The 114,870-nt window shown below is 41.5% G+C and overlaps 8 protein-coding genes and 1 long non-coding RNA gene across 21 annotated transcripts; 4 read left to right on the top strand and 5 right to left on the bottom strand.

The window, feature by feature from the left end:
• Nucleotides 1-6,790: 6,790 nt before the first annotated feature.
• On the bottom strand, nucleotides 6,791-12,394 carry LOC105038291 (ubiquitin-conjugating enzyme E2 variant 1D). Its single transcript, XM_010914052.3, has 4 exons — nucleotides 12,172-12,394; nucleotides 9,631-9,770; nucleotides 8,569-8,694; nucleotides 6,791-7,134 (listed from the first exon to the last, which is right to left on the bottom strand). Exons 1-4 carry the CDS (start codon nucleotides 12,203-12,205, stop codon nucleotides 6,994-6,996), a joined length of 441 nt encoding a protein of 146 aa, XP_010912354.1. The 5' UTR covers nucleotides 12,206-12,394; the 3' UTR covers nucleotides 6,791-6,993.
• A 170-nt stretch (nucleotides 12,395-12,564) lies between these two features.
• LOC105038290 (uncharacterized) lies at nucleotides 12,565-20,669 on the top strand. 7 transcript variants are annotated; one of them, XM_010914048.4, is made up of 4 exons: nucleotides 12,565-12,722; nucleotides 12,862-12,964; nucleotides 16,700-18,858; nucleotides 19,971-20,669. In XM_010914048.4, exon 3 carries the CDS (start codon nucleotides 16,700-16,702, stop codon nucleotides 18,740-18,742), a length of 2,043 nt encoding a protein of 680 aa, XP_010912350.1. In that variant the 5' UTR covers nucleotides 12,565-12,722; nucleotides 12,862-12,964; the 3' UTR covers nucleotides 18,743-18,858; nucleotides 19,971-20,669. The 7 variants fall into 7 exon arrangements, with proteins under 7 accessions (XP_010912350.1, XP_010912347.1, XP_010912351.1 ...); XM_010914045.4 differs by having other exon boundaries at nucleotides 16,694-18,858; XM_010914049.4 differs by having other exon boundaries at nucleotides 12,575-12,730.
• A 10,821-nt stretch (nucleotides 20,670-31,490) lies between these two features.
• On the bottom strand, nucleotides 31,491-38,788 carry LOC105038287 (uncharacterized). Of its 2 annotated transcripts, XM_073258461.1 has the most exons (4): nucleotides 38,462-38,788; nucleotides 38,162-38,348; nucleotides 37,535-37,717; nucleotides 31,491-31,943 (listed from the first exon to the last, which is right to left on the bottom strand). In XM_073258461.1, the coding sequence occupies exons 3-4, from the start codon at nucleotides 37,694-37,696 to the stop codon at nucleotides 31,776-31,778; spliced, it is 330 nt and encodes a 109-aa protein (XP_073114562.1). In that variant the 5' UTR covers nucleotides 37,697-37,717; nucleotides 38,162-38,348; nucleotides 38,462-38,788; the 3' UTR covers nucleotides 31,491-31,775. The 2 variants fall into 2 exon arrangements, with proteins under 2 accessions (XP_073114562.1, XP_073114559.1); XM_073258458.1 differs by lacking the exon at nucleotides 38,162-38,348 and having other exon boundaries at nucleotides 38,462-38,782.
• Nucleotides 38,789-41,336: 2,548 nt separating this feature from the next.
• Nucleotides 41,337-46,784, top strand: LOC105038286 (uncharacterized). Of its 4 annotated transcripts, none has more exons than XM_010914041.4 (10): nucleotides 41,337-41,351; nucleotides 41,447-41,590; nucleotides 41,695-41,797; nucleotides 41,893-41,997; nucleotides 42,608-42,693; nucleotides 43,491-43,732; nucleotides 44,549-44,738; nucleotides 45,230-45,413; nucleotides 45,938-46,270; nucleotides 46,387-46,784. In XM_010914041.4, the coding sequence occupies exons 2-9, from the start codon at nucleotides 41,538-41,540 to the stop codon at nucleotides 46,241-46,243; spliced, it is 1,269 nt and encodes a 422-aa protein (XP_010912343.1). In that variant the 5' UTR covers nucleotides 41,337-41,351; nucleotides 41,447-41,537; the 3' UTR covers nucleotides 46,244-46,270; nucleotides 46,387-46,784. The 4 variants fall into 4 exon arrangements, with proteins under 4 accessions (XP_010912343.1, XP_010912342.1, XP_029118371.1 ...); XM_010914040.4 differs by having other exon boundaries at nucleotides 46,376-46,784; XM_029262538.2 differs by having other exon boundaries at nucleotides 46,365-46,784.
• Nucleotides 46,785-48,102: 1,318 nt separating this feature from the next.
• On the bottom strand, nucleotides 48,103-49,119 carry LOC105038285 (photosystem I subunit O). The gene is made up of 4 exons (XM_010914039.3): nucleotides 48,904-49,119; nucleotides 48,753-48,825; nucleotides 48,462-48,641; nucleotides 48,103-48,342 (listed from the first exon to the last, which is right to left on the bottom strand). The coding sequence occupies exons 1-4, from the start codon at nucleotides 48,995-48,997 to the stop codon at nucleotides 48,252-48,254; spliced, it is 438 nt and encodes a 145-aa protein (XP_010912341.1). The 5' UTR covers nucleotides 48,998-49,119; the 3' UTR covers nucleotides 48,103-48,251.
• Nucleotides 49,120-49,849: 730 nt separating this feature from the next.
• On the bottom strand, nucleotides 49,850-58,554 carry LOC105038284 (uncharacterized). Of its 3 annotated transcripts, none has more exons than XM_073258439.1 (18): nucleotides 58,415-58,554; nucleotides 56,797-57,144; nucleotides 55,660-56,700; nucleotides 54,271-54,431; nucleotides 54,093-54,192; nucleotides 53,930-53,990; nucleotides 53,780-53,827; nucleotides 52,366-52,437; nucleotides 52,149-52,217; nucleotides 51,809-51,880; nucleotides 51,513-51,584; nucleotides 51,357-51,428; nucleotides 51,148-51,219; nucleotides 50,962-51,033; nucleotides 50,807-50,878; nucleotides 50,595-50,666; nucleotides 50,387-50,506; nucleotides 49,850-50,306 (listed from the first exon to the last, which is right to left on the bottom strand). In XM_073258439.1, exons 2-18 carry the CDS (start codon nucleotides 57,012-57,014, stop codon nucleotides 50,205-50,207), a joined length of 2,496 nt encoding a protein of 831 aa, XP_073114540.1. In that variant the 5' UTR covers nucleotides 57,015-57,144; nucleotides 58,415-58,554; the 3' UTR covers nucleotides 49,850-50,204. The 3 variants fall into 3 exon arrangements, with proteins under 3 accessions (XP_073114540.1, XP_010912339.1, XP_029118369.1); XM_010914037.4 differs by having other exon boundaries at nucleotides 58,177-58,510; XM_029262536.2 differs by lacking the exon at nucleotides 53,780-53,827 and having other exon boundaries at nucleotides 58,177-58,510.
• Nucleotides 58,555-80,015: 21,461 nt separating this feature from the next.
• LOC105038282 (B3 domain-containing protein Os11g0156000) lies at nucleotides 80,016-81,471 on the top strand. The gene is made up of 3 exons (XM_073250820.1): nucleotides 80,016-80,718; nucleotides 80,809-80,980; nucleotides 81,076-81,471. The coding sequence occupies exons 1-2, from the start codon at nucleotides 80,127-80,129 to the stop codon at nucleotides 80,967-80,969; spliced, it is 753 nt and encodes a 250-aa protein (XP_073106921.1). The 5' UTR covers nucleotides 80,016-80,126; the 3' UTR covers nucleotides 80,970-80,980; nucleotides 81,076-81,471.
• An 880-nt stretch (nucleotides 81,472-82,351) lies between these two features.
• On the bottom strand, nucleotides 82,352-100,184 carry LOC105038281 (pentatricopeptide repeat-containing protein At5g04780, mitochondrial). The gene is made up of 4 exons (XR_012141650.1): nucleotides 86,484-100,184; nucleotides 84,514-86,407; nucleotides 83,840-84,042; nucleotides 82,352-83,044 (listed from the first exon to the last, which is right to left on the bottom strand). It is a non-coding gene; the product is annotated as a pentatricopeptide repeat-containing protein At5g04780, mitochondrial (long non-coding RNA).
• On the top strand, nucleotides 97,479-112,426 carry LOC140856455 (uncharacterized). The gene is made up of 4 exons (XM_073253763.1): nucleotides 97,479-98,469; nucleotides 98,563-100,198; nucleotides 111,300-111,432; nucleotides 112,214-112,426. Exons 1-4 carry the CDS (start codon nucleotides 97,479-97,481, stop codon nucleotides 112,424-112,426), a joined length of 2,973 nt encoding a protein of 990 aa, XP_073109864.1.
• Nucleotides 112,427-114,870: the final 2,444 nt, after the last annotated feature.

The following is a 114,870-nucleotide window of genomic DNA, read 5'->3' as shown; positions in this document are numbered from 1 at the left end:
TCTTCTTTCTTCTGATCTCTTCTTCAGAATGTTGCTTCATGGTCAGCTTATGGGTCATGAGGGATCTAAGTAGCTCCTCCAAAGGTAGAGTGTTTAAGTCTTTGGCTTCTTCAATCGCAGTGACCTTTGTCTTTCAAGATCTTGGTAGAGACCTAAGCACTTTTCTCACAAAATCACTGTTAGAATAACACTTATCAAGACTTTTTAGACTGTTTATGATGTCAGTGAAATGAGTAAATATTTATATTATAGACTCTTCAGGTTTCATTTTAAATAATTCATAGTTGTATACAGGCATATTAATTTTAGACTCTTTTACTTGATTTGTGTCTTCATGTATAACTTCTAACTTATCTCAAATTTTTTTAGCTGAATTATAAGTAGAAATATAGTTGAATTCATTTGCATCTAAGGTATAATATAAGACATTCATGATTTTAGCATTGAGCTGAGCCATTTTTTTGTCAAATTCATCCCATTCACCTTCCGACTTAGAGAGAGACACACTATCAATCAATTTAATGGGTGTGTGGGGTCCATTTACTATAATACTCCACATATCATAGTCAAGTACTTGGATAAAAATTTACATCCGAGTTTTTCAATAGGTGTAGTTGGATCCATTAAAAAGTAGAGGTCGGTTTGTAGATTATCCCTCAACTAGAGATGTGCTAAATTGGACTATCATAGATCTTTGGCTCTTAATGGTTAAATCAAGCAAGAACTAGAGCACCGAGCTCTGATACCACTTGTTGCCCAAATATGGAGTCCAAGAGGAGGATGAATTAGATCTTTTTAAAATTTTATGCTTAGTGTACTCAGGTAATATACTATACTTGTTAAGTGGAGTGAATTGATTAGCTAAGAAAATGAAATCAACCACAAATGACAAGTAAGCAAGTATAAAGCACAATAAATGAATAAAGAGATGCAAGCATAAAAAACACAAGAGATTTATAGTGGTTCGGTATCAACCTTGTACCTACATCCATTCTCCAAGTTCCTACTTGGGAATTCAATCCACTAAAAGAATTATAAGATACAAAACATCGGATAACACTGACCCTTGCTATCTAAGCAAGAACACTTATTTCTCGGGTACAAACCAACCTCCACACACTTCGATTTTAGGTTCGGATCAACCTATCTGAGTTTTGAAATCTCTCCAAAAAAATCTAAAATACAATAGTAAGTGAATAGTATACAAAAATTTTAGCACAACAACCCCTTAAATAAGCACAATAAATGCAATAAAAATATAATACTTAAAGAGAAGAAGCTTTTGCTGAACACTCTCAAATGATTGGCATACTTGAATGCAGCTGGAGAGTGGTTGGTGAGCTGATTAATTGCTTCTTTCCTCTCTTTTTAAGAATTTCTATCACTTTCACGAATGTGAGCTTGAATGCATAAATCTTGATTGATTTTCTACCTCTATAGAGCATTTATAGCCTCCATTTGGACTTAAGAGTGTCTTGGTGTCGGTTAAGAGCCGTTGGAGAGTGTTTAATGCACATTAAATGTACCAAAAATAGACTGAAAACTAGTCGTTACGAGGTTCACCCAGAATGGGATATCCCATGGGTCGTCCCACTACGACTGGAAAGTCCCATGGGTCACCTTATTTGGCCAGTCTGAAAAACAGACTCTCTGTTTTGGTCTCAAGGTCTTAGGGATCGTCCCATGAGTTATCCCACTACGTGCCACAAGTCAAAAACAGAGCGTGCCGGCTATCCAATGGAAGGGGATGACCTAGTTGGGTCACCTCATTTTGTTTCAATCTGATTTTTCATACATTCAAGATCCGAAACTTATCAGAACACTGCCAAATACTCTTAAATGAATTTAAATCAATTTGACACTTTCAAAAGGCTTCAAAAAAGGCTTCAACTTGCAGAAACATCACTTTGGCACACTTGATGGAGCTTTTCAAACTCAATATTTGGACTATCTGAAACATCACTAAAATATTCTCTAAGGACAAGAAACTCATTAGTAGTCCCCTCAAATAGTTTGTGATCATCAAAATCAATTCTTGGAGCAACAGATTGGTTCTCGAATCTCTCCAGGATGAAGGAAAGCCCCAGAAGGACAGAGAAGAAATGAAAAAAATTGATTCTTCCACCCATGAAAAGATGATGGAAGATCGAAAATAAAAGATAAACTCTTCCTTGAGTTAAAGAACCACCAACTCTTTGTTTTAGGGTGGGGATGAAGGACGAAGAAGGCACGAAAAAGCGAAAGCCAAGGGTTGGTCAGGATCAGACGACACAACAAAGCAAAACTAATGATTAACCGAATAGAATTCGGAGTCGATTGAGCAAGATTGAGACAATAATAGTCAAGGAGATTCTGGACAAACTTCGAAATTAGGTAGCGAAGACTAGCTCGAAGGTCCTCTACATAAAATGCTACCTAACCCAGAGGAAGAGAACTTATCCAACTATCCGGATCAGGTAAAAAGAGTTGAAATTGCTTCGGGATATGATATTGTTTCTAGAGTCAATCAATATTGGATCCGGATAATGAGGAAACTTCCATCTCCATACCTGAAAGAGAATCGTCAACCGATCTTTTGATCGACTATCTCAGGGAGTTTCGTCTATTCTAACCTTCCTCTTATCTTTTGTACTCCTATTTGCCATTAAAAATGGTAGAGAGAAACCTAGAAGAAGAAGGAAAGAGGAAGGATGATGTGAAGATCGTGGAAAAACAAAGAGGAGGACTTCAAGAATCCTGAAGCTCTCAGCACCCAAGACAGAACCCTCTGTTGCAGGAGAAGTTGACAAATGCAGAAATAGAAAATCCAAATGAAAGCGACGTTATATATATAAAACCTATCAACGGTCAAGATGAAATTATTCAAATCAAGACTGCTCTAGATTCCAACATGTGGCTACATTAGAACCAATCATCGATCGGACAGTTCGACACACCTACCACCTAATCATGCCACCTCACTTCTATCCGCTTATATGGCTCAGCACCAATGACATTTGGACACATGGTCAAAATCGACTAGTTAAAATCAAATCGATCAGATTCTCCGAGCGTCAAACTATCTTCTCGAATCGACATCCCAATGATGATCTCACAGTTATCGAAACAATAAAACGATTAGAGACTCTTCATTTTTTGAAGAAATTATTAATGTCTGCAGTTGAATCGGGGCTCGAGATAGTATGTGACAACTTCCTTCATCCAATCTGTTAGACCATGTGCCAATCCATATGTCAGGCCATCTTGGACTTGGGAGTGGGGGGCAACTGTTGGGATAATTCAGTTGACTCTCCCGATTCACAGTTGGCCAATCAAATATCTATCGATTATGGACGACAAACCATCAAAACTATATCACAGAATAAATTTCGCTTCAATTATGACATCATCCGATTTTTAATCAGCCTGATTGGCACAGACCACCGACTATCAGTCGGTAGGCTGACCAACAGTCGGCTATTCTCAATCTTTTTGGCAAACATTTCAACTATAACGACTTAATCGACTTCAAGCTAATGACCATCGACATATCAGAGTTATCGACTGATAGTCATTCGGACTTCTACAATTACCGACATACAATCAACACATTCGGACTGCCGACATAGAGTCGATATACCAGAAATCGCCAGCACAAAAAGTATATAATGATCGCAACATAATCAGTGATGGGTATAACCGTTCATCTAATGATCACGTAGCATCGAAATAAGCAGGATCCATGTGTCAAACCATTACAAACGATTACCAACAACTCATCTATAAAAGGAAGTAAATAAACAGCATTGGGTAAGATACTTCTGGACTGATACTCTGCCTTTCTAAAAATTTTATTTGCTTTTATCACTCTCCACTGACTTAGACATCGGAGGATCTCTGCCGGACATAATTTTTATTAGTACGGACTTCTTTTGCAAGTGTTCTTCTATAGCAACGGGCGCAATGGGGGATTAGCCACAACAATTGTCATCGTTAAATTGTTAGTAATGTTGATTATTGTATTTAGTATATATATGTGATGTTACAGTAAAATTACTAAAAATCTTGATTCACATATTTGATATGATAATCAGATTATCGATAATATGAAATCAAATATTCAAAATATCCCTAATAATTTTGTCCTGGTGCTCTTCTTTTTCTCTGGTAAAAATAACTGAAGTAATGTGAATATGGTGGTGGTGCGGAGAAGTAACAGACTGAGAGATGTGAAGAACCACGGGCACTGGGGGGATAGGGGTGGGCGCATGTGGAGTCATAAAAGTGGTGGAGATAGATGTGGAGGAGCTACAAGAGGGGGAGAAGGACGGAGAAGCCACGAGCAGGCAAAAGGAGATGGAGCCGTGGGTCAAGGTCGCACACCAAGGGAGGTGAGGGAGAAGGGAAGAGTTGGGCAATAAATTTTATATGATTTTTTTTGAGAAAATTTTATCCAAAATTTTTATTACAATATTATTAATGAAGTGATAATTTGAATAGTCAATCCTCCCAAAATAATTCAAATTATCTTTCATAAGATAATTATTAAAATAATTTAAATTATTATTTAAAAAATATACTAAGTACAGTAATTCAAACTATCATATTAAGTTGTCAAGCTACCGACTGCAACCTTATTTCTAGAAGGCATGAAAGTTTCACGTTTTTAATTGAGGGGAACTGAATCCAGAATCCTTCTTATCAATATGAAAATCTTTACCAACCGAGCACCCCGAAAAGCTAACTTGCAATGCAAAATGCGCGCGCTGGACGCAAGAGCTCGTTATTTCGCTGATATTTGGCAGCAGTTGACCAGAAAAGATGTGAGATGCGACAAGCTGGGCTTTCAGGTCTAGCACGGAATTTGTTTGTGGCATTTACACCGACAAGCGTAGCATAGCTGTGCGGCAATGATCAATTTGAAAAACGTGTGAATAATCCCCGAGGCTGGACCATGATCAGCAGGTTGACTGAAAGGGCTCTGATTTTATTGCCCCACTTAGAATGCGTTTGGTTATGCTTTTTGTTTTATAATTTTTAATTTTTAAAAATATTTTTTATTTTTTTAAATTTTTATTATTAAATAAAAATAAAAAAATAAAAAATATATTTGATAATTATGTTGCTATAAAGTAAAAAATAATATTTAGGAACGATAAGTAAAAAACTCAACGAAGGAGAAGAGTTCAAGAAGAGAAAGAGGAGGTGGGAAGGTAAAGAGCTCGACGAGAGAAAAAGATTCGGACTCTTTACTTTTTAGTTTGGCATTTTAGACGTGCGAAAATAAAAAAAATAAAAAAATAAATTTTAAAAAATAAAAAAATTTTATTTTGCATATAATTTGATTTTTTTGTTTTTTTTTTTTTACTTTTCATGTTGTTACCGAATATTACTTTTTAATTTTTATTTTTTAAAAATTAAAAAATAAAAAAAAAATTTAATAATTAATCAAACACATCTTTAATTAATTAACATCCCATTCCGGTCCAGCATTATGCAGAAGAAACCTGATTCAAATTTACCTGGGCGTCCGCCAATTATCAGATGGATTGGTCCATCCAACCATCAAAAACTTTATATTTACGTCTACTTCATATCCATTTCGGACCGAATAGATAGAATAAATCGGATCAAATCAGATCAGATAAAAAATTTACTATATAAATATTTTAAAATAATTATATTTTTTTTAAAAAAATTGATTTAAATTATATCGAATCAAATTCGAAGCAGGGCTTATCATTTCTGATCTAAATTCACTTCCAATATTTTATTGAGAACTTAGACTTATTTTGGAATTTAAATAGGATGGATAAAGCTTGCCCTATACGGATTGGGTTAGACATGCAGTGGCCCAGCTACAATAACCATCCTTGAGAAAGAGAGAAAGGAAAGATGTTGGAACCTTTACAAAGAAACCCACCAGCCATCAGCCGGGCCTCCGTTCAGGTTGTGACTGCACCTTCCTCTCCATGGCCGAAATGCTCTCCACTTCCCCACTCTTCCAGGACTCATGAAAATGCTCCCCATCTAGCGTTTTATAACTATGCGTTATGATTTGAGGAGCTGAATTCGGAACACTGATATATGATCTGTTACGGAATACCAACAGTAGAATTTTTATTTCCTTTCGGCTTATTTCCTAAAGCAATATACCGCAATCCACCCGTGAGGTCAAAACCCCGGACAAGTTCCGGCAAGCCCGTCGAAGCTCGACACAAAAAGCCTCTGGGCAGCTGGCTCAGAAAGAGACCGGTCGGCCGAGACGGGGGATGCTGAAGCTTGGCATGGAGGACAAACCAGCTAGAAATTTAGTTAACCTATCTGCATGCATCTTGGCACGTATAGACCAAGCTGATCATAGATCTTCCATCTAGCTCTACAGACACAACTAGCAATCCAACTCGTAACATCGCTGATATCAGAAATGTAAACTGATCTTCTCATGGCTCCATTTTGGGCACCAAGTCCATCCAAGCAATTTGGTGGGTACGGCTGAACTCAATATGAAACTGTGGAACCGCTTGATCACCCTGCAGAACCTCACTGCACCAAACCTGATTACAGAAATTGGTGCGATGGTACCGGTTATGCAACCGGGTCCAATGTTTGTTCTGGACCTTCTCGAAAAGATTCTCATCCGAGTTGACATTGGCTAACCTCCATCAGACATTGTGTTGATGAAACTTTCAAGAGGCAACATTAAAAGACATGAATTTTGGCTGTGCAGGAACATCCCCAAATTGACAAGGTCTCTTTTTTCCAGCAGTAACTGGCTCAACTGAAACCAAGATCAGGACATAAAGACACATTCTGGAAAGCTTATGCATATATTAGTCATAAATATGATCATGTTTTTCACCCACATGAGCATAAGCGATCCTATTTAAAACATCCTGACTGCAATGCAGTTAAACATAAAATGAAAATGGTGCAACCTGAATACAGGGATCCACACGAGGCAGTCCTTGGGTCCTTGACATTTGTAGGACAAGCAATGATTATACTAATCCACTAGAAGAAGGTACCTTCAGGGGGCTGAACAAGCTTCCGGTTGTGCGGTGCTGCCATCTCCTTCTTCAACTGTACCAATATGTCTTCCATGGTGTACTCTCTCTGCCAATTTGCCAGAATGCCAAACTTCTTTGGTTCAACCTGAACAAAATCACAAAAAAGATCATTTGGGAATCCAACTGTTGGTGCAGAACAATAGACAATAACTATTTCCAACCACCAGTGTATCTAGCCCTGCAGAAAATCGACCTGGCCCATGCGGCTCCGCCCGAATTTTGTCATGCTCAAGCCAACGTTGGCCTGAGCTTATATTTCTCAGGCCCGACAGAAGCATTCATAATGTACATTTATATAAAGTTATATACAATAATATATTTTATAAATTTGAAATAAAAACAATGCATATAAGGATGGGAAAGTCCCAGGTTAGTCTGGTTAGGCTCGGGCCCTACTATTCGCTATCAGGCCGGGCTCAGGCTCTGAAATCTAGGCCTGAGATCAGCCCAGGCCATTTGGGCCGGGATATTTTACCTAGATATTAGACCCCACTGAACTTGAGCCTGGCCTGATTCATGCTCAAGTCTGAGTATACCCATCAAAACCTGCCCCCAATCAAAATCCTACCTGATTTATTAACATACATCCCCCAACAAGGGGTTGTAGCATATGTCCTGTCATCTTCCTGCTGCATTGTATCAAAACAATAGCACATGCATCTAATAATACTACGAGTTTCAGATCTTATTATTAGAAACTATAAAGGAGACTCAGATTAATTGGTTTTTGTGGTGCTTTGTGCCATGGCTGCTCAGTACCTAAAGAAGCAGGTATCAGCAAATATATAACTTTCTCAAAACAACAGAAACTTTGATCATCGTTCAAAAGAAAACGAAATTCACGCCTATCAGCCAAAGTCTTTAGTAAGTGTTCCTTCTTCATTAGATTATACTGCATTAAAATGTTATTCATGTTACAGCAGGTGGTTATTTAATCAAGCTTGGAATGAATCAATGGTTTAGCAAGTCTTTTAACAGTAAGGTGAGATTAATTATGGCACTAGCTAACCAAGATAACACACTGCATTCTGGTTCCAGCTTACCAAGCTGGTGGAGTCTCTTGGGGTTGTCACACAGATCTGGGTTTGAATCATACCTCAACCAGGATTTGGGGGTTCTGGAAGTTTTAGAAGAAAGCTACCCTTGTTATGTAGCCCACTATCTATAGACACATTCTATCCACCAAAAGAAAAAGGAAAAGAAATTTTTTTCTATAATTGCTTTTGCCATGCTAATTATCTTTCTAATTCTGCAAACTAAATCATCATTATATTTTCATTTAGTAATTATATAATATTTTCAAGGGAGATGAAGGCTATCTCTTCTAATAAAGCACACCTCAATGCCTTTTTTCGGAGAAAAAGATCTTGCCGCAATGCCATCAATATCATGCAAGATAGCACTGCTTTACACAACAAAGCCTTATGATTGCAAAGCTATGGGTCATATAATTTGTAAGCATCATTGTGACGGCAGATTTTTGAAATCAGATTAGCTACAGAAAAGGAGAGATTATTACCACTCCAGTTTCATGGTTAACGCATGTCATATTGATCCGTGAGTGGAAGCGGACAATTGGAGGTTTCTCAGGGTAATCTTTATCACAGAAGAGCTTCAACTGATAAATACGACCTTCATGTACTGACTGCAAAAGAAATGCAATAAAGAGGAGAATAATAAAACTGGTAACTTGGAGGAGCATTTTGCTGAATAGATTATTCTCAAAGCTCAACTAGCAGATCCTGGTTCAACTCATTGAGTCAGACTGCTTACTGACTTGTGCCTCAGCAAATAATCATTGGACTTGTATAACTCTAAAGTAAACAACATAATGCAGGTGTAAATTGTCTTGCAGGGGCGGCATTTGTGAATGCATCTATAAATCATGATGGGTTCTGAGGAAACTAACAACACTTTGTACAGACTTTCACAAATCAGATTGGCAAATCACAAGTAGCTACCTCAAAATCCTTTACTGTATTTCTTTACAGATGAACACTTAGAACAGTCATCATGCGGAAACTAGAAACAAGTAAGTGCATTTATATTGTATACACAAGACACTTCAACAGATAAATATTACAGTTCCTACTTTGCAGTTGTACATCATAAACAACAGAAACAACCAGAAGACATGCATATATAAATAGATATGATGACTGAGAAAAAGGAAAACATGAGCTCCAAGTGCTTAGAAAGTTAGCTAGATAAGCATTTATTCACTCAAAGCAGATTCCGATATGTATAAATTTGTGCTGTTTCCTTAGTAGACTGATGGTATGGATCACCATGTACAGCTTCTATTTTATTCCATTACACACCACACATAGCAACCAATCAACCAAAAATGCATCAAAGTGATAATCAGAAATGCCGGCAACTTGATAATCTCTGGCGAAAGAAGATAAATAACACTACTGGATGAATATTTTTTTTTTCATTCTTTTAATAAAATGCACCCAATAAAATCTAGTCTGATATCTCCAATGACTATATGGAATGAGCTGGGCCATAAGCATAGAAATGCCGATCTGAGTCATTCTTAAACGATATGCCAGTAGTCTAAGAAACAGGGACATACATTATGTGGACCAATTATGGTACCCGTCCAAGAACGCATGTAAATGTCATCTCCATCATCCATCCCATAGCTAACTGTGCCATCTCCAATGCCCTTCTCTCCACGTTCAAGTTCCTCTAGCAGTCTAAAGTTCCGAGGTACTGTGCAGCAAGATAATGGTAGAGAAATTTATCACTTTCTTAGAATATGTGAAAAGAAAAGGTACATTTAAATAGTACCACCTAGAAATATTGAAATAACCATCTACGGATAGCACTATTACAAGTCTACTAGAAAAGCCAAGATTACCATAACTAATTACTCGATCTTAAACATTCTTAGTTTGGCTACCAAATAAATAGAAAATCAAAACCTTCTACAAAAGAAATTGCCAACCACTCCCTTTAAACCTTCACAATTAATCTGTCTAACATACTGGCACTTGCCAGTTGTATTAGACATAAAACAATTGAAGTTTCATGAGAAAATCAACTACAATTTGTCAAAGTGGTTCCATTCCTGTACAAGACTGCATAAACCATAGTCAAGAAGTTTCATCATGTAAGGGTTACCCTTTAAATCTTCATAATCATCTGCCTATCATATTGCCACTTGCCAGTTGTATCAGACATAAAACAATTGAAATTTCATAAATAAATCCATAAGAGCTTATCAAAGTGGATAAATTTCTGTACGGGACAGCATAAACCATAACCAAGAAGTCTCGTCATGTAGGGGGTGGTTTTGTGAATCTTCAAATTGACATGTCTCTTCGACATTTTCTACACTGCTTCAGCCAAATTCATGGCTTCCATCCACTGTCCCCCCATTTGCCACTTGCCCACAGCAATGGAAGTTTATGGACCTGCCTTCTATCTTCTCCTTCCATCCCCAGCCTTTGACAACAGCCTTGTCCTTTGAGTGCTGACCCTCTATGTGCTGATGATAACCCTCACTCGCCTCCTTCTGTCAGGCATCAACCACAGTTTCTACTAGCTGCTATCTGTAGCATCGTCTCTCCTCCTCCTTTTGCCAACCTTTGACTAAAACTTCTGTCCTCCGGCCACTCTCCATCCATGTCAGTAGCCATGTGCATCCTACAGTAATGGCATCCACCAGCCTCAATTAGATGGCCTTTAAACAAGGCCTCCACTGGGGATGCTGCTCATAGTCTTTCCTTTTCTCCCTTATATGCTGTTGCTTCATTTTGACAATGGAGGTGAGTTTGAGAACTTGCCCATCTGATTTCTCCCCGACTAATTTCACAACCCCCAACCGGCCGGGACGGATGAAGAGGGCACTCTTTTCTTTCAGAAAAGAAAGTTATATGCGGACCAAGCACCAGGACAGATAATATTATAATATTTTTTTCCTTGTAGCAACTCATTACATATACAGTTATCTAATCTTAAACTATAGCTACAATTTTCTGACCATCTAAACAAACCCTTAGACTGATACAAAGCAAAGAGAGTTTAAAAAGCTCAATTAAGCATTGAGTATGAAATGAGGAAGGACATACAGGAAACAAAATATGTAAAGGGCAATGGCACAGGAAGTTAAAGTGTGAATTCAACTTCTAAACATGATCTACTGCAAGTCTAAAAAGCTTTTCGGACATGAGGAAAATATTTGGGAACCACCAACCACAAGAAATGATTAGAGAAAAGATTAGACAAGAGCAAGAGCTTCGGAAAGGACCAAGCTAAGGCTCTGATGTCCCCTTTTCAACTGTTTCTTCAATGCACATAATGTATCCATGCTATTTTGCTGACTGTGTCCAACGTCAGTATAAATACATTTGAAAATACCAAAAGTTGGCTATTGTAACCTCATAATTATTAAATCAAAATAAATAGTATAAACACCACCTGAATGTATGATCAAGTTTCCATCAGGAGCCCCCTAAAGTTTTCATGGAAAAGCAACCAATCCACTAGTGCACAATGAAAATTCATCAAAAATTATCATTAATGTGCTGCAAGATATAAAAATTCACGTATAATAGAAGAAACTAGAATTCAAACAGAAATATTTGCAATAACAACCCTCTACGCCAATCAGGCAAGGGCGCAAAACATCAAAATCATAGGAAGCACAAGTCCCCTAGGTGAATCTATATCTACATTTGCACGAGTCCAATAACCCATCCAGCCAACAAAAAACAAAACGTTCATCTCAGATTACAAGATGTCAGCCGAGATAATGATATGCTCACATGACACATAGAACCTATCAGCTCTTCGCAAATAATTCAATAGTTTTAAAATTCAAAGCTAGATACAATAAGAAACAAAAATTCCAAGCTTAATACCGCAGAAACTACAGATTCCGCGCCAAAAATTAGAGATTGAAAAACAAAAAAAAGGAGATTTAAATACCCGAAATTAGGATCGAAAACCATCAAGAAATCGAAAACACATCGAACTTACCATTAACCTAAGACAGGCCATAGATGAATTTCTTATATAATTTCCAAGACAAAAAACCAACATCGGAGAAATAATCCGCAAGCCGATCCCTAAAGAAAATAAAATCCAATCCAGGTTTCAAAAATCATACCCACAACGCTTGATCCTCCTGATCCGATCGTCATCGCTGAGGAAGATTTCGGTTCACGAACGCCGAGATCGAGAAGAAATCGAAGAGATCGAGATCAGAGAGAGAGAGAGAGAGAGAGACGATAATGGGAGAAAAATAAAAAGGGGAACCAAAAGCCGAATTAGGGATGGCGGGGCCTAAAGGCTTGGAAGGAATAAAGGGCGATGGTGGGAGCTCTAGGGTTGGAAGGAACGAATGGGCGGAAATTTGGTGAGATTCCTATACACATACATTCAGTGTGTTGTCCTAGCACTTACTTTCTTGCTCAGACCTTCGGATCCAACGGCCACGATCAGCCAATCCACTCTGATGCACATGTATACAAAAAAATGTAGTGTATAAAAATCACACTTCCGCATCAACATGGCCAATAAAATTTTCTACTCTCCCGTGATGGCGATGCCGTCCAAGCGCCGAGAGAGATCTTCGAGTGCCATAGGATGGCGTCGCGATGAATCCATCTGAGGTCTAGGGCTTTGGAAGGGTTTTCTTATCATCGTTCGTCCTTCCAGGTTTTGCAGTTACTGTTATCTCTTCTCCCTCTCTTCCGCTTGTTTCTTGGCTTTCTTTTTTATTGTTTTAGGTTAGATTAGGGCATTTTTGGGTTGGTTGAGAGAGAATTGGCTTTGATTCCGTCGAGTTCTATTTCAGTGGATGAGAAGTGTTGGGGAGATCGCGGGAAGTGAAGGAAGGGACATTGAAGGGTTTTGGTGGAGGTTGACGTCTTCCAAGCAGCGAACAAGAGTAGTTCCTGGTGAGCTTCTAACGGATTCCTTCTTTTTCTTGCTTCAGGTGCTCTTTTTAGTACTTTTTTGGTGGATAAATGTTGATGCTGATAGAAGAAGAAGAAGCAAGCTTTGAGTAGGTTTTTCGCTTGCTGGGCTCTTGTTGATTTGGTTTTGGTACTATAGCAGATCGGCTGTCTCAATTTTTTCCACTGTTGCCTGAAGTCCGAGAAGTAGAAAGTAATGCATGTTAGGGTTTTTAGTAACATGAGAAGCATTCTTGGTACATTCAACTGTTTGCCCTCCTTTTTTTAATTTTTTTTTTAAGATTCAGTCTTCTTATCCTTATTTGTGATCAACTTGATTGAATGCTGATATTGGAAATTATATAAACAGAAAATGTGATTGACATTATATATTTCCAGTGCTATTGGAGAACACTTGAGCCCGTATTGAATTTTTCCCTCATCACCATAGAAATTTCATTCTGATACTATATTGGGCTGTATATGTGCACCTATGCTAGAGAATATAAATTGCAGCAGAAATTGGTCGACATCTATGTTAGTTAGAGTTTAAAAGGGGATGCAATTATATAAGGATTTTTTTTTCGAAAAAAAAAAGTCCATCATTTATCCTAAAATATGAGTATCAGTTATTACATTTTGTTTTATTTCTATGTCAATGATAATTGAATAGAGATGGAATTGTTGTTCCGGATCTCCTATTAGTGATTATTTAGCTTCTATAGCTAGATATTTCAAGGTGTAAGATCTAGTGCTTTGCATTTCTGTTTTTGGTATAAGATATTGGAACATCAATATATCTGCTAAGTTTATGCATGAAAATTGTGCTTCATAAATTTAAAATTTTTATTTTGCTTTGGAGTTTGTTTATGTATTAGAAGAAAAATTTTCTGTCAGTGTTTGCCTGTAGCATAACACATGGTGGATCCAAGTAGTGCAAGATTGTATATAGTTTCCAAGGGGTTGGTTATAACATAAAGCTGAGCACAGAGAAGATTAAGTAAGAATGCCAAATTTGGGTGAAAATGTTGGTGAATTGATGTTAGGTGGGCTGCATAAGAAATATACCAATCTAAATGTTGCATTTGAACAAGAAGAAATTAAATCTTTTTAAGCTGAACCATATAGGTGAGTTAAACAAAAGCACAGGTTAGATTGTGCTTCTTCAAGCATGGAGGGAACTTGATTTGTTAAATTGTGGTTTCTATACATATAAAAGTCAAATGGATTAGCATCCATTAAGCTTATAGGCTAGTATTGCATATAACCACGGGTCACTGGCACTCTAATGTAGTGACATGTGTGTGCCGTCGCTTGGATATACATGTTCAGTGATTCTGGTTGGAATTAATTTGTTCTAATGAAGTGTTAGTTCATGTGGTGGATAGCAGGTGATGATGTGCTATTTGAAGATCATATTGAATTCAAAGAAACAAGTTGTTTCATTTGGAGGTAACATTTATTAGGCCAATCAGTGATCGTGTCAAGAGTAATGTGGTGGTAATGCATGTCGTAGACAATAAATAAGCTAGCTTATTTGGATAAAATAGTTTAGAATTTATGGTAAATGAACCTTGCAAGTTAAAAAAAAATTGGGGAAGACATACGCTGTGTTTGGTATTACTTTCACTTTTCTTTTTAAAAGAAAATAGAAATAGGAATTCTGTTTCTATTTTTTCAGATTTCTGAAAATAGAAATCATGTTTGGTATCATTAATTTTTTTTAACCATTTGCCAAGCTAGCTGGAGGCCCTGGAGGATGAGTGGTGGGAGATGACGTGGGTACGATGGAGGAGGCTAAGGAAGAGGGCTATGATGGTGTCAGTGACCTTGACATGGTCAATGTTGATGTGGATGAGGTGGAGGCCAAGGTCAGCAGGGAGGGCGGAGTTGACAACTCGATCACTGGAGTCAAGGTAGAGGATGAGCTGCCAGGAGCAAAGGTCGTGCTGGGCAATGCTAGGGTGGAAGGCGAGGGAGTGAAGTAGGATGGTGGCAGTGGACTCAATCTGGCCATCGGCTAGGTGGGAGAGGTCGATGTGCTCAACGGCGGTGATGCCAATGAGGCCCTGTTTTAGGCTGCTCATCATGGGGGGCGGTTGGGTAGAGGGGATGAGAGAAGGGTGAAAACCCACTTTTAAAAAAAGTGGAAGTGGCAATTTGTCACTTTGTCACTTCCACTTTTTTCTAGTAATAAAAGTTGTTTTAAAAAATAGAAACAGAGTAATCAAACATGTTTTCTACATTGGATTCCATTTGAAAAAAAAGGAAAAAAAAAAACAAACAGGGCTATAGTTATACTCGCTTTTAAATTTTAAGTGGTTAAGAGTTTGAAATTAAACTTGTGTGATAGCTTAATAGGCAGTCATAGGGAGGCTGAGTATGAAGTACCAATATGATATGCAATACCAACTCATGTTTCTGCAGGGATTACATATCTATATATATCCCTCTACTTGGTAACTGTCTGCTAAGAATCCTGTTTTTGAAGATTGATGCTTTCATAAATTGTTCTTTTAGTAATATTGTGATTTTGTTAGTTTATATGTTGTTTAATTTGGGATCACAATTGAACAATTCATGCTTTGAAGAAGCCAAATATTCATATTCTTTGCTTTAAAGGGCAATACAGCATGCCACCTTTATATCACGAGCCAAAGATAAAATAGGAATGGACTAATAAAGAACCTGTTTGTGAATGAAGTGTTGGCTGTCAAAGAACTTGTGATGTTAAGAATAAACTCCTATGCAGTTACATGAAGACTCAAATGCACAGTGATGTGTAGAAATGGGTAATTTGAAAGGAAGCACATGATTGCAAATTTCCGTGTTAAGCCTGGTCTCTTAAGGGCCAGATAAGATCTCGTACTATAAAGAATATTCAGGTAGAAGCAGGGATGGGAGACTCAATATGAACAAATGATAACATCAGTACATGAAGTGGTATTTACACTGCAAATTGCTTGATGTGATTGTATGTTATGAGCATAGTGCTTCCATGCCAGATAATTGAAAGAGCAGCTTATGGAAGCTGTGGCTCCTTAGAGCCACATTCATGCATCATAAACTATGGGTAGATATATCCTATCAGTTTGTTGTTGTACACAATTTACTTGCACGTACTGCACATTTAACTTTTACTACTAGCAGTGGAACATAGAGATGGGCCTTGGTAAGGTTGCTCCTTTGTGACATGGGCATCACGGAAATAGTGTCTCTGCACGTGAAGATAAGTCTGCATACATCTGATCCTCTTTAAACCCTATTAGTAGCAGGAGCTTTGTGCATCAAGACACCCTTTCTTTATTAGCATTATAGAATACAACATTCTAGTTTTCATTATTTTGTCTTCTTGAATGAATATAAAACTGCACATTTGACTGAAAACTAAAAGTAAATTGGATGGTAAGGCTTCTGGTGTAGTTACGGCGGATATACAGATCGTCACATTTCTCACTCAAATCAAGTAGATCGAGTAGGTTGAAATAATGACAGCTCTGTTATTATGTGGTCACAAGTAGATCAAGTAGGTCGAATAATGACAGCTCTATTATTATGTAGCAGTACCATCTTGTTTGAGTCCTCTGCTATCAAGGAACACTTTGCAGTTCAGAATATCTATCAAAGAAATGAATTTATACCCCCTTCCTTTCCCTGTTAATTATTGAATCTGCATAACACTTGTCTATTATTTTGGGTACATATATTAAATGTGACTTTCTCTTTAACTAGTTACAGATGTCTTTGTATGTGGGTCATCTCTCCCCTCATGTTCGACGAGAAGAACTTGAACAGGTTTTTCGGAGGTTTGGACGGTGTAGTGTACAACTGAAAGATGGATATGGATTTGCAGTCTATGAAGTTACTGCAAATGCAGAGAGAGCTCTGCGGGCATTGCGAGGCAAGAAAATTTGTGGGGAGCAGATATCTCTTAACTGGTCTAACAAACAGCCTAGGCCTCTTCAAAGACCTGTAAGGAGCACCAGATTTTATGAACCCCATCGTGGAAGGAACTTCACGGAAGGCAATGGTAGAGGTGGGATCGTGGGCTCTCAAGACCGGAGGGATTTTTCTACTGGTGCAGCTCATGTCACAATGTATAATCATGGAGGGCATCAGTTGGATAATGCACCCAATAAAGAGGTTGGTCATATGCATGAGGATATTAATGATTTCAGAGGAGATAAAGGTGTAAATTTGAAGGAGAGAGTAATGGATGAAGGTACTACAAATGATCTCAATCCCATTGAGAATGATCGATGGGGTGAATCTGGCAATGATACATTGACTGGTAATGGAATCGAGAATGGTGATGAGTTTGACCGCTATGAACCTTACCACGGTTATAATAGAAGCAATGAGAATGAAAACAATCAGATGGTTAGCTCTTATGGCTCTCCAAACCGAGGAAGTTCTCAGGAAAAAAGGCAAAGAGAGCGCTCTGTTGATGATGATTCTGAGAGGAACCTTGATAAATCAAAACCCCAGTTGACCTGTTATAACTGTGGACTAGTTGGTCACATAATGCGTAACTGCCCACAAGGGGATGCTCGGCGAGAGAAGTTTGGCAAGTTTAACCACAGGAGAGATGAAATAAATTTCCGATATAAAGGAGAGAGAAGGCCAAAGCAGTTCAGACCCAGTTCATGGGGAAGGCCAGATGCTAGTAGAGATCCTTTGATATCGAGGCACCATATGCAGGTAAGAAAGGAACCTCATTCTGTAAAAGCTAGAAGAGTGTCCAGGACAAGTGAGACTTCTCCAGAAATTCGGGAAAAACAATGTTCCAAGCTCAGAGGTGATTCTCGGGAAAAGAAAAGAAGCAAGCTGGAACATGAAGCCCCAAGAAAAGCTGTAAGAAGCAGAAGAAGACGAAGGAGATATCATACATCATCACTTTCTTCCGATTCTTCTACACCTAGCTCACAATCACATTCACATTCTGCAAGATCAATATCGAATTCTGGCTCTCGTTCAAGCTCAAGGACTGCATCTTCTCGGTCTCGATCAGCATCTTCTGGTTCAAGGTCTGCTTCTTTGTCATCCTATTCTAAATCTGCTAGATCAAGGTCAAGGTCAAGTTTCCCTAGATCACTATCTTTATCTGTCTCATTGGAACGGAAGACTACTCCTTCCCCGAAGAACAAGCAACTGGATGTTTGCATGAATACCTCTCCAAAGGGCAATGTGGAGGCTGTGACGAGCCCTGAGTCCAAGCATTTGGAGAATGCCAAACCAAAAATTACATGCTCAGCAGTGGATGATGAAAATGCAGTAACTCCATTTAAGGTGGGTAGTAAAACTAATGGGGAACATATTGGATATGATGGTGATGATGTGCGGTATACTACATTTCGTGTCGATTGTAGTGAAAGCAATACATGCGCAGATCTGCATAAAGATACTGTTCTTACTTGTGACAATCACGGACAGAACAATGACATGCAGGAAGCTCCGTCAGCAAAGCTGAATAGGCATATTGCCTCTAAATCCAAGACAAGCAAGTCTACCAGAATAACAACACAGGAAATGTTCTTGGTCCTGCAACACTATGGACTGGTAGCACCAGAAGAGGGTCTTGCAGATATATCTGTGGAGGAATACTTTGGTGCTGCTTGCTTGTGGCCATGGGAAATGATCTACTACCGGCGATTGAAAAAGGGTCCCATTTCTACTGAGAACTATGCGAGGCGACTTGAGCAAAACAAGGAATTTGGCATTGTGGATAAGTACATTAGAAGCAGTAGTGGCTGGGGAGAATGTAGTCAGGATGATACATGACAAAATGCTCCGATGCTGTCTTTATTTTTGAGATGCACATTGATTTGCATTTTTGATGGTGGAAATCGTTTTGTGCTAATTTGCTTCTGGAATTTGCTGTGTTCTCCCATGATCAGGTAAAATGAATCAGAATGCTTTATTTTGATACTTATAATTTAAGAAATTTCATGTAACACTTAAGAATATTTGTTAAAACCATACGTTGTGGAGATGATCATAATTACCATTCTTAGAAACTTCTTACAGGTTGGGAACTCTCTCTTTTGGAAAATTAATATTCTGTTATAATATTGTGTAATCTTTGGCTGTGGTAGGTTCTTGAGCATCATCCTGTGATTCAGTATCTGTGTTTCTTGCTTATGGATTCTACTTTCTGTGCTGAAAGGACCTAGCCTGCAGTGCCATCTTTGTTTTCTTTGCTTTTATCTTCAATGAGCCCACCATCCTCTTATGGTTGAAGTAAAAAGTGTGCTTAGATAGGTGACACACGTTGGTCATGTGAAGTAGATACCTTACGGTGCCTAAATCTGTCTGATTGCTTATTTCAAATTATTAAGTTGACAACAGTGTTCAAAGGAATTGATTTTGGAAAAGGCGTCAAATCAACATTAGAGATCCTCGAATGACGGAACTCAAAAGTCTCACGTGTGACATATGGGAAAACAAAATTTTGGGGGTTATGCTGGTAATTGGTTTTTCTTGTATGGTGTTCAGGGTGTGTGAAAACTCTCTAAGGCACATGTTTTGCAAAAACAATGGATATTTACTTTACACTACTTATTCTTTTTCTTGTTCTACCAGGTTGCTCTGTTACCATGTGCTGATGGTTTTACGATCTGTGATTTTGTTATCATCTTGCATTCAGAAGTTGGAGTCTATCATTACATAACGATCAAATTAATGTAAATACTGTTGAATGGTTCAGAAACTTCTCATATTTGTTTTACACATGGTTATGAAGGATAATATGTAACATTTTAGTGCTCATGTAAATATCAGAATTGCTTGGAACTCCGTTTTTCAGTGCATCGGATATCTGCCACTTAAGCATGGACGCCATTTTTTTATTAAAAAACTTGTGCCTTGTTATGAACTAGTGCTTTTAATGAAGACAGATCGTGCTATTGTTAAACTCTTAAATTTAATAGAATTTGTTATACCCTGCTGGGTTTCATTCATGACTTGACTCCTATTCATATGCTCTCAGTTTACCTTTATGTGTGTGCAGGTTTAGACTACAAACTATTGAAACTGCAATGAGAATCGGATTATGAATGAGCTCGCATTGGACAAGATTCAGCCTCCTGCTGCTGTATCACACTCATTCCCGAGTGTGATTGATGGGGCAGCAGACTTATCCAATTCCATTATAATAGCAATGGGTTGTGATCCAAACCATTTTATCTCACGTGCCTGTGTTGTTTGTCATTATCCATATATTCCCATGCAAAGTGTGCAAAACAATCGGAGCAGGCCACCATACTGATTGTTCAGCTACCACGATTGAAATGAACCAGATGATGTATCTACCACATTGGGCCCTCAGAATTATGTAGTAAATCAGCTGTTTTTTTTTTTTTTTCCTTCTTTTTCTTTTTTTTTTTTTTTCCTCTGATGCAATGTCAGGAATTTATCGCAGTGATTAAAAGTGTTTACAAGACGAGGATTATTAGACGTACATGGGTGTTGGAGTTTCATGTGATTGCTGTCGGAACCGTGTAACAAAAGTAAGAGAGTGGGGTCAGGAGCTTTGAAAATTTTTGCTCCTCTTCACTTAAGCAGCTTATATACGCTTATGCTACCGAGCAGAGGATGTTGAAGCTTCCTCTGTATGCAGACCGTCCAGCTGTTTGGTAAAGCCAAATGTTTGTTGTAAAACTTTGCTCGCCTACGTGGCCTCGAATCTAAACACCCAGTTGTTTCTCTCTTTCCGTGTGCTCCAAGGAAATGTTAGGACGAGGCGGTCGCATGCTCTCGTCTGTTTCCTTTCTCCAATCGATCCCCTCCATTCTATCCAGATATCTTATACTGAGGTCGGTGAAAATTGGATGGATGGTATCCTGTTTAGCTTATCCCATATGAAGCAGGAGTAGGGACACCTTATCCCATACAGCTTTGTCTGCCTGTCGGCCCTGTGCATCAATTCATGCTGGTATTAGATGCAAACTCGAGCTCATTATGCGGTGCAACAATATTAGATGAAATGAATGTTCCAGCTTAGCCGTCTGGGAGAATTTATAGGAGGTGGTTGGTGCTTCATTTGTCTCTCCTCTTGTTTGGTGACAAGGGGGGCTTTCAGAATCTACATCACTTACACAATTCGCATGCATCAATCTTTGTCGCTTGATAAGCTAATTTTCTATCTTTTTATATTGCAATATATCAATCCGTTGGTGTGGGGAAAACGTTGGTGTTTGTACGTTCTGGTGAATATCTATCCAAGCAGAGGGATTGCCCTTCTTATTTTCTTCTTGTTAGATGTTTGCATGGGCATGACTCCACCAACTCAGGTGTTGAAGCATCCAATAGCAGCACAAGGAGTAATACCATCCGACATCTCTAATCGAGAATAATGAATCCAAGGGACACGAAAACCTTAACCTAGAAATGGATCACGTACCCAACTTTCAGGTTTGCTGTCCTTTCCCCCTCTTCTCTTTTTAGTAAGAAAGGCCCACATCTTCAAATTTGCACAAGGAGAAGCGCAGAGGGGTGAAGCAAAAAGAAATGGATGCATTGATTTGATGCCCAAATGAAGAGGCAACTGTGATGAGGCTGGCATTTAGTGGTGCCATGGCGGTGCGTTGGATGTATTGGAGAGGGGAGTAAAGGGGTGACGAGGATGAGAGGGAGGTGAGAGAGTAGAAATAAATTGGTATTTATCACCTGACGTAATCCCACAATTATTATCAACCGTCTCGCTTACTCTGCATTAAATGGATTTTTATGGTATTTCAAGCCAAACTCGTCTTCCATCTCAATGACTCTTAACCACCCATACCCATCCCTCCTAAGCTCCCCTACTTTGGTATCTTCAAGTCCAAATAAATACATGGAACGACTCTTTACAAATTGACGAAAATGCCCTTCACCGTAATTGAAGATTCTTTGCCCCCTAAGATTCGCGGGTTTGCCTGGTGGCGTTTCATCCTCAAAATAGCATTATTTATTGTGAAGCGACTAATACTATGGATTAGGTGGTCGCTCTTGTGAAGGGATTTTGTAGATGGATATGATGGTCATTCCAGTGCCGTTATGTATCATCTTTTTTTTCTAATTCTGTATTTATATTAAACTACTATGAGTTCTCCAGCTTATCAAAAAAAAAAAAAAAAAATCCATTCCTCTACTGCTAGACGTTTCTATATCTATTCCAAGTATCAATATGAATGAATAAAAGAGCTAATTTCAAGTGTATAACGCATCAACCGATTCGAGAAAATATTAGACAGGAAGAACTAAGTATCCGTTAATGATTCTAGAATTAACTCGAGCTCCTCATGATTGGCCCGTTTTACATTGTCTTCAGCAAAAGAGGAGCGCGAAAAACAGAGTAGGAAACTATGTTAAAAAAACTAGACCAGTAGAAGCAAAGCAGACATTAGAGCGATATACGAAACTAGCCAGACTAAGAAGCAAAAGAAGTAGGAAAGAAAACCTATGATTTAGAGAGAGAGGATATGCTAATAGTAATAGCAACTGTCTTTAGGTCTTTCTGATCTTCTTGCTAATATTGTTGTTGCCGCCGTCGGTGGTGGTGGTGGTGGCGGCGCGGAGGAAGTCGAGGAGGACGGCATTCTTGCACTTGGGGCATTTGGGGTCCTCCTGGGAGAGCATGACGTACATGAGGCAGCGGGTGCAGCCTGCGAGCACCATGGTCGTCGCCTCTGGGCTGTTGGAGCCCGACGACACGCACGAGCTTGGTGGAGACAACGACGCCAAGGACTCCTCCTCCTCTGCTCCCAACCTTCTCGAAGTCGTCCGCAGGGACAAGTTCAGCTTCAGCTCCAGCTTCGGGCTCTTGCCATTGTTGCGTCTCATTGCTGCCCTCCTGCACAAGATCTTTCCTGTCTCAATACCAAAACAATAGAAATCAGTATAGCCAAGGCCATCTAGCACCATTGGATTACTATCAGTTAGAATTAATAGTTGCTACGAGAGGGAGAGGGAGAGGGAGGAAGAAACTAGAGGTCAAGGCACCTCCAACTCAGTGGCTGTGGCCAAGAGAAGAACGTCCACCACTGCAACGATGCTGTTGGTTTGGTTGTGGGGAGCCTCCAATGCCATTATATAGGAGGATTGAAAGAAGTGGTCAATGGTTTTCTTTATTACAAGCAGAACAGATAATTTAATTCTTCTCTCTCTCTCTCTCTCTCTCTCTCTCTCTCTGACACGCCATTCTGTTTTGTTTTTGTTATTCTTCTCTTGTTTTTCTTAGTTGGTATCCAGGAGGAGGGAAGGGAGAGGATGGTGGAATTGAATAGAATTGAAGGATTGTGTGGAAGAGGAGTACAATATTGAGGCCTGGAAATGAATTAATGGTGGAAAAAAAACCGAGGGGGTTTGCCGTGTAGGTGTGGGGGAGAGGGAGAGGATTGAGAAGAAAAAAAAAAAATGCAGTAAATATTGCGACTACAGAGAGCAACACAGCTTCATTTATTGCAAGTTTAGTCGGTGAATAAGCAAAGATTTCTGCAAGCATGCATACAAAAAAATATTTTATATATATATATATATAACAATATGCACAAGTATAAAAAAATATATATATTTTTTAAACACAGTTGGAGGTTTAATTGCCTATTTAATTCCGAACAGATACATGAGGATTTTCTAAATCGTTGCAATGAATACAAGCGGCATTGGAGGAATTTGAGAAAATTAGCTGGATTATCACGAAAATTTGGAGGAATAACGCACACGCAGTGCATTAATGTGAGTGAGATGTTTTACTAAACGAGTTGGTTCTGTAAATAAATAAAAACAATGAAAGAAACAGAGTTAGACCCGAATCTTGGTCGTTAACTTGTTGTAATTTTTGAATTATGATCTAAATGATGCTGACCATTGTGTTATTTTTACGAAAATCTTATGTCTATATTTTTGCATTGCATTAAATGGCCAGCAAATTCCGTTTCTTTCATGCTATAAAAGATAATTTCCACTGTAATGAGAAAACGATTAGTTGGATTACTGGTATTAGTCATTTTCTCTTTATATGAGTGTCTTTTTATAGTTGATCATTTCAAAGCTTTTCAATAATTTCTAATTCAACGTCCTGCAATGTGATTTATTGTTGCAATGGCTCCAAGGCATCGAAGCTAACAAAGTAAATGGAATTGAATGTATCACCAGTTATCTTAATGAATGGGTCTTAAATATTTATATACAACTTTAAGCAAATGGGTCTTTATTTCCAATTTAACGAAAGATACCAGACGTGTAGCTTTATAACTCATTTGTTTTCCATATTGACCGATATGGTGACACATTATTATTAACATCATTATGATGCATTCGAAGGCTATTCAGTCAAAAGGCTGGCCTTGTTACTTAGTATTTGCATTTATCTGGCATTAACCCAAGTCACATATTCCGAGAAAGATTTTCTGAACATCGAGTGTTTCCTCAGCTGAGTATTTTAAGTTTTTTTTTTTTTTTCCTCTCTCTCTCTCTCTCTCTCTTTCTTGAAGCATGTTTTTAAGTTTAAGTTTTTAACTTCCATTCTAGAGAAATATTTTCTTTTCCAGTAATTATCAACTCTCATCCAAGCTCTTTTCCCTTATTTGAGGGACAAAAATTCCTTTCAACCTGATTCTGTCTTGCTTTTCCAATATGTTTACCCATTTACACTTGCATAACAAGTAGAGAATAATTGGCAAACTCTATTCATAGAAGACTAATGCCATTGTGGATGTAAGGGTATCACAATCGATTTAAAAACAAATTCTATTTGTTTACAAAAATGTAGAGACATTAATGCCCTCGTTGATGTCTAGCTGCTGCAATAATGGTTGGCAACTCAATCTGGAGTCAATGTTTGCCAGCTTGAGACTTGGATGATTTCTTTCGTTCGAATTTTCCCATCATCCATCACGATTCCATTTATAACATTTGCTGCAAAGGATAAAAGCAGCATCATGGATTGCACTATGTTTACATCTATTTATGACTCTTGGCTGTCATTACTCAAGCACTACTGCACTAGGTAAGCTAATGAAGGATATTGTTAAGTAATAATGGAATTATTTGTATATAGTTGAATTAGTTGGTATTGGTGCCAAGGCCATGTGCACACTTTTGATATCTTGGCAAGTCCATGGAAGGATCTGAGGAGTTTAATTGGAGGGAAGGAAGGATATAAATGTCTTCGAGGCATTTGTTATAGGAGACTATAAATGCCCTATGAATCATGAACTTTGAAAAGATATATTTATATGAGCATTCATGCAATTGGAGGCGCCCAGCTTTTGGTGAGGAAAGTTTGGTTCATGGCTCCCAAGAGACGAGCCTTTGTTTGTTTGGCTTGTCCCTTGGCCTGACTGATGAGGAACTTTTCTTTTAGCAATTTGGACAAAACCAAATCTTAGGATTGATCCACCTTTGGTAGCTAGAGTCAACTTTATAAGCACACCCATCAGTCGATGCCTTTTAGGCCAAAATCCACTTGAAAAGATGTGATAGTTGACTTGTTTAAATGCTTCCTTAAGTGCATCATAAATTGGTATGAATCAAGTAGACATGCAATAGTGATTTCTATGTCAATTTGTGTATTGTTTAGCCATATGATTTCAATTTTAGTTCATATGTAACAACCCACACGAGTATGCATTTAGTCTCACACTCAATATTTATTGGAGAGATTTTAGATATTTATATAAGACTAAGAAATTCAAATAACATCTCTCAGTGAATCTTCATGGGTGAGATTCTGAGTTGTTACATCATGAAACATAATCTACCCTTATTTGCCCAAAAAGTTTGTAAACATAAATGAAAATCCAAACACCAAAACCATGTACTTCATTTGCATCACAAAATATGCTCATGGTGTCAACAAAATTTACAAGAATTGCCTCATCGGAATTTGAGCACAAAATATCCATTTTTGGAGGTAGGTGCCAAACCAGCTTCTATGGCGGCATCGGCAAAGAAAAATAGTGCCTTGCTTGCTATAATAAGGAAAAAAAATTAAAGATTTGTGGGCAGCTCACAATCCACCCAAAACTACAAGGTGTATAGATTTGAGGTAAAGAGGATTTGAAAAGAGGTATAAATGTGAAACAGAGCAAGGTTAAAGTTAAGTCAGTCTTGCACCCTCTCTTTTTTGGAGGAAAATAGTATATAATTTTCACACTTCAAGTCTACTTGGAAAAAGGTATTTTCTCACTTAAAAGTCATGTGCGAGAACTTTAGGTCAAAAGGTTGACAAAAAGCTAGCTACCAAGGCAATGGGAAAGGAGTAATTATTGGGTAGACTTAGCCTATCATAAATGTTGTAAGACAAAGCCAATGAAAAAAAAAAATGCTATAGCACTATTTTGAACTAGTTAAGCAAGTGTATTAAGATGGCTGTGGTTGCTGTGGACTAAATCTATCCAATAATTCCTCATAGGATGGATGGACTCTCCCTCATTTACATAATGTATTAATGAACAATTTTGATTAGCTAGGGATACCATCAATACGTCTTTCTTGCAAGGCACAACTCTATGAAGAGACCTAGTAAGAAACCACACACAAACTCCTTTAAATCATGCTTAGTACTCGGCTACATGTTTGTATTTGTGCGAGCAACTGTTGCCATTGGCTGGAGAGGATAAAAGACATGGTTTAAATGTGCTAACATTCATATGGTCTTAATTGGTTGGATATAAGAACAAAAAATCCAGTGCAAAATAAGATTTCTCAAAGTACATTTACCAGATCAAGCGGTGAAAGGGAATTAACCGTCGAGACCGGTCCTTAAAGATGGCCGGCCACATGCATGCATGGGTTAGGTCAGGTCAGGACTGGAAACCACCAAACTCAGCTAGATCTTGCCTAGGTCTAGACTATGGACCATGGTCCCTAATTCTGACCCATATTCTCATCGTACTAGATATTTAGGGACAAAACGAAACGGTTAAGCCTTGACTCACCACCTAGGAATTTATGTTGGTCGAGTTAATGGACCCATGTGGGTCAAACCCCAGTGCGAGTTAAAATCCATCCCTCTCACTAAATTGTCACCTTATTGGTGATTAGTGAGAAATAAAAGACTCCCTCTTAGGATTTCATGAAATAGAACCCAGACCGGACCATGTTGGTCAAAAAGATCCAGGCTTAGCCTCTTAGTCACAATGACCGGCGAGATCGGAAAGGAAACTCAAGTCAAGTTCACCAAGTGATGGATCGAATCTAGTTGATTAATTTGATTAGACTCGAACCCAAAGGTAACCTGGCCTTTCGGGTCTAGAAAACCAGCAAACCACATTGACACTGAAATGAGCCAACAAAATCTAATTAAAATAGTTCAGGTTTTCCGTCTTATTATCTCAACCCCAAATCGACCTAAAATGAGAGCCAACCTAAACCCACCAAGTGATGGGTTGAATCTAGGTGTTACGGATCCGATCCAATTTGGGTCAAGCTGCAGCCCAGGGAGGTCATGGTGTGCTGCAGGGCATTGATGCCACAGCCAAGCTTCCATGGGCATACGTCATAAGAAATGAACGCCCATTAAAGAACATTGAAGGCCTTCTTTCATTTCAACCTCTACGGAGGAGAAGTTTATGTGCTCGGGCGCCCCTCTCTCTACTTTTATGATCAGCATCACATCAGTAAATCTTGCCCCAGTTTCCCATGAGTTCTATCAATGCGCATTGATTCCCAAAGTAGCAAGATAACCATTTGTAGACCATAAAGTTCCTTTGACTAACATCATAAGGCTATCAATTTCAAAGACTATGGTCACATCACGGTTACAAGCGTGCATAACATTCATCCAGTGGAATTTCCTGTTCAAGTGTATCCATATCAAACAGTTTGTTGTGCAAGTCCTCATGGAAGTCTATTTTGAGGAATTCCCTCATCCATCGGAACGTTCATCTTCAGACCTAATTGCTTGACCTTTTTATGTCTGGAACTTCCAATCCCTTGGTTGCGATGTACACGCTACCCTGCCAATATGACAGGCTACCTGAAGTCACCATTGCTCTCCGGATTAGGAAAACCTGTGACGGGCTTTCAAGGCCGGATAAATGTTGCTGAAGGCCTTTCTTTGACCACAAAAAAGTTTTGGAAGGCCCGTCAGTCACTTAAATCGGGTTGTCATTTCATTTATATAGAGAAGCACATTAAGACATTAGTCCAGAGCAAGATCTGCACATGTTGTTCAAAAAATGAAAAATAAAAAAAAAAAAAAAAATTTACAAAAATCCCATTGAGATTTATGTCTATACATAAACATAATTAAGCTAAAACCTTAGCAAAACCTTTTATCTAATACGAAATGAACCATTGAAATTACCTTTGGAAGAAGAGGAGGATGCACGCATTTATCATTTATGTCACTTGAGTTTATTTTGATCATTTCTCAGATTACTTTTTTTCTGACATGCTATTTTGAGTCCTATTTAAAATTGCGTTCCATTAAGTGGCAGATTAGAGTATTGGATTAAAAATAAACCTCTCCTTGAGAGGATAAGCATTAATTTTCCAAACTATTTGGTGTGAGAATAATTTACCTGTAATCTTAGGAAGATTTTTATAATTTATTGTTAAATAAAAAACAAAAATTCATTCTTGCACCGAATAGAGAGAAAGAGCGAAATCTTTGATCCATCAAGAGATGAAGTAATTTCTTGGCTTGTTCATTGTCTGTGGGAGCTAAAATAGTCTGTGAGCGCTTGACAGAACATAGTGAGAAGAAAGAGGGCAGCAACCATCACACAGCAGCAGATGCTAACGTGTCATGGTTGGAATTGGAATAAATACATTAGTTGGCATCACGGGAGGAGCAAGGACAGCCATCCTGGCCGGTCAACAGAGGATTGGACCAATGACTCATGCATGCACACCCATTGCCATGGGTTCTTTTAACAGCGACATGAAAGTAGCACCCAATCAACCTCTTGTGCAAGAGTTTAACGATCTTAGATAGGCCAGGCAACGAGAGGAACTAAACGTTCAAGGAAATGTTAGGAATCCTGTGTATAGCAACATGCAGGATAAGGGAGATTCATAGCATCGACAGAATGTAAATTAGGGTCCACTATGTCTTCAGAAATTGTTTTAGATTGTCTATGATTGAGCAACAATTAAGCAAGGCGAACATGAAACAGATCGGTTTGTTACACAAAAGTTGCTACGTGTCCACAAGTTCCAAAATCAGAGGCAGACGACCGCAAGATCCGCGCGCTCAATGATGCAGAAACATTCTATGGGCTGATTTCCATGCTGTAGGGCTATCGTCAGCTAGGATTTGGAGGCCCGATCTCAATAGAAGTCCAATATTTCGAGTCCTATTGATGTTTAACCAATTAGTCACATCACACAGCACTTTGTGATACAGATCCGTAAATAGCAACCAGAGCCCAAAAGGCCGAAACCTTTCTGATTGGTTAGACATGGTTTAGATATTAATTTTTTGAGATCTCGATGGTACCCAACATCGGTTGGTTGCCATTTTTATTTCAAGGATAATTACTTACCAATTACTTGTAAAAGAAGTCCAAAAGAGTCTATAAAAGGCTTAGTTTGGGGCCGGATGAAAACAGTTAAAGTGTATTGTTTTGAAAGAACGAAAGGCTTTGGCCAAGTTCGGCCCTTCTGTCTCCCACACTCCCTCTCTCAATTCCTTCTGTCATCGTTGATTTCAAGTATTCCTTGTTTTGCTCTTCGGAACCACACTTTACTCTTGTTTTCTACATAAATACAAATCCATCATCAGAAATTTTTTTATGGAACTAGTATAAGCCACAGCCAACGGACAAGTTTCCTTTAAAAGCTTGCCCTTCAGACCTAAAATCTCACCTAAAAATCTTAAACAGAAGATTTCTGGCCTTCTTTAATCAAATAATCGCAAAAAAAATAGTTTTTGCGCTGATTTCTTTATCAGGCCAGCAAAGTGATTACTTGATTCACAACCTAGTTTTTCCAAGCCCTTCATGCCTACCTACACAAAAGCAGGCCCCTGTGACCTATCCACCATGTGCAAACACGTCTAGAAGAGGGATCATAGGAAGATGCACTAAATTGAATAAAGTCCGATGCCAGAAACTCAGCCTCCTAGACATGAGCTAATGCCTTCCATTGTACAAGAACTTCTAATATCAAAATCTCTAATCTTCATGTCAAAATGTCAAACTTTCTATAAGAAAACATGTTATATGTGAAGAAACAGTCAAACTCTCTCTATAGTAGCAGGTAAAGACAGAGAACGTTCCCTGTGAGGTGAAGTAGAACATCTGGCAGGTTCAAGATGATTTAAACAAGTTGACCAGTACACAACTGGATATGTCAGATAATAGCATCATATTTTCAGTGCTTAACAAGACTGACAACTTGTGGTAGCAATTATTCGCAAAGAATCATTTTATACAATCTAAAGAAACTTAAAATAGTCAAGTTTCTATTAGTAAGAAAATTCTCTTCCAACACAATGTAAAATCATGGAACATTTTTCATGCTAGAACTGCCATGAAAAATGGAACATAGTGTACAAGGTTAACATACATGTAAGATTAATAAGACTGAGAATCCCTAGTAATGACTGTGAACAAGGAATCATTTCATAAGCATCTAAAATAACTAAGCTGATACATTGAGAAGTAAAACAGACCATCTTCCAACAGAATGCAAAACCATTAAACATTTTTCATGCCAGAATTGTCACGGAAATGGATGTCAAGGGTAAAAGGTTTTTTTTTTGTACTAAAGAGTCATTACATTAAATGCAACCATTCATGTCACCAAGGGAAAAAAAAAAAAACAGGTCTTCTTTTTCCAAATTTATGTGATTGGCATTGTATTTAAAAAAAAAAGCAGGTGAATTATCCTTGTCTGAGATACACATCTAGCATGACCAAGTTAATTGCTCCACAACAAAATTTCAAGTTCTAAAAGTCAGCAGTAAAACATAATATATGATTATCACACATAGCACGTGCAAGCATGCAATCATTTTCAAACATCCTAACCAGAAAAACAACATTCCTCAGAAGTGTATAGTATAACCAACTATAGGATTTGAAAAGTATATATATATATATATATATATATATATATATATATATATATATTTGAAAAGACAAGTCCTGGGATAGAAAAGAGGACCAAATAAAATATGATGCAACAGCAGCAATACTAGCACAAGACAACAATGCTACTATGGGGGGAAAAATATAAGCACAGATAAATGAATAGTGAATGTCTGGAAGGATATTCGAAGGACATGCATGAAGCAATATTATACACAATCATACCTAGGCAGAAACTGAGGCGCCATTGATGTTGATATAGCTATCTGAACTTCAGATTTTTGCTGTTGATATGAATTATAACAGCCCACATGTTTTTCTCATTGCCGTTGTTACCATCACTGCCATAGAGTACAACAGTAATTGCTAACATCGCTATCACTGTTGCTGCCATCATTATTGTTGCTCAATATATCAAACTAATAGATGATAAATCAGTTCGATAAATGGCACAAAGTGCTGCTAGGGAAACCAAAGACTGGGTGAGGAATTAAAGGTCTGGTATCTAGAGATAATAATGTCAACTGAGAAAATCAATTTTAGAATAACCGAGCATACTGATACAAGGCAATCATTTTAACAGATCTACAAACATGCTGCACAGAGTTACACAGCTCCGCAACCAGCTTCAGTCTTGTTGTGACAAAGGCATCACTTCTTTATTGAACAGGCAAGGATCCAGGTATTGTGCTGTTTTAAATCTGCCTGAACTGTTTCACTACTGAAATAACAGTACATCTGATAAAGATACATCCATGACAGCCAGGTAATTTCAATTAGTTCCAGGCTTCTCAATCTTCCACAATTTGCTGCCTCTCAATCTCATTAACATTTGCTGCCAAAGAATTTCCAGTGCCATTTACTGTATTATTACTGCCGCGGCATTGCAGCAGCAGTTGCTGAAGGCTCTGAACAAGCTCATTCAGCCTCTGAATATTCTTTTCTTGTGAGAGGATTATCTGCAGCAATAGGCGAGATATCCATTGTTTACACAATGTTGGAAATGGTAGTATTAAGAAGAATCTCATGTAAAACTTCAGTATTTATGCATCCATGCACTCATGTAATCATATAGGTGGAAAAAATGTACATGCATACCACTCTACATGATACTTGTTCTTCACCACACTAAGGTAACAGGTAGAATTCACGTGAGAGCCAGTAAGTGGCATGCTACATATGTGTATTTCTAGTATTTAGGCAAAACCTCATACCATGTTGTGCGAGAGACAACATATCCTCCAGTTGCCAACATAGTACGATGGAATTTAGGGGTGACAAACTAGCAATGGATCAAGATGTGTCAAATCAATCTTCAACAACTAAAAGTTTAAAACAAAAGCAGGCCTACACCAAACCTGACACAACCCAATCAGCTAGTAGGTCAGAAATGTCTCATAAACAGTAACTAGCAAGTTAACTTCACGATTTGTAGACAACCATTTTGGCTGGATGAGACGAGAAAATGGATGAGGAGGAAACCTAGTAGGGCAGCATGAAGGTGATAGGCTGCAAGCCTCCAGCAGCTAGGTAGCAGGCTGCAGGGGTGTAGGGAAGTGTGGTGTCGAAGGTGAGGGACATGAAAAAAAATGCAAAGAGACAAGGATAATTGAAAAGTAGAGAAGGAAAGGGATTATGAGAACTGGAGGAGGGAAATTGTCAAATAAGTCCAGACAGACGTAAAGGCCTAAGGGTGAGGTGGCGGTTGAAAAAACAGATTGATTTGGTTTGGGTTGACAAGTCAGTTCTAAAACAAAAAATGTTAGTGATAATAGGTTGTCTAGGTTATATCACCCCTCGCCTAAACCTGACCAATATTGCTTGACAAAGCCAAAACTAGCTTGGGTCCATATTTAATTTAAGTGTAGGCCACCCTAGTTCAAGTTTTACCAACAGAGCCCAAACTCAATTCAGCTTAGCTCAGGCTTGGAGGATTCAATAGAAAGAAAAGGTAAAAGTCACCACAACAATTACCTTGGAGCAAAGCTGATGTATGGTAAAGCTCTAAGGCAAGATCTATGACATGAAGGCCAAGCTGCAGGGACTAGAAGCATAAGCTGCGCTATCAATGTGAGATCAAAATGGTTAGAAACACCATAGCAGTGGGGAGAAAGGTGAAAAAGCAGTGAGGAAGAGACAGGCAAGCTAAGAAGAGGTAATCTAGGTAAAGAATACATATGTAAAATGTATATATACACATAGAAATACATATTTATATGTATATACATACACACACACACATGTATAAATATGTGTGTGTGCACGCGCATAATATATATCACAGTACATACAAAATGTTATTTTTCATTATATAATTATAATTGATAATGAGGTATTGATGAAGCCAAGGGAACCATGACCATCTTAAATCAAGTCTGGGCTCAAAAAGATGTGCTTGACTAAGATGGAAAACTGAACTTGCTAAGCCTTAGCTTGACTTGAAGAGTGTCAAGCCAACCTAAGCATCCTGCAAGTGCCAAATGTATTTACCATATCAGATCACAGCATACGAAATAAGCATCAAGCTGTAATACAAATAATATGGATTGTCTGTCATATAATCAACCAAATCATTGGAGCGCATTCAAATATTATTTTCTCCTTTCCTTAACCTCACTAGACTCTTAAAACTTAGGTCTTTCTTGTTGTTTATTTATTCTGATGTAATGCTAACCCATGCTAGTTTATTTATTAGATTGCTTTAATGTTAAATGCAATGTATATCCAAGACCAAATTGTCAAAAATCAGCAAGCATTTCTGTGAAAACATAGAACACAAGATTTATTGAAATAGGACAAGAATAATGGTTAAATATATAGAACATATATACTTCTTAACAGGAAGCAAAAAAAAATGCAGTTGGATTTGAAAAAAAGAAGAAGAAAAAAAAAACCTAGTCCATGTTAGTAAACAGTAAGCCAATTCTGTAGCTTTTGGTATATTGCATCTTCATGTGGCATCAAGTACTGAGCTTTAGCAAAGGAACCAATAATGTGCTAGCCCACAGGTTATAGGCTGGATACATGGTACTTCAATTGTGAAGTTATAAACCATTAAACACATCTTGGTCTAGCCCTATTAATTTCCTTTTGAAAGTCAGATTCATTTACCAACAACAATTCCAATTTAAGGTACAAATGTGCAGCCAGAATATCCTCAAATTGATGTTGGTGAGGAATGACCATTTTCTACAGCAACAAGCTCAGTAAGTTGTATAATATATCAAAAGAAAAAAGGTGCTTCGTGCCTCCAAAATAATCAAATAATAGGATGTCAAGAAAGCTCAATATCCTCAATATGCATATGACTTTAAAAAGTATGTTAAACCAACAGAAACTCATCATCTTCAAAACCATGATTGTCTCTGTGCAACCATAAAGCTAAAGAGTCACTGCTTTTATTCTGTCAAGCTAGATACTCACAAGCTAACCGGTCAAGATAGATAAATATTCCAAACAAACTAGTTCTCCTGATTCAATAGAAAATCACTATTTTATTCGTGGACTTATGCATCCCATCTACAATATCTACTGTTTAACAATAAATGATATAATCCACAACCACAAGCTTAGTTCAAATATCACAGATCACTAATTTCATTTTTTATAATGATGAGTAAAAAAAAAAATTCATAACTAAGTTCCAATATGTGTTCACCAGATATATTGTCCTAGAAAATACAAGATAATAATGCAGCAATATTTTTATGTTCAGTAGATTTAAAAAAAAAAAAAAAGAAACCATTACTGCGTATTATATTTCAGTTACATAATGACGTGAGAACTGATTCCAGAACAATTTTTTTCAACAAGGTTATCTGCCATTTCTTTGGCAATTTTCTTAGAACTGTACACCAGATTCTGTTTTGCTATTTGCTTTCCTCCTAACAGATCTTAAAGTATTACATCAAATGCAGATTAATGATGGAAATATCAGCAATATTATTTGTCCACCAACATCATTGATGAATGCACAATAAAAATGCACAATTTGCATTTGATAAGCCCTAGCGACAAAAAAAGAGATCCAATCAATTGGCATGGATGAGTCCCCCCCCCCCTCTCTCTCTCTCTCTCACGTTCAAGGCAAGTTCTTCATATGCAAGATGAAGTAGCAATGGAGGGAGAAGGTGATTCCAAAATAAATCTTTTCAACAAGGATAATGTACCATTTCTTGGCAGTTTTCTAGGCTGCAGATTCAGTTGTTCTGCATTTTCCAACTAGCAGATCTTCAAGTATCACATAAAGGCAGATTAATGATGGATATGTTAAGAATATAGCTATTTGCCTCCCAACATAATTGACCAGTAGCATGCACATATAAATGTGCACATCTTTTATTTGGTAAATCCTGGCTAAAAAAAAAAAATGCAAGCAAGCTACTTGTACAGATGTGTTTTCCCTCCTTTTTTTTGTTTTTTATTCCCTTCTAATAATGTGAATTCTTCATATGCTGTATCAAGCAGCAACAAAGCATTTAATTCTTTACCATTCTTTCACATTGGAATTTTAGTTTACTAGCACCTATTTATATGGGAGTATTTTGCATGTGCAAGAGCAAAAACAACACATATCAAGAAGGTAGGCTCAGATTTTCAATACACATTTTCACATCTGTCTACTCAAACATTTTTTTGAGAGGATAAAAAAGCAGCACATGTGAGAAGAATAACACAGCTAAAATTCGACCTGATTCTTGTCCATCGAAAACACATGAAGAGATATCCATGTCAGAAACTACTTTGTTTATGATGATCTACGATGCTCAAAATGCCTAAAAGCTAAAATGCAAGCATTCTAAAATTTTCTTACATAACTATCAAGTGGATGCAAAAATTTAAGGTGATGGTAGCAGATGGGAAATAGGGACTCAACATCTATGTGATGACTCCCTTGACTGACAGGTGAGTCGAAGGAGGTACCACAACACAAACCTTTGCATCCATGATTCCACCCTACATACAGGTGGGAAATGATTTCATCCCTCCATACCATACCATACCATACCAAGCAAGTTATCTAATAGACCACCAGCCATGCTTTTAATTATTGACAAATGCAGGGCATTGTCAAATGGTAAAACAACAACAAGAAGACCACATACATTGTTTTTCCTTAGAAGCTGTATGCAGACAAACATTTGCCTCATTGTTCCTTGCAAATGCCACTCTGAAGTTATAAGAATGAATGATGGAACAGAGATTAAAAAAGAAGGAACGACTGAAAGAAAGGTAATAATATCAGATACCAATTTGGTTTATGCCCAAGAAGGTGAACAACTGAGGCTATCTTCTTACTTGAAAATTTTATAGAAAGAGATGAACAACAAAGAAGGAGTTTACAAATCGCTTTCATCAACTTGAAGGAAGCTTATAATAGTTTAATAAGAAAATTTATTTGATGGGCTTATATATTGAAATTTGAAGAAATGCACCTTATGTGGTTATAACCTATAAGTATTAGGAATAGTAGTAGCATTGTAATTCGTAAACCTTTTCCAATCACCACATGTTTACACCGAGAATCAGCATTGAACCCATTTTATTATACACAAATCATAAATAAACTTACTGTTAACATTCAGAAGAACATATCATAGCATATGCCAGTCTCGATTGATGAGAAGAGGACAAGATTACATGCTGAATTGATTTTGTACAGGAAGGCTCTGAAGCATAAGGTCTTTTTAGAAAAAATCAACAAAGTAGGACAAGGTATATAAAATGAAGTGTCAGCAAAAATACAAATAAATATAAGGTCTCTACCAAGATCGGACAACAGATACCAAAGAGTGATTGGTTTCTTTAGCTAGAATCTATTGTATAAAAGAACACAGAGATAGAGTTGCACACATATAACAAAATTAGAACTACATGGATGAAGTGGAGATGCACTTCTATGGTGTTTTTGACCAAAATATGCCTTGCTGGTCTTTTTTTTTTAAAAAAAAAAAAAGAAGAAGAAAAGTTCTCTTAAATGCCAGTTAGGCATGTGAAATTTTGCATTGCTCAAAATATTAGGAAATGAAGAGGACTAAAAAACAAGTTTAGTCTGACAAAAATGATTGACTTCAAGTGGATGTGGGGTAAAACTAGGAAGAAAAGAGTGAAGAAGGAGTATTTTTAGGAGCTTTAGACGTTGCACCAATTAATAATAGAGTGATGGAGAATTGACTGAGCTGGTAGAGGCTTCTACAGTGAAGATCTGAGAATGCTTTGGTACAGACGTACTCAATTTGACGTCAAAAGTTTTAGGACCAGGGAAAGACATAAGGTAACAAAAATCTAAGTTCTGAGAAAGGATTAATAGAATTTTGAATTTTTTTTAAAAAAGAAAAAGATATGGACTTCAATAGGAACCTCGGCCAAATTGGGATTATTTAAGCTGAGCCACATAGTTTGGTTGAGGCTTGACAACTATGGTTATGGTCTATCCAAAGTTTATGTAGCTTACTCAAATATACAAAAAATTGATTTTATTTTTGATTTTGATGGTTCAAAATATAGAGGCTAACCCTGCCTAGGGATAGGTGATGAAATGAAGACTTACTTTTTCTTTGACAATTTCTTCTCTGCTTGATATATGTTGCTGCTTCTGAGAAATACTTCGACTTGCTTCTATTTCATTCGCAAGTTGTGCTTTCCATTCAAATTGTGACGTGATTATAAGTATCACCAGCAGAAAAACGAGTACCACAGGTCTTGACATCATTCTAAACAATTATGAAAAAACCTGCCAACAAAGAAACCATTAGCATAAAGACTACAACTAACAAAGAAATCGCTAAACTACATAGCAAAGAAGAGAAAAAAACAGCCCAATTATGTTTTTCCAACAACTTGGCATTTAATTCTTGAAAACATCAAAGAAAAGATTATAATTTTAATTCAGTTACAAAGCGCGGATGGTTTGAGCTAGTAAAAACCTAAAACATGGATCAACTTTTCCAACAGTCACTAGCCAACCTATCGACTACCTAATTTGAGTCTCGGAATCTTGATCAGATGCCTGAGGCTGAAAACCCTAATCAGAAAACAGATTGAATTTACCAAGCTTCCATCAGTAACCATGCTCCAATAGATTCACTGATGTCCTTGCACACAAGAAGGCAAACCTTGTTTATTTTTTGAACCAGAAAACCGAATCCTAGAAATCACAACAGGTACAGTTGACTACCTGTCTACATGAAAAATTTGCCCCAAATTGGCACCCAACCCACAATACCCTACATTTCCGGGCTACATCGTGTCCCAAGCAGCAAGGAATCCTGCCAATGAAAGCAGCGAAACCGGTAATCCTTTCCACCCTAGTTCTTCTTTGCCTTGATCAACTAAAACAAACCCCGGGAGAACTTCAAAAAACCCTACAAATTCCAAGAAGAAGGGGAATCGAGAAATCTGACGGTTGAATTACAAGGAACGAGCAAACACAAAAGATCGCAGAGAAAAGGATCAAAATTTAGGGCGAAAAACTCACCAGACATTCCGTCGGAAGGCCAGATTTCTCTTCCTCGATCGAGAACTAGGGTTTGGGCGGGAGGAGAGAGAGAGGAGGATAACGATTTGGATTTGGACTGATGGACGAACTCGATGCGACTCTACGGGATGTCGGTCTGAAAGATGAGAGAGTGCGCTCGGTTTTGGTTTCCCCGAATAGAGACCGGACGGGGGCTCTTCTTACGGCAGTACGAAAAGTGCAGGACGGCCGTTGGTTTGAGATCGTGTGGCTTCCAGTACCCACACCGATGGCCCCTCGAGTTAAAAAGCAAGCAAGCAAGCGATGCCGGTGATCCTCTTGATCTGTTTGTTTTTGGCAGGTCTACTAGTTGTGCAGTCCAGATTATTTATTGCTTCCCATCTACTCCCATTTAGACAACAGCTTTTTTCGGTAAGAAAGCGGAAGCGGAAGCTTCGTTAAGCAAGCAAATAATAACGACGCGGTTGGTTCGTGACAGAACTTTTCTATCTCAAAATATTATTTTTAAAAAATTTATTTTTTAAAATATTATATTATAGAAATAATTTTGATATATTTTGATTGATCATAAAAAATTAATTTATTAAATCAAATATCTATTTTTTAAAAAAATTTATATAAAATATTTTTTATATTTTTTATGGATATAAGATCATACATTTTTTATTCCTAAATTTTACAAAAATATTAATATAATATTAATATTAATATTAATATAATCTAATATCTAATATATATATATATTATAAAGTAGAAATTAAGAAAAAATTTCTTAGCATTTGAGATTATTCATGTAAGCAATTTTTTCTATGCCATGTATCCTTTTACTTAACAATCTTTCAAGCATTAAATTCAAATCTTGAATTAATAAAAAATTATATTATATCTTATTTATATAAATTAAATTATGTTATTAGTGTATGGTATTATTGTATTCTTATAATTAAAATTTATTTATATAAATAATTGAGAATATAAAATGATACTAAAAATTTGAATAAATATTATTTTATTATTTATATATAATTTTTTTCAATATGATCAGACCTAGAACCCATGCGCAATGCATGAGCTCAAAACTAGTTTTAATATAATATAATATAATTTTAGATTATAACTATTGTGTTAAGGCTCCGAAGTGAGCTGATGTGATGATGGAGGCATGTTTGACGGGATATCGAGAAATCGTAGGAAACTTGCAAAAAAAAGTCTACTCACATCACATCAGAGGAGGCGTGCTTCAGTAAGGAACGCTCCAATGCTCAGTCAGTCAGAGCTTTGAGTACAATAAAAGAAAAAGTGCTAGCTTAGAGAGGTGTTCTGTCTGCAGTATCAACATACTTTTTGAGAGTCCATTTATTACCTTTATATAATAAAGTATTGGAGTTTGTTATGCCTGAATCTATAGGTAGCTATGTTAGGAAGTCTACCCACTAAGTAGGTTGTTAGTCATGGGTATCTGTTGTGTGACGTGGTCACGTTCTGAAAGTTCGTTAAGTGATTCTAATTAATTGCCCATGTGATTCAACTGGTTAGTGAATTAAAGTCGACATGCGGTCGAGGTGGTGTCGGATCTACTTCGAGGCTGAACATGGGAACTTGTCCCTTGTAGACGTTATGATCCCGACCCAAAGGTCAGTGCGATTCCAATCCGAAGGTTAGAAAGAATTTGTATCAGTGCCGGTTGTAAAACTTCATTTTCATCATTGGTGATATATCGATCCAAAAGTCGGCGGGATTCGAACTTGAGGTCGGGCAAAAATCAATGTGGTCGTTTCATCCATGCGCTCCACGGCATATCTGATGGTGCTTATCGTCAGGATTTCCATCAATGCTTTTGTCCGTTCGAGATTTTCAAAGATGAATCTCGAAGACATTGACTGAGATGTCATAATCCCATAATAATAATAAATTATTATATTAATATATTAATAATATTAAGATTTTAATATAATATTTATTAATATAAATATTAATATAATATTATATTTATATTTATATAATATAAAAGAATAATATTAAAAGGATGTTTTCGGAAAAAAAAATTCTTGTATTAAGAATAATATCAAATTCTTATCCCATGGAAATTTCAAAACCCATCTCTATAATAGATTTTTCTTTTCCATGAAATATGAATTTTTTTTTTCAAATCTATCTCTTTTGAAAACTCCAATCAAATAATTTTTTTTTTTTTTTACTCTCTAGGAGTTATACTCTCATCTCTCTAATTCCCACGAACTAAATGAGTCCCAGCTATTATCTACCATTTAGATAATATTTGATCGTAACGTATGCCCCGTAATTAGGTTCGGATAATTCTCGTACTAATAAAAATTTTATTAAGATATGAATTCTTTCTGATCTCATATGAAATTTCTTTCCAATCTTATTAAATTAAATTAAAAATCGTTACCTATCTCAAATTGGAGAGTTGGAATCAAACTTGCCCAATTAACCTAACCGGCTCATCCATCTCGATGAATCTAAATAAATCTTTTTCCAGTGATGAACCTTTTTGCACCACGGCAATTCCATATGTAACTAATGTATTGCACTAATTTATCAGCTTGCATCAATCTTCTCTAGCCAACTAATAAAATTATTTTATCAAATGATGGCATCAGCTATGTAGCATTATTCCAAAAATACCGCACAAACTTTTCAGCTAATTGATGCATTATTTACTAGTATAGTGGTGTACATACAAGAAGCATGAAGCAGAAGCATAAAAGAGCTACACATAAAGCCCGTTGCTTTGCATGAGTTGTTTTTTTTTTTTTTTCCTTAAATGTCCATGCCTTTTGCAACATCCTCACCAACTTCCTCATCACTCAACTCCATTGAGCTTTAATTTCAAGCAGCATCGTAATCCGGCAAAGTGTGTCAGGAGGTTCGAATGCTTTCACCATTGATCCCACTTGGAGCTAATTACACCAACCTCATCATGGACAAGTAAATTTTTGACACGTGTACTACCTGTTGCAGACTGGCGTAACTGCTACCTCCTCAATCTTCACCGGGAAGGGTGGCATCTTCTGGATCCAACCAGAGACGGCCGACACCGAGGATCGCTAACATGGGCAACGCTCAGTCACCGTCCGCCGACCCGCGCTTCGTCACCGCGAGCCGGTACGGTTCTCCTCCCTCCCTCTCTCTCTTCCCTTCCTATTCCGTCCATCTATTATTCTTCGTTCTTCGATCGTCCTTTCATCTACTTGGGGAAAAAATTTTAGGGCTTTTACGAATCAGGAGCTGGAGGATCTTAGATCCCTCTTCGTGTCCCTGGCCGCCCAATCCCAGAGCCACGGCAAGTTCGTCAGCCCATCCGTCTTCCAGGTACTTCCTCTCTTCGACTCTCCCATCTCCCTTCTCGCGTCCCATCGAGAAAACCCTAATATTTCTTTGATTGATTCCAATATTATCGATGGCAGGCGTATTTTGGGATTGATGGGATGCTGGGCGATAGGATGTTTGATTTAGTTACTCAGAATCGTAACGATGGCATGCTCACTTTTGAGGATCTCGTAATCTCCAAAGTAATCTCCTTTTTCTCATTTATTTTTTCTTGCTGCTGTTGTAGATTGAACTGGACTTGCACCAGACATCTTTTCGCAATCACAAACAGAATATAACTTTCAGGGCAAATTCTTGTTTATTTTTTCATATTTTGTTGGTCAGCAGAATGATTATTCGTCTTCTCATTGGTTTGAATTCCGGGAAACCAATTGCGAGGCTAGCTATATCTGACAAGCCCTATCCTGCTTATGTCATTGCCACTCTGAAGCTGTTTTTATACAATCTGACTTATTGGACTCTTTTGCAGCGCATTATTTCTTATTTTGAAATGAATTATGACTCAACATTATATTATTCACTTATTAATGTGTTTTTCCTTTGGGCAACTATCTTGACACAAAGATTGGGACTTCATGCATTGCTTTTAAGAAGTGCTTACTGTGATCAAAAGTTGAACCAGTTTGATAGTTTGGGCTCATCTCATGGCTTGTTGTTACGAGACCACCATCTGCACTGTTGGCAGTCCACATATGAAACTTTTTTCATCTGTAACCACGGAAACTGTCCCACTTACTATGTCTGCATAATTATTTACCTGTCTCTTGGCTATTATCCATCTCCTTATGTCAGGGAACATATGAGAAAGGAACTCGAGATGAAATTGAGGAATTTATACGTGACCTGTGTGATGTTGCAGGGGATGGTGTCTTGGGAAGGTATCATTCTAAGACCGAATTGACATGTATTCTCAATTCTTTACTTTTAATAACTGCCCATGGATCATCTGTAATACATACCAAGCTTGTTGTTTCATACTTTGATATAATGTTAATTTCATCCCAAAATGGTTTATGTTGGCTTTTTCTTTATTTTACATGTACAGTGTGAACTCATGGATCTAGTTCTTGTAAACTGTTGTAAACCTAGCAGCATGACAATTGATTTGGGTAGTTGGTAATTATGATATTAGCAATTGCTGTGTATCTGAACTTTAAAAGTTTTCCATCTTCCGACTCAAGATGAACTCAATTGTTTCTATGTTAGTCCCTAACTTCTCTCCATTCATAATGATGATGAAGGTCACTTGTGAAGTACCTTCAGCTTCATACCATCTACATGGTATTTCTTTCATGTTTCATGCATGTTTTATCAGTGGTTGAGGATGTCCTGTCTGTAGAGTGTCAACTCTTTAATAGTTTATTGGAGAAGTGTCTAGAAAAAAAAAAAAACTTTTCAAATGCCTTCAGTTAAGCTTTAGTGGAGTCACTGGACCGACATGCTGGTATACCATTAGCACATTGCATATTATGCTTATCTATATAAAAAATGCTTATTTTATAAGGGCACAAGCTTGTGGTCATGGCTCTTTGTATTCTCATAACATGATCATATTTTATAGTTTAGGTCTTATATCGTTGCTCTATAGTTGGAAGTTATTGATCGCATTATTATTACTTTTTTCCCTGCTGTTGTATCAAATATTGTGATATGATATGATACCATCACTTCTTAGGTCTGATTTGGAAGCTGTTTTGAAGTCCATACATAAAGCTATATTTTCTCCAAAAATTGATGAAAATGGCTTGAACTCCCATGAAAATGTTTTGGAAGTATTTCTCAATGCATCAACATATTCAAAGAAAGGTGAAGGAACAGCAGAGAACGGTATGTCTTCAGCAGATTTTAGAAATTGGTGTAGCCTTCTGCCATCTGTGAGGAAGTTTCTTGGGAGTTTGCTGATGCCACCTGATTCAGGTTCAGTCCTTTCATTGTATTTCTTTTTTTCCTAGTTTGCTACATGTGGCGTATCTTGAAGACTTCATGTGATGTCTTTTCAGTTCTTCTGGTTATATGTTAATTGGTGTTCAGCCTAATGGATTTTGGCCTGCTGACTTATAATCTCTGAATTTGCCAGGATTAGCCAATTTGTTACAGTGATTCTGGTTGTGACTTCATCATGCTAATGTATCTTTATGTCTTCATTGAAACTGTATATGATTATGCAAATTATCAGAGGCAACATCAATAGGACATAGAAGTCTTATTCCTCATTATTGTAAGATGTGACAGTATATGTATTACATATTATATTATTTTATATATAAATATATTATATTAAAGAAAGTTTTCCTGTAAATGTAATATAGCAGCAGGATTCTTGAAGTGAACTTTCCATGTGAAGGATAGAGTCTGATAAGACCTACACATGCATGTGATATTTGAAGAAATCAATTAAATAAATTTACCTCTCTAACCAAACTGGTTGATGGATTTATATTGTGTTTCCTGTCATCTGTTGGTGAATGGATCTGTTAGCTTGAAACTATGTTGATAAGTGTTTCCCTAGAGAGAGAGAAAGAGAGGCCATTACCCAGTTATGGTAGCGGCTATCTGGGATCCTAGGAGGGGCAAATTAGAGATAGTCATAATCTTTGGCTTTTATTTTTTTTTTTGGGTACATTGTTTGCCCTACGACTCGAACCTGTGCTATCGTACTTGTCAGCCCAAGCTTTTACCATTGCACCAAGCAGTGACCCCTTCCTTTATTCATCTATATCCATTGTTTTACAGGCAGACCAGGTTTTCAAGTTCCACATCTACAACATCCAGAAAATTTAACGTCCGATTTGCTAATATTAAGGAAAGAATATGCTTGGCACATTGGAGGAGCCCTTTCTCAACATGAGGTGGAGGAATGGAAGCTTTTGTACCACAGTTCAATTAATGGCCTAAGCTTCAACACATTCTTGGGAAATATATCGTGAGTATGCTTTTGTTTTGCAAGTTTGTTATCTGTTTCTGATTGAATCTTGAAATACAAAAAGATTACTCCAAACACAATGTGGTATATGTGAAAAGAATTACAGAGTGTCACATTATTTGCAATACTCACATGCTGGAAATGATCATTTGCATTAGAAGTTAGTACTTACAAACCTCACCCAAGGAAAAGGTAGGTTTTCCATGTTTTCATGGCAGATGATGACAATACGTAAGTTGATGATTTCTTGCATAATTAAAACGTTTTGCTCCGTTTTGGAGAGAGTATCAATTTTGTAGACCAGATAATTCTTTACTGTTGTCTGAATAGAGTTTAAATCCGTATGATTTTGTTTTCTAGGTTTCTTGTGAGCAATGCTCGAAGTTCTATGTTCCAATCAGCTTTACAAAAAAGGGGAAAAAAAGAAAAAGGAAAAAAATAGAAGTATCATGATTTCATTATTGCTGATTCAGCTTTCTGTACATTTGCAGGAATGGAGATGGACCAACTGTGTTGATCATCAGAGATGCTGAAGGTTTTGTATATGGAGGATATGCCTCCCACCCATGGGATAGGCGAAGCGATTTTTATGGTGATATGAAATCGTTCCTCTTCCAGCTATATCCTCAAGCATCCATTTTCCGCCCTACAGGAGCAAACAATAATTTGCAATGGGTGAGATTTTATGAAAACTTACTACGAAACTTGATCTGTTCTTCCATCTGAGTTTGAATAATTTGTCATTCTTTTCCCTACTAATAGCTCTACCATTATTTTTATGTTATTGTCGGGATTTTTCTCCTTGTATTTACAGAACTAGTTGGTTCTTTGCAACTTTCCCATTTTTTCTATTTGTTCATGCTTGTTTGCTAATGAAACCTGGATGGTCCATCACTGATTCTCTTCGATTTGCTCATATACCTATACCAGTCGGGTGCATATCAAAGTGTTACCAAGAAATTGCTTTATTTCAGAGCTTGTCAAAGCTTACATGCACAGGTGCCCGCCCCTTGTGCAAAAGAAATAACTTGCCAATCATGAGACAACATGTGTTTTCTTTCCCACTGGCTTTGAATTTAGGATCTTGTATCAGTATGCTCATCTTTGTAAAAAGTTGCTATATTTGAGATAATATAAATTGCCTTCCGCCAAAGACAGAATAGAAACCAACCCTGACAACTGATACCTTATTGTGGTAGTGTGCTGTGAATTTCAGTTCGGAGAGCATCCCCAATGGCATTGGCTTTGGTGGGCGGGCAAATCACTTTGGTCTCTTTCTGTCTGCAAGCTTTGATCAAGGGCACACATTCTCCTGCACGACTTTCAACAGCCCCTGCCTCTCTAAGACAAACAGAATACGACCAGAAGTAATTGAATGCTGGGGAGTCCTATTGAAGGGAGTTCAAAATGAAAGGCCGGATCTTGTTAAAGGTACAGTTCTTGAGAGATTTAAGGAGGACCGGAACATGCTTAAGATGGTAGGCCTTGCTAGTTCCAGCGACTGAATATGCCAAGGGGGCATCTTATAAAGGGTAATGATTCTGAAAATGGCAACGTATTGACAAAAGCATATTTTATGATATTATTTGTGTCCTTTGTCTATCATATGGACGATGTATCCGACAGGTTTAATTCAGGTTCATTACAGATGGTCGATGGGGCTCATAGATGCTACATCAGCCGCTTCAGGTTTGAAGCAGAGGTTAGGGCAATACGAGGTGGAAAAGGTGGCGATGAGCTATTTGATCCTGGAGGCTTTATGATTTATGTTAGAGACCAGAGAGGAGGTGTACATTGATAATTTCTATAATGACTTGTTATCATGTAAGTTAGGAGATTATGACAGCTCGACAGGATACGGGAAGTTTATTGGTCTATGCTGTAGCGGAAGGCTTTCTTGTTTCTTGTGTACATGTTAGTCTACTTGTCTGGTTGTATTGCTGATGTCTCCATCTTGGGTGGTGGATGTGATCAGTCAAATGTTCCATGGAAAATTGCTTGTAAGACATAATTGAAGTAGTGATTTTGAGTTCCTTTATCATATTATGACTATTTGTTCTTTTTTTTTTATTGTAGGGAAAGAAAATCTTGAGCTCATTGTATGTATAAAAAGCATAATCTTATCACATTTAAATTTACTTTATGTTATCAGATGCCGTAGCATTGGCTTGGGGGCATTTGGTTGTAGGAAAATGGTCAAAATTAATAAGCGATCATTTTTGGTCGGAAGGTAGCTTTTTGAAAAATAATTTTTAATGGAAGTGGAATTTTGTAGTTTGATTTGTCTTTCAAGTGAATGCTGAAATTTTTAGTTATGAGACTTAGAGTGCAAGCTTGCAAAAGGGAAAGTAGTGTTCAATATGTGCATTTAATATTTAAACAAAATAATATTATTTTGTACTGGATTTTCCAACTTATAGGGCAAAACTAAAATGAATTCGAAGCCTATTGAAGACTGATTTTACATATAAAGAATTATTCTTTGTTTAAATTTTTGACTCTTTCTCCCCCTCTCATAAAATGTTTAAGGGGAGCAAAGTCAATTTGGCAAAATAGAGGGCGAGTGTACATAAAGGTTAATTTTATGTGCCTGGAGAACAATGAAGATTGCATAAAGATGGAAAGATTCCCCTCTCTTTAAATACCAAATTGTATTCCAACAAAACTTCTCGACCTTGACTGCAAAAGCAATGGTTGATGATAAGGAATCCAAGAACGTATCCCCTCGAACATCTACCCACTATATCAAGCTCAACACTAAAAATTCTTGGATAGTTTCTCTCTCTCAAAGAAGCAAGCTCAACATTGAGATGAGCATTAGTATTGTTTGTTCATGGCTAGTGATGGTTGTCCATATGTTGGCCTAAGATTACCAAAAGGAAGTAACAGTCACTGTTTACCAAGTCCTGCCTTTAACTGTATAACTTTTTGGAACAAAAGAAATGGCCACTATAATAGATGTTAGTAGTTGATGATTGCAGCAAAATAGCAGTGCTGTGAAATAAGTTCACAGCCCACATATCAAAATATTTTTTGGATTAACACATACATCAATATGTATTAATATATTGATGTATGTCAGCAGTGCTATGCCATGATTCTGATAATCATGGCATGGCTGGTGGACGGTCATGGCCAGGTATGTACTAACAGATATATTGATCTCCTGTCTTCACAATTCTAATGAAGATTAAATTAGAATACGAAGAGATAGCATTTTCCTTATTTTACACCAGATTAAATAACAAGTGGAATTGCTTTGAGGAAGCAAGGGTCATTCTTTAAATCGGAATCTATTATTAGAGACTTGTATTTTGTTATGGAATGCAATTATGTAAAGATTAAATTTGTGGGACTTGAACAGTTGCAATCTAATAAGTTATCGCAGTTTCTGAGCCAAATAATTTAAAGACCAACATTGCACTGTGATACATAAAACGCAGATCAGAGAACATGACAAGCCGTGATATACACAATAGTACACAGAGCCTGAGTAGCCGTGGGTCGAGTCTTCTAGAAGTATTCCTCGGACCTTCCCTTGAAACCAATCTGGCCGAAAGTGAGGCAAAGGAACAGCCCCACGTGCCATAAGACCATCCACAACCTACAAAGTCACCAAATTGCTATGAGAGAGGGAAAATGTTGAATGGTTTTAGCAGCAAAGGAAGTTAGTCTTGTCCCTAGGAGTATCACTAGCCATGATAAAAAGGATCCAGTTCAGACCAGAACTGAGATGTGAGGGCTGGACCAGTGGGCCAGTGAGCGAGCTCGGCGCCGATGCTCTGGAAGAAGAGCCCTGTCAAGCTGTTGCCGTTGATCACCGGAACACTCGACGGTGCAAGCCACCCAATCAACCCAAATCCAATCACATTGAGATCGGTGCGAAGCCAATCCCTCTCAAAGCTTTGTCACAGTGATGCAAAGTCTCAGTGTCACAAACATGCCTGCTGTCTAGCCATATATATTAAAAAAGAAATAAAAAGGATAAGCAGGATAGAGAAAGATCTCTCTCACCAGGTGAACCTTCCACCCGAAGCCAACTTCAGATTGAGAGGGCTTCTTGAGGCCACCTGAGGCCTTGTGAATCCTAGGGATATGCAAAGTTATCCAGTTAGAGACTGAAGAGAAACACCCTGTAACCATTGCTACCTTCTGTGTGCGTTACCGGAAGTGAGAGTAGGCTTTGAAGAACGGCGGACGAGAGGGAGAGGAGATGCCAGGCCTGCTGCAACACTGGAGGTAGTTGCCATGGTTGCCATTTGCCTGCCTTGGGGGTCACTGAGAGGCAGCTCCAATTATTTTTAGAGGTGTAGGATTTTTGGGTTTTGAGGTGAGGATGAGAGGAGTACTTAAAAAGATTTGATGTTTTTGTGATTGTGTATCGCCCTCCGTGGATGCCATGGATTCAGTGCCGGAGACATGAGCTAATGAGACCATGCCATCTGGATAGATGTGGATAAGATATCGTTTATCTTTCTCTTTCGTTTTAGCCTGGTTTGAAACTCCTGTTGGTCAGGACCGTCCGTCGCATGGTTCCGAGTCATATTCCGACCGTTATAATGGTGATGACCATCATTATTTATCTCAAAAATATTATAATTTTTTAATATTAAAATAATCACTGAAATAATAGATGTTATTATGGTGTTATGATAAAAATAACATTGTTATCCTTTTCTTTATTTTTTTTATTAGATAAATTTGGTCAGGGCCGTTCCTTGCATGGCTCCAAGTGTTAAACAACACCTTATTCCATTTGGATGCTCCACACTAGAACCGTTATCGGCCGTTGTAATGGTGATGGCCATCATTAGAAATATTATTATAGTTCAAAAGCGTAAGTAAAAATATTGATTGTTATTTATGTTATAACAGTCCATTATAATAAAGCATAATGAAAAATAAGAGCTATAACATTTTTTATGTTATTTATCTCGATAACATCATAGAGGGTGGTCAAAATCCCTACTATCATTACCGTGATTATAATGGTCATTATACAGTTATAAAGCTGGCTTAGATTTGATAGGTTCAGTGAATGAATTTGGTGGGTACACAAACAGAACTAGCAAATGGCATACAGTACAACAGATGAAGGTGGAAATTAGATATAAACCAACAGAGGCTGAAAAAAGATGACCAAGCTTTGACTTATGCAATATCTAATGTAACCTACCGCAACAAGTCATATTCCACTGACAGACCAAATTTCAGAAGTACAAAACTGATGCATAAATCTCCAGTATATTTGATTTTTTAGCTTCTCAGTCAGGCCAAATTGGCCTGCATTACCTCTGCAGTAACATATACTAATTGAAGAAAGGATACTGTATGATAGCAATCAGTTCAAAATTCACCTGATAAACTGCAGACTATATTCAGTTGGAGATATACAAGATATATTCTACAGAAGTTGAGCAACTTCAGAATTTGGTGAATTGCCAAACACTGTCGATAACACTACAATTATCCATGATGATGAAGCACCACGTGGCCAGGGTTATTAAGGTTGAGGGAACTGATGCCGTGAGGTCCTTCAGGATTCACTGCACCAATTGGAATCATTCCCTACAAAAGAAGCATGATACTAAACATATAAATACAGTTCAAAACATAACAGGGAATTTTACTTGCCAATTAATCTGAACCTGGCCTAACTGGTGAAGTCCTAGCGCAGATGTTCCATCCTGCCCTTGCAGATAGCAGCTACTGCCAGTAATGTCACTATAATGTGGAAATAGTCTTGGTTGTGCAACCATCAAAGCCTCCTGCAAGACCAATCCAATCCTAATTTCTCTTGTTGTTGCAGAACATGGGTATTGACCATACAATTTCTCCAAGTTCTTGGAAAGATACCTGACTTAAACTCTGTAGTTGATGGTCAGTTACAAAAGCAGGACTTTGAAGCATAGCATTGCCACAGGATTCCTGCAAAATTGTCTCAATGGATATTAGCAATAACAATGTCATCATGTACCCGCAAAATAGGATGGTTCTCAGAACCATATACCATACATCAAGCTTAAAGCAACAAAAATAATTGCAACATGTTTTACAATCTAGATTACTTGATTCAAATGGTGAATTTGATGGCCACTAATGACTACAGGAGATTGCTGCAAACAGTGCAAGTTGGATGCCTACAATCAAATAGCATAAGTTAATAATACTGTAATAAAACATAGATTGTCAAATTGACAAGTTGATGTCACCAATGTCATACTTGACCCAAAATATGAAGTTGATGGGCAGCCATAGTAACTGGAGACTGATGCATAAAAGTCATGTTCAGTCCCTACAAATGTTCATACATGTTAACATAAAAACTTACGACCAAAAAGAACTCCATAGATATGTTAAGTAAACATTGTAGAGTTTATGCAGGATCTGAATGTCCTCGAAATAACACCTGGCCTAAACAGTGAAGTTGGCAGCCAGCCATAGCAATGGGAGACTGCAGGATAGCACTTCTATCACAGATCTGTGAATTTTATACCATGAGAAATTGTAATCACTCAACAATGTAATGAAAGCAGTCTATAACAAATAGGAAATCATAGAACAACAAATTCTTAGAAGGACAAAGCACAACATTGCAGAAGGTCAATGACCCCATACTTGACTCAAATGGCAAATTTGATGGCCATCAATAGCAATAGGAGCTTGTTGCACAGCAGACATGTTGGGGCCCTGCAAGATGGGCTTCATATAATAATATTGATGTTATAACAAAAAGCTTAATATGTTGACACAGTACCGTTGCAAATCTCATACCAGTGCCAAGAAATGAAGTTGATCGGAAGCCATAACAGCCGGAGTTTGTTGCATGGCAGCCACATTGGATGCCTGTAAGAATTTGTTTTCCACAAAGAGAGAGAGAGAGAGAGAGAGAGAGAGAGAGAGAGAGAGAATCCATTAGAAACTACCAAAAACATAAAATAACAACTTCATGAATGTATAGTCCAACTCCAACAAGAACAGCATCCTTCAAGACTAACAGATCATAATTCTACTCCATAAACATGACTCATCATATTGCTTCTGCAAGGTCAAAGTTTCTCAGATCTCACCTGGCCTAAACAGTTATGTTGATGGCTAGGCATTATCATCGGTGACTGCATTGTGGCACTCACATTGGAACCCTGCAAATTTGTTTGATCAAAGCTGACAGTAATCAAACAGTCTTAAGCCATATTAAATCACAAGCATATCAAAAATTAAATGGTAATAGAATGATAAGAATGCCCAGGTACTCCAGAAGACAGTGTAGAGTTCAGCAAGCTAGCTTACATGAACTCAAAGGATCCAATGCCCTTGATAACATCAAGAAAAGTTTCCTCATAGATCTAAAATCTAGGTCTGGATGTTAAAGGACAAATATATTGCCTACACAACATTAATTGTCAATACCTGACTTAAATAGCAAAGTTGATTGGTAGCTACAACTGGTGAGAGTTGGGTATAAGCCACATTGGATCCCTGCAAATTTTATACTATAGGTAAATACAAACAGCATAACAAAAACAAGTCAATATATCCGTTGCAATCATAAAGTTTCTAGAAAGAGCGGTCCATAAAATTGTTGTGAGTGAACATAAAAGCTAATTCATGTACCCTAAAATGATACCGGGCTTAAGAAGTGAAGGTGATGGCTGGCCATTGCAATAGGAGGTTGTAGCCCAGCACTTGCATTGGAGCTCTGCAAAATTATTTTATCAAAACTAACATTAAAACATAAGATGCATCTGTAGGAAAGCAGAAAGTTGATCACAAATAAATGGTAAAGAGCAATAGAAAAGTTGATAAGAACAGAATAGACTTGCAAATAATTCTATGCAACAATCCAAGACCTCATACAAAAAGGCTAGCCAAAATATTATTTAGGTTTCTTAGCCCTCCATATATACCCAAGATCTAACCAATGCATAAGCAAGGGACCAAATACACGCAGACATGTATCCTTACACACCCCCCTAGTTTAAGCCCTAGCATTTTTGCCAAGCTAAAGAGCTGTATCCAATCATAAATACCACAAAAGGCCTATTGTCAGCCCTATATGAGACCAAGCTGCAGTGTCAAGTCCACAGTGGCTATGAATGAGATTTGCTCTAATAACATTTATAATAGCCTAGGACCACACCCAAAAAGACTAGCCAAAGGTCTTATTTAGATTCCTTGGCCAAATATATGTATTCAAGATTTACCCTAAGGTCCCTAACAAGTGTAAGACTAAACATACGCCTATACGAATCCTTACGCAGAGAGAAAGGGCTACACGTATGGGTGGCCAATATAGCCCACCTTATGTGCATTCGTGTGCAGTAATTAGCCTAAATGCCCACAAACTCCACCATCAGCCCATAATCAGCTCCAAAATGGCCAACGTTATAGTGTTCCTTAGTTCACACAAGCCATGAATCAGATCTGCTTTGATACCAATTGTAACAACTTAAGATCTCACTCAAAAAGACTAACTGAAAGGCATTATTTAGATTCCTTGACCCTATATAAATACCCAAAGTATCCGCAGTATACAACCAATATGGAACTAAACACACACTCGCATAGGTCCTCGCCCACCCCGCCCATTTAAGCTCTAAAGTCCTTGGCAGGATAAGAATCTAAATCCAATCACAAGCACCACAATTAGCTAGTGGTCATCCACCAAAAGGACCCATGTTATAGTGCCACCTAGTCCACATGGCCCAAGGCTTAAACAGGGAAAGTATGTGAGAGCTAGTACTAGCATGTGTTTAGTCCCATGTCGATCGTGCATTAGAAAAATTTTGGGTACTTATACAGGCTAAAGAATCTAAATAATATCTTTCAGCTAGCTTTTTCAGACAAAGCCCTAGACCATTACATTCTACAAGATAGATGATTCATATGGTAATTTTGATGGTCGTCAATAAAATTGGAAATTAATACAATAAGCATGAATGGAGCACAATAAAGTGGATGTTCACAAACTACTGCCAACAAACAATACAAATAGCTTGAAGAAATAGCAATGCAATATTGCAAACTTCATACTTCATTACCAGATTGCAACACTGAAGTTGATGGGCGGTCATAACAGGTGCAGATTGCTGCATATTTACATTAGATGCATAAAACATAACAATTAAATGCAACTAAAATACAACAAGAAAGCTTTCTGAATGGCAGAGAAACATTTCAGGCTTAGTTACCTGACTCATAAAATGAAAGTCACCACTATTCATTGCATAAAGATAACTCATACTCCTGCCACTGCCCAAAAAAAAAAAAGGTAGCATGGATTAATAACTAAAAATTCTTCCAGGTAACAGCTTTTGACGCATTAGTCTTCCTATTTGATTTACTTTTATTTACCTGATCAAGTTTCTATGATAACCACCTATAGCATCAGTTTGTTGCACACAACTCTTAAGTTTATTACTCGTGCTTGAAACCGAAGCCTGTGCACTTTGTCCTGTCCCCATATATGACCAAAAAGGTTACTTAGAACTGGAATTTCTTGTTTGACTTCCTGCAAATACTACACTCTTACCCTCTGTGCACTTCATTTGCCCTTTTCCAGTAGGTGTTTTGCTTGAGCTTAATTTTTTGCCAGACTTGGCACTCTTCTTCTGCTTAGTTTGCTTATTCACAAGCTTCATGCTACAATCTCGTTCTTTTTGCTTCACAATGGGCGCATCGTGCAAAGGTGTCCTAATATGATCCAAAGTCACAAATAAATTCATTACATATCAACATGCTATTGGGATGAGGATTTGTGGAATTTTCATAGATATGACTGAACAGGAAAATCAGTTTTAAAAGGAATAGAAGGAAAAGGAGTGCTCTTACATTGTCATGTTTCCCCCTCACAGAGTAAAACAGATTTTTAATCTAGAAATTGACTAAGAGCATGCCCTTAATGCATCAATGCAAATTTAAATTCCTAACAGAGTGCTTCTTACATAATTTCCTGGATAATGATATTCAAAATAAAAGGGAACAAATTTATAGATTTAGCCTAGGAACACCAACAACCCTCAATTGTTAGTAGATTCTTTCTTTGGTAAAATGATAAAGGGAATAAAAATAAAGGGGGCAAGAAGAGAATAAAAAAGGAGATATATGAGAAGGAATAAGACGAAGAAGAAAAGAAGAATCCTTCTGGAAAAGATGATTAACACAAAAGAAAAAAAAGTAATTATAACATGATAAGCCTTCTTCAAGAGAGAGAACTAAGAGGATTAACTTATTGTATCTCTTGGCCATCAAATATAATGGAGGCTTCACTTTCAAAATCTATATATATTGAAATTGCATGAACTAAAATCAGACTACATCAATCTAAGGAGACTTTTTAAAATCCAAATAGAAGCGAGAGCAACAAAAATGGTATAAAGTTATACAAATCCTATACTTAAGCTACCATAAGTATTCTTAATGACTTCCATGAGCATGCATTTCTTAAATTAGCCTTTTTTCCCTTTCAAGGGTGTTAGTTTACCATGTGCACGCAACTGAACAGAAGGTCTCAATTATCTGCAATAATTTCATGTGACTGGTTCCTCCACTCCCTGCCATCATTGGCAAATTGTATCATTGAGACCTGTTTCCTTCCTATATCTGATAATGACCTGGTTCCCTAACACATCCTGCACCGCTTCACATGAATCACACATGAAATATTCAGCATTGAAACATATAATTTAAGACATGAGCATGTTCCAACAATTATGACACTAAGCATGCTGGTGTTTGACCTTGTCCATGCAGACTCCTATAAAAAGTTGAGCACTCACTACTTGTTCACAGACATTGGACATGCAAATGACATAAATGGCAAATTAAAATACAAGTTGTATTCAGGATACTAAAAAAAAAAATAATAGGAAACAAGTAATGACAGTTACTATCTACTAAATTTTGTTACCATGCCACTTACAATGGAAAGGGATTTGTTAAATTGCTAATGCTCAGCGTGCTTCTATGTTCATCAGTTTCAGCAATCTCTTTCAGACTATGACATAATTTTCTCTTCCTTGTGCTGGACCCACCAACAGATTTTCCAGAATCTGTTGCTGCAGAACTGTTATGACCAGTAGATTGCTTATCAGAGCCTAATACGCTTACTTTCTTTCTCTTCTTTGATGATTTTTCACCAAGTTTCTCTGAAGGGGTGGTTGGACTTTCCTTACTGTGGACACTCAGTAAGGGTTGGCGCATACTAATTCTGGAAATCTCATCCATAACATGTAACAATTTCCTCCTTTTCCTTTTAGTGCCTCTGGCTTTTTCTGAATCTGTTGCAACAAAGCAGTTTTTAGTAGCAGTAAGCATGTCTAACCCAGATACGCTCGCTTTCCTCTTCTTCTTTGACAAGATACTACCCTTCGTCTCCACAGAACTTACTAGATTATCACTGCTTCTGCCTTTTTTGGTTTGGTGCTTACTACTTTTTGGAGTCTCCTTCAAATTACACAAGGCTTTCCTACTTTTCTTGAACTTATTAAGAATTTTTCTCCCACTAGTATCTTCTCTGTTTGATCCTGATATACTTACTTTGCTTTTCTTCTTGGATAGAATCATGCGAGTTTTGTCCATAGGTGTTGCCATTCTTTTCTTGGTAAGATCCTTAGCTACTTCAATTTTTCCAGAACTGGTGATTTCTGATGCAGAAACAGATTTCGAATTCAGATAAATGCTTTCTTGCTTGTTCTTATATAGCTCCCCCTCAGCTACTGAATCTTTCATAACATTTCCTGATTTCTTATCTGTCGACCTGCATCTTGGTTTTCTAGCAAGTGGCTCTTTCACAGGGCTTGTCGGCATTCCCCCTTTCAGGTTCCGGTGAGAACAGAAATGGCATTTGTAAATAATGTTGTTCTGGGTGGAAATGTACAATCTTTTGCGGGGCCTTGCTTTGATCTCATTCTTGTCAATTCGAATGGTGCAGTTATAACCAGGCTGTAGAATGGTTTCACATCTGCACACAAATTTTGAGAATGAAACATAGATATTGAAAATTAACCAAAAACCTATTGTTTAGCATGTCAAAGGCAACTAGTAAAAGAAATCTCACCTTTCACAAGGAAAAGGAAATGGATCTACAGGAGCTCCAGCAGCCTCTGCATGAGCAGCCAAGAGGTGGCCAAAGAAAGCACTTAGAGGAGGAACTGAAGCTTCCATACCAGCCCATGTTGCCATTTTTTGCAGATGCTTTAACCTCAAGACAGATCTAGCATTAACAAATTTTTTACGAGCGCTTTTTTCTTGAATTGTGGCAACTTGATGTCCCATGATAGATATTAATGCACCCCTCAGTCCTTGTTCCTTTGCAATCTATAAATTGTCAAACCTCATCAACTCATCTTGGATCTTTGAAATTCCAAATACATCACATGTCATAGTAGGCAACAGATATAATTACCTGTTAAGAATCAAATTTCCATTCTGAATTCATGTGGCAGAGGGAAAATGGTGTTCATAATCAATGAAAGAACAACATTAGAATGCAATTGGAACACTTAAAAGCTGCAATTTGACAATAATAATAGGTACTCAATCAGCTCGCAGAAAGATTGTTTGGCATATTGAAAGCAATCCAGAGAAAAATCTTTGTTTTTGGAAGCGGGTCCAGTACAGGTACAGGGAAGCGGGTACCCTAAAAAATTTAGTAAAACACACTTACGAAGCAGGTATGGCGATGAGTTTCTAAGGAGATTTGGAAGGGGGTGTGCTGCCCTAAACAGAATACTACTGCAATTAAGAGAAAAACTAAATATTTAAGAATATCAATCGACCCAAACAAGTTGCAAGCTTTCAATATGCATTACCATTACTGAACCATAAAAATTTCAATTCAAGAAAGATTTACACAGGGGAACCATTGACACTAGCTAGCAAATGCAGGAATTTCTGATAATAAGTCCATCATAAAAGAACATATCCAAGTTAGTCTGGTGTGTGTATATATATATATATATAAAGATCGGTCATAACATAACGAAAGAAACCCAAGGAACCAAATGGTACTGATGCAAAAAAGAAACCGCTTTTATGGTTTAGTTTCATTTTCATATTAGATAAATTTAATGGAAGATACATTTGTAATAGATAAAGATGCGAAAGTGTTTCAAAACCAAAGACTGGAAAATTTTCTTATGTCCAAAAAGAATCCACCCCAATACCAACTATTAACAATCTTATTTTTCGTCATAATCTCAGTGATCTCATCGAACCAGCACAAGTTCCAATTCAAGCAAAATTTCAACAGGGACACGAACTAAGCAGATCCAACATTATCTAATCACATTGCTAGTTTGGCGCACACGCATCGAGCAAGAGAGAGAGTCACAGAGAGATACAGAGACCAAATAACCAAATAATCCATTATGCCTGTGGAAATAGTTCTAGGAAAGAAAGGCTTGAAAACCCAAGCGACATAAATACATCTTCTTACAGCTAAAAAGAATTGGATCCACGAACGCCTATCAAGCATCGCCAATTCTAATTGCCATCACGAGCTCGGTGATTCCATCGAAACCCCGGCAGGATAACGGAAAGGTTTTTAGACAGACAGCACCACTTCATCCGATTCAAGACGGGGTTCCACAAACAGATACTGAATTCCAGAATCGAGGATCCAGTAGATCAAAGAAAAAACTTTGAGAAGCCAGAAGAAAAGGAGAGTAGATTACCCCTTCATCTCTACGGTAATGGCGCCTTGGAGATCGAAATCGAATCGCTCGCGTTAAAAACCCGTATTTTTGTTCCCCAGTTTTTTCTTCTATTGGGCTTTTCCTGTCTCCCACTCGCCTTTTCTAGGGCTCGCCAATGCTTTAGTCGTTGGGTTGGGTTGGGCCAGCCCGATAAGATGACCCAAGGTCTGACCCAAACGTTTCGCTTGCAATTTAAGCCCATTGTAGTTTCTTTAAACTTTACGTGTCTGGGATTCAACTGAAGTCATTTGCTGTCAACTCTAATCAAATTTTATTTTCCTCTATTGTGTTTAATTTGTACGTTTAGATTGGACCTAAAACTAACGTGAGTGGAGATTTTGGCTCTAGTGGGGATCAAATCAGGTCAGTTATTGGTTGATTGGATTCTGTCTTGTCCACTTGCACCCTTTCATATCTATCTGCCAGTCAAGCTCTTCCAAAGGGGTAGACATATAAATATATGGTGCATTGTATCTAGAATATACTCAACGCTCACACCTATTGCAATAGAGAAGTGATGTAAAGTGTTGATGGCTCATTGCTTGAGTGGTTGGATGTGGACTCTTAAAGAAAACGGCATAATGCTGGATGCAATAACCCACAGCACAAGAAAAAACTTACCTTTTCATTCTCTTTTTGACTTTAGCCAGTGGGGATCCATGGAGGTTCTCAAGGGTCAAAAAATCACAACTAGACTCATCAACACCTCCAGCCAGGTTACATGATTGAAGGAGAGTGGCAGTATTAAGCAAGGGCATCAAGCTAACATGTCAACATAGAAAGAGAGATCGAATTATGCAATCGATGTGTAGGGCGGTATTAAGCAGTCTTTGTTTGGAAGGACAAACTTGATGAACTAATATCTTATCATGGGTCTGCTATGTAACTCTAATTTTCACTAAACGATTATATGATATGGATGTAGATGAATGAGAATCCCTCTTGATGTGCTAGTTGGACCTCGACATATCAACTAATAAAGTTTTATCTTATTAAAAGTCGACCATGTCAAACCTCTCCAGTGATGATGACATGGTTACCATTTTTCATAGATATCGTGGTAAAATCATGTACCATCATCAACATTGCGAATAGATGGTAGCATTTTGTTAGACCCCGTTTGATGAAATGAATGATAAACATGTTGACAAGGTACTCGCCACCTAACAAGGGATTATATGATTTTCCAAATGAGTGTTTGATTATGCTTCGAATAATAAGCACGAAGAACATGTTTAATATTTATTTTGTATTTATGAAGCTTATCCGCCGTCTGATCCGATATTTTCTCTTTGGATTATAACTGAGTGCTCACCGATAGGATAGTTTGAGAGACTAAAAAAAGATTCTAGGAACCATGGCGAAGCCATCTATGATATCAGTTTTCATCCGATCTTCAGATTGAACCAATCTTGAGGTTGGGACCCATCCGATGATAAAAAATGGTGCTCAACAGACCACGCAGGTGCTGGTATGCTCTAGGCAGAGCCTCAATCCCCCCCACCTCCATCCCTGGGTCATCAACCTATTTGGCTATATGCATAATACTTGGAATCTCTCAAAAACTTGTAGAATGTGGGCATGATCTGTTACTGCCACCCATGATTAATAAATCTGATCCGCAGGTAAGACTCGCTACTGATATCTACGACTAACAATCTTGATCTTTAGATTAGTGGGCGAACCTCTCATCTTAATCGCTTGTCAAATCGTGGCCTAGCAATCTAAGGGTCTGGGAGTTGAATAAACTATTAGATTCTGGCGTGACAACTTATTGTGCCGCCTCCATATAAGAAAGGATAACAATGGAACCCTCGGATAAGTCTATCTTAGAAGGCGCTTATGTGCCCTTATTCTTCCACTCTTTTTTTTTAACTGTTCTTAGACTGTGGCTGACTTAAGCATCGAAAAATTCTCTATCGAAAAAATTCTAATGAGTATGAATTTTTCCTACCGATCCTCCTTCAGCATTTCGATCTTCAAACGATACTCGATCTCAATCATATTTATTTTGGATCAGAGCCTTGCAGTAATACTTTCGATCAGAGCCAAATCTCCGCTACAGCTCGTTAGAATGGATTGACTACTTACACGCAATGCATGTTGCCCATGTTCCAACCAGTTCCACGAGTCCGAAGTATGTAGCTTTTCTAAGTGGGGCACCAAGAAGGGGAAGGTCTAGATGGGCTGGCCTTGGCTCCGTCAGGCGGGATCCCTTCCCAAGGACAAGTTGTAGGGACCAGGACCGAAGCATGCGTCCTGACAATACTCCTTCACCATCATCCGTGACATAATACTGTGGCCATTGGGCAGGGAGGTCAGGCTTGTCACCTGAGACCAACTGTTTCACAGTCTGGTTAGGTCCCACGATCCCTGAAGGATTCCAGTCCAATTCATGGGCAGCTCCTCAATGGCATTGTGACAACCAACAAATGCCTGGTTGTTACCCTGAGACATCCAGTACCACAATTTATGTGAAATGAATATTTTTTTAAATAATGAGCAAATCTCCCCTCCATAACTTGAGTCTTGCCAAGTCTAAAAAATAGCAGCTATCCTTGGTATAGCAGCAGCTAAGTAGCGTCCCTAATTAACAAATTGGACCTCAATCTAACATGACTTTGTGCAATAATTGGTACCAAAAACTTGATCCACATATTAATGAACAAATTCAAGATGCTATATTTTTTATATTGCATACTTAATTGGGTTCAAGTTTCGAACCATTCCATGATCATGGCGATAGAATTCCATTGAATTTCAATTGAATTATCAGACTATGATGAGGCCATTACTCAACCTTGGACTCGAAGGTAGAAGTTAGAGATGCATGCATACAAATACACATGTACAATATGCTATGACCTACACACTGCATGAACAGAATCTAAGTTTGGGTGCGCATGCATGTAGTTTTAGCATGAGATTAGTGGTGTAGCACGTTGATAGAGAGAGTGCATCATCGGTGAGCTTTTCATTAGCTCAAGAGGAAGAGATAGAAAAAAAAAGGAAAGAGGGGAGAATGAATGGCTGGATGGACTTTCTATTAAAAGAAAAAAAAAAAAAGGTCGGGGGGGGGGGGGGGGCCGGGGGGCTGGGGGGACCCACCAAAAGAGAGGGCCAATGCCTCACCATTCCCATCCAATCAGGCGTCCAGATCTCCTAAAGAACTGTACCTCCCATGCCCAAAAATGAAGTCTCCCTCAGTGGCCAGAGGAAAGAGTGGGGCCGACTGTTCCTACCCTACATTCACATAACTAGCTGATCCAGAGGTGGGTCCCAGCAATCTACTGGACGATCGAATCGACACGTGGAGATCCGTACGAAATTCATCCACCCCAGCCGTAGATTTGGTGGGCCCCTTTGGGGAAGTGAGGAGCACGCTTCCCTCCCCAGATGGGGCGCAGACGTGGGCTCTACGGTCTGCACGTCTACTCCCTTCTCTCTGATTATTTATTTGTTTTCCGGTTACTTATAATAGTAATAGTAGGGTATTCTAATAACGACTATTACATTTACAAATTACAATACGGTGGATGTTAATTTCTGTTATCTATTTGGACATTACAGCTTATTGTTACTTACTCTTGCCGGTCAATATTCGTATCCATCGGTGATTAAAAATCCTATACTCATATTGCCTCCTATCCATCATGGATCGGATCAGATAAAGATATGGATTGGATTGATCGGATAAATAAGAAAGATCAGGCTAGATCATATCGAATGATGCAATGATTCATTATATAAATATTATAAAATAATTATAATTTTGAAAAGATGATTTAGATTAAGATTGTATCAGAGGAGTTCAAGATAATATAACACCATTATTAGTATTCAATCCAAATTTATTTCGAATATTTTTGTTAGAATCCATATCTATTCAGGGTTTTATAAAATTCATCATATTCAGGTTGGATCGAGATAGGTATCTAATAGATTGACTAAAATTAACATCTCTATTAATAATTTTTTTAAAAAAAATAATTATCTTATTAGGTATAACATCAACATTTGCTATAGGTGAAGTGCCGGCTAACTTGTTCGTAAAATCTTTGTTTATAATTCTCTCTATCAAAATAGAAAAATAATAAATTTTACTATTAGATGTGTTAATAAAAGGCATCGGGAAATTCAGATAAAATAACACTGTTATTACTCATAGCCATTATTAATATATTATTATTTTTTAAAACAATTGCATGTATATGTATTTGTTCATATATAACTACTATTTTTCCATCTATGATGTTAAAAATGGTTGTTATTTAAAACCATTCATCAGAAATGTGTAAAAGTTTAGGTGTATTGAAAAAAGTATGAAAATTGGTGCATGGATCAGTTTTAATTACCCTGTAAAAGATTACATGCTTTTGTCAAGCGAAACATAGATGATATAAATTATCTTAACATCAAGATTTATTGACTATTTATGTTTTAGTGCGTTTCTTTGTTCGAATAAACAGTAGAATCAGAAAATTGATTCTTAACTTCAATATGAATTATTCTTGATAATGATAATTAAGAAACAATACTGGCAGATGGTATAGCACAAACAAATAACAATCCTTGGACTGTGCTACAATCCACTGCTTCTGCTACATAAGTTATATTGAGCAGTTGTCACTGTGCTTTATGAATCACTTTAAGATATTTACATGGAGGTTTTCTAAGTTTTCCAAGACGCCCTTGATATTTCCATCTTTCATCTCTCCAGTACTTCCAATATGAAGAGAATGTGGTTTAAGCATGTGAGATGGCCATCCAAGTTTATTATGCTGTAATTGGATTGATTGTGACAAGTGAGCGATGGTCATACGAGCATCTTTTGACTGGATGGAGTAAAGAGCAAGATGGTACAAGGAATCCTGCCGCATTGTTGATCTTAGATTGATTCAACTTTATTCATTCACATGTGACTCATACGCAAGATCCTTCTTTTTGAGGTATGCTTATTTATGACAAAAAGTGCAAGAGACTGCTTTGCTTTCTGTTTCAGTCACATGTGAATTCAAATTGATCAGTGATTAATATCTCAATAATTCAAATTATTTGGCCAATAAAAAATAATTCAATGTATTTATGCAATATAAAATTTTTTACTATTTGATATTAAATTAACTAAGTATTAAATACATACATCCATCCATACATATACATATACATACATACATACATATATATATATATAATATCATATAATATAATAATGAATAAGTATATAGTAATATGATAATTAAAATACTATATTAATAATTATATACTGAATTAATTCTAAGAAAAATATATTTAAAATAAATTTTATGGAATACAATATCAATTTATAAATAAATTTGATCTATATAATGTATATTTAATATTTTATAATATTAATTAGAAAAACTAATGAGAAATATCTAATTGAGTTCAAACTTAAAAGTAGCTATCCACTTAAGTTTCAAATAAAAAATTCTTCTTATTTAAAATATAATTTAAAAGCAACTGTTCAAATAGAATGAAATGATCTAATTGTTCTTGTAGTTATAAAGCAACACTATACTATTATAAAGTAATACTATAATATTATAAAATAATATTGCACTATAATAAAAGCAACATTATACTATTATAAAGTAATACTACACTATTATAAAGTTATACTATACTATTATAAAATAATACTGCATTATTGTAAAGTAATACTATAATAAAGGAATACTACACTATGATAATATAATACTACCTTATTGTAAAAAAATACTATACTAATATAATATAATAAAATAATACTGTATTATTATAAAGAAATACTATACTAATATAATATAATGCTACCTTATTTTAAAGGAATACTACACTAATATAATGTAATATTACCTTATTATAAAAGAATACTGCACCCTGATAATATAATACTATAGTATTTTAAAGGATATAAGGGTATATGGATAATTTCAGTCAAAATGGGTAGTTGCTTTTAATTTAAATTTGGAATGGATAGTTACTTTTACATAAAACTCATTTAGGGAGCTGCTTTTAAGTTGAAAGTAGAACTGGATATTTATCTTTAGTTCTCTATATTAATTATTTAATATTTTTTGATATGAGATATTTGATATTTTAATTTTTATTTTATATAATTTAATACTTAATGCACATTATTTCATTGCCCAATTTTTTTTTTATTCCTTGGGATAAATCCAAAAATTATACAGACCTTTAAGGGATGATTTTTTTGCTGTGTAAAAAGTTATTTTTAGGTTAATCCAATCATTAGTTTAATAGTTTTTCCTTTTCCGATTCATATTCTGGGTTGAGTTCTTCTCTACAGTAGTTGAATAAATTAGATTTTAAATATGAGAAGAACTCAGCTAGACGTTCTTGCTCTAATTAGACAATGAAGGATAAGATTTCACTGAATTCTTACTTCATATGGTGAAACTTTGATCTACCCTGTACCAAGCAACTTGGAAAGTTATGTGGTAATATAATAATATTCTCCTATATTATTGCATATAGTTCTTGATATAATTTTATACTTTCATCTTCCTATAAATTCATGGAATAAATTTTTGGCTGTGCCAATCAAAAGGAATGATGGCTTTAGGTTGTGTGATTATGAAACCAAGTGTTATTTACTGTATCATGCTTTGTTAACATTCGTATTTTTAATATGATTCTAAATATTAAACCAATCTTAAAGTGATTTAAATTTTTTCGTTAATACATTTGTTATACAGTAATTTTTTTTTTCTATTGAATAACTATGTCCCTGAACCTGGGGTCTCAACTTTTTCACATTAGCACTAGACATGATTATACAATTGAATCAGTTCTTCGCCTCCTCCATCAGTACAATTTATTAGATATTAATTTAATTCTTCATGTAAGCCAAGAACTGACATAATTTTCTTTTACATATATACATAAAAAAACAAAATTCAAGGGGCAATTAAAAACTAAAAGGCATGGATGGAGCCGTCCCAATTCTGAAAATAGTATATGAGATCTAAGCAAACCGACTACTATAGTTCCCTCAAAAGAGAGCACTTTCAATGAATTCCTATATTGATGCTTGGCCTCACACAAAAAGTCCCAATAGAACAAAAGAATATCTCCGAATATTTTTTTATATCCATAATTAGATAACCCGCCGTTCATAAAAGACAGACTAATATATATGATCCCATATCAAACTCCAAAAGATGCCGATTCAATTCATTCATGGGAGACGAGTTATATTTTTCGTCCGAAAGAAGGATTTATCTTCCTTCGTGCAAAGCATCATCGGATAACACAATAATTACTTCGAGATCTATACAAATGAATGATCGAAATATTTAGAATCCTTTGAGATCTATATGAGAGATAATCTAATTGTCGATATTTCAAAAGAAGCCCAATCATTCTTCGGTGTGCAGAAGGTACAACCCGAACCTCCTCATTCATGTGCTTGCAGAAAAGAGATAAAGAGCAAGGGGCCTAGATAGCCAAATGGAGATAGGGTTTGCATTTCCCCCGGGGTCTACAAGTGTATCATGATGTGCCTCAAGAAAAAGGACCAAGTGGGTGGCATGATGAGGGAGGAGGGGAAGAGAGCAAGCACACAGCGGGATAGAGCATTTGGAGGGTTGTAGGGGGGCGTGGGGACTACCTTTGTACACCATATATAGCAGCCAAAGTGCCTTTGGACGCGACCGGTCTTCTCCAGCTAGTTGGAAAGTGGTGAAGGGAGCATTGCAGGCACCACTGATCGCACCTTCTCCTATTAAAATGGCCGAGTTGGGTCACCATCGGAGCCATAACCAATAATGGCTCAAGCCACGTGAGGAAATAACCTCATTTCGCTTTCCAGTATCAAACAAACCTCTAAGAGCCTACTCGGTATTATTTTTATATCTTATTTTGTATTATAAAAAATAAAAGCATAAGAACCGAGACAAAAAAATATGTTGGTAATGTTATTTTATATTTTACTTTTCAAAAATTATTTTATTATTTTTAAAAATAAAAATATGAAATTTTTATTTTTACTATTTCAAAAATAATAGATTCATACTTTTTGCCATCACCATCAATGCTGCCTTTACCATCGCTACCATCACTACTATTATACGATCTCCACCACTATGATCATCTTAACCCCTATCATCACCACTATTATCATGATCTTTATTGCATCACTATCACTATCATCACCACTACTGTATTATTTATGGCCGCATTGCTATTATCGCCGCCGCCACCGGCATCATTGTGGCTTCTATATCTCTATCATGATTATCACCATCTTAACCATCATCATGATGTTTGTGTTTATAGTTAGCTTTATCATGCAAACGTATATTTTAAAAAATAAAATAAAAATAAAATATTTTTTCATGAAAGTAAGAAAAAATATGATAGTGATGCCACATTAAAATTTCCATACTTACCTTCCAAGGATAACCCTTGATATTAGGATTTTGGAGAAGTTATTTAGTTAAGCTTAGGTAAGATTAGTAGCAGCAGGGACTCCTCTGAAAAGTTTGTCGGAGATGTCTGGCCAGGACACTACCACTACAGGACCTTTTCGATACCACTCGCATCATAGCAGGAAGAAAGAAGAAAATAATATAGACACAATTAGGTACGTGGAACAGCCCAAGTGCTGCCTCCACGGGGCATACAAGCTTCACTAAGAAAGAGAACACAAGTACGAGAAGAAAACACCCACTCTCAACTCTTCGTACATAACTCTCTCAACTAAAAGCTATCCTCACAAAAGCTCTTTCAAATCTCCTAAGGAGATCCTCTAAAAAATCTGCTAGTACCAGGATCCTCGATGCCCCTAGACATTTTTTATGGAATGAACCGCTACATCGTATCTCTCTGTAGCTTCTCTATCTGACGCTCTGCTCTACTCCTGATCTCCTATCGGTGCTCTGTAGGGTCTGCTTGGCCCGCTGCGCACACTTGGAGATCTATCGGACTCCTTCTGGTGGCTGCACGAGCCTCCTACACACTGATGCCTCTGTTCATGGCTCTCTGCCATGCTCACTGCTGCCTGAGACCCTTCTAGGCTGCACACTTGGTTCTATTTTGCTGCAGGGCCCTTTAAAGCACTAAAACCCTTTCTGGATTGAAGAACCACTTCTGATTGGACTCTAGATGCTTCATGGCCGTTCGATCAGCACCGCAAGTCTCCTCAACCACTTGATCATGCTCGATCAAGCTCCATCAGACCCATCTCATGATCATGTCCGCAAGCCTCTACCACCATCTGATTGCACCCCAATTCATAGAATTTCCCATGGACTGTGAGACCCACCTCCGGAAACACACTGGTCCATACATCACGTGAAACATGGTGTGAAACGTCGCTGGTCCACACGTGAGGCATGGACTGCGTGAAGTCTGACAGACCACGTGCCTCACACGCGCCCGCTCAGCCTCACCCGCGGTCGGCCCGCGCGTGCCCGCGTGTGGGGCAGTGCACCCGTGGCCGACGCACATGCCTCAGCGCACGCCTAGGCCTAGCCCGCGCGTTGGCCTAGGCCGAGCCTGCTGCTGGGCCACATGTTGTGGCTCCCTGTCTTTCCTTCTGGCCTGCACGCTGCGGGCCCTACTACTCCACATTTTTGGGTTCTTTACGACGTGCTTTTGGAGTTGGACTTCTCCACATATGGGTTTCCATTCCTGTGGGTCGAATTCGAGATATTTTTTCCAATAAAATCCTATGCAAGCCCCAAGAGAAAGAAATAACAAGATAAGAAGACTAAATAACAAAGTTGTTGGTGCAAAAATCTGCCGACGTCGGAGAAGTTGGAGTCGAGGGAGTCGCGGTCGCCGTCGGGACCTGCAAAGAAAGTCTAAACCGGAGTTGGGGGTTCTCCGACAAGATCCTCCGATGCTCAAGTCAGTTCTCTGCCTCAACAAGAATGGAGTGCTTGAACGAAAATTTTAGCAGAGTTTTTAGATAGAGATTAGAACTTAGAGAATAACGTATCTGGGGTCCTCTTTTTATAGGCGGAGGGTGTAACAGACTAATAGCGACGTTTGTAACCACCTGGTAGTGGGCCGTTCAGGGCCATAAGGGGTTTATTGCGGAGAGTAGTGGCGTCAGGGGCTGTTCAGAGCCACGTGGAGCTTGTCGCGGGGAGTGGAGTGGTTTCTGTTGTCGTGACTTGTCAGAGAGTGGTGGAGCCGCGTGGAATCCGTTGCAGGGAGTAGAGCAGGGTGGCGGCTCTGGTCGTGGCTTGTCAGAGAGTGGTGGAGTCGCGTGGAATCCGTTGCAGGGAGTGGAGCAGGATGGGGGCTCTTGTCGTGGCTTGTCAGAGAGTTCGGATCTGTCGGTCGAAGCTCGGCTAGGATGCCTGATGAAGCAGAGCGGCTCTTCACATCGTCGTTCTGGAAGAGGCTCGGATGTTCTGAGGTCGCCGATGTTTCAGGCGGGGGTCGCCTGCCACAGGAGCTCGGATGGAGATTTTCTGTTGGCGGAGTTCAGGAAAGTCCGATCGCTAGGGGAGTCCGTCTGAGATTTATCTGATGTGGAGGCTCATCCGAAGATCGTCTGCTGGGGAAGCCCGATTTTATGGAGAGCTCGGTAGGAGGTCGATCGGCGATGGACTTCGGATAGCACTGGGGAGGCTCACCCGCTGGAGGGGTCTGGCTGCTGGAGCCTGTGTGTCGTAGGAGTTCGTTTGGAATCTGTCCGCTGCAGAAGTTCGGTCGGAGTCTGGTTCCCGTAGAAGTCCGGATGGGGATCATTTGTTGAGGAAGCTCGACCGAAGCCTGCCTGCAATAGAAGTTCGGAAGGAATTCGTTCACAATAGAAGCTCAGGTGGAGGCTTACAGTAGAAATCCGACGTGGACCGCTCGTAGTAAAAATTCGAAGTAGACCGCTTGTGGTGGTAGCTCGGAGTAGATCGCTTGTAGTAGAAGCTCGGAGTAGATCGCTTGTGGTGGGGGCTCGGAGCCCGGACCTTGTAAGAATTCGGATGAGGTCTACCTGCAATAGGAGCTCAGGGCTGAAGTCCGGCTCCTGTAGGAGCTCGGACGAAGTCTACCTACAGTAGGAGTTCGGAAAAGAAGTCCGGCTCCCGTAGGAGCTCGGATGAAATTCAGAAGGCGGTCGACCGTCGTAGAAACTTGGATGGAGTCCGTCCGTCGTGGAGATCTGCTGTTGGAAAAGTTCGGCCACTGACGAACTGACAAAGTTCTGAAAGAAATTCGGATTGGAGTCGGTCGAATCCTGTTGGAAAAGATCTGGAAGAGGTCCAGAGAACGGTTGACCCTTGTAGGAGGTCGGTCGATAGTAAAATCCAGAGAGCACTTGGAGCTGTCTGATAGATGACCAAAGAAGCTTATCACTGGAGAAGCTCGGGAGATGCGGCAGGAGTTCATCCGTCGGGGGAATCCGGTCGACACTTGTGGAAGAAGCTGTGGGAGTTTATCCGTCGGCAGAACTTGGGAACATTGCGGAAGCTCGGCCGCCAGAGAGGTTCGGAAAGATGTCGCCCAAGATCGGACGTCGGTAGAGTCCCGGGAGGGTCACTCCTGATACGAACTTCGACTGGGGGATATTTTATACCCAACACCAGTCTTCCTACTTCCGAGTTCGAGTTTCGAATGAAAGAAGTATCGAGAAATTTTCACAGCCGAAGTTGCTCTCTTGAATCCTGTGCGCGATCGCCCTCAGATATTCTGGCATTTAATGCGCGCGTGCCGGAGTCTTTTCAAATCAGGGCGATCCGAAGAGACTTTTCGAAATTTTCGCTGGAGCGTTGCTCCAGGTACGGCACAATGATGGCTCTGCCAGCTGTCAGCCATTTTTAGTCGCCTGCTGTGGCGAGTGGGACACATGGCGAATATGGGTCGGCCTGGGGAGATCCGCAATCATTATTACGTCGGATCCCAGGGTCTATTTAAACCCGCCCTTCTTCCCTCGAGAGTTTCATTCTGTCTGAAAGTCCTGTTGGTATCCGTCTTCTTTCTGAGAGCTCTGACCTTCCTCGGTGTCCGTTTTGGCCCTAGGTGTTCTTCGGGTCATCCCTGTCCCTGTATCTCTGCATCCTTCGAAGCAACTTAGGTTAGTTCCAGAACTTTCGTTCCTTCTCTTGTCATTTAGGTGTTCCTTCTTCTTCATTTTTCTTCTGCCGCATTCCACCTATTTGGTTCCCCACGAACCTTTCGTCTCTTATTTCTCCCGATTTTTCTGAGATTTTTAGGGTTTTTGCTTGAAATGTCTTCTAGCACCTCCGCCTCTAGCGGTTCCAGGAGTTTGTCTACCTCAGTCCCTCAGAACCCTCATACCATAGATGAACCCATAACTAGGGCTGGACCTCATCCGATTTTTGCGCCAGATGCCATTCCCTGTTCTCTGACTCCGGACGAACTTCTACTGATAAGGGTTCAGTATGGAGTTCCTCCGGAGTACGATCTGGAGCTTTCTGGTCCAGCTGATCGGGCTAGCACCCCCCCACCTGGCCGTTTCTGTCTGTACCAGGAGGCCTTCCGTGCTGGACTCCGGCTCCCGCTTCCGTCCTTCATCGTCGCTTTTTTTCATTTTCTAGATATTTCTTTAGCTTCAGTCGCGCCGAACTCCTTTAGGTTTTTGATAGGGTTCTTCTCCCTTTGCCACATAGCCGAAGTTCAGCCATCCCTTCCTTTGTTTAGGTATTTTTACACCTTCAAGCGCCACCCCTCGACAAAGGACTGGTGGTACTTCTCTCCCCAGTTCGGTAAGAAGGGGTTGCTGAAAGGTGCTCCCTCTTCTATCCATAACTGGAAGGGAAAGTACCTCTATGTCCAATGTCCGATCTTGAGGCTGGGATTGCCCCCTTGGGGCTCCCTAAGGGACTCCGTCCGTCGGGCTCCTAGCCTGGGGGAGGACGACCTTCAAGCCGCCCAGAAACTCCTTAGTTATCCAACTCCTTCCCTTCCCAACCTTCTGAAGGAGCAATTCCTGTTCAACATCGGCCTGAGTCCCCTAGATCCTGCGAGTATTCCATCTTTCCTTTTCTTCTTCTTTTTACTTTTTTTTCACTCCATTACTGATATCTTTTCTTTCTCTTTTTTTTTCTTTTTCTTCTTCTTTTTTTTTTTTAGGAATGGACGCCGAAGCAGCACGGATGCTTGCCAGGGGCCTCAAGGTTCACAAAAGAAAAGGCGCTGCAGCCTCCGGATCAGCAAAGAAGGCCAGAACGGAGGAGATGAGCTCGACCACGCCTGCCCAGGCAGCCCTCACTATCGATGTTCCTTCAGACGCCGAGCCCCCAGTTCTCCGAGCCTCTTCGAGGAGTTCTCCCGCCGAGGCTCCCGCTCCGAGGAGGCGCCAGGGGTTGAGAGGGGGAGAAGAAAGAAGACAGTGGCCCACAAGGTCAGCGGTCGCAGAGCTGCCATCGAAGAATCCCACGACTCTGAGGAAGAGCCGATGGAGAATCCTTTTAATGACAGGGATCTGATAAAGTGACTGATCGACGGATGCGTCCTGTCCGAAGTCGTCCAGAGGATCGTCCGCACCAATCCCGAACAGCGGGTTTGGGACTCTCTGGGGTCCTTTCTCGAGATAAGCAGATTCACTTTCCTTCTTCCCCTCGCTCCTTCATTCAATTAACTTCTCGGCCTTCATTCTGACTTTCTGGCCGCCCTTGCAGATCGGGCACCAGCTCCTCGCCAACATCGAGGCGATGAACAAGGCGAGGAGGGATGCTATCCAGGCGGAGGGAGGTCGTCGGGCCGAGGCCGTCCGCCTCAAGGAAAAGGCTGCCGAGGTAGCCAACCTCCAAGAGGCACTTGAGAAAGAAAAGCAGGCCTCGGAGGAGATGGTGAAGAAGGCGGAGGCCGAGGTCGCAAATTTGACGGAGCAGATTCTGGCCCTGATCTCGAAGGCCAGGGGTCAAGCGGTGGAGGAGTTCAAGGCCTCCACCGAAATGAGGGACCTGAACGTCAAGTTCGGCCAAGATGCATTCATCAAAGGATTCGAGCTCTGCCAAGAGAAGATGGTCAAGAAATTTTTCGAGCTCGACTTTAGCTTCTTGGATGAGGCGTCTGAAGATGAGGCCGGGCCCTCTCCTACTGCCGCTGCCACCGCAGCCCCCCTTTCAAGAACACCGAGCTCCCCAACTCCTGCTTCGGAGATCTGAGACCTCTGACTTTGTATTTTTCTTTCACTGTGATTTTTTCTTTTCCTTTTATCTTTAAGAAACATTCAATCAATAAAATTGGGCTCCTCCTTATGGGGGACTTCTCTTCTCTTTTCTTTTTTCTTTCTGCAATGAGCCGTGCCTTGACGCTTTTATCTCCTGATGGTAGTGTCCCGCCGAAGCGCTTCCCTTGCCACAGGGAGTTTCGTTGAAGTCCACGATCCGACATCTGAGGAAGAAAGTTCGTCATTTAACAAAAAAGTCAAAGGAGATGGAGGACGAACTTCACAAGCTGAGGGAGAGCCACTCAGAGGCCACTACGGAGGCCACCCACTTTCGGAACCTCCATGTGAAAGGGATCATGGATTACAGTCGGAGGAAGGCGAACTTCAAGAAGGAGCTCGAGGAACATAAGAAGCGCGCCAGCGACCGATCCTGGGCTCAAACTTTCAAGATCAGCTCTCTTGAAGCGGAGCTGTCGGCTGCACGGGAGAAGATCGGTCAGCTGGAAGGAAGCTCATCCTGGCTTTCGACTCGGGCCGACCACGATCGAGAATGGTCGAAGAAGTTCTCCGACCTTCAGCAACAGCTCCAGGATGCCGAGTCGAACTACAATGCATACCGGACTGGCTAGTGCAAGCAGGTGGATGACTACAGGAGGAAGCTCAGGATGGCGACCGATGAGGTTGCCCGCCTTCAAAGGCAGTTATCTGAAGGAGCCCAGTTCGTCCCTATTCGGGACCCCGACGAACTTCGATCCCTGAGAGGAACCATAGAAGAGCTATCCGTCGCCCTTAGTGAGGGGAGGACCGAGCTGCAGCAGTTGAAGATCCAGCTGGCATACGAGTAGCAGACGGTCAAGGACGCGGAGGCGGAGTCCGAGGTCCTGAGAAAAAGGCTCCAAGAGGTGGAGAACGAAAGCCAACGGTTTCATCGGATGTATCTGGAGATGCTGATAAGGGAGAAAGAATTGAAAGAAGAAGTTGAAAGCTTAAGGCACTCCCTGATGAGGGTCGAAACCGAAAGTTCGAAGTCGGAAGAGGTCGAACTTTCTTAGGGCTCTTTTTGCCTTTCGTCCTTCTATATGTCCTCTTTTTCTATTCTTGTCATTTTTCTTTTTTGACCTTTCGGGCTCTGTAAAGTATATTTTGCTAATGAAATGAAAAAGAAATTTTTCATTACCTTATTCATTCTTGTATTAGGTCGTCATTACCGAATTTCTTTTGTCTTTTGACTTGTTCGATGTCGACATCGTTTGAAGGTTCCTAGCCGTTGTCGTGTTGATTTGCCTTTTCGTTCATAACCGTAGGTCTCTCTTTCACTTTCTTCTTCTTCTTTTTTTTTTTTTGGGCCATTTGAGTTGCCTTGAGGAAGTCGATCTGTCCTTGGCCTGTGTTGAGTTCCCTCTTAGAGACTGAGGGTTTTTAATGGGGGGTCTCCTTCTTCATTGAGGCAAGGTGCTTTGTGTCTTTGGTATAGTTTGGCTTCCATTTTTCACTGGTGTAGTCCGTCACTTTTCCTTCGCATCTCCCTCCTCTTTTTAAGTAATGGTTCTCCCCAACTCTTGACGGGGTCGCGGGAGCGTAAAGGGGCCGTCGAGAAGATTCTCTTTTTTCTTATCAGGTCTTGAACGACTGGATCTTAGTTGGCGTCAGGACGAGGTTCTCCTCCTATTCCTGATGTAGTCGATTTCAGCTCAGGTTAGGATGAGGTTCTCCTCCTGTTCCTAACAGGGTTGTGGAGGCACATATGGACGTTGCAGGGCCTCTCCCCCCATCCGATCTAAAAGTAACCAGGCTTTCGACTTTGCTCATGTTAGGGCGAGGTTCTCCTCCTGTCCCTAACATGGCTGTGGGGGCACATAAGGGCGTTGTAGGGCCTCTCCCCCATCCGGTCTAAAAGTAATCGGGCCTTCGATTTTGCTCATGTTAGAGCGAGGTTCTCCTCCTATCCCTATCATGACCGTGGGGGCGCATGAGGACGTTGTAGGGCCTCTCCCCCCATCCGGTCTAAGGAGAACCGGACCTTCGACTTTGCTCATGTTAGGGCGAGGTTCTCCTCCTGTCCCTAACATGGGTGTAAGGGCACATAAGGGCGTTGTAGGGCCTCTCTCCCATCCGGTCTAAGGAGAACCGGGCCTTTGACTTTGCTCATGTTAGGATGAGGTTCTCCTCCTGTTCCTAACATGGCCGTGGGGGCACATAAGGGCCGTTATATGGGCCTCTCCCCCCGTCCGGTCTTAAAATAATCAGACTTCCAACTTTGCTAATGTTAGGATGAGGTTCTCCTCCTATTCCTAACATGACCGTGGGGGCACATAAGGGCCGTTATATGGGCCTCTCTCTCCGTCCGATCTTAAAATAACCGGACTTTCAACTTTGCTCATGTTAGGATGAGGTTCTCCTCCTATTCCTAATATGGTCGTGGGGGCACATAAGGGCCGTTATATGGGCCTCTCCCTCCGTCCGATCTTAAAATAATCGGACTTCTAACTTTGCTCATGTTAGGACGAGGTTCTCCTCCCGTTCCTAACATGGCCGTGGAGGCACATAAGGGTCGTTATATGGGTCTCTCCCTCCGTCCGGTCTTAAAATAACCGGACTTCCAACTTTGCTCATGTTAGGACGAGGTTCTCCTCCTGTTCCTAACATGGCTTTGTTTTTATTGTCTGAAGGGGTTATCCCCTGTCGTTATGAGTCCATACCGAAAGGGAAAGATATGCAAATCTGAAAGGAATCTTGATTTAAAGCAAAGTCGTTAGTAATACATTTACAGGTTTTTCAAATCCCATGGTCGTAGAAGGTCTGCACCCCGTTGAGGTCCTCCAGAGATGGAGTTGATGATCCCGATTGGAGGTCGATCTCCAGGCTGCTCTTCCCTCCTCGGCGACTCAGGTTGCGGCAGGGCCCTTGGCCGATCCTCTCTACCCTCAGGCCGACATCGATGAACCTGTCGAGCCGACCTCGTCTGATGAGCTCCTCGATCTCGTCTCGGAGTTGAATGCATTCTTCTGTGTCGTGGCCGTGGTCGCGATGGTAGAGGCAGAACTTGTTAGGATTGCGCTTCCCGAGGTGTGTGCATATCCTTTCCGGCCTTGGGAGCTACTCCCTGACCTCCATCAGCATCTGGGTTTTCGATGCATTGAGGGGGGCATAGCTGCGGAATCTTCCTGGGGGAGAGCCCCGCCGAACTCTGCGGTCCGGGCTTCTCTGCCTGCGAGCTCGGGGAGGAGTCTGGGCACGCTTGTGCCCGGGAGGAGTCCGAGAACGTGGCCGAGCTTCACTTGGCCCTCTTTTAACTGCGGGCCTGCTGGAGTCGCCTGCCTGCCGCTCCTTCGCGGCCTCCTCGTCCTTCAGCTTGAAGGCTTCCTCCGCTCGGACATATCCTTCGGCCCGAGCCAGCAGATCGGCAAAGTCTCTGGGATACTTCTTTTTCAGGGAGAAGAGGAGGTCATTCTTTTGAAGGCCGCTCTTTAAGGCGGCCATTGCAACTGATTGGTCCAGGTTCCGGACCTCCAGGGCGGCGGCGTTGAAGCGGTTGACGTAAGCTCGGATGGATTCTCTCTCCTTTTGCTTGATGTTAATGAGGGACTCCGAATCTCGTCGGGGATGCCGGCTGCTGACGAAATAAGCCACGAACTGGTGACTCATCTGGTCAAAGGAGAAAATTGTACCCAACTTCAGTGCCGAGTACCAGTTCCTTGCTGCTCCCTTCAAGGTAGACGGGAAAGCTCGACACAAGATGGCGTCTGGTGCGCCATGGAGCAGCATCATGGTTCGGAAGGCCTCCAGGTGGTCAACCGGGTCTGAGGTCCCGTCGTAGCTCTCGAATTGGGGGAGCTTGAAGTTCGACGGGATTGGTTCCTGCATGATCATTTGAGAGAAAGGAGGGTCAGTACAGATGTCCTCACCATAAGCAGTGGGAGCGCGGTGGAGCTCTTCGATCCATCGGTTCATCTCCTGGAATCTCTGATCTAGGAGGTCCTCTCGATTGCGGACCTCGAGGGTCTTCTAGTGGAGCGGAGGCAGGGACTCTCCGAGGGTTGAATCATGATCGGACGGAGGACTCTCCGCCTTCTGTTTTTCTTTTCTAGGAAAGACAGGGCGGCTGGCCCATGTGGCCTGTCTGGTCGTCGGATTCTGGAACTCCGACGACGCTCTTTCCAGCCGCACCGATGTCTGCGGCTGCTGCTGCATGGCCTGCACTACTTCGGTGAGGCCTTTGACCTGTTGAACCAGCAGGTCAAACTGCTCCATGCCGACTGCCGTCGCCGGAGGAAGAGAAGCCTGGAAAATCGAAGATGAGGTCGGGGCTTGCGGAGCTCGCTGAGATCTGGCTGCGGAGGCCGTTGACCGCCTGGTGGATGTCCTTCAAGGAGGCATCAGGTGGAGATCAGGCAGGCAACCGGAGGAGGAGATGTCGGAGAAGATGATCGAGGTGGTCCCGTTGAGTACTCCTTTAAGAACAAGGGTACTGCGAAGGCACAGTGCCCTTCCTCTAGCGCCAATCCTGTTGGTGCAAAAATCTGCCGGCGTCAGAGAAGCTGGAGTCGAGGGAGTCGCGGTCGCCGCCGGGACCTGCAAAGAAAGTCTAAACCGGAGTTGGGGGTGCTCCGGCAAGACCCTCCGACGCTCAAGTCAGTTCTCTGCCTCAATAAGAATGGAGTGCTCGAACGAAAATTTTAACAGAGTTTTTAGATAAAGATTAGAGCTTAGAGAATAACGTATCTAGGGTCTCCTTTTTATAGGCGGAGGGCGTAACAGATTGATAGCGACGTTTGTAACCGCCTGGTAGTGGGCCGTTCAGGGCCATAAGGGGTTTGTTGCGGAGAGTAGTGGCGTCAGGGGCTGTTCAGAGTCACGTGGAGCTTGTCGCGGGGAGTGGAGTGGTGTCTGTTGTCGTGACTTGCCAGAGAGTGGTGGAGCCGTGTGGAATCCATTGCAGGGAGTGGAGCAGGGTGGCGGCTCTGGTCGTGGCTTGTCAGAGAGTGGTGGAGCCGCGTGGAATCCGTTGTAGGGAGTGGAGCAGGGTGGCGGCTCTTGTCGTGGCTTGTCAGAGAGTTTGGATCTGTCGGTTGAAGCTCGGCTAGGATGCCTGATGAAGCAGAACGGCTCTTCACATCGTCGTTCTGGAAGAGGCCCGGATGTCCCGAGGTCGCCGACGTTTCAGGCGGGGGTCGTCTGCCACAGGAGCTCGGATGAAGATTTTCTGTTGGTGGAGTCCAGGGAAGTCTAATCGCTAGGGGAGTCCGTCTGGGATTTATCTGATGTGGAGGCTCATTCGAAGATCGTCCGTTGGGGAAGCCCGATTTTACGAGGAGCTCAGTAGGAGGTCGGTCGGCGATGGACTTCGGATAGCGTTGGAGAGGCTCACCCGCTGGAGGGGTTCGGCTGCTGGAGCCCGTGTGTCGTAGGAGTTCGTCCGGAATCTATCCGCTACAGAAGTTCGGTCAGAGTCTGGTTCCCGTAGAAGTCTGGATGGAGATCATTTGTTGAGGAAGCTCGGCCGAAGCCTGCCTGCAATAGAAGTTCGGAAGGAATTCGTTCATAATAGAAGTTCAGGTGGAGGCTTACAGTAGAAATCCGATGTGGACCGCTCGTAGTAGAAATTCGAAGTAGACCGCTTGTAGTGGTAGCTCGGAGTAGATCGCTTGTAGTAGAAGCTCGGAGTAGATAGCTTGTAGTAGAAGCTCGGAGTAGATCGCTTGTGGTGGGGGCTCGGAGCTCGATCCTTGTAAGAATTCGGATGAGGTCTACCTGCAATAGGAGCTCAGGACTGAAGTCCGACTCCCGTAGGAGCTCGGACGAAGTCTACCTGCAGTAGGAGTTTGGGGAAGAAGTCCGGCTCCCGTAAGAGCTCGGATGAAATCCAGAAGGCAGTCGACAGCCGTAGAAACTTGGATGGAGTCCGTCCATCGTGGAGATCTGCTGTTGGGAAAGTTCGTCCACTGACGAACTGACGAAGTTCTGGAAGAAATTCGGATTGAAGTCGGTCGAATCCTATTGGAAAAGATCTGGAAGAGGTCCGGACAACAGTTGACCCTTGTAGGAGGTCGGCCGATAGTAGAATCCAGAGAGCATTTGGAGCAGCCTGATAGACGACCGAAGAAGCTTATCGCTGGAGAAGCCCGGGAGATGCGGCAGGAGTTCGTCCGTCGGAAAAATCTGGTCGACACTTGTGGAAGAAGCTGTGAGAGTTTATCCGTCGGCAGAACTTGGGAACATTGCGGAAACTCGACCGTCGGAGAGGTTCGAAAAGATGTCGCCCAAGGTCGGATGTCGGTAGAGTCCCGGAAGGGCCACTCCTGATATGAACTTCGATTGGGGGGTATTTTATACCCAACAAAAGTCATGACCACAAATAGTTAAAACACGAGAACATAATCCTGACTTCTGCATCCACCGCATGATTGTGACACCAAGTTCACAATACTCAACGACAAGGGTTGGAGTTTGACAGATGCTAATTCTACTCAGTCGAGATCCATATTATGCTTGAGTAGTTGTTTTCCACGATTTCGGTCCCAATAGATTGACACTGTTTCAAGTAATGGACAGAAGACCAACCAAACGTAATCCTACCCTAATGGAACTGCACGAGGATCTAGAAGAGCAGGTTATAGGAGTTGATTGGTTAAGCTTGGGCCCGAATCTTCTAGTCAAAACCCATTAGTTGCTTCAGGTGGAGTCATGAGTCTCTACTCTCTACCCAAAGGGTAAAACTGAAGGAAAAGTAAATCCAACAATGGCTTGATACACCTTTGGAATATTTTGAAAGTCTGACAGATGCAAACACCCCCATGATCATTTTGCCAACATATCCTCCATTGATTGGTAGCATTCAGTGTGAGGATATGTGTGTGTGGTGCCTGTCAGGCATCTAAACCACTCTCTAGATGTGAGTGAATTGATTCCAACTCTAACAGTGAAATAGTTGAGACACAACATGAAGAGAGGAGCATCAGGAGGACACCATGATAGGGGTATATCTATCTCAACAGGACTTGCAGCATCAACGAGAGATGTTGTCTTCCAACACAGAAGAAAACCTGACTCCTATGAGTCGGATGTATCCGTTAAGATGTCTATAGCTGGTCCTCTAACGCTGGATGACTGTAATGAGACCACAATGGCAGCACTCACTTTTTAGCACCACCACCTTATCATTCCTCATCAAACTCACTAAAATATAGTAACTTTAGGAACTTTAAGCCCTCGATTCTTCCTGTCCACCTAAGTTAAAAACTATACACCTAAAAGCCCCCCCTCACATGTTCAGATCAATTGAACCAAGCCACCCTCCTCTCTCTCTCTCTCTCTCTCTCTCTCTCTCTCTCTCTCTCTCATTTGCAACTAAACATATCTATCTAGTTCTTTGGCATTTTGTCCTAACCGTAAAATGAAAATTTTCTTGATAGGTTATAAATGCGTAGCAATAATATCCACATGCTTCTCAACCCCAACACCATCATCACCACCATCTCCACCACCAACTTTCCACACCCTTCCTTTTCTCTTCCTTTCTCCTCTCCTCCGTTCTCTTCCCTCCCCTCGCAAGACTCAACTCCATTTCTTGAGTCCTAAATGCCCATAAACCCTATCTACTACCATCCCCCACAAGCTTGGTCCTGGAAGCCACCAATGAACCCTCACCACCAACCCCAGCACCACTACCAAGTGGAGGAGGAGGAGGAAACCCAGTATGAGATCAGAGAGCTCATGTTTGAGAAGCCCCTCACCCCAAGTGATGTGGGCAAGCTCAACAGGCTGGTCATTCCCAAACAGCATGCCGAGAAGTACTTCCCCCTCGATGGAGATTCGGGCGACAAAGGCCTGCTACTGAGCTTCGACGATATCGAGTCGGGCAAGTCATGGTGGTTCCGCTACTCCTATTGGACCAGCAGCCAAAGCTATGTGCTCACCAAGGGTTGGAGCCGCTTTGTCAAGGAGAAACAGCTCGACGCAGGTGACGTGGTCCTCTTCGAGCGCCTTCGGACAGGTGGTGACCGCCTCTACATTGGTTGCAGGCGCCGTGGCGCTCCGCAGGCCCCGCCGGTTCCAACCGTGACCAGGTCCAATGCTGCAGTACCCTGGAGTCCCGTGTACTACACAGCAGCAGCCTCGAGTTCCTACATGTACGTTAGCTCAGTGCAACAAGACTGTCTTCTTCATGCAGGTAGATTCGGTGATATATATTGCTATGATTTAAGCATCGTGATTGAATCAAAGAGCAAGCATGCAGTTCATGGATTTTATCCGATTGCAGGAGATGGATCAGCGGAGAGAGCGGCACCGGCAAACTCGAAGCGGCTGAGATTATTTGGTGTGAATTTGGAATGCGGCCCGGACTGGCCGGAGCCACAGCCGGTGCAACCAGAACCATGGTTAACAGGCCAGAGCCCCAAAGCCCCCAGCTCCCAACTATAGTGTACAAATTGGTCAGCAGGAAGTCCAAGAAAAAAGTGACTATCACTTTTGTTTAAGGTGATGCTTTGCATTCCCGTAGCTTAACTGTTTGCTTGCTATATTACAGGTTGGGCTTTTAGAGGAAAGCTTAAAAGTACTGGTGGAGGAGATGAAATGGGGGGGAGAGAGAGGAAAGGAGATTGACTTGTGAGGGAACCAAAGGAAGGGATGGAAGAGAAGAGAAGGGAAGAGCTGGGAGGAAAAAAAAGAAAGGAGGGATGGAAAAGGGGGAAAAGAAATCCCTGGTTTTCCGGGCAATCTCCACTTCCTTTTTATTTCCTTTCAGGAATTCCACTGTACGGGGACTGTCGAGGGATTGGGTGAGGTCTCAGGAAACATCAGCTTGGAAAGGAGCAGATACTTGTAGGGCCCAATAACTTTGGCAGGGAGGTGAGCATGGCCCATCCCAACTCTCTGTACACTTGTAATCTTTTTGAAGGAAAGAAATAAAAAGAAATGTAATGAGAATTTTATTCTGTTTTTCTCCTTTTTTTTTCCTAGTTATTTGGTTTTGTCATCTGGTGATCTCTTGTGGTGTCTGTGAAGTGAATAGCGGTGTGATGAGGTGGGTTCTGGTGCATGGCTACGGTGAAGACCATGATATGAAAGAAATATCATCATATCACAGTGGGGGTGCCAGCAAGAATAAAAGAGAAGACATCTGGGGATCTTTATGTCCTTTGCTTTTATTTCTATATTTACTGTTGGTCTCCTTTCTGTTCTTTGGGAAGAAAAGTCTAATTTTGAGTTGCAAGTGGGCTCACACCCCACATAGGATGTGACAAAGTTGCTCTGGCTGATGGCTTGGAGACAAGTTCAGGCAGAATGGGCAAGAGTGTTCAAGTATAATAAGCTGGATTCTCAATAGTTTAGACTTCAGAACCAAGCTTTGGAGGCCTGTCTCCTCTGAACATTCAGTATTATTGTCCACACTAATGGCTAAGTTTCCAATTTACACATGGGAGACCTGTGGAAATGGTACGTGTAGTAAAAGCTATCGGCTGATAGCTGTAAAGAGAAAGGTTTACTCAATAAGACTGACATGAGCCATCAAAAGAGAGGGCTACCTGGGTAGAGTAGAGCGAAAACCATCAAGATCTTTTACAGTCCTCACTAATTAAGGACCAAGCTTTACATGTGAGGTAGATGACTTTGGAATATTAATTTGGGTCATAACAGTGTGGGAATACAGATAAGAAGCTAAGAAAGAAACCAAAAGATGACCATCACCATTTAGGAGGAAATAGGACTCATCTTAAAGGAATTCATAAGAATGGTTGCAAGGACATCAAGTTTGCGGGATGATTTATGGAACCGTATCGACAGAAAGATTTCCTGTCTGCTGATAAAACAAATGATCCATGTGCTGCTGTATTAATTTAATTGTGACAGTTAAACACATTATCCAAATGGCACAAATCTAACACATGAACACCAGAGAATTAATACTTCGATGCACAAACTAACCAAATAAAACAACTGATGCACAGACTACCGAGGATCATGTTCACTGGCACTAAATTCTCCTGGTGAAATCATTCACCAGATGGCAATAATAACCACTAACTCCCCATGTATCTCAAAAAGAGAGTCTCTTGCCACTAAAAAGAGTTTGGATTCCAGACAATGGAGTGAAAGGGAGGATACCTGAGGACATGTTTGAAGGACAAATTTGTCACTGACATGACAAAGAGTGCACAGTGAGGGATCCAAGCAAGATAGACCTGCCTCTGAAGATGATGATGCCTCAAATGATACACCCACCAATCTCCATGGCAACAAATTCCTGGGCCCTACAAAATGCTTATTATGATATACCCCATCCACATCTTTTCTTTGAGAAGTCGCTGCCTTCATCAACCCTACCTGCAAGCATGGTCCACCAAAAATGGCTGACCTGATGAAGGGCCATCTTTTCTTAAGCAGACCTCAAGAGTTATTCCACCTTTCTATGTCCTTGCATGGTTCTCCAGCTCCGCTTTTCCCATTTCACAGTGCATCCCGAGAAAGAAATTTAGCAGCAGAGAAAGTGGACACTGAAGTGAAGCCGGAGATTCCTTATTAGCAGATAGTGAAAGCTGAGAGAAATTCTTCATTTTGGTTTAGACCAATGCATGAAATATGCTAATGGAACAGAAAGATCCCGCAATCTCAGATGATGATCATATTTAGCCATAGCTTCTGTTTAATCTCATGTTTCAGTTTGGACCAGTTCAGCTGCATCATTTAATTGGGAAAATTCTGTTCTATAGAGGGGCAGGTGCAAGCAAGGGTGTGATCCACCTATCTGAAGTTTACTCATGGCATGACCTCCATTTGCCCATCAGCAAGTGGAAGGCAGCGATTAACATGAGAAATTGTGGATGGTGGACCATGTGGCATGTGTCACTGTCCATGAAATAGCATGTTCAATTGGACTGGGTAGAAACTCAAGACCAGTGCTTGATGCGGATAGCATTTTAGCGATCAAGGATGGAAACAAATTGCAATGAGCATCAGTATCAATGGAGGCAGCAAAAATCAAGATTAATGACTGTTGAGCACCTTGCATGCCAACATTTGATTAAGATTCATAAGGAGATTAAACTTTAACATTGAAATTAGGCAATAGAATAGTTACAAAGATCTTTTTTATTCCCAGAAAAAAAAACTCATTGGCATAACTTTAAAATAGATAAATTAATGAGCAAAAAACTGAGAAACAGTGTGAAGCCGATATTTTTGTTCTTATATGACATGGTAGTTCACGATGATCGCATTCTTTGATAATAAAGCATTACAGGGAAATAGAGGAGAGGAAAAGTAATCAAAATGTCAAACTATCTGCTTACCAACCCACTTGTGTGAGGCTTCACTGTTCTTTTAGGCCAAGCCTTTGATAAAGATGGCATAGCTAGACTTATGGTCAACAAGGGCAAACTTGAGCCCAGATCAGGTCAGATGGCCCTCATCATGGCATGACAAACTTTTCTCTTTATCTTGCTAGTATAAGTGGCAGTTGGAATCTTGCTCCCTTATTGAGATGCAATGAGTTCTGCAATTAAAACAGAAGAGCCAAATGCTCAATTGATATGCACCAATATAAGATAATTCTAATTATTATGAGATAACTTTTTCACTTCATGTATGGCCATCCAAACAGCACATTCATGCTTCATTTCCCAGTCTTCATCAAATACCCTATTAAAAATCTCATTAAGTGTGCTTCAATATGGCTCAGGAGAAGCATTAATAGGGCAAGATATCTTGAGAGCAGAGGCCACACCACCTACCTATCAGCTGAATGATAACCCTATCAATAGAATAATTTCAGCATGGTCAGGCGACTTAATTATCCACAGACATTGAGTAATATCATCAAAAACAAATGGTCATTCTTCATAAACATAAGACAAAATTTAAAAAAAAAAATGGTGAGTAACATAAGACATGAGTAATATCATCATTATCCACAGACATGAGTACTATCATCAAAAACAAATGGTGAGTTTGGCTAGTCTCTCACCAATACATAAGACAAGACCATCAGTGGATATGCTGATCCGTATGTCAGGAGAAAAAGGTGAGTCATGGTCATGTACATGGAGGAAGATATGAACCGTATGACAAAATTTTTTAAAAAATGATATCAGAATCCAGCTGAGACTTCCCCAAAAAAGTGAAGTTTCCTTATTACCGGAAGCCCCTGGAGGGACAAAATCCCACCGCTGAAATGATGAAGTCGATTAGCATCCCTGACACTCCCTATCAGCAATCCCTGAGGATACGCACTTTATATAAAAACTGCAGTCTCCGCAAACTCTAGGATTCATGTCTATCCTGATTGGCATCCCAGAAGGCACTCTACAGAGATTGAAAACAAGTGCCAACTTGTCATTGTGGTGCTTCAGCAGCTTTATAAAATCCTATATTCTCAGCTTTATAAGAAAAAAATCTGGTGTGATTACTCTCTCCAACAACAGAAATTTGGACTTTGCCCTTTGCTTCTATCCAACTCTTTCTCATCTCCTTTTTTGTACCAATATTTTTCAAAAGCTTCCTGGCATCGCAATGTCTCCCATGTTATATTCGCAGCATATATATATTTGAAAGCAAAACATGATTTCCCACATTATTGGGTTCAAGCTCAAAGAGATGCTTAGCCACAGTTTTAGGCAATTTGAGATTTCCATGGATCCTGCATGAACTGAGCAGGGATCTCCACATAGAGGCAGTAGACTTAAATGGCATTCTCTGAATCAATTACTGAGCTTCATCAATCTGACCAGCCAGGCCAAGAATGTCAACCATGCAAGAATAGTGGACATTAGGTTGCACCAACATCTCATCAAGAGATCAAAATGATGGCAGCACTTCTCAACTAAACTGAAATGGCTTCAAGCAGACAGCACCAAGATATTAGTAACCTCATTTAGGTGCATTCCACACTGCTGCATTTTCTCAAAAAAGAAGCATGGCTTCACAGAAACAAGCATGCCTGGAAAAACCAGCACCCATTGCATACCACAAAATGCTCGTCTTCCATATCGGCAAAAAGTATGCCTCCTCTACATGTCCACAATGGGACTAGACATCAATAAGAGCAGTGACCACAAAGACATCAGTATCCAAACCACTTCTTACTGAAAATGCGTGTAACTGTGTCCCTTCAATTGTTGCTGCTAGGCTCGCACCGGCACTAAGAATAGTAGATAGTGCATACTGTGTCAACCCCACTCCAATCCACTGTGCTTTACAGAATAACCTCAAGGCCTTCTCATGAAGATCATTTTGCACATAGCCTGCAACCAGTGAACTCCATGCAACTGATGATTTTTTTTTTTTTTTGGCATTTTGTCGAAAACACAGCATGCATCATTGATCATATTACGTTTTGCATAAAAAATGAAGACCTGCAGCTCCAGCAAACAAATTAGAACCCATTGCAGTCTGAACTGTTTGTTCTCAATAACAGCACATCAGTCAGCAATTGCACGGAGGAAACTAGATAGAGAAAATTCACTGAGTGGTATCACTTCTCAATGCAACAGCAAGAAAAGCTTCAGTGCTTTTCTGTCCTCTCTGTAATATATGCGTATGTCCAGCAATCATGGTACTCCGTGAAACTATCCTTTGGACATGCATCCTACCAAAGACATGATGAGCCAATTCAATATGGCCACATTTGAAGTACAGGTTGATGAATGATGAGGATGTTGCATGTGAGGATATCTCTGAGCATACCATCTTGAAAAGCTAAACCATGGAAAGCTCCTCCCTAACACTATGAACTTCTTTTTGCACATAGGTGAGGGAGATCTTGCAATCCGAATACAATGGTAATGCAAGCATCAACCAAGACAAGCTGTCCTTTATCTGAAGGCTCAAAAATCAGACCACTATTGTTGACTGCACCACTACTTACAATTTTTAATAAAAAGATGGGTAGCTTAACTGCCTCCCTTTTCATGAAAAAAAGAAAAAGAAAAAAAAAACACTGCACCACAAAAATTATAACCGATACAACAGAATTTCCTGCATGTGTACATCAACACTTTTATATTCTGGTTTACAGGAGAGTTGTAATTACAGAAGCCATGATAAGTAGTAGTTTTCACCTTTATGAATATTGTCATAATGAATAACAAAAGTAAATTACTTGAAGATTCCCAATATGACACATTTGTTGCTAGATAATATGGTTTTAGGAATGACTTGCACAAAAGCTAATAGAGGTATTAAATTTGTTTATTTGGGGTATCATCTTGCTGTAGAGGCATACCATCTTCCTTTTCTTCCGTGCATTACTCTATTTGAGTATATCTTGGACAGGCAGTGGAAAGGGTCATATATGTCCACAGTGAAAAGAGTCCAGCAAAAAAAGATGATGCATCTTTTTTAAAAAGGTGATTGGGGTGGACCATGGTGCAGCAGGTGAAACTCAGGATTACAACGGAAGGCAAGGTGCATATTCAACAAAGTTTAAATGTTAGTTAGGTTCAAATGTTAGCTAGCTAATAATAGAATTTGTTGTTGTAATAACAATATAACAGAGTTTGTTGGATTAGTTGTAAGGTGTTGTACCAATTTGAGCATCTACTGCTATAAATAAGTTGGCTCTGAACATTGTAAATCATTCTGAGAATGAAATAAGAAACTAAGCCTCTTTCCCTCCCCACTTTCTTCTCTTCTGAACTTAGTTCTTGCATTTTTGAATTTTCAAATCCTATCTACAATTCCACCCACTCCAATTGGTATCAGAGCCACTGTCTTCGCACCTATGGGCATCTTAAGCCAGCAGCAATGGCGGATAACACCAGAGGGATTGAGTTGCACCATGTGGAGTCACTGCGGCAGTCCACAAAGGACACATTTCAAAGGATTGAAACCATTGAAGGAGCTTTGAGCAGAATGGAGGACATGATATTGCAATTATCGCGGCAGCAGAGCGAGGTGATGCAGAAATTGCAAGATGGAAGCCCATCATATCACACCCCAAATTCGGGACATAACACGGCCATGCTATCAAGGGATGCAGCCCTCGATAATACGAAGCCACATTTATTTTCTTAATTATAAAAACAAATGTATCATAAATAAAAGAAATAAAAAGATTCTATTCAAATTCTTAATTAAACCAAAATTGGTTCAGAGCATCTAAATCCAAAATCAAATATAAAGCCATATCTCAAAATTCATAATTATTTACTATACGTTCGTAATCATCAAATAACTAAACTTCAGCTACAAAATTTTCAAGCGTGCTTCGCAGATTCCTAAACCTAAATTTTCTTTGCCGGTCCTAATCTTATTTCTCTGTATAAAAAAAATAAAAAGAATATGAGCTATACTAGCCCAGCAAATAGAACTTGCGCTTCCTTATCGGATCAAGCATAAGTTTTTCATGATAATGCACTATTTAGAAAATAACAGATAATACAAAATAAAGCATTTCATAGAGCATACAATAAAACAAGTCATAAACCAATCATGCATGCATAAATCATGAACATTTCATAAATATGTTTCGTAAATCATTCTTGTCATGTGTCTATGTCATGTTTCTAAATCTTGCTCACAGATATTCGTGCTATGGTCACTTTATACCCGTGACAGGGCCAGTATTCTTAATCGACAAGTTCATGTTTCGTATGCTAACTTTATACCCGCTGGCAAAGCCTGTGTTCTTATGAATACAAGCTCTGAATGTTGACCTTCCTGAAGAAATTCGTTCATAGCTATCTGAGAGCCTTTGAAATCTTTATATATTTTTCTTAAAATATACATATACATAAATGAAAAATAACAAAATTGATGCTTCATAATCATGCTATTTTAATAAAACACATTCATAAAATCAATGCTCATAATAAAATATGCTTTTTCACATCACATATGTTGATCCTTAATTTATGAAAAATATAATTTCATCAACAATAATTTTTTGTATGAAAAACATGATTATTTAAAAATAAATAAGAAGCGTAAGATCCACTTACATCAATCGCTCTAGATCTTTAGTCTTCCTTAATTGAATCACAGAATTCTATTTAAAATATTAAATCAGAATCAATTTTCATTCCATAAATTCAATAAAATTAAATAATAGCAGAAAGTGATTGACTGGGTGACCAGTCTGATAGACCATTCAGGCATTGAATCGATTCGAGGTCATCTTACTGAGGTCAACATAGGTCCCCATAAGAGGAAAAGATGGCCCGATACGAGATCTATAGGTCTTCTTAGAGAGAGAAAGGAGAAGAGAGAAATTTTAGAGAGAGAAAAAGAGAAAAAATTCTAGAGAGAGAAAGTAGAGAGAAAGAGGGGGAGAAAGAGAGAAAAAATTCTCTCCTCTTTTTTTTCCTTCTCTTTTTTTTTCCTTTTTCTTCTTTTTTTTTCTTCTTTTTCTTTTTTTTTCTTCTTTTTCTTTTTCTTCTCTTCTTCTTTTCTTCTTTCTTTCCTCTTTCCTGGCCGAACAGGGGAGGACCAGAGGAGGGGGGAACTTGGTGGCTCGTGCTCTGGTGAGGTGTGGCGGCACAGTCGGAGGTCCGACAGCAGGTGGAGGCGGCGATGGAGCCAGAGATGGCCGGCGGCATGGTTCGACTGGCGAGAAATTAGAAAGAAAACGGAAAACAGAGGATCCGCCCCTTTTCTTTTGTTTTCCGATCATTGGCCGGTCGCCGGCGGCCAAAGCCACTCGAGGATGACAAGTAGAGGGGTGGGGGTCCAATCCTAAGGGTGAGACGCCATAAACGACGACGTCGGTGGCTGAAAAAAGGGAGAGAGAAGGCTCGATCGAACAGAGCAGAATAGGATCTCGCCTTTTCATGGATTTTCCGACGAGCCCGACAGTCGGCGAGGGTGCACGAAGCCATGAGGAGGGGAAGGAAGAGATAAAGGAGGGCCGGAGCTTACCTTCGACTCCGGTGAGGTCTCCGACGAGAATTTGAGGCAAACACGAAGAGGGCGTGGACGGCTTCAATAGGAAAATCCGGAGAGAAAGAGAAGGAAAAATCAGTGTTCGCCATAGCAGACCATAGAGGAGGAGAGGGGAGATTCATAGGACTCTTCCTAGGATCCCTTGTTGGCCCTAGGAGGCCTTCTCCTAGTCGAGCTCAGGGAAGAAGAAGACTCCCGTTGAAAGTCTTCGTTCCTTTTTTTTTTTTTTTTGCCTGCCGTGGGCCTAATGGGCCAAACTTAGATGGGCATTATTTTAAAAACAGGATATCACATTCTACCCCTCTAAAAAAAATTTTCATCCTCGAAACTTAGTATATCTTCACTCTTTTATCAATAGGGATCCTAATCTTCATATTATCTTTACTATACTCTTAGATCAAGTTCCATCAATCCTAACTTCCTTATCAAAAATGGGATATTTTTTTTTTTAACAAGGCATTGATGGAAATAACTTTCTTAAGAGAAAATATAACATAGAGTGGCTTATCAATTCTATATAGTTATTACTTGGAAGATGTAAAGGAATAAGAAAATTTATAATCAAATAGTATATGAGCATCTATGAGGTGACTAGAATGGTACCTGTAACTACTTGATTACTTGTACTGACACTTTGTTGAGTCAAGGCGAATACCCGTGTATTTTCTTGTTTTTTCTGATCTGCTAGCTTGAAAGTCTTTGAACTATCCTTTTTCTTAATAGGACAATCTCGTACCATATGTCCTATTCTGCTGCATTAAAAACATGCTCCCAGCTTTTTGAGACAAGGTCCATAACGATTTTTGCCACAATATTTATAGATCATAGTTTCTTTATTATTCCCTGCAATATTAGTAGAATTTTTCTGTTGATCATTTAAATTTTCTATTGATCTCGATCTCTTTTTGTTATTCCTCTCCTGTTCTGATCTTTTTATCTCGGATTCCACTTTCAAGGCTCGTTCTAAAACATCTTTATAATCATTAAAAATATGAGAAGACAATCGAGACCGAATCCCATATCTTAATCCTTGCTCAAATCTATTAGCTTGCTCCTTTCGGACTCTATAAGCTGGGGACAGAAATGGCCTAACTCATTGAATTTATTTGCATACTCTAATACTGTCATTTCATCTTTTTGCCTTAAAGCCAAGAACTCATTCTCCTTTACTAATCTCATTGTCCCGGAGAAGTATTGATCATAAAATATGTTTTTAAACTCCCAAATTAACTGGTCATCGATATTCTCATAGACAACCTTTATTGCAATCCACCAAAACTCGACGTTTCTTTTCAGCATAGGTATGGCTAATTCGACCTTCATGTTCTCAGGATACTGTAGGGCATCGAACATCTTCTCCATCTCTCGAATCCATGTCTCTGCAACTAAAGGATCAGGTCCACCCTCAAACAGTGATGGATTAAGCCTTCTAAATCTCTCATAGTATGACTCTAAGGATGGTATAGATTGAGAAGCTCGTCTGTTGTTGTTGCTGAATAAGCTGAGCCACCACTTGGCATACTCCAGCAATATCTGCCTGAGTGGCTGGCGCATTAGGAGCATGCTCAGCAAACTGATTGGCATCTTCCCTCGTAGTTCTTCTTGCTCTTCTCTTTCTACTGGCAGGATTTAATGAGACTTCATTCTCTTTGTTGCTCATTGTCACTAAAAATACTAGCATTAATTTACTTCCTTAAATGAGCAACAAGAACTTTAAGAAAAACTTATCTATTCTTGTTCAATTAAATATGATCTAGCTAAACGAGATCTATCTACCCATTACTAGATTTTAAGTCTACTCTTGATCAAACCTATAGCTCTGATACCATAAAATGTCACATCCCAAATCCGGGACATAACATGACCATGCTATCAAGGGATGCAGCCCTCGATAACACGAAACCACATTCATTTTCTTAATTATAAAAATAAATATATCATAAATAAAAGAAATAAAAAGATTCTATTCAAATTCTTAATTAAACCAAAATTGATTCAGAACATCTAAATCCAAAATCAAATACAAACTCATATCTCAAAATTCATAATTATTTACTATAAGTTCGTGATCATCAAATAACTAAACTTCAGCTACAAAATTTTCAAGCTTGCTTCGCAGATTCTCAAGCCTGAATTTTTTTTACCGATCCTAACCTTATTTCTCTGTATAAAAAAAAAAAATAAAAAAAATATGAGCTATACTAGCCCAGTAAATAAAATTTGTGCTTCCTCACCAGATCAAGCATAAGTTTTCCATGATAATGCACTATTTAGAAAATAACAGATAATACAAAATAAAGTATTTTATAGAACATATAATAAAACAAGTCATAAAACAATCATGCCTGCATAAATCATGAACATTTCATAAACATGTTTCGTAAATCATTCTTGTTATGTGTCCATGTCATGTTTCTAAATCTTGCTCACAGATATTCGTGCTATGGTCACTTTATATCCGTGACAAGGCTAGTATTTTTATTCGATAAGTTCATGTTTCGTATGCCAACTTTATACCCGCTGGCAGGGTCTGTGTTCTCATGGATGCAAGCTCCGAATGTCGACTTTTTCGAAAGAATTCATTCATAGCTATCTGAGAGTCTTTGAAATCTTTATATATTTTTCTTAAAACATACATATACATAGATGAAAAACAATAAAATTCATGCTTCATAATCATGCTATTTTCATAAAACGCATTTATGAAATCAATACTCATAATAAAACATGCTTTTTCACATCACATATGCTGATCCTTAATTTATGAAAAATATAATTTCATCAATAATAATTTTTTGCATGAAAAACATGATTATTTAAAAATAAATAAAGAGCGTAAGATCCACTTACATCGATCGCTCTAGATCTTTAGTCTTCCTTAATTGAATCAGGTAATCCTATTTAAAATATTAAATCAAGATCAATTTTTATTCTATAAATTTAATAAAATTAAATAATAACAGAAAGTGATTGACTGGATGATCAGTCTGGTAGACCATTCGAGCACTGAATCGATTCGAAGTCATCTCACTGAGGTCAACATAGGTCTCCATAAGAGGAAAAGATGGCCCGATACAGGATCTATAGGTCTTCTTAGACAGAGAAAGGAGGAGAGAGAAATTTTAGAGAGAGAAAATAGAGAGAGAAATTCTAGAGAGAAAGAGGAAGAGAGAGAGGGAAATTCTCTTTCTTCTCTTTTTTTTCTTCTCTTTTTTTTCTTTTTCTTTTTCTTTTTTTTCTTTTCTTCTTTTTTTTTCTTTTTCTTCTTTTGCTTTTTCTTCTCTTTTTCTTTTCTTCTTTCTTTCCTCTTCCTTGGCGGAACAGGGGAGGACCAGGAGGGCGGGGGAACTTGGTGGCTCATGCTCCAATGAGGTGTGGCAGCACGGCCGGAGGTCCGGCAGCAGGTGGAGGCGGCGGTGGAGCCAGAGATGGCCGGTGGCATGGTTCAACCGGCGAGAAATTAGAAAGAAAACGGAAAATAAGGGATCCGCCCCTTTTTTTTTTGTTTTCTGATCATTGGTCGGTCGCCGGCAGCCAAGGCCACTCGGGGATGACAAGTAGAGGGGTGGAGGTCCAATCCTAAGGGTGAGATGCCATAAACGACGGCACCGGTGGCTGGAAAAAGGGAAAGAGAAGGCTTGGTCGAACAGAGCAAAACAAGACCTCGCCTTTTCATGGATTTTCCGACGAGCCCAACGGCCGGCGAGGATGCACGAAGCCATGGGAAGGAGAAGGAAGAGATAAAGGAGGGTCGGGGCTTACCTTCGACTCCGATGAGGCCTCCAGTGAGAATTTGAGGCAAACACGAAGAGGGCACGGACGGCTTCAACAAAAAAATCCGGAGAGAAGGAGAAGGGAAAATCAGTGTTCACCATATTAGACCATAGAGGAAGAGGGGGGATTTATAGGACTCTTCCTAAGGTCCCTTATTGGCCTTAGGAGGCCTTCTCCTAATCAAGCTTGGGGAAGAAGACTCCCGTTGGGAATCTTCGTTCTCTTTTTTTTTTTTTTGCCTGCTGTGGGCCTGATAAGCCAAACTTAGATGGGCTCTATTTTAAAAATAGGATATCACATTCTACCCTCCTAAAAAAAATTTCATCCTCGAAATTTGGTATATGTTCACTCTTTTACCAATAGAGATCCTCATCTTCATATTATCTTTACTATACTCTTAGATCAAGTTCCATCAATCTTAACTTCCCTATCTAAAATGAGATAACTTTTTTTTTAAGAAGGCATTGATAGAAATAACTTTCCTAAGAAAAAATATAACATAGAGTGGCTTATCAATTCCATATAGTTATTACTTGGAAGATGTAAAGGAATAAGAAAATTCATAATCAAATAGCATATGAGCATCTATGAGATGACTAGAATGGTACCTGTAACTACTTGATTGCTTGTACTGACATCTTGTTGAGTCAAGGCGAATACCCATGCATTTCCTTGCTGTTTCTGATCTGCTAGCTTGGAAATCTTTGAACTATCCTTTTTCTTAATAGGACAATCTCGCGCTATATGTCCTATTCTGTCGCATGAAAAACATGCTCCCAGCTTTTTGAGATAAGGTCCATAATGATTTTTACCACAATATTTACAGATCATAGCTTCTTTATTATTCTCTGCAATATTAGTAGAATTTTTCTGTTGATCATTTAAATTTTCTATTGATCTCGATCTCTTTTTGTTATTCCTCTCCTATTCTGATCTTTTTATCTCGGATTCCACTTTCAAGGCTCGTTCTACAACATCTTTATAATCATTAAAAATATGAGAAGACAATCAAGACCGAATCCCATATCTTAATCCTTGCTCAAATCTATTAGCTTTGCTCCCTTCGAACTCCATAAGCTGGTGGCAGAAACGATCTAACTCATTGAATTTATTTGCATACTCTAATACTGTCATTTCATCTTTTTGCCTCAAAGCCAATAACTCATTCTCCTTTACTAATCTCATTGTCCCGGGGAAGTATTGATCATAAAATATGTTTTTAAACTATTCCCAAATTAACTGATCATCGATATTCTCATAGACAGCCTTTATTGCAATCCACCAAAACTCGGCGTTTTCTTTCAGCATAAGTATGGCTAATTTGACCTTCACATTCTCAGGATACTGTAGGGCATCGAAGATCTTTTCCATCTCTCGAATCCATGTCTCTGCAACTAAAGGGTCAGGTCCACCCTCAAACAGTGGTGGATTAAGCCTTCTAAACCTTTCATAGAATGACTCTAAAGATGGTGCAAATTGAGGAGCGGCTTGTGTCTGTTGTTATTGCTGAATAAACTGAGCCACCACTTGGCATACTCCAACAATATCTGCCTGAGTAGCTGGCGCATTAGGAGCATGCTCAGCAAATTGATTGGCATCTCCCCTCGTAGTTCTTCTTGCTCCTCTCTTTCTACTGGTAGGATTCATTGAGACTTCATTCTCTGTGTTGCTCATTGTCACCTAAAAATACTAGCATTAATTAACTTCCTTAATTGAGCAACAAGAACTTTAAGGAAAAACTTATCTATTCTTGTTCTATTAAATATGATCTAGCTAAACGAGATCTATCTATCCATTACTAGACTTTAAGTCTACCCTCGATCAAACCTATAGCTCTGACACCATAAAATGTCACACCCCAAATCCGAGACATAACACGGCCATGCTATCAAGGGATGCAGCCCTCGATAACACGAAGCCACATTCATTTTCTTAATTATAAAAATAAATGTATCATAAATAAAAGAAATAAAAAGATTCTATTCAAATTCTTAATTAAACCAAAATTGGTTCAGAGCATCTTAATCCAAAATCAAATACAAATCCATATCTCAAAATTCATAATTATTTACTATAAGTTCGTGATCATCAAATAACTAAACTTCAGCTACAAAATTTCCAAGCTTGCTTCACAGATTCTCAAGCCTGAATTTTTTTTGTCGGTCCTAACTTTATTCTTCTGTATAAAAAAAAAACAAAAAGAATATGAGCTACACTAGCTCAGTAAACAGAACTTGCGCTTCCTTACCGGATCAAGCATAAGTTTGCTATGATAATGCACTATTTAGAAAATAATAGATAATATCAAAATAAAGTATTTCATAGAACATATAATAAAACAAATCATAAACTAATCACGCATGCATAAATCATAAATATTTCATAAACATGTTTCGTAAATCATTCTTGTCATGTGTCCATTCATATTTCTAAATCTTGCTCACAGATATTCGTGCTATGATCACTTTATATCCGTGACAGGGTCAGTATTCTTAATCGACAAGTTCATATTTCGTATGCCAACTTTATACCCACTGACAGGGCCTGTGTTCTTATGGATGCAAGCTCCAGATATCGACCTTCCCGAAGGGATTCGTTCATAGCTATCTGAGAGTCTTTGAAATCTTTATATATTTTTCTTAAAATATATATATACATAGATGGAAAATAATAAAATTTATGCTTTATAATCATACTATTTTCATAAAACACATTCATGAAATCAATGCTCATAATAAAACATACTTTTTCACATCACATATGCTAATCCTTAATTTATGAAAAATATAATTTCATCAACAATAATTCTTTGCATGAAAAATATGATTATTTAAAAATAAATAAGGAGTGTAAGATCCACTTACATCGATCGCTCTAAATCTTTAGTTTTCCTTAATTGAATCGGGTTATCCTATTTAACATATTAAATCAAGATCAATTTCATTCCATAAATTCAATAAAATTAAATAATAACAGAAAGTGGTTGACTGGATGACCAGTTCGATAGATCATTCAGACACTGAATCGATTCGGGATCATCTCACTGAGGTCAACATAGATCCCCATAAGAGAAAAAGATGGTTCGATACGGGATCTATAGATCATCTTAGAGAGAGAAAGAAGGAGAGAGAAATTCTAAAGAGAGAAAGTAGAAAAAATTTTAGAGAGAGAAAGTAGAAAGAAAGAGGAGGAGAGAGAAAATTCTGTCTCTTCTCTTTTTTTCCTTATTTTTTTCTTATTTTTTTCTTTTTCTTCTTTTTCTCTTTTTTTCTTTTTCTTCTTTTTCTTTTTCTTCTCTTCTTCTTTTCTTCTTTCTTTCCTCTTCCTTGGCTGAACAAGGGAGGACCAGAGGAGGAGGGAACTTGGTGGCTCATGCTCCGATGAGGTGTGGCGGCACGACCGGAGGTGTGGCGGCACGGCCAGAGGTCTGGCAGCAGGTGGAGGCGGCGGTAGAGCAAGAGATGGCCAGCGGCATGGTTCGACCGACGAAAAATTAGAAAGAAAATGAAAAACAGGGGATCCGCCCCTTTTCTTTTATTTTTCGGTCATTGGCCGGTCGCCGGCGGCCAAAGCCTCTCAAGGATGACAAGTAGAGGGGTGGGAGTCTAATCCTAAGGGTGAGACACCATAAATGATGGCGCCGGTGGTCGAAAAAAGGGAGAGGAAAGGCTCGGCCGAACAGAGCAAAATAGGGCCTTGCCTTTTCATGGATTTTCCGACGAGCCCGACGGCCGGTGAGGGTGTATAAAGCCATAGGAAGGAGGAGAAGGAAGAGATGAAAGAGGATTGGGACTTACCTTCAACTCCGGTGAGGTCTCCGACGAGAATTTGAGGCAAACACAAAGAGGGCGCAGACGGCTTCAACGAGAAAATTTGGAGAGAAGGAGAAGGGAAAACTGGTGTTCGCCGTAGCAGACCATAGATGAGAGGGGGGATTTATAGGACTCTTCCTAGGGTCCCTCGTTGGCCCTAGGAGGCCTTCTCCTAGTCGAGCTCAGGGAAGAAAAAGACTCCCAACGGGAGTCTTCGTTCCTTTTTTTTTTTTGGCCTGCTGTGGGCCTGATGGGCCAAACTTAGATGGGCTCTATTTTAAAAATAGGATATCACACATCAGGTAACACCAACACAAACCCTCCTACTTATCAAGCTCCTACTAGGTTCTCCAAGGTGGAATTTTTTAGATTTAGTGGAGATGAAGTTGAGGGTTGGATTTGTCATCGTGAACAATTCTTTTCTTTAGATGGAACCCCTAATAATATGCATGTTAAGTTAGCCTCAATGCATCTTGATGGCCAAGCTTTGCAATGGTATCAAAATTGGATGAGAAATAGGGATTCTTTGATGATTCCAAGCTGGAAAGAATTTGTTGAAGGATTGTTGATTAGATTTCATGAAGGGGCCTTCGAGGACCCTGTGTCTGACTTCAAAAGATTGCAGCAAACAGGCACTCTTAGTGAATATATACAAGCTTTTGATGTTCTTTTGAGTAAAACCAATATATCAAAGGATCTTGCTATGAGTTTTTTCTTAAGGGGTTTGGAAGATTCATTGGAAATGCATGTGAGGTTGTTTTCTCCAAAAACATTGCAACAAGCATATTCTTGTGCTAAGCTTCAAAGTGCAGCTTGGGATGCCAAGAAAAAAGGGGTTATGAGAACATCACCTAAGGTAATAAACAGTGAAGTGAAGTGCAGCAACCCTCATGATAGTCCAAGAACTGCATCTTGGGTGCCATACAAGGGAAACACCAACCAAAATAGGGCAATTCTTCCACCTTCATCTTCTCCAGGATTGCTACCCACACCACCAGTTAGAAAATTGGTTGAGGCTAATACCAAGTCAACTAGACAAGGAGTATCAGCTAAGGAGATGGATGATAGGAAAGCTAAAGGTTTATGCATGTGGTGTGAAGAAAAGTTCATCCCAGGGCACAAATGTCAGAGGAAACATCTTTACAGACTTTATTTACATGAACCAGATGAACTTGAGGAAGAAGTACAAGAAGCTGGTGACATTTCAGCCATTGAGGATGTTAAAGATGAAACACCTCATATATCTGTTCATGCCTTGTTGGGAAAGATGAGTAATCAAGACAGTCAGACAAGGAGGTTACAAGGATGGTACAAGAAGAGAATGATCATATACTGGTGGATTCAGGCAGCACACAATTTCTTGGATGTGTCTTTAGTCAAAAGGGTTGGGTGTACAACTAAGAAAATTGATCCCCTGTCAGTAGAAGTAGCAAATGGTGCAAAGCTGAAGTGTGCTAGTAAATATGACACTTTCCAATGGTCCATGCAGGGAATACAATTCGAATGATCAGTTTACTTGCTACCTCTTAGTAGGTGTGACATGATTTTAGGGGTGCAATGGCTATTTACTTTGGGAGATATCAAGTGGAATTTCAAGCAATTTAAAATGGAATTTTGGTGGCAACAGCGGCTAGTCACTCTACAAGGTCTTGGCTCCTTCCAAATCGCATCAATAGAGCCACAACAACCCAATCAGTTGCTACTTAAAAGGAATGCATATTCAGAGGTATATTTGTGCCTAATGAGAACTTTGGACCTAGAGAAATCTGACAATTCAGCAGTGTCACTTAAGGAAGGAGCAGCTGAATATCAGTTACAGGATTTGCTACAGACCTATGAGGATGTATTCCAGGAGCCTAAAACTCTACCACCTTTCAGAATTTTTGATCACAGGATAAATTTGAAAGAAGGGACACAACCAATTAACATCAAGCCATACAAACATTCTACTCTGCAAAAGGATGTGATTGAGGAATTAATTAAGAAAATGATGGAGAATGGAGTCATTCAGTATAGCTCAAGTCCTTATGCTTCACCAGTGATCTTAGTTAAGAAGAAAGACAATACATGGAGAATATGCATTGATTATAGGGAGCTAAACAAGAATACCATCAAGGACAAATACCCTATACCTATAATAGAGGAACTCCTAGATGAACTACATGGTGCTACTATTTTCTCTAAGCTTGATTTAAGGTCAGGGTATCATCAAGTCAGGATGTTCAAATCAAATATTCATAAGACAGCATTTAGAACTCATTATGGGCATTATGAGTTCCTTGTCATGCCTTTTGGACTCACAAATGCCCCCTCGACATTTCAAAGGATTATGAATGAAGTCTTTGAAAAATTTTTGAGGAAGTTTGTGCTTGTTTTCTTCGATGATATTCTGGTTTACAGTCAGAATATGGAACAACATTTAGTACACCTTCAACAAATTTTGCACACTCTCAGGAAAAACAGATTGTATGCTAAAAAAAGTAAATGTACCTTTGGTGGGAAACAAGTAGAATATTTAGGGCACATAATCAGAGCTGAAGGAGTTGCAACTGATCCAAAGAAGATTGCAGCGATAGTTGAGTGGCCCAAACCAGTTTCAGTCAAGCAGCTATGGAGTTTTTTGGGTTTGGCTAGCTATTATAGAAGATTTATTGCTAAATTTGGACAGATCAATAAACTTTTGACTAACTTACTGAAGAAAGTGGATTTTAAGTGGAGTAGTGAGGCTGAAGCATCCTTCCAGCAGCTCAAAACGGTACTAGCACAAACTCCAATTTTAGCATTACCAAATTTTTTCCTACCATTTACTATAAAGACAGATGCTAGTGGAACTGGGATGGGGGCTGTTCTCATGCAAATTGGACATCCAATTGCTTACTTAAGTAAGACTTTCTCTGATAAACATTTATCATTATCCACCTATGAGAAGGAGATGCTTGCATTAGTGCTAGCTGTGGCAAGGTGGGCTCATTATTTGGTAAAAAGATATTTTATAGTTAGAACAGACCACAAAAGCTTAAAATTCCTTTTGGAACAAAGATTGAATACACCTAGCCAACATATCTGGTTAACAAAACTGTTGGGATATGACTTTGACAAATGCTATAAACGAGAAAAAGAGAATGCGGCTGCAGATGCACTTTCAAAGATACAGAATTCACAGCTGCTCTCCATCAGTGCTGTTGGGTATAAAATACCCACAGCCGAAACCCTCAACGGAATCGACATCAGCGCAGCTCCGCCCGGATTCCCACGGGAGCCGGGCTCCACCGACGACAGCAAGTGCAGCTCTGCCCGGACTCCTACGGGAGCCGGGCTCCACCGCCGACAGCAAGTGCAGCTCTGCCCGGACTCCCACGGGAGCCGGGCTCCACCGACGACAGCAAGAGCAGCTCTGCCCGGACTCCCACGGGAGCCGGGCTCCACCGCCGACAGCAAGTGCAGCTCCGCTCGGACTCCCACGGGAGCCGGGCTCCACCGCCGACAGCAAGTGCAGCTCTGGCCGGACTCCCACGGGAGCCGGGCTCCACCGACGACAGCAAGAGCAGCTCTGCCCGGACTCCTACGGGAGCCGGGCTCCACCGCCGACAGCAAGTGCAGCTCCGCCCGGACTCCTACGGGAGCCGGGCTCCACCGCCGACAGCAAGTGCAGCTCTGTCCGGACTCCCACGGGAGCCGGGCTCCACCGACGACAGCAAGAGCAGCTCTGCCCGGACTCCTACGGGAGCCGGGCTCCACCGCCGACAGCAAGTGCAGCTCCGCCCGGACTCCCACGGGAGCCGGGCTCCACCGCCGACAGCAAGTGCAGCTCTGCCCGGACTCCCACGGGAGCCGGGCTCCACCGACGACAGCAAGAGCAGCTCTGCCCGGACTCCCACGGGAGCCGGGCTCCACCGACGACAGCAAGAGCAGCTCCGCCCGGACTCCCACGGGAGCCGGGCTCCACCGCCGACAGCAGGTGCAGCTCCGCCCGGACTCCCACGGGAGCCGGGCTCCACCGACGACAGCAAGTGCAGCTCCACCCGGACTCCTACGGGAGCCGGGCTCCGCCGCCGACATCAGAACAGCTCCGCCCGGACTCCTACGGGAGCCGGGCTCCGCTCTCAGTATCAACTGCTGGTAAGCTCCATCCGGACTCCTACGGGAGCCGGGCTCCGCCGCCAACATCAGAACAGCTCCGCCCGGACTCCTACGGGAGTCGGGCTCCGCTCTCAGTATCAACCGCTGGTAAGCTCCATCCGGGCTCCTACGGGAGCCGGGCTCCGCCGCCAACATCAGAACAGCTCCGCCCGGACTCCTACGGGAGCCGGGCTCCGCTCTCAGTATCAACCGCTGGTAAGCTCCATCCGGGCTCCTACGGGAGCCGAGCTCCGCCGCCAACATCAGAACAGCTCCGCCCGGACTCCTACGGGAGCCGGGCTCCGCTCTCAGTATCAACTGCTGGTAAGCTCCATCCGGACTCCTACCAGAGCCGGACTTCACCCTTAACTTTGATTGCAGCGCAGCTCTGCCCGGACTCCTACGGGAGCCGGGCTCCACCGACGACAGCAAGTGCAGCTCCGTCCGGACTCCTACGGGAGCCGGGTTCCGCCGCCAACATCAGAACAGCTCCGCCCGGACTCCCCCGGGAGCCGGGCTCCGCTCACGACCCCAACCGCCAGGAGGACCTCTCCCGGACCTCAACAGAAACCGGGCTCCGGCCGTTGCCGAGCTTCAATCGACAGATCCACGCCCCCTGACAGGCCCTCAAAACGGCCACGACCCTGCTCCACTTCCTGTGGCGGACTCCGCGCAGTATCATCATTCCCTGACAGGCCGCAGTAACCATAGCCACCCTGCTCCACTTCCTGTGGCGGACTCCGCACAGCTCCACTATCCCCTGGCAGGCCACAGTAACGGCCACGAACCTGCTCCACCTCCTGCGACGGATACCATGCGATTCTCCTATCCGCTGGCAACGGACGCTGCTCCACCCCTCATAACAGATTCCACGTGGCGGGCCGAGGTGATGGCCACGCGTCTGCTCCACTATCTTTCGCAATCAATTCCCCTGACCATGGGCGGCCCACTACCAGGCGGTTACAAACGTCGCCATCAGTCCGTTGCCTCCTCCGCCTATAAAAGGGGGACCCAGATACGTTATTCTTTAAGCTCATTCTTCTTTATCTCAAAACTCTGCTAAATTCTCCGTTCGAGCACTCCATTCTTGTTGAGGCAGAGAACTGACTTGAGCGTCGGAGGGTCTTGCCGGAGCAACCCCACCTCCGGTTTAGACTTTCCTTGCAGGTCCCGGCGGCGACCGCGGCTTCCCCGACTCCAGCTTCTCCGGCGCAAGCGAATTTTTGCACCAACAGGATTGGCGCTAGAGGAAGGGGCTGTGTCTTCGCAGCACCCTTGTTCTTGAAGGAGTGTTCAACGGAGCTGCCTCCGATCGTTTCTCCGTCATCCACTCCTAATCCCCCCCCCGCAAGATCGACACCCGATGCCTCCGCGCAGGGCGTCCACCCGGCGGTACACGGCCTCCGCGGCCAGATCTCAGGCTCCGGCCTCCCCTCCCGTTTCTCAGCCTCCTCCTCCTCCCCCTCCGGCGACGGTGGTCGGCGCGGAGCAGTTTGACTTGCTGGCGCAGCAGGTCAAAGGCCTCGTCGAGGCCGTACAGGCAATGCAGCAACAGCCACCGCAGGCATCGACGCATCCGGAGGGGGCATCTCCGGAATGCCAGAACCCGGCGGTGGGGCGGGCCACCTGGGCCAGCCGCCCCGTCCTTCCCGGGAAGGCGAATCCGAGGGTAGAGAGCCCTCAATCGGACCACGACTCCACCCCTGGGAGATCCCTGCCCCCGTTCTGCCAAAAGACCCTCGAGACTCGGAGTCGAGAGGACTTCCTAGACCGGAGGCTCCAGGAGATGAACCGGCGGATCGAAGAACTCCGCCATGCACCTCCCGCTTATGGTGAGGATATCTGCACTGACCCTCCCTTCTCCCAAATGATTATGCAGGAACCGATCCCGCCGAATTTCAAGCTCCCCCAGTTTGAAAGCTACGACGGGACGTCGGACCCGGTGGATCATCTGAAGGCCTTCCGAACGATGATGCTGCTTCACGGTGCTCCCGACGCCATCTTGTGCCGGGCTTTCCCGTCTACTTTGAAGAGAGCAGCGAGGAACTGGTACTCGGCTCTGAAGCCGGGTACCATATTCTCCTCCGATCAAATGAGCCACCAATTCGTGGCCCATTTTGTCAGCAGCCGGCGCCCCCGGAAAGGTTCGGAGTCCCTCATCAACATCAAGCAGAGGGAAGGGGAGTCCATACGGGCCTACGTCAACCGCTTCAACATCGCGGCGTTGGAGGTCCGGAACTTGGACCAGTCAGTTGCCATGGCCGCCCTAAAAGGTGGCCTTCAGAAGAATGACCTCTTGTACTCCCTGGAGAAGAAGTACCCCAGGGATTTTGCTGATCTACTGGCTCGGGCTGAAGGATACGCCCGAGCGGAAGAGGCCTTCAAAATGAAGGACGAAGAGACTGCGAGGGAGCGTCAGGCAGGAGATTCTAGTAAGCCCGCAGTCGAGAAGAGGCCAAAGGAAGCCCGGCCTCGCTCCCGATCCCCTCTTGGACATAAGCGCGCCCATACTCCCCCCTGGGCACGCAGGCAGAGAAGCCCGGACAACAGGTTTCGGCGGGGTTCCCCGCCAGGGAAATTCCGCAGCTACGCCCCCCTCAACGCCTCGAAGGCCCAGGTGCTGATGGAGGTCAGGGAGCAGCTCCCTAGGCCGGAGAGGATGCGCACACACCCCGGGAAGCGCAACCCCAACAAGTTCTGCCTCTACCACCGCGACCACGACCACGACACGGAGGAATGCATCCAGCTCCAGGACGAGATCGAGGAGCTCATTCGGCGAGGTCGACTCGACAGATTCATCCGCCGCAGGCCTGAGGATAGAAGAGACCGGCCAAGAGCCCTCCCGCCGCCTGAACCGCAGAAAAGGGAGGAGCAGCCCGGGGACCGGCCGCCCATCGGGACCATCGACTCCATCACCGGAGGGCCTCAAGAAGGAGCGGGAATACTGTAAATGTATCGCTTACTATTTCGCTTTGAATCTACTTTTCTTTTTAGCTAACATGCTCCTCCTACTTAACGTGGATGTATTATGACTGGATATGACCCCTCCAAAAACAACGGCCATGTCAGGAACAGGAGGAGAACCTCGTCCAGACATGAGCAAGGTCGAAGGCCCCGTTCTTTTAGACCGGATGGGGGGAGAGGCCTCACAACGCCCTAATGTGCCCCCACAGCCTTGTTAGGGACAGGAGGAAAATCTCGCCCTAACATGAGCAAAGTCAAAGGCCCGGTTCTTTTAGACCGGATGGGGGGAGAGGCCTCACAATGCCCTAATGTGCCCCCACAGCCCTGTTAGGGACAGGAGGAAAACCTCGCCCTAACTTGAGCAAAGTCAAAGGCCCGGTTCTTTTAGACCGGATGGGGGGAGAGGCCTTGCAACGCCCTAATGTGCCCCCACAGCCATGTCAGGAACAGGAGGAGAACCTCGTCCTGACATGAGCAAAGTTGAAGGCCCGGTTCTTTTAGACCGGAGGGGGGAGAGGCCTTACAGCGCCCTAACGCGCCCCCACAAGCCAGGCTGATAACGAGAACCTCGCGCCGGCTCAAGCAAAATGGAAGACCCGGACTCCTACGGGAGCCGGGTTCCGCCGCCCAGGAAAGCTTCACCCGGACTCCTACGGGAGCCGGGTTCCGCCGCCAAGGAAAGCTTCACCCGGACTCCTACGGGAGCCGGGTTCCGCCGCCAAGGAAAGCTTCACCCGGACTCCTACGGGAGTCGGGTTCCGCCGCCCAGGAAAGCTTCACCCGGACTCCTACGGGAGCCGGGTTCCGCCGCCGAGGAAAGCTTCACCCGGACTCCTACGGGAGCCGGGTTCCGCCGCCGAGGAAAGCTTCACCCGGACTCCTACGGAAGCCGGATTCCGCCGCCAAGAAAGACTTCGCCCGGACTCCTAAGGAAGCCGGACTCCATCTGCTACTTCGCCAGCAAGGGTTAAAAATGGTGGCGAGACTTGGCCACATGACGAGATCGGAGGGAAGGGGAGGGTCCCTTCCCACGACGACATCTAAGCCAAACAAGCCAAACGACGAGAAAGGGTCAACGGACGACAATATCGGTGCTACGCGTGGGCAAGGTAACACAAAGCGCTTTTTCTTCATTTCCGATATACGTGCTACAGGGCCAGGACGGCCAGGGAAAGAGGGACAAAACGACAAGAAGAAAGCAGCTACAAAAAGGAGGTGACTACAAAAGAACTCTAAGGAGGTCCTGCTCCCTCCGACCTAGGGTTATCACCTCCATCCCTCAACCAGGACTGCCTCAGGTTCTCCACTGCTTCTTCTAGTTCTTCCTTCTTCCGTAGCGTATCCTGGAGCGTCTGACGAAGATGTCGGCTCTCTGCCTCCGCTTCTCGACGCCGCTTCCGCAGAACTTCAGACTCCGCATCCGCGACGGCCTTCCGCTCGAGCGCCAGTTGGATTTTCACTTGCTGAAGTTCGGCTGTCTTCTCCCCAAGGGAGACGGAAATCCCCTCGACAGTGCCCCTCAGGGCTAGGAGCTCTTCGGTATCTTGGGCGTTAGCAAGCTGCGCCCTAGTAACCAACTGCCTCTGGAGACGAACGACCTCGTCCGCCGCTTGACGGAATCTCCCTTTGTACTCTTCTACCTGCCGGCGCCAGCTGGCCCGCTGCACATCGTGGCTCATCTCAGCATCTTGAAGCTGCTTCTGGAGGTTGGAGACCTTCTGCGACCATTTCTGCTCATCCTGCGCTGTGAGCCGGGATGAGTTCCCTTCCAGCTGGCCGATCCTCCTCTTCGCAGCTGACAGCTCCACCTTAAGGGCGCTGATCCTGGCTTCTTGAGCCCAAGTTCGGTCGCTGGCGCTCTTCGTACATTCCTCGAGCTCCTTTGTGAAATTCGCCTTCCTCCGGCTATAGTCCATGATTGCCTTCACTTGGAGACTCCTGAAGTGGGCGGCCTCAGCGGCGGCCTCGGAATAGCATTTTTTCGACTGGCGGAGCTCGCCCTCCGACTTCTTCAACTTCTTCGTCAGGTGGAGGACCTCCTTTTTCAGCCGTTGGATAGTTGACTTCAGCGGGACCCCCAGGGGCAAGGGGAGTGCTTCGGCGGGGCACTGCCATCGGAAGATGCAAACGTCAAAGACCGACTCATTACAAGAAGAAAGGCAGAAAAGGAGGAGCAGGGGGAAGAAAAGGCCATCCACAATAAGAAATTCGACTTTATTGATTAATTTTGAAGACAAACGGAAAGGAAATATGGCGACAAAAGAAAGATACAAGATCGGAGGTCTCAGACCTCGGGGGCAGGGGGTGGAGAGCTCGGCGCGGGGGGTGCGACTGCAGTAGCGGCGGACGAAGGGCCGGCCTCGTCGTCAGACTCCTCCAGAAAGTCGAGATCAAGGTCGGGGTATCTACTGGCCACCCTCTCTCGACAGAGCTCGAACCCCTTGGTGAACGCCTCCAGGCCGAACTGGACGTTCAGTTCCCTCATCTCCGCAGAGGCCTTGAACTCCTCCACCGCAAGGGTCCTGGCCTCCGAAACCAGAACCGGAGTTTGCTCGGCCAAATGGGCGACCTCGGCCTCCGCCTTCCTCGCCGACTCCTCCAAGCTTCGTCTCTCCTCCTCCTGGGCTTGTCTTTCCTCTTCCCGGTCTTGCCTCTCTCTCTCTAGGGCCTCCCGGAGGGCGGCCACCTCGGCCGTCTTCGCTTGAAGACGAGCAACCTCGTCCTGGCAGCGCTCCTCCGCCTGAAGGAGGTCCCTTCTCATGCGGCTCGACGCCTCGACATAGGCGAAGAGCTGGTGCCCGATCTGCAAGGACGGATAGAGAATTACAACAAAGACCGAGCGACCATGCAAATAAACATCCGCTTACCTCAAGAAAGGACCCCAAAGTGTCCCAGGCCCGCTACTCGGGATCGGCGCGGTCGATCCTCTCCACGACATCGGACAGAATGCAGCCATCGAGCAGCCGCCTGATCAGAGCCTTGTCGTTGAAGGGGTTCTCCGATCCCCCCTCGGAGCAGACGGACTCGTCTACAGCGGCTCGGTGGCTGCTCACCTTGCGGGCCACCGATTTCCTCCTCCTCCCCGTGGCGGGCGCCTCCGTGGGGCGAACCCTCGGAACGGGGACCCCAGTCGGCGGGCTCCTTGAGGAAGCCCGGGGGGCCGCTGGCTCGGCATCCGAAGGAATGTCGATGGCCGGGGTCGCCTGGACGGGCGCGGCCAAGCTCGTCTCCTCCACCCTGGCCCTCTTCGCCGAACCGGAGGTCGTCGCGCCCTTCCTCTTCTGAGCTCTCATAGCCTTGGCGAGCATCCGCGTGGCTTCGGCGTCCATTGCTAAAAAAAAAAAAAAAAAAAAATAGGAAAAGAAAAGAAGAAAGAAGAAGCGGCACCGATCAGTCCAGAGTCAAAAAAAAAAAGAAAAAAGAAAAAAAAAAAAAGAAGAGAGAGAAGAAGAAGGCAAGAAAAAAAAGATAAATACTTGCTGGATCCTGAGGGCTCAGGCCGATGTTGAAAAGAAGCTGCTCCCTCAGAAGGTTAGGAAGGGAAGGAGCGGGATAACTCAGAAGCTTCTGGGCAGCCTGGAGGTCGTCCTCTCCCAGGCTGGGAGCCCGGCGGACGGAATCCCTCAGAGACCCCCAAGGGGGCAGACCTAGTTCTAGGGTCGGGCAGTAGACAAAGAGAAATTTCCCCTTCCAGTTGTGAATCGAAGAAGGGGCGCCCTTCAGCAACCCCTTCTTACCGAACTGGGGGGAGAAGTACCACCATCCTTCACTGAAGGATGGCGTTTGAAGGTGTAGAAATGCCTGAACAAGGAGAGGGATGGCTGGACCTCGGCTATATGGCAGAGAGAGAGAAACCCTATCAAAAACCTAAAGAAATTCGGAGCCACAGAGGCGAGAGAAATGTCTAAGAAGCGAAAGAAGGTGGCAACAAAGGCAGGAAGCGGAAGCTGGAGTCCGGCACGGAATGCCTCCTGGTACAAACAAAAGCGACCAGGAGGGGGAGCGCTGGCCCGGTCAGAGGGGCCAGGAAGCTCCAGGTCGTACTCCGAAGGAACCCCGTACCGAGCCCTTATCAGGAGGAGTTCGTCCGGAGTCGACGAACATGGAATGGCGCCCGGTGCGAAAACCGGGCGAGGCCCTGCCCCGGACGCGGGTTCGTCCGCAGAGACAGGGGCCTGGGGGTTCGAAGCAGAAGAACTCCCAGAACTGACGGGGGCAGAAGAGTCGGAAGATATTTTTCGGGGAGAGAACCTAAAGGATCCTAGAAAGGCAAACCGAGAAGGGAACGAGACGCCGAAGGTCAACTCAGAAGAAGACACAAAAGAAATGAAAAGAGGAGAAGCCCCTAGGCGGTAAGAAGAAGAAGGTTGGCACTAACCTATCTTGCTCTGGAGACCTGGGGAGCGAGAAGCGGGAGGCGCCTACGGCTCGAGAGGGCGTTCGCTAGAGCAGGCTCTCGGGGAGAAGACAGACGCCAGCAAGAAATCAGAAATGGAGTAGGACGCCTGAAGGGGGGAGGACGGGTTTAAATAGACCCTGGGATCCGGCGCCATAATGATCGCGAATCCCCCCAGGCCAGTCCACATCCGACGCGTGTCCCACTCCCCGTGGCAGACGGCTAAAGGCGGCTGGCGGTTGGCAGGATCATAATTGCGCCGTACCTAGGCCAGCGTACCTGCGGGGTTTTCGAAGCGTCCCCTCATACCGCCCCAATTCGAAAAGACTCCGGCACGCGCCTATTTAATGCCAAAATATCTGGGAGCGGCAGGGCGCAGGATTCGAAGGGACGGTTCCGGCTGTACCTCTGTGTACTTCCTTCGTTTGAAATTCAAACTCGGATGTAGGGGGACTGGTGTTGGGTATAAAATACCCACAGCCGAAACCCTCAACGGAATCGACATCAGCGCAGCTCCGCCCGGACTCCCACGGGAGCCGGGCTCCACCGACGACAGCAAGTGCAGCTCTGCCCGGACTCCTACGGGAGCCGGGCTCCACCGCCGACAGCAAGTGCAGCTCTGCCCGGACTCCCACGGGAGCCGGGCTCCACCGACGACAGCAAGAGCAGCTCTGCCCGGACTCCTACGGGAGCCGGGCTCCACCGCCGACAGCAAGTGCAGCTCTGCCCGGACTCCCACGGGAGCCGGGCTCCACCGACGACAGCAAGAGCAGCTCTGCCCGGACTCCTACGGGAGCCGGGCTCCACCGCCGACAGCAAGTGCAGCTCTGCCTGGACTCCCACGGGAGCCGGGCTCCACCGACGACAGCAAGAGCAGCTCTGCCCGGACTCCTACGGGAGCCGGGCTCCACCGCCGACAGCAAGTGCAGCTCCGCCCGGACTCCCACGGGAGCCGGGCTCCACCGCCGACAGCAAGTGCAGCTCTGCCCGGACTCCCACGAGAGCCGGGCTCCACCGACGACAGCAAGAGCAGCTCTGCCCGGACTCCTACGGGAGCCGGGCTCCACCGACGACAGCAGGTGCAGCTCCGCCCGGACTCCCACGGGAGCCGGGCTCCACCGACGACAGCAAGTGCAGCTCCACCCGGACTCCTACGGGAGCCGGGCTCCGCCGCCGACATCAGAACAGCTCCGCCCGGACTCCTACGGGAGCCGGGCTCCGCTCTCAGTATCAACTGCTGGTAAGCTCCATCCGGACTCCTACGGGAGCCGGGCTCCGCCGCCAACATCAGAACAGCTCCGCCCGGACTCCTACGGGAGCCGGGCTCCGCTCTCAGTATCAACCGCTGGTAAGCTCCATCCGGGCTCCTACGGGAGCCGGGCTCCGCCGCCAACATCAGAACAGCTCCGCCCGGACTCCTACGGGAGCCGGGCTCCGCTCTCAGTATCAACCGCTGGTAAACTCCATCCGGGCTCCTACGGGAGCCGGGCTCCGCCGCCAACATCAGAACAGCTCCGCCCGGACTCCTACGGGAGCCGGGCTCCGCTCTCAGTATCAACTGCTGGTAAGCTCCATCCGGACTCCTACCAGAGCCGGACTTCACCCTTAACTTTGATTGCAGCGCAGCTCTGCCCGGACTCCTACGGGAGCCGGGCTCCACCGACGACAGCAAGTGCAGCTCCGCCCGGACTCCTACGGGAGCCGGGTTCCGCCGCCAACATCAGAACAGCTCCGCCCGGACTCCCCCGGGAGCCGGGCTCCGCTCACGACCCCAACCGCCAGGAGGACCTCTCCCGGACCTCAACAGAAACCGGGCTCCGGCCGTTGCCGAGCTTCAATCGACAGATCCACGCCCCCTGACAGGCCCTCAAAACGGCCACGACCCTGCTCCACTTCCTGTGGCGGACTCCGCGCAGTATCATCATTCCCTGACAGGCCGCAGTAACCATAGCCACCCTGCTCCACTTCCTGTGGCGGACTCCGCACAGCTCCACTATCCCCTGGCAGGCCACAGTAACGGCCACGAACCTGCTCCACCTCCTGCGACGGATACCATGCGATTCTCCTATCCGCTGACAACGGACGCTGCTCCACCCCTCATAACAGATTCCACGTGGCGGGCCGAGGTGATGGCCACGCGTCTGCTCCACTATCTTTCGCAATTAATTCCCCTGACCATGGGCGGCCCACTACCAGGCGGTTACAAATGTCGCCATCAGTCCGTTGCCTCCTCCGCCTATAAAAGGGGGACCCAGATACGTTATTCTTTAAGCTCATTCTTCTTTATCTCAAAACTCTGCTAAATTCTCCGTTCGAGCACTCCATTCTTGTTGAGGCAGAGAACTGACTTGAGCGTCGGAGGATCTTGTCGGAGCAACCCCACCTCCGGTTTAGACTTTCCTTGCAGGTCCCGGCGGCGACCGCGGCTTCCCCGACTCCAGCTTCTCCGGTGCAAGCGGATTTTTGCACCAACAAGTGCCATATCTCATGAAAATGAACTAATGAACTTGATTCAAGAAAGTTGGAAAGCAGACCTAAAATTGTAGCAGCTAATACCGAAAATGGAGGTTGAACCATATTCCCACTTACCATATACCTGGTACCAGCAACAACTTAGAAGAAAAGAAGGTTAGTGATTGGTCCAAACCAGAGCTTCAGAAATCAGTTGATACAACAGTTTCATGATACAACTATTGGAGGTCATTCGGGTATGCAAGGAACCTACAAGAGAATTAGTGCGGTATTCTACTGGAAAGAAACACAACTAGATATTAGACAATATGTTAGACACTGTGATATTTGTCAAAGGTGCAAATTTGAAAATGTTGCTTATCCAGGACTTCTACAACCACTGCCTATACCTGAGGGCCCTTGGCAAGAGGTGTCTATGGACTTTATTGAGGGACTACCTAAATCAAATGGCAAGGAGGTGGTGATGGTGGTAGTTGACAGCTAGGTTAACCAAATACAGTCACTTTGTGCCATTTTCTCATCCCTACACTGCTGCAACTGTGGCTGCTACATTCACCAACAATATATTCAAATTACATGGACTTCCAAACATTTTGGTTAGTGATAGAGATCCTGTATTCATGAGCAATTTCTGGTAGGAGTTTTTCAAAACACAGAGAGTCCAGTTGAATATGTCAACTGTTTATCATCCAGAGTCCGATGGCCAGACAAAGATTGTAAACAAGTGCTTAGAAACATATCTCAGGCGTATGTGTATAAAGAAACCCAAGTTGAGGAGCAGATGGCTTGGTCTTACAGAGTACTGGTACAATACTAACTTTCACTCTTCAATACAAACAACTCCTTTTGAAGCCTTATATGGATATCTGCCACCCCTCTATCTTCCATATTTTTCTGAAGACTCTAAGGATAAGGAAGTTGATCAGGTATTGCTGGAGAGAGAGGCTATGCTTGATGTGCTCAAGTATCATTTGAAGAGAGCTTAAGGCCGCATGAAGCAGCTAGAAGATAAGCACAGAACAGAGAGAAAGCTGGAGATTGGTGATTTGGTTTATATCAAGCTTAGACTTTACAGGCAAACAACAGTGGCTAAGAGAAGCAATCAAAAGCTGTCTCTTATTTACTATGGTCCATTTTGAATAATTGATCAAGTTGGACCAGTTGCTTATACCTTGGATTTGTCTAGTGACGCTTTGATTCACCCTACCTTTCATGTGTCCATGCTTAAAAGAAAGCTGCATAAATTGCAGAAAGCTGTTACTGGTCTACCACTCAGTTACCAGCCTGGTGTCTCTTTTCCTATTGCAATTCTGAACAGGAGGGTTGTTAAGAGGCGAAATGCTGCCGTGGTTCAGATTCTGGTGCAGTGGAACGATTCATCTCCTTCTGAAGCCACTTGGGAGTTCTGGGAAGACATTAAAAGGCGATTCCCTGACTTTAACCTTGAGGATAAGGTTGCTTGAGTGGGGGGAATTGCAGTAGATGGAACTCAAGGTTACAACTGAAGGCAAGGCGCATATTCAACAAAGTTTAAATGTTAGTTAGGTTCAAATGTTAGTTAGTTAATAACAGAATTTGTTGTTGTAATAACAATATAACAGAATTTGTTGGACTAGTTGTAAGGTGTTGTATCAATTTGAGCATCTACTGCTATAAATAAGTTGGCTCTGAACATTGTAAATCATTCTGAGAATGAAATAAGAAACTAAGCCTCTTTCCCTCCCAACTTTCTTCTCTTCTGATCTTAGTTCTTGCATTCTTGAATTTCCAAATCCCATCTACAATTCCACCCACTCCACATGGCTCACCCTAATCTCCCCTTCCATCAAAAAAAGATGATGCATCTTAGGCCTAATTGAAGAAAAACAATCCAAGCCGATAATCTAAAAAGAAAAGATAAACCATCAGAATTGTTTATGCATCACCCCAAGCTCCACCCAAAACTGCAACCAAATTTATTGAAATGTGGAGTACCATAATATCATTGGGATGAGTCTTAGCCAGCAGTTTAAAAGCTGTTGCTTTACAACCCGATGGCATCAATTTAGAGATTAAACATAATATATTTCTCGATCCAACGAAGTTCCCGTGAATTGCACTATATAGCAATCAGAAATTCTACTTCAACAAAGAAACTACCGACTTATCTTCACTTTGCCGTTTCCACTGAAAAATAGTTCCACTAAATAACAAAATTAAATAGAATGGAGGTCAAAAATCTCACAATAGAAGGACCGTAATCGCACCACATCCGTCTCGAAGTGGCGGCCCATCCCGCCCGGCAGCCGGCGAGGGAAGGAAGCACGAGGCGAGACGCGAAGACGCCCAAATGTCTTTGAGATGGCCGGGAACCCTAAGCTCGATGTTTGGAAAAGCCAAGAGAAAGGGGAACGAAGGCGAGGGCAAGCAGGACGGGGGTCGATGTCGGATAAACGAAAAACGTTGGGGACTGCAATATAATTATTGTTTTTTAGGATCTCTCATAAAATAATACCAATCACTAATTTTAAACTAGTCTCGTCCAGCGCTCTGCAGGTACTAGTTCAAAAATGGAAAGGATTTACTTCAACTAACTCCCTGTCCTTCGTGCGCATTACCATCAAGTGACAAGCTGAAATATGGGGAAGAACATATGACATAGTACTCCTATCTTAAATAGATATCATGTAGAGGATTACTGTGTTAAATTTGTATATATCCGGCAATTCGGCCGCCGGGAACTAGTTTGAACTACCGTCGGCTGGTCGTCTTCAAACTTAGAAAAGATTAGTTACATAAGACCCCCTGTACGATATAGATATTACATAGAAGTTCCTCGTGTTAAGCTCAAATACGATGATTTACTGCACATTAACTTCCCGATAAATATAAAAGTTGGTGCCGATAAAAGATTCACATGAGGATTGGATTCTTTACTGACTTGGATGCCTCAAGGTTAATGAACGGCAAATTGTACTTTAAGGAGATATCGTATCGCATCGATTGCTTCCTTTCTCATGCTTTCCATGTTGCATGAATCTGGCCAACCTTTTCTCTCTCTCTTTCTCTCTTTAATCCATGGCCCGTGAGGCCCACCCTTTCAGCATATTTTACAACTTGGTAGATTGCATGCACATTCCTCATTTTAGGGTACCCAAATCTTTGACTTCAGAGAGAGAGAAAGAGAGAAAGAGAGAGAGAGAGAGAGAGAGAGAGAGAGGAGAAGGTGAAAGAGAGAATGGGCAATGAACCAGAAGCTCACCCTAGAATGTGGCAAGGGCCACAACATAATGTAGGGCCAAAACTAGATAAAGTCAAGTACATATGAGGGTAACTTAAACCCAACCTAGTCAGAAGGACTTGGATCTACTAGTTGGCTCCTGCTAAGCAAATGCACTGTCTAGGGACAGCTTCCGAGCCCAAAGTAGAGAGGTGACACTCCACTGTTGTTATTGGAAAAAAGGAAAGAACCACCATAATACTACGACAGCAACAGAGTCTGCTAAGTGATTCAATGGATGATAGTATGAAAGATATGTTCGCTTTCTAATAATATTTAAGCCAATACATGGATGAGGCCCAACCTATGCATCACCATCTTTTAGGTCTCTTGGCCAAACTCAATATGGCCTAGGTTGAGCCCTACAGGCCAGGAGAGGGAGGGGAGAGAGAGAGAGGCTTATAGAAGGCCAGTTAAAGGAGTGGAGTGCATATTCTCCGACAAAAAGGAATGCAAGCAAGTGGGAGCAGATTCTGCTTAAGAGAACCGAATCTAATGAGACTCAACCCTTTTAATTGCTTTTCCGCTCATCAAGTGGGCAATGACTTTGGCGTAGGCTAGAAGAGATCTTTTGTCTCCCAATATCCCATAGCCTATCCTCATCTCCATTGTTAATGCTCCGCACTCACTGGCAGTCAGATGAGTGAT

This window comes from Elaeis guineensis, chromosome 1 (genome assembly GCF_000442705.2).
Source record: "Elaeis guineensis isolate ETL-2024a chromosome 1, EG11, whole genome shotgun sequence".
Classification (NCBI taxonomy): domain Eukaryota; kingdom Viridiplantae; phylum Streptophyta; class Magnoliopsida; order Arecales; family Arecaceae; genus Elaeis; species Elaeis guineensis.
This window is presented reverse-complemented; position numbering and strand designations above follow the sequence as displayed.

Bases quoted from the DNA above. Each gene is read 5' to 3' on its own strand.
- LOC140856455 (XM_073253763.1), top strand. From the start codon at position 97,479: ATGCATCTTGATGGCCAAGCTTTGCAATGGTATCAAAATTGGATGAGA. The intron at 100,199-111,299 runs GTATAAAATACC...TATTTGTCAAAG, and splicing joins CTCTCCATCAGTGCTGTTGG to GTGCAAATTTGAAAATGTTG. The intron at 111,433-112,213 runs GTAGTTGACAGC...CATAAATTGCAG, and splicing joins GCAAGGAGGTGGTGATGGTG to AAAGCTGTTACTGGTCTACC.
- LOC105038287 (XM_073258461.1), bottom strand. From the start codon at position 37,696: ATGATGTCAAGACCTGTGGTACTCGTTTTTCTGCTGGTGATACTTATA. The intron at 31,944-37,534 runs GTAAGTCTTCAT...CTATTGCTGCAG, and splicing joins AAGAAATTGTCAAAGAAAAA to ATAATCCTCTCACAAGAAAA.
- LOC105038286 (XM_010914041.4), top strand. From the start codon at position 41,538: ATGGGCAACGCTCAGTCACCGTCCGCCGACCCGCGCTTCGTCACCGCG. The intron at 41,798-41,892 runs GTACTTCCTCTC...TATCGATGGCAG, and splicing joins TCAGCCCATCCGTCTTCCAG to GCGTATTTTGGGATTGATGG. The intron at 42,694-43,490 runs GTATCATTCTAA...ATCACTTCTTAG, and splicing joins GGGGATGGTGTCTTGGGAAG to GTCTGATTTGGAAGCTGTTT.
- LOC105038285 (XM_010914039.3), bottom strand. From the start codon at position 48,997: ATGGCAACCATGGCAACTACCTCCAGTGTTGCAGCAGGCCTGGCATCT. The intron at 48,826-48,903 runs GTAACGCACACA...GCATATCCCTAG, and splicing joins AAAGCCTACTCTCACTTCCG to GATTCACAAGGCCTCAGGTG. The intron at 48,642-48,752 runs GTGAGAGAGATC...ACTGTGACAAAG, and splicing joins TCGGGTGGAAGGTTCACCTG to CTTTGAGAGGGATTGGCTTC.
- LOC105038284 (XM_073258439.1), bottom strand. From the start codon at position 57,014: ATGGGACATCAAGTTGCCACAATTCAAGAAAAAAGCGCTCGTAAAAAA. The intron at 53,991-54,092 runs GTAAATAAAAGT...TTTTTTGGGCAG, and splicing joins TATCATAGAAACTTGATCAG to TGGCAGGAGTATGAGTTATC. The intron at 51,220-51,356 runs GTATGGGGTCAT...TAAAATTCACAG, and splicing joins AAATTTGCCATTTGAGTCAA to ATCTGTGATAGAAGTGCTAT.
- LOC105038291 (XM_010914052.3), bottom strand. From the start codon at position 12,205: ATGACGATCGGATCAGGAGGATCAAGCGTTGTGG. The intron at 9,771-12,171 runs GTATGATTTTTG...CTTGCTGCACAG, and splicing joins AGGAGGATCAAGCGTTGTGG to TACCTCGGAACTTTAGACTG. The intron at 8,695-9,630 runs GTATGTCCCTGT...TTTCTTTTGCAG, and splicing joins CCATAATTGGTCCACATAAT to TCAGTACATGAAGGTCGTAT.
- LOC105038290 (XM_010914048.4), top strand. From the start codon at position 16,700: ATGTCTTTGTATGTGGGTCATCTCTCCCCTCATGTTCGACGAGAAGAA.
- LOC105038282 (XM_073250820.1), top strand. From the start codon at position 80,127: ATGCCCATAAACCCTATCTACTACCATCCCCCACAAGCTTGGTCCTGG. The intron at 80,719-80,808 runs GTAGATTCGGTG...ATCCGATTGCAG, and splicing joins AGACTGTCTTCTTCATGCAG to GAGATGGATCAGCGGAGAGA.